At 45.0% G+C, this 124,812-nt stretch overlaps 3 protein-coding genes across 3 annotated transcripts; 1 reads left to right on the top strand and 2 right to left on the bottom strand.

Annotated features, from left to right (window-relative positions):
- Nucleotides 1-11,485: 11,485 nt before the first annotated feature.
- TMEM80 (transmembrane protein 80) lies at nt 11,486-25,817 on the bottom strand. The gene is made up of 5 exons (XM_073347139.2): nt 24,738-25,817; nt 17,511-17,527; nt 15,434-15,527; nt 15,229-15,321; nt 11,486-12,921 (listed from the first exon to the last, which is right to left on the bottom strand). Exons 1-5 carry the CDS (start codon nt 24,754-24,756, stop codon nt 12,716-12,718), a joined length of 429 nt encoding a protein of 142 aa, XP_073203240.1. The 5' UTR covers nt 24,757-25,817; the 3' UTR covers nt 11,486-12,715.
- On the top strand, nt 24,797-68,714 carry DEAF1 (DEAF1 transcription factor). The gene is given in 16 exon segments (XM_073347137.2): nt 24,797-25,827; nt 28,373-28,470; nt 28,897-29,026; nt 31,077-31,223; nt 32,669-32,808; nt 33,590-33,655; nt 34,369-34,495; nt 36,573-36,701; nt 40,328-40,456; nt 52,487-52,737; nt 57,017-57,092; nt 57,095-57,124; nt 62,910-62,932; nt 62,934-62,975; nt 64,627-64,716; nt 67,988-68,714. Coding segments are annotated over 16 exon segments (1,851 nt in total). The 5' UTR covers nt 24,797-25,559; the 3' UTR covers nt 68,093-68,714.
- A 10,543-nt stretch (nt 68,715-79,257) lies between these two features.
- Nucleotides 79,258-111,352, bottom strand: DRD4 (dopamine receptor D4). Its single transcript, XM_073350613.1, has 4 exons — nt 110,598-111,352; nt 86,831-86,943; nt 83,692-84,239; nt 79,258-79,589 (listed from the first exon to the last, which is right to left on the bottom strand). Exons 1-4 carry the CDS (start codon nt 110,907-110,909, stop codon nt 79,387-79,389), a joined length of 1,176 nt encoding a protein of 391 aa, XP_073206714.1. The 5' UTR covers nt 110,910-111,352; the 3' UTR covers nt 79,258-79,386.
- Between the last annotated feature and the right edge of the window lie 13,460 nt (nt 111,353-124,812).

Below are 124,812 nucleotides of genomic sequence, written 5' to 3'. Positions count from 1 at the left end.
GGTAATTAAGGGCCTCCCTGTCTTGGCATCTTCAATGTGGAAATTCACCGTGAGGCAGAGGATGTGGACAAATAGCCTCTGTCTTGGGCAAATGCACACAGGGCCCGATGCGAAGCCTACTGAAGTCATGGGGTAGATATGAAGTGCAGGGGAGGAATTCTCGGTGTTACGCTAGTTTTGTGCATTGAAATCAATGGATTTACACGGGCGGCTTGGGCTCCCAGTCGCTGTGCCAGCTTCCCGGCTGGGGTAGAGACCCATACAAGATGAACAAGCACTAATAATAGCCCCTCTTCCTGAGCATAGGGGAGCCAGCAGGGGCCTGATCCCAGTCCTGGCACACCTCTCTCAAACCACCTAGAGGCACATTCTGCTCTCACTTTGCATTTGCTCTGGCATAACTAACTTCAGCGGAGTTACTGCAGATTTACACCTGTGTAAATGAGAGTGGGATCGGGCCCCCATTGAGTTCAGTGGGAATTCTGGGTGAACAAAGAATGCCAGATCAAGCCAGGAGAGAGTTTTCGGAGGCATGCAATACCCTCAACTCCTATTCTGTGGACACAGAGGATCCACCATGGCTGTTGAAGGGCTGATGGCACCAAGCAGAGCACTTGAGAAGACCAGTTTAGTAACTGTTCTGCTTATAGGTGACTATTTTCAGGGTTCATTAAATCTCTGGTTGGAAGAAAGGGAAATGAAACACTTGGCTGGACACATGAGGGAGGTTTTTTTTTAAGTGTTTACTGGGCAAGATTTTGAGCGCGTCAGGGTATATATTACTGCACCATTGGGAAGTTTGTGTATTCTCATGCTTTGGAAGTGGCACCTCCTCAGGCTCTCATCCTGGAAACTCTTCCACACGTCCTAATCTTTAGGCCTGGTTTACATCTAAAACTTAGGTCAAACTATCTACATCTCTCTGGAGTGTGAAAATTTTTTCACACCCCTGAGCAACACAGTTAAGTTGACCTAAGCCCCCATATAGACACCGCTAGGCTGACTGAACAATTCATCTGTTGACCTAGCTACCACCTCTTGAGGGGTAGATTTACGACAGCAACAGAAAACACCCCTTCTGTTGCTGTAGCAAGTACGTACATACAGGGCTACAGCAGCACAGCTTGTAGACATGGCTTGAGTCCCATGAGAAGTCCCATTGATTTAAATATAGTTAGAGCTTAAATAGCCGACTTTACAAAGGATGGGACATATTCCTGTCTCCATCTGTCTGGTGGGGAGAGAGTAGTTGTCAAAGGTTATATAATGAGTCAGTAGCAGAGGTGGGACTAGAACCCAGGTCTCCATACTGCAGGTAGAACTTTTCTTATGTTCCGGGAGAGGGACTCCTTTGGAAACCAAAAAGTCCCTTCAAATTTTCCAATGTTCCTCCTCTTCTTCAAAGGCCAGGGGAGACCCTTAAACAATGGTACAAGACACTCCCTTCCCATCATGGGCAGACAAAGCTTACCGTGAAACTGTGCGTCTGTTACTGGGCTATTCTGATGTATCTTTTGGCAAAATAGGAAGAGAGGACGTGTGAATTGTGCTTTGGGGTCCTCGGAGAGAAGATGCCAACCCTGCATGCTGAGCTCTTTTTGGAAAATCTGGGCACTTATTTTGGTGTCTGAATGGGAACTGAACTCTTTGGGAAATCTGGCCCAAACCAGTTGGAGAACACTTCAATCTCTTTGGTCACTCGATTACAGACCTAAAAGTGGCAATTCTTCAACAAAAAAAACTTCAAAAACAGACTCCAACAAGAGACTGCTGAATTGGAATTAATTTGCAAACTGCATACAATTAACTTAGGCTTGAATAGAGACAGGGAGTGGATGGGTCATTACACAGAGTAAAACTATCTCCGCGTGTTTATTCCACCCCCCACCATTCTTCAGACGTTCTTGTCAACTGCTGGAAATGGCCAACCTTGATTATCACTACAAAAGGTCCCCCCCCCGGCCCCCCTCTCCCGCTCTCCTGCTGGTAATATCTCACCTTAAGTGATCACTCTCCTTACAGTGCGTATGGTAACACCCATTGTTTCATGTTCTCTATGTATATAAACCTCCCCACTGTATTTTCCACTGAATGCATCCGATGAAGTGAGCTGTAGCTCACGAAAGCTTATGCTCAAATAAATTTTAGTCTCTAAGGTGCCCCAAGTACTCCTTTTCTTTTTATGTGTAAACGATGATTACTTTAAAAGAAGTGTCTCTGTGCCTTTTCTACCAAGTCTTTCATTTCAGCTATGCAATAACACACTATTTTAAGATTGTGCCTCCAGCTGAAGGGTTGGTCAGTTCATACTGGCGTCTTACCCAAACCATGTATAATGAGGGCCAAGTGTTGACACAAATTCCATGATACCACACACCTTTCTTGCAGTCAGGAAATAGATGAGCAAAGGATTTGTGCCAATTCACAAGTCTGGTAGTAACAGCCTTATCTCCTGGGGTCCAATCTTGTCTCACAGTATTTTCCTGCCCTGCATGTTACGGGAGGGGACTTGATTTTCGGCTTTCTACCTTGCATATGCGTAGTACTACCTGAAGAGGAAACGCCCCTGCTGAGTTCTCACCAGTGGAATGTTTCAGGAGGCTGGACTGATAGACATCTATTTTACTGAGTGACAGTTTTCATTTTAGAAGCCCAGCTTTAGCAGAAGAATATCCTCTTTCACCACCAATACAAATAGTGATACATACCTCGTGTATGTATATAAGACACAAATGATTCCTTTATTTTCCTACAAAATGCTTCATAAACCCTGTATGTATTACAACACCATTAAAATGAAGCCACCCCTAGGGTCGAGGGCAAGAGGCAGATAATAACCACCAAATATAACAGGGAGGAGAAGGCTTAGCCAGCTCACTGGAAAGCTCCTCTACTCTTTTATGAAAAGCATGTTGGGATCTTTAATCTCGCCTAGAAAGCGAATAGGACCTCCTGGTTTACATAAAAGAATAAATGGACACAAATCAGACGTCAAGAATTATAACATTCAAAAACCAGTTGGAGAACACTTCAATCTCTTTGGTCACTCGATTACAGACTTAAAAAGTTGCAATTCTTCAACAACAAAAACTTCAAAAACAGACTCCAACGAGAGACTGCTGAATTGGAATTGATTTGCAAACTGGATACAATTAACTTAGGCTTGAATAGAGACTGGGAATGGATGGGTCATTACACAAAGTAAAACTATTTCCCCATGTTTATTCCCCCCCTCCACCCCCCACTGTTCCTCAGACATTCTTGTCAACTGCTGGAAATGGCCCATCTTGATTATCCCTGCAAAAGGTTCCCCTCTCTCCTGCTGGTAATATCTCACCTTAAGTGATCACTCTCTTGTTACAGTGTGTATGGTAACACCCATTGTTTCATGTTCTCTATGTATATAAATCTCCCCACTGTGTTTTCCACTGAATGCATCCGGTGAAGTGAGCTGTAGCTCATGAAAGCTTATGCTCAAATAAATTTGTTAGTCTCTAAGGTGCCACAAGTCCTCCTTTTCTTTTTCCAAATACAGACTAACACGGCTGCTACTCTGAAATCTGGTTTAAGATTTCACACACAAGGTCCTTTCTCAGTATCCTGTATTATGTACCTTTGACGTACTTCAGAGTGATTAATGGCTGAGTTGACCTTCCCAGGATGCACACCTGTAGTTTCAGGGATTCTAGGGACAACACATCTTAAGTTTAACGCACTAAAATATCCCATTCTGGCTGCCTATGCTACACATAAATTATGGAGATAGCCACATGGTCCATTGTGAAATGCTATATCCTATGGCTGTGGTTCTCAGCCAGGGGTCTGGGGCCCCCATGAGGGCTGTGAGCAGGTTTCAGGGGGTCCGCCAAACAGGGCTGGCATTAGACTTGCTGGGGTCCAGGGCAGAAACCTGAAGCCCCACCTTATGGGGCTGAAGCCTGGGGCCCCAAGCCTTGCCACCCCGGGGCTGAAGCTGAAGCCTGAGCAACTTAGCTTCATGGGGCCACCTGTGGCATGGGGCTCCAGGCAGATGTCCCACTTGCTACCCCCTAACACTGGGCCTGGCTTTTATATGAAGAAAAACAGCTGCTGTGGCACAAGTGGGTCGTGGAGTTTTTATAGCATGTTGGGGGGACCTCAGAAAAAGTTTGGGAACCCCTGTCCTATGGGAAAAGGTACACGGCTTTAGGCTATCAGTATAGACTCCTGAGAGTGCTACTGCCCTGGTAAGTAATGAGTGGTTAGCCTCAAGGAAAAGGAAAGGGATAGAAAACTGGAAGGGCAGGGAGCGACTTAGAGGATTAGGAAGTAGTCTAAGGGCCTGATCTAACCTCAGTTGAAGTCAGTGGGAATCTTTCCACAATTTCAGTGGGCTTTGGATCTAATGCCAGAGCTGGAAATAGTCAGCACGCTGTGTATCAGCAAAGTCAAGACTGTGGCCGCTTTGACTGCCCACTCAATGGTATAAACCAGAAAATGATCACTAAGCATGGAGGAGAGTTTGGGGCTGGAGGGGTAGGCAGTTCACGCCTGCATGAAATGAAATGAGCTCCTGTTAAGCATGAAGGGGGAAGAGGGTAATGTGAACCCGTATCAGATAATTGTATAGAAAAGGTAGAGAGGGCGAATTGCAGTGGCCATTCTCTTATTACAAGGGGACATTCAATTAAACGAAAGGCACCAAATTTAAACTGAATAAAAGAGAGGCTTTTCCATACAATCAACAGTTAACTTGTGGAACTGACTGCCACAAACCATTGAGGCCAAGTTCTTGGTGAGACTCAAAAAGGGATTAAAGACTTATAGGGCTAACCAGAACATCCAGAGTTAGAATAGTAAATATTTAAAAAACAAACAAGAGTTTGGGCAGGGATAGAAATTCTCCTGCTTTATGGCAGAAGCCATCCTTGAACTATTAGAGCTTAGGAGGGAACAGTCCCACTTGGGGCAGGTTATCCCATAACTCCTGAGTGCAGGGTTTCCTGCACCTTCCTCTGAAGTAACTGGTGCTGTCTACTGTCAAAGCATGTCTGCACTGGAAAGTAAAGGTGTGTTTGTAGTGTAGGTAGGCCTACCCATGCTGGCTTTAATCTAGCAAGCTTGGCTACTTGATGGCAGCATGGGTTTTAGCATAGGCTAGCAACCAGGCCCTGGCAGGCTTCTTAGGTTGCTAGCCCATGCTGTAGCCCGAGCTGCTGCATTTTCGCTACTATTGTTACCCCTGCTAGCTAGTTTAACAGGGTTTTGGACTAGATTGGCCCTGGTCTGATCTGATATGGCAATTCCTATGTTCCTACAAATAAAGTTTACTAAATTCCCACAGGCAGATTAAACACACACACACATTCTCCCTAAACACAAATCTTGCTTTGTTGTGGATAAAGCAGCTGATGAGTTCTTGAGGAATGCGGAGCTTTGTTTGTATTTCAGTTTTCAGTTTTGTTATTGCTTGCAAATGAAGGCAGCCCATGAAACAATAAGGCCCGAAATATCTCTCCAAAATATCTCTCAGTGCTAAACCCCTGGAGGCTAACTTGCTTCTAGGTATTGGTTGTTTCATGCTGGCAGCAAACACCCCAAGATGGCTCGACAACAAAGGCCTTTTCCCTGCAGCATAAACAACACCCAACACTCGATCTAAGCGTTTTAAAATACGCATTCCTCTTCCTTTTTAGAGGCAGTTTTCACCACACTTGCTCAGCCTGTTTCAGAAGGGCTGGCCCTTATAATTATACACGCCAGCAGGCTTGTACATTTGCAAATATTATCAGTGGCTTGATTATGCCATGCCCAGGCTCCAAACAGTGAGGCCAGATCTCAAAGGGTGTTACTGCTTAGAAAGATGTTCTGAGGTGAGGGGCCTGATCCTCAATAGTCATTTAGATGAATGCAAAGAGGGTATAAAATGCCAGCATGTCAGAATGGTAGCGTTTTACACCCAGTTTGTATTGGTGTAAATGAGACAGTGCAAGGGCAGTGGAGAATCAAGGCCTAGGAGTATGTAGGAAGGCATAGACTACAGTGGCCTACACTGTAGGATACAGTCTTCTTCCTTAAGCTGATTTCCTTGATGAGGCGGAATCATGGCATGAGACAGGCTGCCTGAATCAGGAAAGGAGTTTAACTACCACTGTGGACTGCTTTGTTGCAAAATAGCAAAGTAACTGGGAACGTCCTGACTCTTCAAGGGCTAAACAGAAGCAGAGCCATATCTATGAGTGCTACAGTGACACAGCTGCGGTGCTGTAGTCATGCCACTGTAGCTCCCGTAATGTAGACGCTTCCTATGCTGAAAGATGGTGGTTCTCCATCACTGTAGGACAGTAATCTACCTCCCTGAATGGCTGTAATTAGGTTGGCAGATGAATTCTCCCTTTGACCTACCCACGTCTACACAGGGGGTTAGCTTGGCTTAGCTACAGCACTCAGGGATTTTTCACACCCAAGAACTATAGCTATGTCGACCTAACTTTTAAATGTAGACCAGTCCTGTTACTGGGTTTTCTGCAACCAAAGTAAAGGTATAAAGCAAAGCTCATGAGCCCAGTCCAGAGAAGAGATCTAAAGTATAGCTCCCTGCAGCCAGGGGCCAGAGAATCAGAGACACCCATCTGCGTTCTCCTGGTTCTCCACTCATCTCTAGCCTTCTCTTTAGAGTTCATTCCTCCCTAATTCTCAGTCAGACTCTGGTCTCAACTCCTTACAGCATGTCCACCATGTATTGTGCTAGAGGGGGTGTGATCCAAGGACTCATTGCCATCTGGCAGAGGGCACAGGAATACAAAGGGGCACAGGGATCCCATGGGTTCATCAAAAGGGGCCATGTAAGGTCTCTACTGAAAGCTTGTGTTACACCAGTCATCATAATCATTGCACAGAAAATATGTGAGGAGCTAAATGGGTATATACAAAAATTAAGTTCTCTAGGTCTGTAGTTAAAAGCAGGTTACTCAAATGTAGATTGTCTTGAGACAAACTTCTCTCAGCAGGGCATGGGAGACACTTATCTCCATGATGGACCACTGTGAATTGTATATCATACAGTAGGAGTCTATTAGCATACTAAAAATGCTAATGAAGAGCTGGTGGAGACTTCAGAAGGAAATTAAACAGGAAGAGGTAAACGGCAGGTGAAAAGACCCTAGTTTAAGGTGAACATCAAAGGTCTGTTCTGGTATATTTGGCAGTGCAGAGAGACACCCTGGCATCCTTCAGCTAGGAAGTAACCTGACAGTGGGTTTGCTTTATGAAAAAGAGATCTCAGCTAGGCTTGGCTGAAAACACTGGGAAGAAGTTTGGGAGAAGGAATCTGCTTCAGACAGGTTAGCTTGGTTAGGTTTAGTCTCTAGAATGAGTGGTATGATTTTGTTTTATATGTAACCATTTGTTCCCATCTCTCACTTCGTTTTTTATTTGAATCTCTATTCTTTCTTAAACAAACTTCCTTTTGTTTTATAATTGAACTTGAGTGCTGTGCATAGTGGTATAAGGTAAAGTGGTGAACTGTGGTATGCTGTTCCTTTGGGAACAGAGGATGTGGGATTTCTGAGGGTATACCGTGATCAGGGGCTGGAGACCACACGGACACTTTGAAGGGACCTGGGGCTGAAGTGCATCTCTTGTCAACCTCCAAAGTGAAGACAGGGTTGTGTAGCCCAAGGGAGAGTGCCTGACTGGCTGACAGGCTGGTTGTGGAAGGGAGCTAACACCCATCTAGCACAGGTCAGACTCCATCATGCTGAAGGCAGGTGGTAACAAGGTGACTCTCAGCCCTGGGTATCCTGAGAAGCGCCACTGGGGGGTATAAAATGAATTCCCTCAGCTGGAGCAGCCCAGCTACCCTGTAAATCCCTGCACGCAGGGAAGGCAACTGTTCTTCCTCTAGGTGGAGAGGGCCAATCGCCTCCCTGCCAACATCTGAATGGGGTTTATATAACCTTTGGATCTTTTCCTCCTTTCCTTAACACTGCCCTTGGTCATTGCTGCATCCTCCTCCTTTCTGGCACTGAAACATCAGAGAGAAATCAGCTAACAGATGACCTCAAGAGACTAACAGCTCTGACTAATGCCAGGCACAGTGCAGGTACAGAGTAAGCTTTCCCACCCAGCTCTGCTCGTGCACCTACTATATAACCTACGCCAGTCAGTTCCTAGACTTCTCCTGAGCAGACAGTGCCAATTGTATGGTGATTTTGTGACATGAAGAGAGATCCACTAGGGATTAGGGGCCTGATCCAAAGCCCCTTGGTGCCAATGGGAAGACTCCCATTGACTTCTAGGGGGCTTTGGATTAGGTCCTATTTTGAAACCACCAGCCGCATTTGAAATATTGACCTAAACAAGAAGATGTGAACTTTGAACTCCAACACTGAACGCTAGTGAATTAAACCATTGTCTCCCCCAGTCCCTAAGATCAGTCCCTTTTAAAGGTGCCTTGCAAAGGGGAAAACAGTTGGGCTTGCACACTCCTTTCTACCAAATAGAAACCTTTTTTAAAAAACCCTTTCAGCTCCATAAAGAATATGAAAATAGCACAAGTGTCATTTCATCCTTTACAGGGCACCTTTAAATCAGCAGAAATAAAGTCAAATATAGGAACCCTGCCAGCCTTTTTCCTATATTTTTCTCCACTGACTCAGAGAAAGGACTTGCAGAGCCTGAGACCTTGTCTGTCAGTATTATTTTTAACTGCAAATAAGAGATATTAATCAAAACTTGGCTCCATCTAGTGAAAGACAGTATTGACTTGTCCACCACCGTTTCTGTTTAACAGGATATTCCTGTTTTGCTGTTGCTGGGATACTAGAGGAAATCCAAAATATTCTCTCACAATATAACTGTACTTCATGCTGTACAGCAGGTACAATATACCAAATAAAGTTAACAAATTTCTGTCCCAAAGAGTTTAGTCTATGGCCCTGATCCTGAAAGAAGCTCCACACACAGGCAGTGATCTGCTTGGACAGAGCTCGTTGCAGGATTGAGTTTAACTATAGGAACGGGCAGAGTAGCAATGGCAAACAGAGAGATGAGTGTGAGCATTATGGCTTGCTGGCTTCATGGAACCCATGAATTTTCTGAAGTGTGAGAGGGAGAGTGCTTGGCACATGCTAACCAGGAGATTGTTCAAAGCATAGGGGTGGCATACAAGAGGGCATAAAAGCATAACTACTTAACATTCCATGGATGGTATAAATCCGCTAGTTCAGTGGTTCTCAAAGCCGGTCCGCCGCTTGTTCAGGGAAAGCCCCTGGCGGGCCGGACTGGTTTGTTTACCTGCAGTGTCCACAGGTTTGGCCGATCGCGGTTCCCAGTGGCCGCGGTTCGCCACTCCAGGCCAATGGGGGCTGTGGGAAGGGCGGCCAGCATGTCCCTTGGCCTGCACCGCTTCCAGAAACCCTGGTAATTTCACGTCCCCTGGTACCAAAACTTTGCCCTGCCCATATGCAATTGAGGAGAAGCCTGGCTCTCAGCACTCCAGCACTTCTGTTTAAACATGCTCAAGCAATAACACACAATTTATGGAGAGAATGTCCCCCCCCTTGCTCTAGGCATCCACGATTTTCTCATCCACAAATGAGTGAATGAGATCAGGTAAAAGATGAGCTGTGATGACTGCCTAATCACGAACATGGGCAGTGGATTGAGGCTGCACTAGCAAGACAGCAGAAAAGAGGCTGTCGGACTTTTAACTCTGTGGTCACTAGCCTCCCACTTCTACAATCTCATTTCTTCTCTCTCCACCTACTGCCAATATAATCAGTAAGATCAGCCTCTGACCCAGAGAGTTGGGTGTGTCAAGCTAATATTATTAATAGAGCAGTAGGGCTCAGATTCTTCTCTGGAACATTAGACCCTGCTCTGATTATTTGATGCTGCTTGGGAGTTTAGGGCTTACCTACAAGGATAGTCACACTGGCTTAACTAACGGTGTGAATTTAAATCAGTTTAAACTCCCATGTAGTTACTTATTTTGATTTAAGAATGGCTTCAATTCGCCTTAAGTACATTAGGAACAAGTTGAAGCTAAGCCAAAAATATACCCACTCTAACCAAAATATGAGTATCGACAAGGGGATTGCTCCAGTTTAACTTCACCCGTGTGAGGGCAGGTCAACAAGGCCTTAGATGACTTCTTGGGTTATTAGTTTTCTTAAGTGTTACACTAGTTTCTTTCAGAGAGAATTTCAAAATGACTGACAGTCTGTACAGAGAATAATGCATACAGGTGACAATGTATCACAGAACATTGTGCTCCAGATGTAGACCCCATCTACCTCTATGGTGAAAAAGGTTGCAAAGAGCATGGAACACCAGGAGACATTGGATGGGTACTTTATCTGCACCAGAGCGCACATGACTTCAGGCATTAATTGTGGGACTCAAGACAACACTTGGAAATAAGAGAAAAAGTGTATTTAAATTATTAATGAAGTTAGACATTTGTTACCTCTAGCTGGACTAGTCTAATGTGCTCTATTTACAGCTACCCTTTCAGATCACCAGCGCCATGTAAAAGAGGGACGCGAATATAGGAACTCAGAGTTAACTATAAGGTGTGCTATCCCTGTCTGCTCTAATATAGACAATCAAGTAACTGTGGTTTTGTTTACATCGTTTTTCCTTTGGATTCTGTTAAGGGCCCCTGCATTTCTACCTTTGACTGAGATGGGTATAACTAAATACCAGGAAATGAACTTTCATTTATTTGCACACATACAATAAATCAAGGTATAAATATGCATGGTATGCTTTCGTGATATGCTTTCATCATGCATAGGGTGAGTGAAGCAGTGTTATATGTTTTGAATTTTGCTTTATTAACAGAAAATGTATGTCAGGGCAGATTCCATTATGCCAGGCAAATTTAGAAGAACAAAAGGACTGCCATTTGACTTATGCAGATTAAGCATGAAAGCATTCAGTCACTCATTTTATCTGCTGCCTCTTAGGACGCACTTCCATAATTCTCGCATTGACTTTGGGGTGAAATTCTGACCCTACTGAAATCAATGGGAAATTTTGCCATTGGCTTTAACAGGGCCAGGATTTCATCCCCAGGAGATCTGCCTGCAGAAATGCCGATTTTGACGTTAGTTACACTGTAGGTATAATGTGGCTCTGAAGCAGATGTTAACTAGCTCATGGACAATTTCCCTAATTTAAGATTGATCCTTTGGTGGCACAGTGCTGCCACATGGGCTTTTACATCACTGCCCCCCTGCTGCCATCAGAGCAGGGAAAAGGGTGTGTGGCTGAGCCACTACCAGGCAACACCAGTCCCTGGCTGCATTTTCAGCCCCCTGAAGTCATTGCAGCCTGGTGTAAATTAAAGCAGACCTCAGGATAAACTGGCCTGCACACAGAAGCAGCAAAATCAAAGGAGTTCTTTCCACACACTCTGCCTAACCGCCCCAACTTGTGCTCTGTGCGCTTAGCCATACCCCAGAATCTGGTCCAAAATATTTTGCACTTGCAAACAGAATTAGGGTGTAATGAATTCTTTATTTTTTTTTAAAATGATACAAAAATAAAACATATGAATATGAAGACTATAATTATGTACAAAAAAACCCAATGATTACACTGTTACAAAAACCCATGGTCATCTGCAAATCTTAGCTTGCATTTAGTCAAACAGATTTTAAAATAGTGATTTAACAGAACAGGAAAGGAAAGTTATAAAAATAGGTATATCATGTAGAGACTATAAAAACCTTACACAACATTAAAGCTGATCTTTCAAAAGGAAAAATCAAGGCCTAATTCTTATTTATAAAAAGGCCATTCTACACTGCTCAGGTAGTACAAAGGGGATGTAACATTCATGCCCATTTTAAAGCCCCATCTTTTACATTGCAAAGCAGAGATGTGGCCTCAGTGGAAATGAGGAGTGGTCGGACCTGTAGTTCCCACAACAGCTATAACTCAGCTCCCTTTTGCATAGAGGAGACCTGATTCGGCTCTCTCACACACTGGTATCAACCAGAGTAACTCCACTGAAGTCAGTGGAGTTACGAAGGTGTAAAAGGCACAAGTGAGATCAGAATAAGGACAACAGGACAAAATTCTGCCCTCACTACCCTGTTATCTTGGTAGTGCAGAACTGAGCCCACAGTATTTTCTTTTAATGTAGATAGGGTCTGGTTGACCTTTGCATTACTCCAGTTTTATGCCAGTGTGATTTCATTAAAATCAATGGTATTGTACCAACATACAACTAGAGTAACATCTTGGTTTATATTTGTTCTGATTTGGATACAAATATCTGATGCAGAATTTTGATTAAATACACATGTACCTCTTTAGGCACAGCAGGTCAGCACATGGACCTAATGCAGGAATACACTTGAATATGTGTGTAACTTTGAGCCCAGAAGCACTCCCATTGACTGCAGTGGAATTACTCAGACTTAAAGCGGAGCATGTACTTAAGTGTTTTCCTGAAGCAGGGACATTGCCACTAAATGAACTACTTAGTCAAACTACTTATTGGAACAGAACTACTGTACAGGATATTCTACCTGGTTATTCATGGGGGTCTGTGCAGGAATAGGGCTATATTAAACCTTGTAATATAAGGATGAGGTTCCCCTCAGTATTTTACACTGGAGAAAGTGAAACCAAATACCTTTACTGTTTAAAGATGCATGTTGTCCCTTTACTGAAGAAATGTTGGAAGCAGATGTACCTTACAACTTTGAGCAGCAGAGATTTAGCTGACAAATGCAGCAATGGCTATGATCTGTAGTAGTCCCTCAAGCCCGTATGTAAAAAGAAGAATAGCATTAATAATGACATCTGCTTTCAGCACGTAAGTCTCCCACAGCAGGAAGTAGACAGACAACATTATGCTGCCAACAGTAATCATTAGACTGATGCCTAGTGGAATCTCTTCTTCTGTCAGGTTACCCTTTGTACCTTGAGGAAACAAAAGGGTTACATGAATCTTTGACTGTTTAAAGGGACAATGTCTTGGGCCCCAACTCAGGAGAGCAGCCCTGATCAGTAAGGGCACTTAAACACATGCTTAACTGTAAGTACATGCTTAAGACTCTTTGAAGTCTATAGGACTTAGGTACATGCTTAAAGTCAAGCACATGCTTAAGTGCTTTCCTGAATCAAGGCCCCTGTCTGTAAGTTTAAGAACAAATCCCAAGACAGATAAGCACAGTCATTTCAACACTGACCAGGATGGTAGTTTGGATAAAAGACAATCTACTGGTACTCTAAGACTTGGTCTACACTATAGACTTCTATCAGTATAACTACATTGCTGAGGGGTGTGGAAAATCCATGCAGCACATGTGCACAAGCCCTAAGCACAACTCCTACATTATTTTCCCCAGATTAATAGATTTTAAAGTTAGATGTGATCATTACGATCATCTAGTCTGGCTTGTTGCTTGAAAGGCCATCAAATTTCACATAATTCCTGCACTGAGCCTGACAACTTGTTGACTAGAACAGAGGTTCTCAAACTGTGGTCCGCAGCCACGAGCTCCTTTCAGGTGGTCCGCGGATAGTTCCCTCTAAGATGCGTGTTTGGGCGGCTGCACATGAGAGAATGAAGGGCCACCCACTGTGTGGCTCCACTAATTAGGTGCCTGGACCCTGGAGAAGACGCACGTGTAAGGTGAGGTGGAGGCCTTGGGGTGAATAGAGAGTAGGTGGGAGAGGGCAGTGGGGTGAGAAGAGGGGGTGGGGGGAATTTGGGACGTGCAGGACTGCGGTGGCCAGAGAAAGAGGCAACTTTCCCCAGCTCCAAGGCTGCGGCTGCTGGGGAGTGATGGCCCTCCTTCCCAGCCTCAGCCATGTGGCTGCTATGGTGGAGGAGAGACACCCCCCCTTCCCAGCCCCAGCTTGGGAGCTGCTGCGGCAGGGGAGAGAGGGCCCATCCATCGCATTAGAAAGGTAAGACTACTGATATTAAAATATGAGTTGTGTGCTTTTATTTGTAGAACAAAAAAGTGTATTATTATTAAGTTTTTTTTATAGAGAGAGCTTTTATGCAAAGCGCTTTACAATAGTTAGCTAACGGTACAAACAACACTTGGAAAGATCATTAAGTGGTCCGTCAAGACCCTCAGCAATTTTCAAGTGGTCCGCGAAAAAAAAAGTTTGAGAACCACTGGACTAGATTATATCTTTTATAAAGAGATCCAAATATAATTTTAATATTTCAAGTAATGGAAAATCTACCACATCTCTTGTCATCTGTTCTAATTGTTAAGTGTCTTCGTTAAAATTTTGTACCTTATGTCCAAGCCAGTTTTAGGGTCAATAGTTTTGTGATTCATTTTTTAATTGCCTCAGACTTGGAACTTATTTTTCAATTTATAAAATGTTTTCATCAAACAGGCTCTGAGCACATATGCAGAGAATTTACTTTTAGACACATTTTAACTATAAACTGAAGACAATAGGCTAAATTCATCCCTGATGTAACCTAGCTGAATTCAGCAGAAGCCCATGGTGTATGCTGGTATAAATGTCTCAAGAACGCCTGGCATATAAAAAAATTAATCCCTACCCCCAACAAACAAACAAACCCCTTCTGACTGACTCAGTAATGCCTATGGTGGGAGTTGGAACCGAGGCTTATATGGCCCGTTATGCCACTCTAGCCCATTAACTCAATGCAAAGGGGCCAGAGTCAAAGTGAGCATCCCTCCTGCCCCATACCCTGCCCTCCAAGTGTAGTGCTGGAAGAAATGAGGGCTGCAAGAAGGAGGGGTGTGGAACAATTGTGGCAGCTCAGGTTGCTCAAGGAAGTCTTCTGTACTGGGTAATCCCCGGGGGCTATTTCCAGCCACTTGACCACTTTTATGCTGCTGGAGCAGTGTAAATGAGCCCTTCAGGAGAATCAGGGCCTCTGTGTTTTGAGCTTTATTCTCTCCCACAACATACATACTTATAAATAGCACAGCAATACTCCAGTGTTACATTTCCAGCAGTTCTTGTTATCTGTGAATCTGTCCCTTTTTAGTGGTACTTAAAAATTATATTTAACCAATATATAACTACAATCATTTGCCCTTCTGGCAATACAGATCAATCAATCAATTAATGTTCAGCAACATACATGTTTAACAGTCTGTAAAATAATTAGTTACGCTGCTAAATCAGCAAGTTTTGACATCCACATTCATAACATGATTAATGTGTAAAGACTATGAGGCAAACATTCCATCTTAAAGTGCACAATGATATTTAAGATCAACATACCCAAGTATAATCGGATTGCTTCTAGAGTGGCCATAATGAACAGCAGTGCAAGATCAAGACCCAAGTAATTATCTGGATAACTGAAAACTTGACCTGTTGAATAACAAAGCATAAACAAACCAAAACCATTAAGTACATCAAGTCATCACAATATAACACGCACACTTCTGAGTTTTGTGTTTAGAATATGTATAAAGTAACTGACTTTTATAGATAATCATTAGAAGAGTTGCCAAGAAATAAAAGATGTAATAAAATCCATTTAAATAGAACAGTATCTGTAAAGGAACAGATGACAGCTGACAAATGTTATTAAGGATCTGTAACAGTAATGCAGTCAAGATCTATTTTATAAATTATCAGTTACAGCATATTAACCTCAAAATGTTACTATCCCTTATTTTCCATAGCAATCTATGCATGTACAGGTTTATATTGGCACTTAAGATACCAAGGTGATTGATATCTTGGAAATACCTAAAATCAAATTTTAAGATTCCAAATACTATGAATGTAGGACAATAGCTTTTTGGTTTCTTGTCAGTTTTAATACTTAGTTGTTAACAGGGCCCTCATTAGCATAGTATCTGAGCACCTCACAATCTTTACGGTATTATCCTCACAACACTCCGGCGAACCCTATTATTCCTAATTTTACAGCTGAGGAACTGATGCACTAGGCAAATAGTGAGTTGCACAAGGTTGCGCAGGAAGTTTGTGGTAGAGCAGGATCTTGAATCCAGGTCTCTTAAGTCCTTGGCTAATGCCCTAACTTCTGGATCAGCCTTTCTCACCAAATTTCCAGTTAGATCAATATTATAAGAGTGTGTATGTTGGGGAAAGAGTCTTCTAGCCAGCAGCCATTTATTTAATTTGTATTTCCTTGGTAGTCTGTTTCATTTGTTTATTATGCATTGTTTAAAGGGGGGGAACCACAGGAGCCAATGTGATACACATTTCAAATGCTGACAGCGCCTTCAGTAAAATATAGGAGCCAAAATCATGGAGCTGCACCCATTTCAACCAAGAGAGAATTTGGCATGGATTTCTAGTGACCATTTCGTTCTACTGTCACCCAGGTTTAAGATGATATTAAGTTTACATACGGAATATTTTAGTGTTAGTGCCCACCCAGTTTGGATGAGAATACCTGCAAGTCATGGGACTAGTCCAGTTCCCAAGCATGTTAATTTTAATAAGGCAGAACTTGGTTTTCCTGTTTCTCTGGTTGAAGGAAGGTGGAGCAAAAATGCTGGAGAAATTCCAGTAGCAGAAGTCTTTGAAGAATAAGGTGTCTGTCTCTTTTCTTAGGAGGTTATCACTGGGGGCGGGGAGAGGAGGAAGGGAGGGCGGAGCACCAGGAAAGAGAGACAAAGAGTGTGCTACAATGCTCTTTTGGCACCCCTTGTCAGCTATGGAATGTCAAGTCTCAGGGGTGTGTGCTGCATGGATTTCATGTGGCTCAGTCTACAATTTTTTAGATTGTTAGTACAGACCAACCAGTCACTCCTTCCTTCTCCTCTAATCTCCCTCATATACCTCGAAAGACCATGGATCTATGGTGACTGTTTTTTGTTTCAATTCTCTTTCAATTACTCATCTACACATCACTGACTTAGGATATGTCTTCATTCAGGTGAACAGCCCCTAGCTTAACCTACCCAGGATGTGAGCAGCCACATTGCAAAACCATACCTGAGTTACAGGGTCCACGCTGATTCATGTTTTGCTAGGACTTCTAGGGGCATATCCCATGGTTCTTAGCATTGCTGTAAGCTGACCCACTCTATGATTCTTTCCCAGTGAACTGTAGGAGAATGTGTCTGTGCTTTTCAACACATGGGGGAGAGGGAATTTTGGGAAAGCATCGAAGGAGTTGGACTATTGGCATTTGACTGGTTTAGCCTGCGCTCTGATTGCAAAGTGGGTGGGTTACCAGTACGAGTGAAAGCAGAACTTGACTGTCAACCTATAGCACCAGACCAGCCAGCTAGCCCAGGCTGAAAGCATAAGTATTTTCATGCAAGAGGGCTTCATGTGTGTATGGGTGCTGGGATAGCAGCAATACCCAAGTAGGAGCCTGGGATAACTCTGCTGTGAAGACATACCTTTAGAAGCTATCACCTACCAATAGTAGCTCAAACGGATGGTGTTGATGGTTGATGCCACACAAAAAAGGATACCAGCGAAAACTATGCTAATATAAACATTGTGCAAACTTATTAGACACTGATCTTGCAGGTCATCCCGAAGTGCAAGGGATGGGATGTCCAAAAGGATACAACTGATGAAGTTCTTCCTGCCATCGGAGGGAAAAATAAGGAATAATTAGGAGAAAATCAGCCTACATTTTCGTTACCAACAATGTTGCAAAATGCACATATGACTGAAATTTTTCCACATCAGCTACTTCAAATTTAGAAAATAACTTGTTTTAGGATCCATTAACCCTAAAGTCATTCTGTGAAAACTTCATGGAGAGAACACACCTTCTCTGGTGTGTACATCTCTTTGAAAACTCTTTGAAGCACTATATAGATACTAAATATTATTGTGTATCCGTACCTTCAGAGCACTCATTATGAATCACCTGATGACATTTCCCTGTTTCTGAACTGTACAAGAACCAGAGAAGCATACAGGGGAATCAGAATATGTCATTTGTTGTTAAATTACAACCAAAGGTTGATTAAGTCAAAACCATGGCCCCAGCCACCACAATGTTGCCCCTTTCCCCATCTCAAATGACACTTCCTTCTAACCATGCTCCCCTTACAACCAATCATTGAAAGTCCAGATAAATCCTTAACACACTGCAATTAAAAAAAAAGAAATGTATGAGCCAAGCAATAATTTTTCTGGAAGTGTCTAATCTAACTTCCCTGTAAAACACAAATTTAAGTTTTCTTGAAGTGTGGCAGTATTGACCTAATGAAAGCTCACCTGGCCATTGTTATCCCTTTTAGCACTCCATAGGTACATACAGAATTGAGAATTTCTTATATTAGCCCTATTTTTCAGAAGGCAAAACTAAGGCACTTTGTGATTAAGGCACTCATCCTGCAAAGATTTATGCCTCTGCTGCTTAATTTTACACATTGACTACTTACAACATGTAAAGTTAAGCTGATGTGGAAGTCTTTGCAGGATTGGGGCCTAAGGACTGGGCTACATGCAAATTTTGTATTGATATAACTATGTCAGTTAAGGGTGTGATTTTTTACCAAAATAGTTATACCAGAATAACCTCTAGTGTGGATAGCTTACTCCCTTTCCCAACAGGAAAAAGGGCTTGTCTACACTTGAAACTTGTTTCATTTTAAGGTAGAGTGTTAATTTAAAGTGCAATAACTCCATGTGTGGATACCCTTATTGTGGAATAGCGATAGCTCTTATTCTGGAATTCCATCTGAAAACAAGCCTAAGATACACCGTATGACACATGATCAGAAAGGGTTAAGCAGCTTGCAGGATAATTGACCCACATTCAACCGTTAGGGACATATTGGTAGATAATGTTTGTGTTTTTGTGTGTTTACATATATATTGTTAGAGGTTAACAATGTAATCGAGCAGTCCCTGTCTATGCTGTATTCTGTTAATTCTTTAATTCAGATATCAAAAGGAAATATCATTTAAATGAACTGTAAATATAGTGATATCACTGTATTATTATTCATCTCTCTTTGAAATGTACAGCAAATTACCTGTGAATGGTGGAAAACAGGCAATTGTCTTATGTTAATCCATGTAGCTAATTACCAGTGATGCTTAGGAAACAGGTCTACTTCAAAGTCTCCATGATTACCTATTGTTCCCCTAAGTCCTCCGAGCAGTCAAAAGAAGGCCTGGTACTATATAAAAATGTCTTGGTTCCTGATCCTTTTTATCTCAGATCTGCTTGATGCTTCATGCAGGAAAAGCTTAAGTCCTAAGACTGAGATCTCCAGAGTCCCATCTGAATCACCCTGAATGTGGACATAGAACTATAGCTTTGGACTAATTCTGAAAAATTACAACTACAAAAGCTCACCATCTCTACTAGGAATCTGATCTCAGAATTGTACTCATGTCTGTATGTATATTGATCTTTTAACCAATAGTCTCTGTCTTTTCTTTTTTAATACATTTTAGTTTAGTTAATACAAATTGGCTGTAAGCATGTATTTGGGTAAGATATGAAATATTCATTAACCTGGGAGATAATGTGTCCGATCCTTTGGGATTGGTAGAACTTTTTTATATGATGAATAAACTTTTCAGTAATCCTCATCATATTTGACTTGGGTGTCTGGGTGGAGGCCTAAGGCTGGGTTACTTTAAGGAAACTGTGTTGTTGGCTTCTGAGTAACCAGTAAAGTATTATAGAAGCGGTTTTGTGCTGGCTTGGTAAATCTAAGTATTGGAATACTCAGTAGCTTTGGGGATTGTTTGCCCCATTTTTTGCAGTTCACCCCAATTGAGTAACCTCAGTGTGGCTCCCCTGGGACTCTGGTCACACATCTGTATAACTGACTCCATGTTACAGGGGTTGTACCACTTTAATTATACTGGGCTAGATAAAGCAGTACAATTTTTGTGTATAGACAAGCCTTTAGGGAATTGCCCAAAGATCACACAGTGAGTCAGTGAAAGAGCTGGATTTAGAACCCAGAGCCCTGATTCTCAGTTCCCTGCTCTAACCACAAAACCGTATGCCATTGTCATTAGCCCACAAGTAGGCATTAACCATATTCCTACATTTGTACCAAGGACAAATTATATAATATCTAATAACCCTACTTAGCATCTATAGAATCTCAGTACATTTCACCAACATTAATTGCTTATGCCTCACAACACACATTTGTGAGATAGGTATTGTAATTATATAGTAATTAGTAATCTAGTAATAACATATCCACTCAATTATGAGAGTTGAAATCTAATTTTCAATTATTCTAAATTAGTTTAGACTGCCAAGTGCAAGATCACTTTGCTTTCAACGGCCTATAACAATGCTTGAATATGGGCCAACTCTATCTTTGGTGTAACTCCAGTGAAGACAATGGGTTTATACCAGGGATGAATCTGGTGCACTAATTCCAATTTTCAAGAAAGGATACAAACATGGTGCAAATCTTACATTCATATATGGGAGTGGGCTCTTAGGAGCATGGTTATCTATCTGCCATATTGTCCTGAGGGCCTTTTTGCACGTACATATGCTTGAACTGCATGTGCGTCTTAAGAAAACAGTTTTGAAATTTGTGCTTTTAGTGCTGGATCGTGCAGATACTCCATGAGCAGAATCCCACTGACTTTACTGGGAGTTTGATACACTGAACAAATGCAGAACCAGGTCCATAAAGTCTGTTCCAAACAAGTGAGTTTTTTAAATGTAGCCCCTGCCAAATTTTCTTAAAGAACACTGTGCGTGTGCATATTTGAAGGCAGAATTTGGCCCGTTTTCTATAAATCTGTTTCAGGATTCAGCATTTCTGATGCCAAAAATGTGTTACAGATGGTGCAGGTAGCAATCCCTATAACTAGGTTTGCCCAATGCTTCCCATTATAAGATCCTGTTTTCACTTACTTATATCTTTGCCCAACTTAAACCATTCAGGTTGAAATTTTCCATGCCAGGCATCTACCTCAAACTGATTTTTTTTTTTTTGAAACTTTCAGCTAAAATGGTTCAGTCATTTTGGAGAATGAGAGCATGGAAAATTTCATGTTGCCCATGTTAATGAACGAGTTGTAAGATTATTATCATATTTTAAGAAGCTTTCACAACTCCTTGCTTTGGATTGGAACTGGACATTTGACCGGGGGTCACCTGCTGTCTGGAATGTGCCTTTTGTTGTTGCTGTGAAAAACACCCAAGTAGGACCAAGTTATGAGTCACTGAAAAATCTCAGTTCACACATAGTCAGCTGATGTTGGCTACTAAATTATCCACAGATTTTGTTTGTATTGCACATGCTCCAGCCCATGGCAGCTCCTATGTATGATTGGACTGCACTTGCGCCATCCCCACAGAATGACTGAGCACACTCTGGGAAGCTGTGCCACTACCATAAGAAAAAATAGTATGTGATCATGTAATTAAATACTGTATCATAATGCATATGCACAAGGGAGCTGAATTAAGGTTGCACGACCATCCTTAAATCTGGCATTTCCCAACTTCTGAGTGCTTGACTTTGCAATCTTATTAAAAGAACATTGTTAGGCTTTTTTAATGAAGTATTTATAACAGTGAGAGAATAGCCGGATCTTAGCACACAATGGTAAAAATGCCTGAGCCCTTTCTACTAGCAGCTTAGCACTCATCCAGCTGCACCGTTGTTAGCAGCTGCTAAAATACAGATCCTACTTTGCTAGTATAGAAGTACACCATGAGAAGAGGAGCCAGGAGTCCTGGGTTCTATTTCTAGCTAACTTATCAACTTGTTATGTGACTTTGGACAAGCCACTTACTGTCTCTGGGTCAAATTCTGCTCTCAGTTACATCAGTCTAAATCGAGGGAAACTCTACTTATTTCATAAGAGTCCTTCTGGATTTAAACTGATACACAGCAATATCTGGTCCTTTGTACTTGTTTCCACATTTACCTATGTCACAAAGGTATTTAGAGGTTTCATTCATTAGTGTTTGTCAAGTGCTTTGAAATACTCAGCAGGAAGGTGCTAAAATAAGTATAAAATATTGTTATTAATAATAAAATGAAGGTTGCCCCACTCAGCAAAGGTCAGTTGGGAGGCTGGGTGTTACTGTTTACATTTCTTTTATTCATATTAAATTAAAATAATGAAAAACAACATAATACTGATTAACTCACTCTAAAAGTAGCCAGGAATGCTGTAATAAGTCAAGGAGAGTTTTGCCAAATACAAAATGTATGGCAGGGGACAAAATTTTACTGACCAATAGTTAATAATGCATTCATCACAGCTAGTTCACTGGTGCAGCATTTCTCTCCCTTGCTTTACCTCAATTTATAAGAGTATCCCACATGGAGAACAAATTAAACAGAATATCCATGCTGTGTTATGCATGTTGCCAGAAGAACTCATACAAAGAAAGCATGACAAGTTAGTCAGGATACGAACAATTCAGTTATGCTTAGTGGGGCAGATTCCTCACTAGAGCAGCAGCTGAGCCTCCCAAGCACATCCCCAGGCTGAATTCAGCGATACCGTTAGTAAAGCTGATTGGGAATTTTTCAACTAAATTTTTTACTGGAAAATGCTGATTACTAAAAACAGAAACTGTCTGTGGGAAAATGGTTGGGTTTGATTAACTTCTTGACTCCAAAAAATGTTGAAAAAAATCCAAATTGCCTAAACAAATCATTTTTGAAACAAAAAATCCTGTTTTCTGGTTCTAAATGACTTTTTAAGTTAGAAAAGCAAAAAAGTAAAAATGGTCAAAATCAAAATGTTTTGATTGACCTGAACTGAAATGGGGGGAGGGGAATAGTATGGTTCATGACAATTTTCAAGATGTTGGTCCAATTTTGGGTGAGAACATTTTTCAGTGTCTCAAAAAATTTCCTGGTACAAGAAAACTATTTCCTGCCCAGCTGTGGTTGTTAGCAAGAGGCAAGGCCCTCTGTGTGCAAGTGGTGAAGGGATGTAGCTTGCACAGATTTGAACAGGTCAGAGGGGGGAACACCAGGCAGTCCCTACCCTGAGGTGGGAGCTCTGCACACAGCTGAAAGGCAGACATTGGAAGCGCTCGTGCCCTCCAGTCACTCCACACATGTAGCTCTAGGGAGCAGCATGAGTCGGGGGAGGCAAAGCCAACTATCCCCCTTCGCTGAGGATTGGGATGCAGCAGTGCAGAGCATGGAGCCTCTGGCTCCAGTCTAGCTGAGTTCAGCAAGTAAAAGTTGGAAGCAGGCAGGCAAGGGGCACAACAAAAGTTCCCTGGCTTGGGGAAGGGAGTCCACACCACTCCAGGTCTCTCCTGGAGAAAGGGAAAGAGGTCCTGGTTTCTCAGGCGGGGGGGAAAGAGGTCAGGGCAATGTGAAGGAGGGGAACCCCATACACACATGAGCCCCTCCTGGGCCCCCCTCAAGAAAATTCTGGTTGTACCCTTGCAGCCATCTGGTGCTTGCTCACAACAGGGGTGTGCACTGGGGACAGGTGAGAATGAACCAGGGTAACCCCTGTCCCTCCATCTCTTCCAGACACTAGCTAACCCCTGCCTCTTCCAGATACTCACCACCCACTGTCTGTCCCCTTAGACACACACCACCTCTCTCCATAGGTGGCAAGTTACATGGGCCCGTGGTGCCCATGCTCCACCAATATGTAGGAACGTGGGCCTGGCTCCACCAATGTTTGGGCTTACAACGCTTTGGGGGGGCCCATGCTTCAGGGGCATGTGGGGTCCAGCGTGGGCTACGGGGTTCGTGGGGGGGCCTGGTGCTGGCAGCAGTGAGTGACCTGGCCCCAGCCTGCCCCCACTCCACCCCTTCCCCCAAACCCCATCTCTTTCCGGCTTCCGCCCTCTCCCCCAAGCGATGGCAGGAGCTGGTGGAGCAGAGCTGGGGCTGGGTTGTTTGCTGCTGCCTTTACCAGGCCCCCCACTAACACCCCAGGCCGCCCTGGACCCCACGTCCCCCTGAAGTGTGGGGCCCCCCAAAGCACAGGGCCTGGGGCGGCTGCCCCAGTCCATCCTACAGATGGGACAGCTCTTCCTGGACCCCATATCCCACCAAACCAGGGGGCCCCCCAAAGTGCAGGGCCCAGGGCGGTTGCCACAGTCTGTCCTATGGACGGGATGGCTCTGCTTGGACCCGTTCTGGGCAGCACCAAAACTTATACAAACCTGCCGTCCCTGCCTCTCTCCTTAGTCCCCTGAGCTCCCTAGAAACCCACCTCCCCCTAGACATACAACAGCCCTCTCCTTCCTGCCCGGCATCCTTCGCCCAGACACCCAGCTCCCTGAACCCCCTAGACACTGATCCCGCAGGCACCCTTCGCCTCGGAGTCCCCTCGCCCAGCGCCCATCGGCTCCCCTCAGGCACTGATCGCCCCGGAGCCGCCCCCTTTCCCGATGGCGGGCCGTAGGCAAGGCTTGCTCCGAGGCGAAGCGCAGAAGAGAGCGAGAGGCGGCCCTGGCGCCGGCGAGGCTGTTCCGTGAGCGTGGGAGCGAGCTGGGCGAGGGGGGGGGGCAGGCCTCCCTCAGGCTGTCCCGCCCCAAAGGGAGGTCGCAGTGCCCTGCATCGCGCCCGCCCGCCCAGCTCGACCCCGGGGCTAACTCCGGAATCGCTTCACATTCCCTTCGCGTCTGAACGCTCGCCGCGGCACTAACGCCGGGTTTCTCGCGGCGACTTAACCAGGGCCGTGCAGTAACCATGGCAACGCGGCAACAGAGAGACGGGGCCCATCATCCCGGCAGGGGCAACCCCCCGCACCCCGTCTGGCTGGGAACCGTCACCCGGCCCCGCTCTGAGCCCACCCCCTGCCCCATCGGCCGCGGAGCTCGCGGTAACGATGGCAACGCGTCCGCTCACCTCTCCTAACAGCAGCCATGTCCGCCTCCCCCTTCGCCACCCCTCAGTCCTCCAGCATCCCGTCACCCCGTGCGCCGCTCAGGCTTCGGGCGCCTTCGGCCATCGCCGCTTATTCCGGCGTGCGGTGAGGGCGGAGAGGAGCCCGCCCCTTCCCCTTCAGCCCCGCCGCCTTCGGGCCGCCTCGGAGCCCTTCGGCGCGCTCGGCCGGGTTCGTTCTGCTTCGGGCTGACTCGGGCGCCGGCCGTTCGGCTCCCCGGCCCGCCCGGCCGTTCGGGTGAGATCGGAGGGGGCTGGGCTGGGCTCGGCTCCTCGCTGCCATGGGGACGAGCTGGGAGGACTCGGGCGGGCTCGACTCTCATCGGCCCTAGTCCCCGATCGCCTCGGGCAGGTTCGGGTCCCTCCCCCCCGCCCGCCTGGGCTGGCTCTTCGGGCGACGTTCCGGGGAGCCTGGCGAGGACTCGGAGGGGTTCGGCTCCCCGGATCGGTCCGCATTCGGGTCACGCGGGAGGGGCAAGGGGATTCAGTCGAGCTCGGATCCTCGACTAATTCGCCTGGAGCGGCACTCGGGCGAGCTCGGAGGGACTCGGGGCTATTCGGGCAGGCTCGGAGCCGACTCGGGACAGTTCGGCGACTCGCTTTCGGCAGCGCTCGGCTACTTTCGGAGGGACTCGGGATCGCTCGGGGAAACTCGGAGCATTCTAGGGTAGCGCCGCGCCCCGCCCGGGGAATCGGGCTCGTGTGAGATCGGAGAGGGCTCGAGCCCGCTCGGGCCGCGCTCGGCTCCTCTCGGCCCCCGGCTACCGCCGCCTCGGGCGGGCTCGGATGGAGGACTCGGACTCGGCGGCGAAGCAGCTAGGCTTGGCCGAGGCGGCGGCGGTGGCTGCGGCGGCGGTGGCCGCAGCAGTGGCCGCGGAAGGATCCGAGCACCAGCGGGCGGAGGCGGCGGGCTTGGAGGCGGAGCCCGAGGAGGAGGAGGAGGCAGCCGCGCAGGTGACGGCGGTGACCGTGATGGCGGCGGATGCCGAACACATCGCGATGGGAGCCGAGTCCCTGCCGAGCGCGGACGATGCCGCCGCCGCCGCCTTCGCAGGTCAGAGCGCGGCGCATGCGCGCAGCGCGCGTGCCGCCCGGCCACGCGCTGCCGCCGGTACCGCCCCGCGCGCGCCGGGCCGGCCTTTCTAACGGGCGAATGCGCGCGGGAGAGCCGAGCCCCGGGGTCCGCGTTGGGCCCCCGGCGAGAGCGCTCAGCGAGAGCCGAGCGGAGATGGGGCGCTGCTCGAGGTCGGCAGCCCTGCACCCGCGTCCCCGGGCCAGCTCCCGGCAGGTCCCAGCGCTGGGGCCTGGGTTCCTCCGCAGAGAGCGAGCTCGGGGCGAACACGGCTCCGCCCGAGGGAAGGGGCCGCCTCGGTTCAGCTGCGCTGCTGGGTTTGGCTTGCTGCTGTCCGCCGCTCTCTCCCGTCCCGCGTGTCCCAGGGTGCGCGGTGCCCGTGCGGTCAGCCCCCCCCCCGTGCCTCTCGTCAGTGCCGCAAGTCCTGGGCTCGCCGCCCCCAGCTGAGATACACGGTTATCTTGGTGTTACAGCTGGGGAGGCAGAGCGGCGAAGTCACTTATCCCAGGCCACACAGCCAAGACCTAGTAAATTCAGAACTAGAAGTAAATAGTGTCTGACTCTTCCGCCCTTTTGCTAAGGTTGCCAGGTTTGGTTGGGTTAATACTTGGAGGTTTCATCACATGACACAGACTCCAGGGTAATCCTGGAGAATTGGCAACCGTACGTTTTGCCCACACTGCCTGTCTTCACAAAACACTGAGGAGTCTAGTGGCACCTTAAAAACTAACGGATTTATTTGGGCATAAGCTTTTGTGGGTAAAAAACCACTATTTCAGATGCGACGGCAACGTACTGCCTTCACAAGTATACCGTACGCTGTTTCCCCCCTTGAGCAAGAGGCTTCTTTCTGCACATCAGATCTTGACTTTGACCTTTTGCTCACGGTGTGTGCAGAGATCTCTCATGGGGAGTTTTGTCTCCCCCCAGATAAATGCAGAATATTGGAGACAAGATCTGTCATGCAGCCAGGAGCAGAGACTTCAGCCCATAATCAAAATTGAATTCTGTCAAGTCTAATTTTCTTTAATAATTTCAATGGTTAATATCAATGTTTTATTTTTTATTTTTATCTATTCAAATTTTCATAGTTGTGGGAAATTAAGGGAGGGATCAGACAGTAACTGTTTAATGACAATAGACATTGAGATTCAAAAAGTAAAGCTTTACAACTATTAACACAAAAATTGTGAACATCACATGTCAAACTGTACAAAGTAAATATAATTAAACTGTAATAAGTTGTCAAACAGCATATTTCTTACTTTGCCTATTTGTAAATTACAGTTGTTAGAATGAAAATATTTTTATCAGTTTGTGTGTGAAAAATAAAATCTGTGTTTACCGATAAAAATCGAATACATCCAAGGTTACCCATAACTAGCTGTCCATCTTGTTGCACGTCTGTCTAGGTGGGTTTTTTTCATGCCTTTCCATTCCCAGAACACAGAAATCCTTTTTTTTGTGTGTATACCATAAAATATGGCAGCAGGATTCAACCTAAGTATTCTGTATGTGCTCTGAACAGCTGTTACTTTACAAATTTTGTATGTAGTATAGTTGTAGCAATGTTGGTCCCAGGATATTAGAGAGACAGGACCTGAAGAAGAGCTCTGTGTGGCTTGAAAGCTTGTCTTTCTCACCGACAGAAGTTGGTCCAATAAAAGACATTACCTCACCCACCTTATGTCTCTACTTTACAAGTGTGTCAGACTCAGAGAACTTGTAGGATCTTAATTTGTGAAGCCCCACGTATTTGGCATACAACACCCATCTTGGATTCCCTTAGTTACAGGAGGGAACCCTTATGCCTACTCAAGAAGCTGAGTTTCATATACCTTGTAATTTATGCATAAACAGAAGTTGATATAAACCATGAGCGTCTATTGGCTTATACCAAATTTTCTTTAAAAGCAAATTTTTATAGATAGCAGCAGGAGAGAGACAATCTGGCAAACTTTCCATAACTAAATATGCTGTCAAACTTTATGCAAAATATAATTTTAAAAATTGGATACATTATAGCTGGTGTGCTAGCTGGCTCTGTCATGATATTATTGAAGTGGTAACAATTAATATATAGACAGAGGCAGGCAGCAATTCTGAGGTTTTCTCTTCCTTTTATCTTTAGGATTGTAAGTCAATCCCCTTTTACAGTTCTCATGCACACTGAAGCAGCTTCATTTTTCCTCCTAGTTAATCATATGCTGTTAAATACTGTCTCAGCCTCAAGAGCATTCAAATGATTAAGCCCAAGCCAGTTTTGACGATAGATAGCAATAATCAGAATGACATTTATTTCTAGTATAGATTCTTTGAAAAGATTTCCAGAGGTAACACCAGAAGTGAAGTTGGGAACGTCCTCTGTGGATGATCTTATTCTCAAGGGGGTGGGAGGACCTGGAAAAAAAAATTGGAAATAATATAGGGAAAAAAGGAATACAGTTGTATTTTTCCCCCCTTTTAGCTTTAATGAGGTTCTGTGGATACAGCAGTATATTAAGTTCACTTCTGTTTTATGTTGTAGAAGTGACAACAGTAACAGTAGCCAATGTGGGTGCCTCTGCAGACAATGTCTTTACCACATCTGTGGCAAATGCTGCATCTATATCTGGACATGTGCTGGTAAGTTAAGGGTTTTTTTATTTTATTTTTTTTCCTTTAGAATGTTGTGGGCCCTATGTTGATAATCTCAGGATATGTAATATCTGCGGATGCGTACAACTCTGATGTTTAGTCTGTGTTAAGATCAAAGGAGGATTCTTCATTTCAACATGCAGGAATTTAGCAACATAACCAGCAATAAAGTTAAGAGTTACACAGCTAGCTCACTCTGAATATGTCCCCCCATGTAGCGCTGGTGACCTGAAGCACGTGGCCTTTGATTCACTGTTCTGAGGCCAGAATTTGGTTGACTTGAAAGCACGCACACACATCTAGCTACTCCCATACAGTTTAGAGTTGTAGGGGGTCCAGAGATAAGAATCTGAGAGGCATAAAAATAACCAAGGTTTTAATTATATTAATTAAAACTCTTTATTTCTTTTGTAGTCTGGCAGAACAGCCCTTCAAATTGGGGACAGCTTGAATACAGAAAAAGCCACTCTGATAGTGGTTCACACAGATGGCAGCATTGTAGAAACCACAGGGCTAAAGGGGCCCTCTGCACCTCTCACACCAGGTATAACACAATCCTGCTCTGTTTTCTAAACGTCACTCAGCTGGGCTAGCCCTATATCTCCTATTCCTATATTTGGAACTAGAAACTGTCATGTGTAATTCTTTGAAATCATGTTATAAGCATTGACTGTCACCTCTTGAAATTCTGTTGGTAGATCCAAGAGCAAAGTATTTCTTGGGAGTAGAGGAAGACTATTTTCTCCCCATTTTTTCTATAAGAAATCTATTTCTTTCGCGCAATCCTTGAGTTTGCTTTCACAAGCACACTCAGGAAAATCTTGCCTTTTTTCTTTATTATTCTCATGTTCACTTGTCTCTGCATTCCACCCAGGAAGATGAATTTTTATTGTAACTATTGATATTGGAAAAGGATGGCAACATTGATAAGTTCCGTCTCCTAGTTCTGGACTCATTTATATTTTAAACTTTGCAAATGGTCATGATTCTACCAAGACCTTTTGTTGACATTTGAATGTCAAGATAACACCGTTTCTTTGTTTCTAAAGATTATTTCTTAATTCAGGTGTGTGCACTGGCAGCTGCATTGCAGTCTCCTTTCTGTGCACAAGGTGGCGCAAAAGCTCTTTAACATTGAAAGTCACATTTGCTAGAAACAAGATATGGAAAATACCTAATACATCCATCCTCCCATAGCCATTGCAGTTTTAAATGACTCAAGTAAGAACAGTCATACTGGATCAGACCAATGGTCCATCTAGCCCATTATCCTGTCTTCCAACAGTGGCCAATGCCAGGTGTTTCAGAGGGAATGGAACAGAACAGGTAATCATCAAGTGATCCATCCGCTGTTGCCCATTCCCAGCTTCTGGCAAACAGAGGCTAGGGACTCCATCCCTGCCCATCCTGGCTAATAGCCGTTGATGGACCTATTCTCCATGAACTTATCTAGTTCTTCTTTGAACCCTGTTACTGTCTTGGCCTTCACAACATCCTCTGGAAAGGAATTCCTCAGGTTGACTGTGTGTTGTATGAAGTAATGGGAGTTTCATCATTTTCCCAGGAGACTATTTCACTGTCCATTTGAACTCACGATTAAGATACATTTCCTAATGCACACATACAAAATGGGAAATGATTGCCTAGGGAATAGTACTGGTGAAAGGGATCTGGGGGTCACAGTGGATCACAAGCTAAATATGAGTCAACAGTATAACGCTGTTCAAAAACAGCAAACGTCATTCTAGGATGTATCAGCAGGAGTGTCGTAAGCAAGACACATGAAGAAATTCTTCCACTCTACTCTGTGCTGATTAGGCCTCAGCTGGAGTATTGTGTCCAGTTCTGGGTGCCACATTTCAGAAAGGAACAAACTGGAGAAAGTCCAGAGGAGAGCAACAAAATAATTAAAGGTCTAGAAAACATGAGGGAAGATTGAAAACTGTTATGTCCCTCATTGGTCTTCTTTTCCAGATTAAACAAACCCAATTTTTTCAAACACATAAAAGGTTGTTACAAGGAGGAGGGAGAAAAATTGTTCTCCTTAACCTCTGAAGAAGAAGAACAAGAAGCAATGGGCTTAAATTGCAGCAAGGGAAGTTTAAGTTGGACATTAGGAAAAACTTTCTAGCTGTCAGGGTACTTAAGCACTGGAACAAATTGCCTAGGGAGGTTGTGGAATCTCCGGCATAGAAGGTTTTTAAAGAACAGATTAGACAAACACCTGCCAGGAATGGTTTAGTTATTAAGTAGTCCTGTCTTGAGTGCAGGAGACTGGACTAGATAACCTGGTGAGGGTCCTTCCAGTGCTACACTTCTGTGATTCTACGATTTTGTCTCCTTTATTTTCTTTGATAACATTATACCTAACCAGGGCTCCTAGAAGCACTCTAAATAATCTCATTGGTCTGAAAGATGCTGTTAACAGACTCTAAATTAAATTATATGTCATTTAGTATGTTTCTCTGCTCATTATGGACCGTCAGAGCTGTCTGAGTTAATTGCATTACAGTCTGGATATGACAGATATTAAAAATCCAAAGCTATGTTTGTGGGCATTTAGTATGTTTCGTCTTTCTTTTCTTAATCCAAAGGTTCTCAGTCTCCTCCCACTCCTTTAACACCTGGTCAAGAAAAAAATGGCACGAAGTATAACTGGGACCCATCAGTGTATGACAGCGAACTCCCTGTGCGATGCCGGAATATCAGCGGAATCCTGTATAAAAACAGGCTTGGTTCAGGTAAAAAGGCCCTTCCTGCCTTCCACAAGAGAGGGATGGTGACTCATGTATCTTTGTTCTGTGCTTGTTTTAATTGTGCTGCTCTTAAAAACCGGTTATGAAGGGAAGGGAGAATTTCCAAGCCAGTCTTCTCCTTTTGGATATTGCTCTCCTTGAGTGCTTTGGCCTCTTGCTACCCCACTCTGTTCCTTTGAAGAGTAGGAAGCCTGACTCCCACCCGGATTCTTTGGTTGTGTCAGAAGCTCTCCTATTCTTTGTTGCGTCTGCTGAATCTTGCCACAGCCACAAGCAGCACAGAGGCACTGGAGCTATCTGCCTGCAGATTCAGGCATCCATGATTGCCCTTTTGTTCACATATGGAAGCTTTTCTTCACAACCATAAAGGCTAGAAACTTAAAAATAAAAGTAAAGGAGAGCATTACTTCTGGAGAAGTCGATGCCATTTGCCTGGGAAAGCTTTGTACGTACTGCAGACATATAATTTAATTTAGATTCCTCCAGCACGGATCTAGGTGCTAATGAGACTAGGATGTGGAGCAGTCTAAGCCAGGAGTCTCAAACACACGGCCTGTGGGGTTATTTTCTGTGGCCTTCCAGCTCCCCACGGCACCCCCGGCCCCCAGCATTTACCTAGAGCGGCTCTGGCCCGGCACGCACCAGGGGCAGGGCAGGCTCCCTGCCTGCCCACCCTGCCGCCACGCCGCTCCAGGAAGCGGCCGGGACCTGGGGGAGGTGGGGCACAGGAGTCTGTGTGTTGCCCTGGCTGCGCCTCCACGTACCTCCCCCAAAGCTCCCATTGACTGCGGTTCCCTGTTCCTGGCCAATGGGAGCTTCGGGGGAGGTACCTGGAGGAGCGGCCAGGGCAACACACAGACCCCTGTGCCCCCACCTCCCACAGGTTCCGGCCGCTTCCCGGAGCGGCATGGGGGCAGGGCGGGCAGGCAGGGAGCCTGCCCTGCCCCCGGTGCGTGTCGGGCCAGACCCGCCCCCCTGAACGCCTCTTGCAGCCGAACCCCCTGCCCTGAGGCCCCTCCTGCACCCCACACCCCTCCTGCAACCCCTGGGGGCAGGGAGGGGGCGGAGTTGGAGTGGGGATTTCAGGGAAGGGGTTGGAATGGGGGCAGGGAAGCGTGGGGAGGAGGGGCAGTGGTGCGGCCCTCGGGCCAATGTACTCGTACTCATGTGGCCCTCGTAGTCATTTGAGTTTGAGACCCCTGGTCTAAGTATACACAAATGAACAGGAGGTGGTAAGCACTGGTTAATACAGCCAAGGTCTTAAATGAGTACAATTATTCTAATAGGGTGGGAATTACTAGACTAGTGTGCCAGATATTTGCATGCTATGGATTAATTGCTTCATCACCTGATGGTTTCAGTGCTTACATCTTCAGAAAAGTGAAAAAGTTATTCTTAGCCACTAGATGCCTTCTCTTGCCTTGTTTTAGGAGGCCGGGGCCGATGTATTAAGCAAGGGGAGAACTGGTACAGCCCCACTGAATTTGAAGCCATGGCAGGAAGAGCCAGTAGCAAAGATTGGAAAAGAAGCATCCGCTATGCTGGGAGGCCACTGCAGTGCCTTATTCATGTAAGATCAAGCGTGTGCTTATCTCTGCTCCGGGGGAAGGGAGGGCAGTGTCTGACTCTCCAACGTCCTGGCCAAATGCTTGTGTTCTGTCAGAGGGATGAGGGGGAGAGAGAACACACTGACCTAGTCACAGGAGTATTAAAGAGAAATCATTGTTACAACAGGGCACTTCATTAACAGTGATTTGGTTTTGCTGAGAACCAAGGGGTAGAACCTTGGCCAGGTTCCCAAGTTAAGTCAGTCCAAATGTTTGTTAAGCGCAAAAAGGGTTATAGCTTTATTCCAGTTAGAAGCTAACATGGGATAAGTTCCAGCACTGAACTCCATGTGGCAGAAATGGGGAACTGATAGCCTTAAAGGCTCCCCACCTGCATTACATACTTCTAATTCTATAATCGAACCTCTTTTACTGTTGTTTGGCTGGGAACAAGTGGTTCCCTTGCTCCTTATTAGGTTACTCCAGATATTTTACATCCCATAGTGTTAGAAGGGAGGCCCATTCTTTATGGGGCATTACTATTAAACAGACAATTGGGCAGAGATCCTTTATACTATTCTACTCACATTCACCTGCCCTTTGTCTTTGCTTTTGGAGTTCTTCCCTTGGTATATTCCCCACCATTCCCTTTGTTTCTGAAGAGTTGTCCTTTTTACTGCTACCCAGGGTCTTCAGGGAGTGGACAGATTCTCAGGAGAGGCCTGAATCATTTGCTAGAGTATGTTCATGCTTTGGGTGGTTTGTGACTCTTTTAATGCTGTCCTGGTAACTTCCCAATTTCAGGATGGGATTTTAAATCCTCATGCTGCCTCATGCACTTGTGCTGCCTGCTGTGATGACATGACCTTGGTGAGTTGCAAGTTTACAGCCACTAATTTGAAAACTTTCAGTGTTGGCTTTATGGTCTAATGATAATCAGTTAGGCTGTCACATGGCCATCAGAGTTTGTCATGAGCAACCTGAGACAGGAAGGGGTTGGGAGTGTTGTGGATGCAGTGTGCTTTGTTCATGACTAGAGTAAGGAAAGGGGTAATGAACTCCCTCTGTTTGATGTTCAGAGCTGCTCCTTAGATAATGATGGTAAGATGCCAAGTCTGGTCCCTTTTAGCTGGAGCAGACGTTTTGTGTGAGTGAGTAACATAATGGGGGTAGGAAGGTAGAGATTTTGTTGGTTTGGGGATATGCTCTTTGCTGAGACTGGTGATACCTTAGCCTTCAATTTTGACCGTCTTTAGTGCTGACCATGGAGTGACACCACCAGCTGTACTGAAAGGGTTGAGATCAGTAATACCTTAAATATTGTGCATCTTAACTGTTCTCTTTGGCCTGGAGAGAAGAAGCAAATATCTCTGCTGTAGTCTTAATTGGCATTTTGACAAAATGCAGCAGCAGGAGAACCCAATGGTTTGTTCGCTCTGTCTTCCTCAGGAAGAGCTGCTACATATAAAAGAGTATGCTCCCAGCTGTGTCTGAAGAATTAGAGCAAACATGATCAAGCTGAAAAAGGACAAAAAGTCTTAATAAGAAAGCTCATAATAATTGCTCATTTCTCTTTCTCTCAGAGTGGCCCAGTACGATTGTTTGTCCCTTATAAAAGGCGAAAAAAAGAAAACGAATTGCCTACAACGCCAGTGAAAAAGGATTCTCCCAAAAACATCACCCTGCTTCCTGCTACAGCTGCTACCACTTGTAAGTTCCCTTCTGGAATAAACCTGCCGGCTCTTTATTAGAGGAGCATTGTCATGATAGATCATATTTTGTCTTTTTTGCTTGATTTCCATATTAATTACATCCTAGAGAATCCAAACGGAAAGGCTTTAATAAATTTGATTGTTAGTTTAGCTTTGGTATGTCCTTTTGATTAAACAGTGAAACTAGACGGGTCTGACTAGTCCGTTTCGTTTGTTAGTTCTCGTGCATGAGCACAGTGTTGCAATAGTTGAGTTGTAAACTCAGTAGAAAAATGTTCAGCTCTGTTTCTAGGAAAATATTTTTTTAAGAATCTTGAAAACCTTTTGTTTGCTAAAACGTGGGTTGTATTTTTTTTCTTGCTGCTCAGGAAACCTAGATTTCCATCCCCATCCCTTGTCTTTTGGTCCAGTGGGCCATCAAAAGCTTTGGAGCCCTGGCCTTGTTCCGTAGAGGTTTAGAGGTAGATTTTTCCAGAACTAGGTGCCTAACACCTGTTGGTTTGACTTTCACTTTCTGAGAGCAGGCAGGTTCTGTATATTCAGCCTCACGCTGTTTCTTGAGACATACTAAAAGAATCTAAGCTGCTGGAATGGTCTCTGATTTGGAAGTTTTTAGTGAGAGCTGCTGTATGGGCTATCTTCACCTTCAAACAGGTTTCTCAGAATATATTAAGCTTAACTCCTATCTAGATACCATGTAATATTTCTGTATTTTGTTTCTCACTGTTTTTGATTACCAAGATACTTGTGTGAAAACAAAGGTTCACTTTTATAAACAGTCTGCTTCCATTTCCTGTTACCTTCAATGATGTCATAGTTCAGTGTATGCGACTTTCCAGTCTCTTCCTGGTAGTGAAGTCTCAGGATTTGGATTGCAACTATACTGAATGAATTGGGCAGGAAGGGAAATACCTGTATTGCCTGAAGGAAAATTTTTGTTAGCCAAGAAAAATATTTAACTGTCAACAATACTGAGAAAGAAAATGTAGAAAATAGAAGTATATGGCAATTAAGTCAAAGTTTGTTTGAATTGTAAAGTAGTTCGATTTTAAGGGAAGAGGTCCAGAATTTGGGTCGACTCGGTCTCTTGCAGAATCCTGCAGACTTCAGTCTCATGATCAAAGCCTTGTGCTCAGGGGGTTCCAAAATTGGTTTTTGTTGATCAGTTTTGTTTTAAAAACACAACTGAACACAGGTTCTCTGGCTCTCTAACATGCTCAAATCAGCTTCTGAAATAAAGATGAACCTATTTGACTGTTGCTAGGAGCAGCCACCATCTTGTAACAGGTCCTTGCAAGAATGAGTATCTGCAGCCATTTCTCAAGCTTGGTATTTGTGTTTTTTGTGAAAAGATCTATCTGAACATATAATAGGCGCAGGAGTGAGCCCAAGATGGCAGGTGTGATTCCTTTCCTTGGGCTTGATTAGGGGAGTTAAAAAATATAGGGTTGTTTTAAGATCTTTCTAAATACCCTAGTCCACTGTCTTTAGAATTTTGGTATGGAAGGATTTTGTGGCTTTAGCGTTGCACATTATTCATTGTCTCAGAGTGGTGTGGGTCACCTTTTAAGGGAAATAAGGTGGTAATAGTCCAAAGAACCAAACCATAGTGGAAGTATATTGAGGTGACTCTAGTTTCTCAGACCAGTAATAGCTGCTCTCACTAAAGTTTCCATGAATTAGAAATCTGCCTTGTTGGATTTCCTAGCCCTGTTGCTTTATTTTCCGTTGGCTACTGTGTTGTGGCATCACTTGTGTAGTGATTTGAAATTGTTGTAATGCAATAGGAATAAAACTGTGCAGGACTGATCTGGGTCCCACGCTTCAGAGACTAAAATGAGCCATAACTCTGGGAAGCTGATGTGTGCACAATGAATTCAGAAGCCAAAATGAGATTTTTGTTTCCATTTACCATTCTGTGCGATGGAGGTGTTATCCAAATATTGATAACACAGGTCAATTACTGATCTGTGAATTCTGTGACTTAGGATGATTCAGAACAGGGAGATCAACAGCTAAACAACCAAGGCTTCAGAGTTGAGCACTAATTATGAAAGTGCTTCTGCTATTTCCAGTCACCGTGACTCCGTCAGGACAGATCACTACTTCTGGTGCTCTGACCTTCGACCGTGCATCAACCGTGGAGGCCACAGCTATCATCTCAGAAAGTCCATCCCAGGGTGATGTATTCACTGGAGCCACTGGTAAGTCCTCAAAACACACATGCAGTTTGCAGTGGTGACGTGTGTGGGGTTCTGAACTCCCATTGCCATTGAAAGCAGCTGTGAGACTTTTCTTCAAGGGTTTAACCAAAGGGTGTAGATTATTTATTCTCTTTTCCTCAAAATGACACCATCACTTTGAAATCTTGTCAATTTCATAAAATGAGTTAAAAATACTTTGTTACTGCACCTGCCACTGCGTCCTCCTTGGTAATTTTTGTGTTTTTTTACAAACCCATCTTCCACTTTTGTTTTCCTCTTCCCCTTTTACTCTGAAAAAACAACCCCCCAAAAGGGAAAACTGTCTGTGCAATGAAACTGACTGGATGAAAAATGCTGTCAAATCTCCAAAGTAAACTGAAAAAATAGAAATATTTTCCTTCTACTCTTTCAATAATAATTTAAGTATTACTTCCGCACAGTGGAAGGCAAAACAGTGTAATGAATTAATAGCTCGTCTGGCAATTCAAATAGTTCTGACAGAAGGAACAAATACCAATGTCAAAAACATACCCAACAATAGCATAGTGTCTCTTGCTTTAGAGTTTGGATTAAATAAAGTCCAAGTTATGTGAATCCTGTAATTTTTTTTAAAGTCTTCTTTCTATGTGTTTTTTTGTAAAACCTAAGGGGTTTTTCACCTTCTTCTGCAGCATGGGGTATGGGTCACTTGCAGTATTATCTGGGTATATCTCACTTAATCCTTTCCCTGCAGTTGTACCAGTGCCCAAGGCCCCTGCAACTTGATCCCTCCTATACTCTGCCTGTGTCACATAATAGTCTAGTATCCTGTAATAGTTTTAATCTCATTTCAGTTGTTGGATTTAGTATGCGGGTGCTGCACGGTGTAGGTGGCCAGTGATATACTTGTCAGGCTAGATGATTTGGTGGTCCATTCTGGTTTTACACTCTGTGCCTCTAACCCAGTGGCTCTCAACCTTTCCAAATTACTGTACCCGTCAGGAGTCTGATTTGTCTTGCATACCCTCAAGTTTCACCTCACTTTAAAACTTCTTGCTTACAAAATCAGAGAAAAATACAAGTGTGTCAGCACACTATTACTGAAAAACTGCTGACTCTCTCATTTTACCATAGAATTCTAAAATAAATCAATTGGAATATAAATATTGTACTTACATTTCAGTGTATAGCATGTAGAGTCATTGTATGAAATTTTAGTTTGTACTGACTTCGCTAGTGCTTTTTCTGTAGCCTGTTGTAAAACTAGGCAAATATCTAGATGAGTTGTTGCACCCCCTGGAAGACCTCTGTGTACTTCAAGAGGTACATGTACCGCTGGTTGAGAACCACTTCTCTAATCTATGCGCACTACCAGCCTGCATATTACATACAAAAGGAATACAGTCTGAAGGCAAGTTCCGTGGAACTAAAGTTTTATTTTTATTAACCTTGCAATGTGCAGAATAGTTGCACTGAAATGTAGTTACCATACTATGGGCAAAACTTCTGAAGGGGCCTCAACCCGCACTCTAAATATCTCCTGAAGTCTTGTGGTCCACTTTTTGTGCAGACATTTTTGCATGGCCGTGTTTTGGTGGGTGCAAAACTGGTATGGGACGTTTTCTTTAAGATATAGTGGTATGGTGATAGAACATAGTGTGATAATGTTTGAGGGGCAGTGTGGTATGGTGGAGAGGGCACTGGAATGGGACGCACAAGACCTGTGTCTCTCCTGCTGGCCTGCTGTGTGACCTTGGGCAAGTCATTTCACCGCCGTGTGCCTCAGTTTCCCCATCTGTAAAATGGGGATATTGATATTAACCACCTTATGTAGAGTGCTGTATGCTCTAATGATGACAAAAGTGCTATATGAGAGCCTGTAAGTGTATTATTTAAAGCATATTGAAAATGAAAAATGTGGCTGCAGTATGAGTTATTTATTCATAAGTGATTATTAGGTACTAGACTTGAGTTATGTACAGTGCAGTTTACAACAGTTCTTTTCATATAACAGCCTTCATATGAAGCCTCACCAAATATTTTTTCCAGGGAGAGGTAGGCTAATGAACTGTAATGCAGTGCAGTGGCTTTCAGATAGTTGGAGAGGAAACACTGTGCACAGAGGGAGGAGAACATAAGATAATGCAATCTGCGAGGTGGGATGTGAGTTTTGGGCTTTATTAACTTTCTCTCCTATAGTTTAATACAGGCTTTTGCCTTCTATGCAACATTGAGGTGCACAACAGGGAAAGAGAAGGGAACGAGGAGAATAGGGTATTCCGAATCACTCTAGTACAGTGGTTCTCAGCCCACGGGCCACTTGCGGCCCAGTCAGCACACAGCTGCGGCCCATGTGACATCCTCACGGTCATATGGGTAGTATATATTTTGTTTGGATGCGGTCCACATATGCAGCTCTCTCGGTCTTATGCGTCCCACAGTGGTAAATAGGTTGAGAACCACTGCTCTAGTATAATGCAGACCAATTTAAGGTGTGGTGTGAGAGATTTCAGAACATTGCCGTTCAGCTCCATGCTCGCTTACCAGTAGTTATTTAAGGTATAGTGTCTCGAACACAGAACGGGCAGCCAGGAGACCTGGGTTCTAGTGTCAGCCCTGCTTTAGAATTACTGTGTGACCTTGGACAACTGTGCCATCTTTGAGAATCATAAAACCTTTGTCAAGCATTTTGGAATCTTTGGATGATCTTGACAATATAGAAGTAAGTTTGGAGGGGAGGGGTGATAGTCTTTGTAGAAACCTTAAAAAGTGAAAGAGGAGACTCACATGGAGTAACAGTGGATGGACTGCCTGTCTGGCAGCAGTGTCAAATCACCGTAGGCAGCGAGTTATATGGGCCCGTGGTGCCCGTGCTCCACCAATATTCAGGAACGGCGGCACAATGAATTCAGAATGTTTGGGTTTAAACTTTCAGAGCCACCCTGTCCATAGGACAGACTGGGGCAACTGCCCTGGGCCCCATGCTTCAGGGGGACACGGGGTCCAGGGTGGCCTGGGGAACTTGCAGGGGGCCTAGCACTGGCAGCATCAAGCGACCTAGCCGCCCTGCTCCGCTCCACCTTGCCTCTTCCCACTCTTGCTCTGCCCTGCCCCGCCCAGCCCCCATTCCACCCCTTCCCCCAAGTCCCCGTCCTGCCCCCACTCCACCCCTGCTCCACCCTGCCTCTTCCCGCACCTGCTCTGCCCCCTCCCTGCCCCCATTCCACCCTTTTCCCCAAACCTTCACCCAGTCTCTTTCTGGCTTCCGCCCTCTCCCCTAAGCGATGCTGGGAACTGGCGGGGCGGGATGCTCACTGCTGCCGGTGCCAGGCCCCCTGCTAACCCCCCAGGCTGCCCTGGACGCCGCGTCCCCCCAAAGCGCGGGGCCTCACAAAGCGCAGGGCTCAGGGTGGTTGCCCTGGTCTGTCCTATGGACAGGATGGCTCTGCTTGGACCCGTTCTGGGCACCACCAAAAATTATACAAACCTGGCACCCATGCAAATCACACCACTGTTTCCAGAAGCATTCATAATGCTTATAGTTACCACAGATTTTGGAAACTCATGTCAATCTGAATACAAAAAATGTCAAAGCAATGTATAACAAGTGCTTTATGGGCTTATAATACTGTTCCTTCTTCCAATAGTACAAGATACTACTGTCCAGCAACCTTGCCGTGTCAGTCATCCAGAACCTCACTATCCAAGTTATCAGGACAATTGTCAGATTTCACCTTTTCCAGAAGCTGCACTGCCAACTTCCCATCCCAAAATAGGTAAGTTTTGTCTCTCTAAAATAATGGTTCCCAAACTGGGGTTTGTGAAATGTTACAGGGGGTTCTTGGGGGAAAAAAATCCCTAATGGAGGACAGTGCTGTCCCTAGGGACCCCGGGCAGCACGGGGCCAGCGGCATGGAGCTACTGGATTTCCAAGAGTTAAGCAGATCAAAGCAAGCATATCTATCACAGTGAGGAGATTTAAACTTCAAAACTCCTTATAAGAAATGGAAAGGGAGGTGGATATTTTTTGCTCTTTTTAAAATTAAATAGGTAGCTAGTATTGTTTTTCAAATTATTATGAAGAACTTGTTATAACGTGGGTTGTTTGCCTAGACTGCTCAAGACCTGAATGCTTGTCTAGGAGGAGCTCTTTGAGTTGGCTTCTTAAATACCTTCATGCTGTTTCACATCTGATATTCCTTGATGAAACATAGGAGCCTTGTCTTATAACAGGCTTATTCAAAGTGATACAAGCTACAAAAGTGAGAACTTGGAAGAGTGTTGCTGTTTTCATAATGTAATAAAAATATTGTAATGATAAATAATAATGAATAGTGTGTAATAAGCCTTCCATAAAAACAAATTTTATATTTCCAAGATCACTGCGTTTATAATTTATACTCAGGTAAAGGAGAAAATCCCTGGAAATATTCATTTTTAGGAGGGGGTTTGTGAGACTTGACACTTCAGTGAAAGGGGTTCACAGGTTGTTAAAGTATGGGAACCACTGCTCTAAAATAAACCACAGTTTGCAGTACCTGGGTTTACCCCATAACCTCAACTTCTTCCTTAGCTAATGATTGTACAAAGAAGTAAATTTACTCCTGTGTTCCTTAGCTGGACTGATGTTAAGAATGGGAGAGGGCAGAAATCTGTTCTTTGTAGAGGGTTTTCCACTTCTGTCTTGAAACCTTAAGAACCTTTTTTTTTTTGGTTTGTATCACACAGGGTTACATTAAAATCCCACTTCCTAAATCTGATAGAGGTTTCCTTTAGCAGCTTTTCACAGAACTGTGTTTCAGTGTTGTCAGCCAGGAGCTTTGGCTGATTTTGACTAATAAAGTCCTGTATTTGAGGTACCCTTTCCCCCTCTCCAAATACAAGTTCACATGCAGCTGACTCTAAAATTCCCATTCCTTTCTGTGGATCAGCAGGTTTTCGGTCACCTTCCCGGGAGGCTTTTCTTTTTTCCCCCAGGTATAATCTTATGATTCCATGACTCCAAAATCAGTTCTCCATCTCTTGAGACTATGAGATGTATCATCCCAGAATGATATTTGTGGTTTAGCAAGTTTCACAGCAGATCAGGGATCTGTTCAGCTGAGGACAAAGCTGCAGAAGGCAAATCATGTTACATTGAGAAGATGAGAATAAAGGTGCTAGATGAAAATCAGGCATTTAGTGACTTAAAGTTCAGGATAAAGTGGTTTGCTTTTGTGTTGTCTATTTTGCTGTATATATTTTTTTTTTCTGTAGGATTAATACAGTCATCTCAGAAAGTTTACACATCTCCAGAAATCTTTCTGATAACTGCATTAGTCTGGCCAAAGTTGTGTGTACATACATGGTTTGGAAAGGGATGTAGCCTTTGTTGGTATCTTACTGTGTATTGTGGGAGTTTTGGAGAGAACTAGTGGAGTTCTGCAGCAAATGCTACAAAGCTCCTTCCACATGACAACTGCGTTGTGTTATATTGTCTCCACGAGCAGAGTTCAAAAATAGTTTTGTAAAAGCTTATTGTGCAGCTCTCTTTTAAACTGTGCTAGTTTCCTTAACTGGTCTTGAAAGTTGTTGTGTGGACAGAATGTTAGAATTAAACTTTAAAAAGAGAGCACAGTAGATTTTTCCCTCAAAAAAAGCACACACCTAAACTTGAGTGTTGCAGGCAAAACAGGTGCATGCCCCTGCTCTGCTTCTTCTGAAAATCTAACCTTTAATGTAAGAAACAGACAACATGGGGGAGGTAATATCTTTTATTGGACCAACTTCTATTGGTGAGAGAGAGAAGCTTTCGAGCTTACGTAGATACTAAAGAAAAGCTCTGTGTAAACTCTAAAACTTGTACCACACTCACCTTGTCTCTCTAATATCCTGGTACTGACAGGGCTATAACAATATTGTGCACTTTAATGTCCTCTTTCTTGAAAGAGGCACCCCAAAAAATTCTACATAACTGATAAATAGGTGTTTTTAGAAGTGATCGATTGGGACACTGCTTTCAATTCCATTGACGTTCACTGGACTGGGATTGCTTTCCACTGGGAGAAAGGAAAATAACAGTATTATTGCTTAAGAATAGGCCTTGTCCCTCCTAAATGTAGAGTAGTTCATGCTTATTGCTCAGTGAAACTGTGGTGTGCCTTATGACTTCTAAGAAGAAAAACACTGGCCCAGATCATTCCCTCTGCATTGAGTATGACCCCTTTTAGGATCCCCTCCCAGCTCCCTGTAATTGTGGGAGTCATGCTGCTAGGGTTTCCTTTAGCTGCAGTGGTCACACCGAAAAGTTCATATAGACTTGGGGATGTATTATTTTCACTTGATCTCTCCAAGTCTGGATAGTGGACAAAGTACATCTGCTGTCCCCTCCCATTCCTCAGGTCAGCTTGTCTCCGTCCCCTTTCCCAGTATCAATCACAGAATGCACAGTGAGGCCTTTGCAGGCCTTTGGAGAGGTAGCAGGCCTTTGGAAGGAGAGTGGTGCTTGTCTGAAGGATTCCTTTTAAAAGAATGGGGAATTTCTCCTTGTTTGCCTCACAAGCTATCTTCTACACCAAAACAACAGTTGTAAAACAGGGATTTGATTCAGTAAAACTTGACACATAGTCAACCTGTCAAGAAAACCTCAACCTGTCAACAGCAAACTGGGAGTTACACAGGTTGATAACTGAGATGCACTTAGTGCCTTTTAACCAGTCCCTCAGGAATGGCAACTGACAGGTTTTGTGATATATCTGAAAACTGGGGAAGGTGTTTACCGGATTTGAAAAGGGGACAAGCTATTTCCAAAACATTGCCACTATGCAGATTGGGAGCTGCATGCGTTTTCTAGGCATAAAGTCTAAATACTTGGCTGATAACCTTTTATTTTCCCAAAATGTGTGTTCTCTAGTGCACTCAGTGCAATATAATGCATAGGTGCTAGAGTCCTTCCATACAGCACTAATGACCTGATGCCAGCATAGCAATGATTTTTTTAGTGGATGTAGGATAAGATCTGAATATGACTGACTTGTGCCCTTTATATATTTGTTTTCTGAAGTCAATGTGATAATAGTATTCTGAACAGAGAAAAGATTTACTTTCTACTAATTAGTTCAAAAAATTAGCACAAATCTTATGAACTGCAATGTTTTGTCTTACCAGTTCCAATAATCAGTACAGAAGAGTTCTGGTAAAGTAGATAACCAAAGTATGGATTCTTGTGCTATCTATCAAGAAACATGACAAGTTTTTGTTCAAACAGAATTATACTGTATAAGCAAAATAACTTTCCATCCGTACTGTTTAAAAGTATCAGTCTGAAAGAATGGGAAAAAATTTTGTGATCTAAACATATCCCTCCTTCACAATGTTTGTCTCTTGAATTCCTGTTCTTGTTGCCGGGGCAGATCTTGGTTTGAAAATAATTGAATATGTAGATCCTGATTGTATTGACAAGTAAGGTGGCATCTTACAGATGCTGTGTCCTACACATCAGTGGAAGATTTTCTTAATATATTAATTTTGTGTGGCTTATCATTGGTAGGTTGTTTTGTTTTTTTTTTGAAAAGCTGTGTACATGGTGCGATTTCAAGAAAGAGCTTAGTCACTAAATGTTGGCAAAATGCTTTATGTTCATAGAGCTTGCCCCATTGAAATTAAGGGGAGATGTGCTGCTGTTATTTATATGTATTGCAGTAGCACCTAGAGGCCCCAGCTGACACCAGGCTTCAATGGGAGCGGGAGCAGGCCCATAGGGTTCCATAGAGCTATTCTGCATAAGAATTGGTAAGGAGTACAGTGATCACTGGAATGCAAATTTCCTTTGGCATAAGTGGTTCATATCTTTCACTATTTCAGCCCAAAGGTGAATTTAAATTTATTGTTTAAAAGTCTGACCTGTCTCGAACTTCAGCCATTTTTCCTGTGACTGGGAAACCTGTAATAGCACTTTGCACTTTTCTGTTGTGCCTTTCCTCTGATTATCTTAAAGCATTTTACAAATAAATAACCCTTACAATACCTATGTGCTGAGAAAGTGTTATCATTCTGTAGATGTGGAAAACTGGTTAAATGACTTGTCCAGTCACATGACAAATTAGTGGCAGAACCCAGAATGCCTGACTCCCACAACTATGCCCATCCTCCTCCTCCTAACTAGTCTATAGCCTATGGTAGGCTTGGGAGGGTGCAATTTAAAACCAAAGTTAATAAGCAATTGAAAAATCACATCCAAGCATGCTCAGTGGGGTCTGAACACTTTTTATATAATTATTTGATGCAAACTTAATGTTGTATTAATGTAACTTTTACATTCAGCTATAGAATGGTCTCTAACACTGATCTCTTCCACTTAATCTTTCATGTCACTTGTAACAATTACTAGGGAATAGACATTCCAGACAGAAGTGTTGGGTTGTTCTAAGTTCATGGTGTCCCTTTAAAACAGTGGTCCTCAAATTGTGGGATGTGCCCCCCCTCGGGGCCATGGAGAAACATTCGGGGGGCACAGCGGGGCCTGGGCCAGCCCCCACGGGGGACAGGGAGGGAGTGCCACCAACCCTACTCTGCCCCTGGCCTTGGCTGCAGCTCTGGCCTCCACCACAGCCTGACCGCAGCTTTGACCCCAGCCTCGGCCCCTGTCCAAGTCTCTGTTCCTGGCCCCAGCTCTGGCCCCCTTACCCACGTCAGTGACCAGTCCTCACCACCCCCCTGGCAGTCGTGGAGTGCAGACAGGAGTAAGGGGGAGCATTACCCTGAAAAGTTCGGGGGCCACTGCTTTTAAAATGAAGCTGGACAGCAAGCATACAGTAGGCAAGTACTCTGCTCGGGCTGGTTGTTGGATTAGATGACCTAATGGGCCTTTCGCTTCTCTAATTTCTGATTCTATGAAGCCATTCAGGATGGAGCCAAATGGATGTTTATTCATGTGGCAGCTAATGAAATGCGGAGGTTATTAACACTCGGGAGCTGAAGGTGAACAGTTTTTAAGCCCTTTTATTAATTCTCTTATGTTCCAAGAAATGGATATGTAAATACAGAAATGAGCCGGGCAGCTTGTAAACCAGAAGGAAAAATTAATTTCCTCTTCCCTTTTTAACCCTCATCAGGCCTTTCTATTTTTTAGTGCTTTTATCAGATAAACTGAAGTCCACATTACAAAGCAAAGATTTGATAACATAATTACCAGGCCACTCATATTCTTCAGTATTTGCTTTCTGTTTTGACAGAGTTGGGTTTTGGCACAGTGTGGTGGCACAGATATTTCAGGACAGGAAGCACATCTGCAAAGCCTGTATTCACTTGTTTTGGAGTTGTGGCCTGTAATACAAGATGTTACAATAACAATATTTTTAAAGCGAAGCTAGGCCTCTGCTGATCAGTTTGTAGGCATGTGAGAATTTTTGTGAACTGCGAAATTATTCAGTTAGTTGGCTACCTTGTGTGCTTTGGGATAACTTTTAAATATATCTTTCCAGACAGATTTTGATTCTCTTTAATCCCGAAGTAGCATATGACATTTTATAGCTACACTTCGCACTACTGGGTAGAGCAATGCGATAAATTTCTGCTCGGTCAAAAATAAATTTAAATCTTTGCTTCTCTTTCAGGGCGTGAGTCTATTGCTTAAATATTGGTCTTTTCATAAAGGAAGTGAATGAAGTTTGGTAAATGCCAGTCAATGTTTACGAGTCGTATGCTAACACTGAGAGAGCACAAATATTTCCTATTAGATAGTGTTATCAAATGTCAAACTGTAGTCCTTATTGTGTAGAAAATCCAACATTGGAAGAAGTTGTTGGCAAACAATCTCTTATGAAAGAGGGCAGGTCTCCTTAATGTCTCTAAATACAAGTGGTACTGTGATTATAGTGTGCAAACATCTGTTTTAATTTAGTGTCTTAATAAGGGTTTTCAGGGAAAAATGTCAGTCATCTGCTTCATGTTCCTGCACTTGCAGTGCTACCTGTCAGTAAAGGTCACCTGTCCAACCTACCGTATCATACAGTTGGCTACTTCTGGTTTTCAGGAAGTACTAACCTCATCTAAATTCATGACAAGATTTGTCTTTCTCTTATCGTTGGTATATCGAGTGATAAATTATGACCTGAAAATTGCTAACATGTTATTACACTTATTTCAGTCCCTGACTTACTGAATATTCAATATTTGATGCAGTGAAATCACTTTTCTTGACAAGAACTTCACTAAGCTGAGGTTCACTACAATCAAAACTGCATTGCATACATTGCTGCAGTGTATTGAAGCAATTGAGGACTTTCAGTTTACTTCAGTACAGCCCCAGTTCAGGAAAGCACATAAACCCATCCCTATTCAGGACAGCACTTAAGCTTGTGCTTACTTTGAAGTATGTACTTAGGCATAAGCCTGTGCGTAAAATGAACAGGAATGATTTCCTGAATTGGGACCTATAAATGGTGTTTCATTGTATTTGAGTTTTTGATAGCTAGAGTTCCACTGTGCTAAGTTCTGTTTCCCCAGTCTGAAGCAAAAGAGGACAAAGATGGTTTTCTCTGGCTTTGCTTTCACCACTGCTGAGGAGATCACAGCCTCCTTTGGGAAATTAGTCTGACAACCTGAAGAGGGCTGTTAGTATCTAATGGCAATATCCATATGATTCCAGATACCTACGCTGAGTTTTTCAAAGTCCGGTTCCCATTAAAGTTATAGGATAGATCCTTTAGATGCTTTGAAGATTTCAGTCCTGGTGTGTTGCTTTATTTTCAAGAACCTCCCCTGTAGTAAACTTCCTATCATAACTCTAGAGCCGGTAGCTGCCATTTTAGTGAAAACAATATTTTGTACCCTGCAGCAGCATTTACTCTGTCAAACACCTTCTTCAGAGCTGAGCTATCATTCACAGTGCTGCTGCACTAGATGAAGACTTAGCCTGAAGTTGTTACTGAAAGCACTGTTACATTCAGGTGTATTCATCATGCAGGAGACAGAGGAGGATCTGCCTATGCCAAATAGAGAGACAAACTTGGTAGGAAGAGAAATTTTATTCTGACCCTTCTCAAAGGCTATCATCAGGCAGTGGTGAGAATTGAAAACTTCATTATTATATCCTTAACACCATTATTTCCAGCTGTGTTGGACATTGCTCTGCGACCAATGGTATTTGTAGATATGCTTCTGTCACTAGTGTATAAATGTGCCATTGTGTGTTTTTTAACAATGATAGTATTTATCAGGACTGTCAAGCGATTACAAAAAATAATCGTGATTAATCACACTGTTAAACAATAGAATACCAATTGAAATTCATTAAATATTTGTGGATGTTTTCTACCTTGTCAAATATATTGATTTCAATTACGACACAGAATACAAAGTGTACAGTGCTCACTTTATATTTATTTTTTATTACAAATATTTGCACTGTAATAAAATAAAAGAAATAGTATTTTTCACCTAATACAAATACTGTAGTGCAATCTCTTTATCATGAAAGTTGAACTTACAAATGTAGAATTATATAAAAAAAAAAAGGCATTCAAAAATAAAACAATGTAAAATTTTAGAGCCTGCAAGTCCACTCAGTCCTACTTCAGCCAATCGCTCAGACAAACAAGATTGGTTACAATTTGCAGGAGATAATGCTGCCCGCTTCTTGTTCACAACGTCACCAGACTCTGAGAACAGGTGTTCACATGGCACTGTTGTAGCCAGTGCCGCAAGATATTTACGTGCCAGATGTCCCTTTATGCTTCAGTCACCATTCCAGAGGACATGCGTCCATGCTGATGACGGGTTCTGCTCGATAAGGGTCCAAAGCATAGTGGACTGAAGCATGTTCATTTTCATCATCTGAGTCAGATGCCACCAGCAGAAGGTTGATTTTCTTTTTTGGTGGTTCGGGTTCTGTAGTTTCCGTATCTGAGTGTTGCTCTTTTAAATCTTCTGAAAGCATGCGCCACACCTCGTCCCTCTCAGATTTTGAAAGGCACAATCTTAAATCTTGGATTGAGTGCTGTAGCTATTTTTAGAAATCTCACATTGGTACCTTCTGTGCATTTTTATCAAATATGCTGTGAAAGTGTTCTTAAAACGAACATGTGCTGGGTCATCATCCAAGACTGCTATGACATGTAATATATGGCAGAATGCAGGTAAAACAAAACAGGAGACATACAATTCTTCCCAAGGAGTTCAGTCACAAATGTAATTAACACTTTTTTTTTTTTAATAATGTGTGTCGTTGGGGGGAGGGATAGCTCAGTGGTTTGAGCATTGGCCTGCTAAACCCAGGGTTGTGAGTTCAGTCCTTGAGGGGGCCATTTAGGGATCTGGGGCAAAAATTGGGGATTGGTCCTGCTTTAAACAGGAGGTTGGACTAGATTGACCTCCTGAGGTCCCTTCCAACCCTGCTATTCTACAATCAGCATGGAAGCATGTCCTCTGGACTCGTGGCCGAAGCATAAAGGTGCATACGAATGTTTGGCATCTCTGGCACATCAATACCTTGCAACGCCAGTTACAAAAGTGCCCTGCAATGCCTGTTTTCACTTTCAGGTGACACTGTAAACAAGAAGTGGGCAGCATTATCTCCTGCAAATTATAACCAAACTTGTTTGTCTGAGCAATTGGCTGAAGTAGGATTGAGTGGACTTTGTTTTATTTTTGAATGCAGTTATTTTTTTGTACATAATTCTACATTTGTAAGTTCAACTTTCATGATAAAGAGATTGCACTACAGTACTTGTATTAGGTTAATTGAAAAATACTATTTTTTGTTTTTTACAGTGCAAATATTTGTAATAAAAATAAATATAAAGTGAGCACTGTACACTTTGTATTCTGTGTTGTAATTGAAATCAATATAATTGAAAATGTAGAAAACATCCAAAAATATTTAATAAATTTCAATTGGTATTCTATTATTTAACAGTGCGATTAATCACAATTAATTTTTTGAGTTAATCACATGAGTTAACTGCAATTAATTGACAGCCCTAGTATTAACATTTGCTTTTTGTGCCTAGTATACTCATAGGTGTCTGCTTTGGCAATGGCAAGCTATGCTGGGGATTACTAGCCTGCTAAAGCTGAAGGCTCTGCTTGTTTGTTTTTGTTCTGTGAATCCTTTCACCATGGGTTGTTTCATCTTAATAGCCAAACATAACAGCAAGAGACTTGGTGAATATATTGACAGGGAAAAATTATTGAAATAAAGTACCAGATTGTGTTGCCACGCTTTCATAGCTAACAGATCTGATTGAGGAAGGCCATTTTTTGGTGGATTTTTAGATACTCATTCTAAAATGATTACAAGGAGGGTTCCTCAAATTGAGTAAGATTTCACTGGGAGCTGAATGTGTTGAAGAACACAATTTGTGAAACTGTGCAATATAACAAAGGGGGCACTTAATCGATCCCTTCTAGGCCAGTTAGCGGCTCCAGCAAGGTTCCCCGGTGAAAGTAACTTCACCAGCACAGTGCATTCAGGGGTGTATCCAGTTGAAGAGGAAGCCAGAAATCTGTGACAGTGCTGAAAGATACTGGATCTAAAGAGATGCGAATGAGAGGTTCCTGAGTGCAGTCAGCCACAGATGCTGTGGATTGCAAGGTATCTTATGTCATTGAATGGTTCATTCCAAGCTAACTTCAGTGAACCAGTGGAATAATGTTTTTTTTAACATTTAATGTAAACTTATTTCAATACTGGATGCCCCCCCTCCACAGCCTGGTTAATAGCAGGAGTGACTGTTTTCCTTGTAAATCCGGGATTAATTCAGTTTTCATTTTATCACTGCAGTTCATTTGGCCATTTTTAACACTCCAAGATACTCTTCCTGTGACTAACACAATAGAAATACATATATGGATAGCTAATATATTTTGAAAGTTGGTGGGATTTTGTTAAATTCCTTCGTACACCTTTTTAGCAATATGGTAAATATGAAAAATTCATGGCTGGGAGCAAAGAGAAGTGATATTTTGTTCTTTCTAATGCACCGTTGCTGTAGCAAGTGTGTCTGACTTAGCCATAATTAGACTCCCAGAGAGATTTAGAATATAAATTTTGGGACGGTGCAGTTATAGTCTGTTAAATGTTCATCGTTCTGTATTAATCTCATATTTTGCTAAACATTCCATGCTACAGTGAATGCTAGTGCAGCCAGCCTCCCACATGTTACATGAGTCAGTTTGACATCGTGAACGCTTGCAAAAACAAAGTGTAAGAATTTGTGGTCCCTGCTTTGCTTTGTGTTAGTTCAGATGACAGTGAGTGAAGAAGGAACATGTAGCAGTGGGGAATTGCCTGACTACCTGAACTTAGTTTCCAGATGTTCTTACATTTAGGGCTATTTTTAAAAGGTGTAGAAGTGGGGGTGTGTGTGTGTAAATGTTTTTAATGGGAGAAGGGATTTGCTGCACTCCTCTGCAACACAGTCAGCCTTAACTGTCTCCTAACTAATTGCTTCATGTGAGAATATGGCAAATAAGGATAGTCCTGGCTGTTGCATTTGCTCCTGCTTATTCATGGCTCTGTGACCTGTGATTGTACTTCTCAGGTCACAGCCCCATCTGCTTATAACAAATAAAGCTATTACCTACAATTCGGGCCTGCCCGTCCTTCCAGTTATCCAGTGCTGATAAGAATATGAGGATAATAATTTATCTGTGTTCTCCGGAGCTAGAAGTACTCTTGCTGTGGTCCTGTTCCTGCTACGCTGGCTCACCGGGCTGACTCCACCTGTGAATCTAAGAACAAGAGTGTATGCAATGTGAACAGATACACTTTATCCTACTCATTTTATGAAGGGTATAGTTACAGACTAGCATTCTCAATTCTCTGAAATTCGTCACCTACTTCCATTTTAGGCAATTAGGTAAGAGGCCTGATTTTCAGAGGCGCTGAATACTGCTCCTTAACTGAGCATCTCTGAAAATCAGACCTTCCTTAGGTACTTAAATATGGAAGTAGATTAACTTTTAGCATGCTCCAATTTCGAATATTTTGGCTACAGTACAAGCCTGCCCATCTCATTGCACCTTTATCCTCCTCCATAAGGTTTCTAGAAGAATTGCAACACTTTCCAAGAATGGGAATTTCATCCCTCAAAGAGCTTTTCAGTATATTCAGGGTCCTGTAGGATTTTGTGGCCTGGGATTTTTCTCAGAATTATGCTGCAGAGTTATATTCTGGAATTTAAGCTATCATTTAAAACAACAACAAAACCAAAAATGTATCTAGCCCTCATGGTTGTGAAGCAATCCTCTTAAATGTGAATCAGGTGTAAATGAATGCAGTTTGTTGTCTTGAGTTTGCAGACAGCCTGAAACAATAGCTCTGAGCGTGAACTGCCTCCACCACACACCTTCATCTTAATATGTAGCTAGCTGTGAAACTCAAAGTTGACAAATGTCCACCTTAACTATTTTGTTGCTGATCATTGTAGCAGAAACAGCCAATTACTGTGCTGCTCCTAGGGCCCCAATCTTTTTTCCATGCCTACCTAGGTTCCAAAAAGCTCAGCTGTCAAGTTGACTGCGTTAGGTTTCACTAGAGTTGCACTGTAGCTAATTCCCTCCCTAATAAGTCATAGGTTTTACAGACCCCTCTGTCACCGTGAGTTAAGTTTTTCAAGGGCATATGTTCCTCAGTCCTCAAGTTTGAAAGTTCCACACGGGATCACTCCACACACCTCTGTCACTAATCTGTTGAGTGGCTTGATCATATTTGTTTAACTGGGTTTTGGTTAGATTGAACTTCTAGCTGAGATATGAAAAGAAGCATCTTGTGGAGTTGAATCACTTCAATCCTGTGTGCTTTGTTTTGTTTTCTTAATATTCAGTGTTGACGTCTCTTCCTGCCCTGGCTGTGCCACCCACTACCCCCACCAAAGCCATATCCCCCTCAGTGGTGAATGGACTAGAGATGACAGAGCAACGGAGCTGGCTGTACTTGGAGGAGATGGTCAACTCCTTACTGAACACAGCCCAGCAACTGAAGACCCTGATTGAACAGGCTAAACAGGCCAGCTCCTCCTTCCGGGAGGCTGCTGTTACTCAAGCAAAAATCCAAGCCGACGTGGAGAGGAAAGAGGTAACAATGCTGGAAGAGATGACATTGCTCGAGTCTGTATTATCTTTGTTTCCGACTACTAAGTGAGCAAAGTGCTACCTTACTCGGCTTCCCCTGTGGTTGGAATGAAAGATTGACTAATGAGGATAGTCTCAGAAACCTCGAGTCCTATTCATCACCCCTGCAGGATCCTCATAACTTCTGTTGAAGTCACTCAGTTACTCATGTCTTGTGTTGGGGGAAGAGGGCACTCTGGGATTCTAAGAAGCTGAGGGTGCTACGGAAATAGATTAAATTCTTGCTTCAGTGGTCACAAATTCTGAGCCCTGGCATCGAGGATCAGTTGGTGTCTGGGAAGGGGATGCTGATTTCATGCAAGACCTATATACCACACAACTAAGAAATGGCAAAAGCTCCAACTGCTTAACTAGACAGTTACTCTGCTTTCTTTATGGCAAACTAGCAAACATTTAAAAGATGTTACTCAAGCTGCTGACTTCCTGCTAGAGGAGCAAGGGATGGGGCAGTGGCATGTTACTGAGCAAAGTGTGTTTTGTTTTTGTTTTTTGGGGGAGGAGGGGAGTTTACATTGGGCAAAATGTTTATTCAGCAAATTGTTGTCTTATTTACTGCTGAATAACAAAGTGTAGCTAGCATCTATTGCCATGGATACGAACTTCTGATACTGTCAGAGCCATTGCTGACTCCAGCTCTGTGGGTCTCCTAGATAAGGGTATAGAGAGAATCCATGAAAGACTGTATCTGGCAGGACTTGGATGCTAGAGCTGAGAGCTAGCAGGACAGTCTGAGCAGGATTTTAGTTACTTTAACAAAACTGACTTTTGTTTGTACTGAGAAACAGATTCTTTCTTGATTAACACACACACGGAGGGAGAGGGGGTTAAGTCTCCATTACATTCCAACTGGTGTAGTCTTTTACACCTGTTCACAGTGGGTGCAAATGCTATTTTCTGATTTAGCACCCAAGTTATATAGGTGTAAGGACTACACAGGATATGAGGCATTGGAGAATCCGACCCACAGGTCTTTGAGGAGATATTTGCAGGCACAGATGTTTTTATTGTTTTATAATTTGTTGTCTGTTTGTTTGTTTTTCCCCCTCTCCAGTTTATGCCCTGTCTTTCCTCAGGGCTCCCAGATGAAGAAGGCTGGTTGGGGCTCTCATTAGAAGGCCATTGATGCTACGCACACTTTATATGAAGGCATCTATGATGGCAATACAGACTGCTACCCTCCCACCAGGGCTGCGTTTACTCACTTCACTATGCTGCTCCTATTCTCTGCTGGCACAGGAAGTGAGGGATCAAATCCAGCTGTTGCACAGCAGTTCAGAGCGCTAATTTACAAGGGCAACTGCTGTGAGCCTGTGAGAGAGAGTGACTTTTTGTCAGTAACATACACCCCCAGCTGTACCATCTCTGCCTCTTACATTCTTATTTTGTAATATGTTGCTGATACTCGTGCTGCTGAGTGGCACTGTATTCTTTTGAGAAATTGTGTAGGTGATGTGGTCATTTATAATGACCCTTAATAACAATTGTAAAACTCTTACTTTTGTGGCTGCACAGATCCCTTTACCCAACCAGAAAAAATACTAATTTTCTTTTGGTTCTGCAAAACTTATCCAACCAATAATAATTGGAATCGGTGCTTCCAGGTTTGTCTAAATTAACTTTTTCAGCAAATGCCTTCTGGAAAAAATCAGAGACAAGCTGAGGGAGGTAGTATCTTTTACTGGATCAACTTCTGTTAGTGAAATAGACAAGCTTTTGAGCTTACACAGAGCTCTTCTTCAGGTCTTTGGAAGGCACTCAGAGTGTCGTGGCTAAGTACAATGTGGAACGGATTGTTAAGTATAAGGAGTTAATGCATGTTGCAAGAAATCATTCAAGGTGAAGTGTGCGGTTAAAACCTCTGCAGTCATAGGAGAAAGGAGGGTTACTGGGTTCTGGATTGTTGTAATGAACCATAAATCCAGTATCTTTATTGAGTCCATGATTTTTAGTGTCTAATGGAACCAACTGCAATAATACCTGGAAAAAATGAAAACCCTGCTAAAAAGTATAATAAAAGTATGTGGTGTTATTGGTAAATATATTTAAGCAAAACAAATCTGGATTATTTTTCATGTAGCTATTTCTTGATTTATATTTACTCTAGGGAATTTCACTGTAGGGAAGAGCTCAGGGTGCATGGGCAGGGATCATAACATTGGCATTTATTTTAATTCTCAAACAGTTGGCTTTCCACTTTTAATTATGTTGGTCAAACACTGTCTGGATCTGACAATGTTGAAAGCCAGTTGTCTTAGTCTGTAACACAAGAACCTTTTGTAGCTGAAGTAAACTTTCTGATACTTAAGATGAGCATGGGGTGGGGATCTTGCTGAGACTGCTCCATCACAAGTAACTGCTACTCTAATTGAGTTTTCAAATCTCCACAGTTCAGTGTTGGACAGGAACCTTGTTTTGTAAATATCTACTTTACTTTTTGCATGAACCAGCTAAATGTAAAGAGAATCCATTCTGTAGCAGTACCTGGAATGAACAGAGCAAATGTGCATTTTCTATGTTCAGAGAATCCCCACTGGTTAATGTAGAGTTGTAGACAAATCAGGAGGGGCTTTCATCAGTTTTCATTAACAGAAATGCTGAATGTAGTAGCTATCTTACCTCTGTTCAGGATCACCACCAGTTTTGTGCAATCGCTTTGCAATGCTACGTTTTAAGTATTTTGAAATGAAAGATCTTTTCATTAGATAAGAAATGCAGAGCAAGCCCAAATAAGGGATTAAACCAGAACAGAGCTATGGAGTCAGATCTTCCTGGAATGTGAATTTAACACACATCAGGATTAAAGAAAAAAATCTGTTAGATTGGAAATCAGCCGGCTTCCACTAATGGGTTGTTCAGTAACAAGCTTTGTTGCTACAGCTGTTAATACAAGCTTCGCTCTTTGCACATCTGCAGAATTGTTGCTCAGTTCAGCGACATGACTCTTATCTTGGCATTTGACACCTTATATGTAATGCTTAGCTTAGTTGAAGTGTACATTCACTGGCAGGAGAAGGCGGCAAACTGGAAAGTTTGCCCATGTATTACCTTTGATTTAGTCTTTTTGGATAGTGAGAAATAATGAAGCTGTGTTGATATCACTATTAAAGACTGGCTAATCCTTAAATATTGCAAATGAACCATGCAATTTCCAAATGACAGCAATTTAATTGGTGTTGCTGAAGTGAATCAAGCTGTGCCATGTACAGTAAAGTGGTATTTGCTTTTCTTGTGTTGAGATCTGTAGAATTCATAACCATGTGAAAGACAGACTTCCACTTCCAGTTATTGTGGACTGAAAGAGAGATTTGTGCTGGGGCTAGGTCTTCATTTGTTACTTGACCATTGATCTGAAAAAACATTTGCAGTCAAATTATTGACATAGACCTTCCTTCTGATATTCTGTACTAATGTTACTGTCTGATGATGTTTCATTTGAGTCACTGGAATGTTTTTTTTTTTAAATCTTTTTTTAAGGGGTGGAGGTTGCAGAGAGAGAATTTTTGGGAAAGGGGACTTGCTAAATGTAGCAAATAAAAATATATTCAGCGTTGTGTCATATAAATTGATGAAAACCAGCAAAACAGGCTTTAGGCTGCGGTTCGTTCCTTAAAGTCATCTGTTGTGTCTGAGTTGGGCAGGAGTGTTAGATCACTGGGTATACTTAGGAACCTGTGGCAATCGCTAGACACTAGATAGTTCAAGTGAGTGTGTGGGTTTAAGGCTGGACTGTTTAAGGCTGGCTTCTTTCTTTTAGAAAGAAAATTCATCCAGATACAGTAACGGAATATATATGAAGACAACAAATGTTCACATTTTTAAAAGGAATATTCGAAAATCCATTCCTCTATCACGTATCTCCCAAATCCTGTGTTCAGATGTTTATTTGCCTCTGACCAATGATAGCATCACAGATCTCATGCTCATAGCCGGAAAATGCTCCAGTTTAGATGTTTGTGAAGCCCTCAGCTGTTACAATGGAAATGTATCAGAGTAGCAGCTGTGTTAGTCTGTATTCGCAAAAAGAAAAGGAGTACTTGTGGCACCTTAGAGACTAACAAATTTATTAGTGCCACAAGTACTCCTTTTCTTAATGGAAATGTAGGATCACAAACTCCAAACTTGTAAGTTGAACATCTCAAATATTTTCTTTCAAGATATAATTGTAATTTTTAAGTCTACGTATATATTCAGGGACTAATTTTGACTGTCCTTTTTTTTTTTAGTTGATAGAAATTGGCTTAAGGAGCATGGTTTGGTGGGTAAAGTACAGGACTGGGAGTCTATTCCAGGTTCTATTTCCGCTCTGCCACAAATTTCTTATGTGACCTTGGGTAAGTCACTTAATGGCTCTGTGCCTCAGTTTCCTCATCAATAAAATAACAATAGTATTTACCTCACAGAGGCTTGGTGAAGTCTTAACAAGTGTTAGAAAAGTTTTGAGAGAGCCCTGGATGGAAGGCATTATTGAGGTACAAAGTATTAATCCAGGCCATTCCCAGTCATTTTGAATCACACCCCACCTTAGCACTTCTTTTTTTCTTTTTTTAACTTGAAGCATCCACCCTTTACAATAGCAAGAAGAATACTGCCACCTCCTGTTGCTAATGTGTTTGTTCTGAGCATACTGGTCAGATTACTGCTTCATCAAAATGCATGTCAAATGGTACTATAAAAACACCCCTTACCATTTAAAATGGAGTGATGCTGCAACTCCGTACACCAGATCATAACTCCACTCACTCAGATTTGGCTCAGCCGTTCCTCCGTCATGCCAGCAAGGAAAGCTCTCTGCCATCCCATGCCTCCTAGCTCTGGGTGGGGTGTCCTGGACTCCCCCTAGTTGCATCCCTGCTGAGTTCAGGTTCTCAAAAGTGGGGGGGTAATGGCTGTTTAGCCCCTTTATTTCTGGCACCCATGTCTGTGCCCCCTAGAAAGTCTGACACCACCCTCCCCCGGTTGAGAATCTATGTATTAATCAGACACGTTTTTTAAATTATCCTCATAGCAGTTTTTTAAAGCTGAAAAATAAGATTCCACCATTTACTGTAGCAACCCCCTTGGCGCAGTTACTGTTACAGTAGAACTGTCTCAGTTTGCACACCAGAGTGTCTCATGCAGGTAGTACTGCCTCAGTGCTACAAATGGTTAGGATGCGTTGTCAGTCCATTAGAACCATTACAAATTCGCTGTAATTTGGTGTTACTGGTCCAGAGCATTGATACACATATGCAGTGTTGATCATGTCTGAGTTTCAAAGTTTAAATAACTCCAGCATTTTAAAACTATAATGAAATCAGTGTTAAAAGCTACTTTTTATTATGCATCACCCCAAAGGTTTTCTGAACTGAGACCACTTCTACTATCTCTCTGCAATCAGAGACTTCCTAGAACTAGTCCCAGATATGAGACACTGACATCTGTTGAAATACTTTGGACCTCAGTGCCCATAAGACACACCCAGTATATGTGAACATTTGGTGTGCATGCAGCTGATACTTTAGTTCTGTGTATGGCTATATGTTTTCACATGGAAACGCCAGACATCATTTGCATACGGTCAGCTTATTGTGAGTGACAGACAGACATCTGTGTTTTGGCTAAAAGTGATCTCACACATTAAAGAAAATCCTTTTTATCACACGTTAAAGAAAATCCTTTTTTTATCAACTATTGGTATTTCATGTGTTTGTATAAAAATGAAGGTCTCAGTATTTGTGTGTTAAACAATAAAATATTTATTGGTGTCCAGGAAGTATGATTTGATATTTCATATTTTGATATTCCTGTTTTCTAATCAAGTAAAATTCTCAGCCACCCTTATTGAAAGACCCTTAAAAGACTACATTTGATTGGTCACTGAATTCTGGTTTCACCGTGTCTTTTTGTTTAAAAAGAGTGGGATGATGGTGGGGGATACTCTGCATTTAAAGGTTGAGGATGCTCAGCATTTCATAGGAGGTGCTTAGAATGTTTCAGGATAAGCCCAAAAGGAATGGATGAAAGGCACAACTTTACATAAAGCCCGAAATGCCTGCAAAATCTAACATTTTTAGTGTTTGTTAAGCTGCCATTTAGTTCGAGCAGGTTTTAGAGAAAATGTAAACCCACCAAAAATCCGTTCCCATATTCTGTGCAAAATGAATACTGTTTAAGCCATTAAAAAAGCCCAAGACCCTAAGCCAAAGATATGAATATAAAATATCATTCCTCTGTGAATTAATGTAGAAAAACAATAGAAAAAGTCCCATCCCTTCAATGTAACACTGCTAGAGGGGATGCAACTTTTAAGGACCAGGCTAAAGATTAGATCATTTAACAGCTGGATTGTCTGAATTCTTTTCCCAGAAAGATTGAAACAGATCAGGGCAGGAGGCATGAAATTAAATGAAAAAGAGTCCGGCATTTAAGGAATCTAGGTGTACACAAAAAGTAGTTAGTATATGGATTATGCTACATAGGACAGCAATAGGCACAGTTCAGATCAGTGGTTCTCCAAATTTTTCTGGAGACCATATTATAAGAGAGAGATTCTCTTGATTCAGTTCCACACTCAGTTTCCCTCTGCTTGGGTCTCAAGTGACTCAGTTTCTGCAGACTGCTGATGGTCTGTGGCCCGTAATTGGAGGACTCCTGGTTCAAATAAATTAAGTGGAGGTGAAAATATCTTCATCTGCGTATTCCAGGAAGGAGTGGGGCCTAGAATGGGTACCTGATAGCTGTGCTTCCTGGTGGCTATCCTATATCTCTTCACTGAAAATTAGGTAGGGGAAAAGTCCTCCGCTATGGAGCTCACAGCCTGTGGCAGCCCCCTAGAGCTAGAATTCATTGGCTATCAGCATGGTGCATCTGTTTGTGTGACTGTGTAGACCACTGCTGAGGGGTTTGTTGTGGCTGGTTTGGACTGCGCTCGTGTGTGCATGTGTTGGAGGGGAATATTTAACATGCTGCACTTAATCTAAAAAAAAATATGCTGGAATTGTAAAAGGTTCAGAAAAGGGAAACAAAATGATTAGGATTATGGAACGGATGCCATATGAAGAGAGATGAATAAGACTTGGACTTTTCAGCTTGGAAAAGAGATGACTGAAGGGTAATATGATAGAGGTCTATAAAATCATGACTGGTGTGGAGAAAGTAAATAAGGAAGTGTAGTGTTATTTATTCCTTCTCATAACACAAGAACAAGGGGTCACCAAATGAAATTAATAGGCAGCAGGTTCAGAACAAACGAAAGGAAGTATTTCTTCACACAACACACAGTCAACCTGTGGAACTGCTTGCCAGAGGATGTTGTGAAGGCCAAGGCTATAACAAGGTTCAAAAAGGAACTTGATACGTTCATGGAGGGTAGTCCATCAATGGCTATTGGCCAGGATGGGCAGGGATGGTGTCCCTAGTCTCTGTTTGCCAGAAGCTGGGAATGAGTGACAGGGGATGGATCACTTGATGATTACCTACTCTGTTCATTCCCTGTGAAAACACTGGCCACTGTCGGAAGACAGGATACTGGGCTAGATGGACCTTTGATCTGACCCAGTATGGCCACTCTTATGTTCTTAATTGCTGTCATACAGACCAGAGCATTGAGTGCAAAAAAAAAAAAATTATAGAAGCAGTGTGGCATTTTCCCACACTTCACGTTAGCTAATTGGTATTATAGGTAGTTTGCCTTCCACTTGATACTACAAGGCCTGTTTTCACCTTCCTGGAAGAACATGCATTTTCTTTCCAGCATGACTCTTTGCCTCTCTTGCGCAAATAAATATCTGGCAAGGTGGCAAAAGAGCAAACACTAGCTAGAATGTGGAGGTCAGACCCAGATTCTCAGCTGGTGTAAATTGTCAGTTCCAGTCTGTCTCAAGACTTGAGGTCACCTTTGCCCAGGAAACGTCATTCTGATTAAAACTGACTCCAAAGTAGAAACACAATCTCTAAGTAGTGATTATTGTTGCTGTTCCACTGAGGTTGCCTTTAGCTTGGACAGAATTTTGGCATCAAATTCTAGGCAGAAAATTGTACTTACTAAATTCTGCTGCAAGTATGACTCTGTTCACTTGTGTCTAAGCAGGACTAGAAGTATTAAAGATTCTGTGCATGGTACTTTGCATGCTACATAGATTGAGTCTCTTCATTTAATAAAACCAGAGCTAAACCAAGCCTCTTGCTATAAGGGGTGAGATATTTCCGTCTATTATTCTCCAACTCCCAAGAGTTTCTTAATTTGATCCCATGTCATGGTAACTTAAGGATTTCTAAGGTTGTGGTTTCACAGGAACGTAAATGCCTTGATGCCAGGTCATAAAGATGATCTGAAATTAAGCCCTTAATCTGTTTCAGTGTTGGGGACCTATTCTCAGGTAAACCTACTTTTCTTTATGGTGGTATATCAGGGTTTTTTTTTTAAACTTCCCCTGAGGTTTAACTCTGGGTCAGCACTGAATCTAATCTGGTTTCACTCCTTCCTTATGTGGGCCCACAGGGGGTTGTGGGGAGAAGAGAACATCTGTTGTACTCAGAAACTGACTGGGGGGGAAAAAAACTGAAAGTCCTCTGAGACACACCCAATGCGAACTGCTTTGGGACCGGTTACTTATGCCAGCAAATACGAGACAGCAGAGCAGATGGCTGTACCGCTGCATCTCAGAGAAACCAAGTTACAAACCTGGTCTGATATTTAAAAAAAAATCCAGCTTTGCCAGTCTGTCCTTGCCAAATGTGTCTACTCGGTTAGTGTGAAGATTATAGTAAATCCATAGGGTTTTGCATGCATGTTCTTTGACTTGACTAGATTGGCATTTAGTTCTACTAGGGTAGCTGGACTGCAGTGGAGCCTTTACCTCCACTTTTGTTTTTGTATTTTGGGGGACAGGATTGCACAGCCCAGTGTCGTTTCTAAAAGGTTTGAGACATTTATTTTGTCTGGTTTTTTTCCCCCTGTTCTCGTTTATGGGCTATTCCATTCCTCCAGAGTCTATCTGGTCTCCCTGGGTACGTCTACACTGCGATAAAAATCCTGTGACACAGCCTCAGCTGGCCCGGGTCTGTTGACTCAGGTTTGTGGGGCTCAGCTGTGGGCTAAAAATTGCAGTATATACATTCAGGCTGGAGCCCAGTCTCTGAGACCCTCCCCCTGCATGGGGTCAGAGCCCAGGCTCCCGCACGAGGCCAAATGTGTACACTGCAGCCCCAGCTCTGAGACTCAGTGCTGCAGTTTTCTATTGTAGTGTAGATGTGGATTTTTAGTGGTCTGAGGCAAATTTACTCAAGCGAAATTTGACTCAAGCTAGTGATCATGAAATGCCTTTAGCCGTATACCATTGTTACCTGCACTGCTTCTTCTGGTAAGTGTCATCTCATGCAAGACTCAGCCCTGGTCTACACTTACAATTTAGATTGATCTAGCTACATGTGTATAGGAGTGTTCACACCCCTGAGTGCTGTAGTTAAGCCAACCTAACCTTCAGTGTAGACATGGCTAGGTTGACAGAAGAAATCTTTCATCAACCTAGCTACCGCCGCTCGGGGAGGTCAGGTTTCAGAGTGGTAGCCGTGTTAGTCTGTATCAGCAAAAAGAACGAGGAGTACTTGTGGCACCTTAGTTAGTCTCTAAGGTGCCACAAGTACTGCTCATTTTTTTTCTGGGGAGGTCAGTTATCTAAATCAATGGAAAAACCCCTTCCATCAGTGTGGGAAGCATCTACACGATGTTGTGCACCCCTAGTGTAGACATGCCCTCAGACAGCCAGTTTAACGGATGAGCTCCTGTTTGGGTGGAGTGGAGAAGTGGGATTGCTTTAACACTGTGGTTACATGACAGTTACGTGAGCAATTAACCGGGATGTCTGATCAAAGCAAAACGTCTTCATGCAGGCTCTTTTGCTTACCTCGAGTGGACCCCACAGTGTCACTTTCTTTTAAGGAATGGTAATGGCTCATTCAGATGCCCCCAATCCAGTAGTGCAAAAGAATGAGCTCAAGTAATGGTATCTTTATTATTTATATTACCACCACGCCGAGGCACACTAATCATTTGATATAAACAGCTCCCTGTGCTGCCACACCTTACAATCATGATACATTTACCAAGTAATGGTTCCAATGTCTCTTTCATTGCAGCAATATCAAAACCAGTTATTTCAACAAACTGAAGATGTCGATGGTAAAACAGAAATTATCATCAAGGTAAGAACAAGACTGCTGTTGCAGCCTTTAAATCCCAGCTGTAAATGTCACATGCTTTAAGAGTGTTCTTTAGCAAAGACTGACTTTGCTGAGGATCAGTGGGGATGAGTTCACATGAGGTGTGGGAGCTTTAACTCTCTCCCTGGCTTTTATGCATTTATGTCTGAACGTTAGCACTATCTGAATATAGTTTTATTGAACTGGCTTTATTTCTAGGTATGCAGATAAGATGCAAACAGACAGTGTGAATGAGCTGAGTGTTAATAGGGGTCTGGATGTTAAATCAGTTGTGCCTGAAAGAGAGAAGCAGCAGCTAAACTAAATATGGCTTGTGTTAATGTTGCCGCAGTGTGACAATATATTCACAGCCAAGAACTACTTCCTGTGATGGCATTACACCATTTCTCCGACTTGCTAATGACACATCAGTAATTTGATGAGTTGGAAACTGAATGAGCTGTAAAAAAAATGTACCCTGACTGCCCGGGTTAAGTGATCCTCCCACTTAAATATACAGCTCTTTTCATTTTTAATTGAAGTTTTATTGAGATAGGGATAAAGCAATGGACATCAAAATATTTATGAAGCTAGGTGTTGCAGTTACAGAATCCATTCATCCTTTCTGTATGAAGAGAGATGGTGCAGTTACCCCCAGGTTCTGGGTCTGTGCTTCTAAAATAGCCTTTTTTCCTTCTGTCTCTCTTCCCTGTTAGGAAATTGCTGTTTCGATCATATTAGCAATCATGTTCTTTTCAATTAGTAAAGCCAGGAAAGCAGAAATTCAGTCCTCATTTTGTCTTCATGTGCCTAGATGTTGCTTCACATAATGTTCCATGTATGTAGGATCCCCCCCTCCCCTTGTGAAAATCAGAGAAAATTCAATGTGGTGTGTGAGCCAGCTATTTGAACTTCCATGCACACCTTTCTATCACAGTCAGGGCCAGTAATAAACTGGTGTAAAGGAGCTAAGCACACTGGTAAAATAAAAGTTTTTGTTATGTATCTGTAATGAAAATTGGGGAGCCCAGCTGGGGGTTAGAGTATATCTGTCTGTGACGGTTCCACTAGAGCGATGCATACTTAACACTTACCTGCAGCTAATTTTAGATGAAGTTCCCTTTTCCAAGCCTGTTTGAGTACCTGGTCCATTCTTGTTAAACCCTGAGTTTATCTGAAGGAGGCTGAAGGGTTAAACTTCTGCCTGGAGAGATATGTAAAGAGCTTGTTGGTGGATTCTGAAAGGAATCCTCTGTAATGAAGAGTTGTATATACCTCCATTGGCTGACAGCGTGTTCAGATACATCAGGTCAGCTTAAGTAAAACACTGTGGGAGGAGCCTCTGTGTGATATATTGCAAGGTTTCCCCAATGTCCCAGGGTCTGATTCATAGCTTTGGGTCGCTGTTTGCTCTTCAGAGAGGCAGACGGATGGAGTACTGGGAAATCGCTATGCTGGTTCAAAATTGTTTTGCTTTCTGAAGGGACTTAAGCTAAGATGGAAGGGAGAGTGGATTTCCAAAACTGTTCCCTGAGCCATTATGCTGCTTTTTCCTTTGCACTGCTATGAGCTTCAGCCTTCAAACTACTGTTTGAGTTGAAAGCATCTAGCTTTTTGTCATCCCTGACCCGGCCACTTTGTCCTTTTTTTGCAGCAGTCCTGTGTAAACTGTGGTCGGGAGGCAATGAATGAGTGCACCGGATGCCATAAAGTCAATTACTGCTCAACTTTCTGCCAGCGGAAGGTAATGGATTCTTTATAAGTCACAGATACCACTGTCTAAAGGCAATCAGCATAGCTGGCGAAACAGGTTCAAGCATGTACTGAATACCCCCAAATAAGCAGGGTAAAGAGGACTGGCCAGCATATTAGTATATGTGAGCTTATCTTCTAATGCGAGTCTACAGGTTGCAGACCTGACAGATCATGGCTGCTGTTCACACTGTAATCTCAGCAGGCACTCAGCATTACACCCATGACTGAGAACATACAGGCTGCCTGTAAGAGCATGGTCATTCTTGTTCTTGGGGAGTTTTTCCCGCATTTTTTAGGTTATTCGTGTTTTTTCTGTTTACCATCCCCAGGGTCTGTCACCTCTTGTAAGTTTGTCAATCATATTTTTTTAAAAGGCAAATATACAACTGGGACGTATGTGTCCCTATAGCCAGCCTGCCTGCATGTTCCAGTGCTGAGCTGTGGTGGTTGTGACGTCACCAGCAGAGAGCATGCTGGGGCAGTATACCAAACAGACCCTGCCAATCAGAGAGAAGCCACAGTAGAGGTGAGGAAAATGAGACCATTTTCAGTGAAGTTCTTCTGTTTATGTGCATCATTTATCTGTATCGCAGAAACTAAAACTTCCTTTAAAAAGAGATTAAGGGTAGTTAAGTGTGACATCTCTCATCATGCAATCCCTAAAAAAACAAGGAAATAAGTTAACTGTCCCCTAATGCTCACACGACACATTTCCACTGACTCTGACAGACTCTGCATTGTCATTAGGAGTCTCCTTCAAGTGCCAACTGATAAAGGAAACACACCCACACAACACGTTAATCTCCCTCATGGTGTAACACACAACCTTCATTGTAACCTCATGCATGCCCCATGTATACACTGCACACTTAACCTGTGCCTGCGTGTCAATTACATGTTCATTGATGTTGCTACCACCCCTCTGTTTGTAATATTTGGAGAGGGTTTTCTAAGATTGGCAACTCAGCTGTTCAAGGTGAACTCCCAAGGTAAAATAAAAATCCAGGTCAGGCCTGAAACAGGTCCTGACCCCCTCACCAAGTGAATTGTCAGGCACATGAGGCTGTGACGGCTTGCATTTTTCTAATTAAATAAACCTTTTGTTTATTTTTATCCCAAACAGGTCTCTGTTGTGCAAACTGTGGGGAGTGTGTCCCACAATGACCTGCTAAAGGGGTCAGGTTTCACTCCGCCAGGGGTGATGAACCGAAGGGGAGAAGTCTGAGTGTCTGGGAGTTAACAACATAGGGTAGATGGATTTGGGGAGATTCTGGATCAGAAGGGCTGCAAGGCATAGCTAGGCTGGGGGAAGCCAGGATCAGACCTGTATGCTTATAGGCTGGCTGCTGGTGTCAGGGCTCTGACTCATAACAGCATCACACTGAGGCACTCAGGGTGACAGGGCAGGTGGTGATAGAACCCCTCACTGGCCTGAGTGATCCCCAAAATGTCCCAGAGGCACAGAAATAAGATTTAATGTGTACCCTGCCCTGGCTCTTCCTGCTTTAACAACTTGCCAGAATACATTGGTCTGTGGTGTTACTGATACCATAGGTAGCATGAGATCTCTGCCATTGGTGATAATACAAATTAATGGATTGTGGCATGGTTTAAGCAAACCAAGAAATAACTCAGGGTTTCCCAGGAGGGAAAAACAAATATGGAAAGGTGTGGTGGTATTGTATGACTTTTAAACCAACCTGGGATAATTTAAGCACTATACCCAGGTGTACAGACACTCTTTTCTTAACCTGTGTATTATACAATTTTAACATTAGCTTTAATAACATTTTTAAATCTTCTGTGCTGTGTGTTCCTCACATCTTGTTTACTGGCACATTTTGGACCTGTTCTTGCCAGAACTTAAAGGTGAACCAAAAATTTAGTTTAGCCAGTTATGTTCTTGGAGCATGTCCTAATTCAGTCCGGTTGGTTGAAGCCAAATGCAGTGAGAACAAACAATTTTTTAAATACTAAACAAATTAATGCTCTTCTTGTATCCTGTTTGCCTGGTTTTGACTTGAATAGTAATTACTGCTGTATTTCCCACTTAGAATGCAATTGTCAAAATAGTCAAAAAATGAATGAATGTTTGCTGCAATATCCTCCTAAAACCTACAAGTCATTTTCTTGAGAGTCTCAGGGCAGCAGTCCCATCAGATTACCTCAATGTAACATACACAACATAACGCAAGCTGTTCACTGTAAAATACTGAACAGTCACGATTTCACTTTCTTACTAGACAATGCAGGTGCCTTCTCCAAACGAACAAAACACCTCGCCCGCTGCTGATGCTGAAAAAATACAGTACAGTAGTTTAATCCAGCTATTTGTAGCTGCAACCCCAAACTCTGTCTTCTCTTGCTGGTATATATTAGACAAGTTCATTTATGATCTGCCTCCTTCCCTTCCTGGTCTGTGATCCCATCACATCTCATGAGCTAAGCAGGGTTGGATTTGATTAATATTTGAATAGGAAACCAGCAGATAAGAGAGGATATTACCAGAGAGGGATATTGGTCAAGGCCAACTGTCCCCTGTTCATAGTGAAACAGTGCCCCAGCACAATGAGAGAAGTGAGCTGTGTTGTTTTTCAGATGAGGGTTACAACCAAGGTCCTCCTCATTTTGTGATAATTAAAACTCCTGCTGTGTTTTTCACAATGGTGGGGTAGCTGACTTGTGTCCTGACTAAATTCCAATTGGGAGAATTGACCTTCTGCCTATTTAAATTCCCTTTGTGATTTCAGTAGGATATTTTATTCCTTATGTCCTCTCCTAAATTGGTATTGTTTTCTGTGCACTGTTAAGCAGTGGCTGAATTTCAGCCCAGTGTCAGGGGAAGCAGTTCCTTAATACGGTTTATAAAGCCTGATAAATATTTACAGATTCTTTGAGGAAACAGACATTCTATAAAAATAAGTTCTCAAGTCCATATCTGGTGCTACTGCTGTTCGCTTTCACGAGATCATACAGGGTACATCTACATAGCAGAAAAGACCAGCAGTGGGGAATCTCGGAGCCCACGTCAGCTGACTTACGCTTGCGTAGCAGAGCTAAACAGAGTAATGTAGAGGCTCTGGCTGGAGCCCAGGCTCTGGCTGGAGCCCAGGCTCTGAAGCCCAAGTTAGTTGATCTGGGCTCTGAGAGTAACTGCCACAGGTTTGATTTTTTTTTTTTTTTTTTTTTTGCTCTTTAGATATACCTACAGTCTCCTGCCGCTGTCTCTTTTCACATTCTCTCTGCGTGCTCCTTTGCAGGATTGGAAGGATCACCAGCACATGTGCGGTCAGTCAGCCACAGTCACAGTGCAAGCGGATGAGGTGCACGTCACAGACAGTGTCATGGAGAAAGTCTCTGTCTGAAAAATCTACTTCTGAGGTCCCAGAAAAGAACAAGGGAAGGTGCTTGGCTGGATCAGCAAGCTGGATGGGAGCTCGTATTGCTGGATGTCTGGAAACTGAACTCTTCTCTTCAGGGAGCTCGTCTTATGAAGATGCTTGAGCACTGTGACATCATTTGCATTTTGGAGGTCTACACAGAATCTTAGCAAAGGAGACACTAAAGATATGTGATCTGGGAAAAATAACTAGACTTGCTGATCAGGAGGCCATCCTCACTTGAAGGAATTTTGGACTGTGAAGTTAAGCTTGCAAGACTTTGAAACCCCTCCGTTGCAGATTACAATGTTAGAGCCATCTCTCTTGAGGGCCATCTACAGTGGTTGGAGTGAAAGTTAAGATGTGCCAGTGTTCCATTCCACCCCATGCTACCCTACCTCTCATTTGAAAAAACAAATCTTCCTTCATTTGTTTAATTTAATTGTCTTTAAAAACGTACATCATAAACTATATTCTGTCACTAGAAGTCCTTTTTCTGATTCATTTTTTCTTCCAGGGCAAAGTTTTACATATTGGAAATTCTGCATGTGTATATAAACAGAAGATGTCATGTTGTTAAACAAAATACAGTGAAATCATGAAAGCACATATCTGTAACATTCCTTTTACACCAAGTGTGTTTGCCAGAGCACTGTTAAACAGACAGCGTGGACATATTTTGCTCAGCACAGTAAGGTGAAGTTTCATGACGCTGGTGTTTCTCAGCTGCCTTTTTGTGGCAGTCGTCTTGCCAAAATTGGATCTACCTGAGCCAAAGTAAGAGTATAAAATGGTTTCTTTCCTGGCATTAGTGTACTGACATCGGGACTTCACTGCAGCGATTAAAACAAAATGCTGAACCATTAAGTAAGTCTCTACAAAAATGGCTAATTCAATTAAATCCCTTTTAGTGACTTAGACTAGCCAGGCTAAGTGTCCCAGACTCCTGTGTAAGAGTACAGTAACTCCTCACTTAACGTCATCCCGGTTAACGTTTTTCGTTGTTATGTTGTTGATCAGTTAGGAAACATGCTCATTTAAAGTTGCGCAATGCTCCCTTATAACATTGTTTGGCAGCCACCTGCTTTGTCCACTGCTGGCAGGCAGAGCAGCCCGTTGCAGCTAGTGGTGGGGACTTGGAACCAGGGTGGGCCGGCAGCCCCCCTATCAGCTCCCCGCTCCCGTAAGTTCCCTGTGCGGCAGCCACCCAGCAGGCCATCAATTGCCTGCAGTTCAGCTGTCCCTCCCCGCACTGCCATGTGCTGCTCCTGCCTTCTGCCTTGGAGCTGCTTGCTGTGCGGGGGGGAGAAGAAGGGGGCTAATGTCAGGGTGTCCCCCTCCCCCCTGCTCCTACCCCTGCTTACCCCATCACCATAGAGCGGGGGGGACATGACAGGGCTCAGGACGGAGGGAGCTTGCTGGCAGCAGCTGCTGTCTCAACATGCTGATCTACTTAAAAAGGCAATGTACTTAGAGTGGAGCAGCTTACTTAAAGGGGCAATGCACATCTCTCTCTCTCTCTCTCTGTCAGCCATGCTGTCTCCCCTCCCTCCATGTGGGCTGCCTTGTAGAGTGTGGGGCTACATTTACAACAATGTTTTAATCCTTGAGGGCTCAGGGGAGTGCTAGATCATCATCTAGCAGTAAGATATTCCCTGGGAAATACCCTCTTCCACCCTCTGACTCCACCACCTCAACCAAGCTTCACAATCATCATTGCTGTATACAGTATTAAATTGTTTGTTTAAAACTTATACTGTGTGTGTATATATATATTTGTCTTTTGTCTGGTGAAAAAAGTTTCCCTAGAACCTAACCACCTCTATTTACATTAATTCTTATGGGGAAATTGGATTCGCTTAATATCGTTTCGCGTAAAGTTGCATTTTTCAGGAGCATAACTACAATGTTAAGCGAGGAGTTACTGTAATACACTGACCTGAGGCTTGCCATCAACCTGTGAAAAATTCTTCCTCAGTGCTTTTTTTGATACAGGCCTGGAACCTTCTACTGATGTGCCTTAGCCATTGTTTCTGTTCATTGAACATGAACTAGTGTCACTCATCATAGAGCTGATGTCCTGGCTTAAAATTTAAGCACAGTCCCAGTCAGTAGACTGATACATGGGCAGAAGTGAGGGGACTGATGCAAGAACTGTTTGGTGAAACTCCATGACCTGTTATGTAGGAGGTCAGATGAGATGATCATAATGGTCCTTTCTGGCTTTATAATCTAGGGACCCTAAAGTTATTGTAATAGTAAACCAGTATTTATTTTAACAAGGTGGAAACTGGTTTGTAATCTCTCATGTTGGGCTCCTGTACTGCTGGTATCACATATGGTCTCTCTTGAGTAAGATTGCTTCTACCAATAACAGTCTCTTGTCTGGAGCTCCAGCTGCTACCAAGAAGAACTGGATGGTTTGGAAGATAGTTGTGATGGAACATGAAGCCCTTTTCCATAGGAGGATGATTGAAATCCAACACAGGTTGGTGGTAATGATTATCAGTCGCTATCTGATGGCTGTCTGGCAGTCTGTGTGAAGAGTTATTGATCTCAATCCAGACCATATTGGGGAAAAGGAAATATTCTGTGACTTCTCATAGGTAATTGGAGCATATTCAGGGTGGCTTGGCTTGTTCCTTTTCATGACCTAAACTATGCTTGGTTCCCATTCTTGGGTTGGTCCCCCATCTGCTTAATAAATGCTAGAAAGCAAAACTTTCTTGAGATACTTCTGAGTTCATCAGAAGCAAAGTTGTGGCTTCAAGTTAGTGTAAAGCTCTTGACAAAGACATTATCTTATTTTGGCAGAATAAACAAAGTGCAACTGTGCCTTGCCACAGCATCTCACACCAGAACACAGAAGAGAGGCCTTAGGTAACAGGAAGATTAGTTTGAAAATAGCACCTTTGAGTGTTAATATTGCAGACTTTACAGGCTCTTCACTTTTAGACTTGAAATAACTATTTTCATGGCTTTTTTTTTTTTCTCCCCCCGGCCAACCCCCCCTTCCCCTCGTTTTTACCCCTGTCAGGTTCATTATATTGTAAGGGACTTTATGCGCCACCAGAGAGAGAGAGAGAGAGAAATAGTTTCATACTGCTACTGTTGGAGGGCGAACCATTTCCCACAGCAAGCCTCTGAGTACGACCCCGCTAATAAATTAAAAACACTTTAATCTATTTATAAATGCTGGAGGCAAGCAGGGGTTGGGGTGGAGGTTGACAGCTCATGACCCCCCCCTCCATGTAATAACCTTGTGACCTCCTGAGGGGGGGGGAAACCGAGGCACAGAATGAGAGACTTGCCCAAGCTAACGTGTATTAGTGGTGAAGCCATAAATAGAATCCAGTGGTGAAATGGAGGCCCTGCTGCAGTCAATGACAAAACTCCCATTGACTTCAATGGGGCCAGGATTTCACCCTTGCTGTTTTCACTCACCCCCATTCCCCTGCTCTAACCTCTTGACTCCACTGTCTCCGCTCTCTTTTTATTATTAAAATATTTTCATATCTCCTGATTCCGACCCCAGTTTCCTGTTTTCCCCTGCCAGACTTCCCACAGCCCTGAGTTTCTTATTTGCAAAATCATTTGAATCAAAAGGCCGGAAACCCCAGTCAAACATCTCCTCTAAACTCAGTGGGAAATAACGCACGGGAGCTGCGAAGCATTTTCTGGAACACTTGTGTCACGGCATGAAGTCCCTCCTGCTGGGATGTTGTGGGGCTGCACACGGATTATGTCAACTGCTGGAATTAGCTGTATATAAAGGCACCTGCCATGTTGGGGGAAACTGACAGGCCCACAATTGTATCGCTCAAATTGCAGAAGGAAAATCTTACTGCCCGGCTTCAGGAGGCGAGGGAATTAATTCTGAGGCCAGTATCGGTGTGCCGGTGCACGGCAAAGTGGGCCCAACTCACCCCTGGGAGAAGTTAATAGAGTCAGAGAATAGCAGGGTTGGAAGGGACCTCAGGAGGTCATCTCCTCCAACCTCCTGCTCAAAGCAGGACCAATCCCCAATTTTTGCCCCAGATCCCTAAAGGATTGAATTCACAACCCTGGGTTTAGCAGGCCAGTGCTCAAACCACTGAGCTATCCCTCCCCCCCAGGGATGGATTTGGCCCACTGTGGCTCAGGAAGCAAGTGTTCTTGTGGTACAGTGAAAGTCTGCAGCCAAAGAGCTGACATGGCCCTTCAGGCCACAGTCAAAGGACTTTGGGGCCCTGCCTGGGGAGCCCTGTGTTGGGAATGTGGATCCATCTTCCTGTTCCCAGCACGAGGGCTAAGACGGGGAGCAGGGGGGAAGAATGTCCTGGGATTCTGTCAGCAGTGATGGGCTTGGGGGACAAGGGAGGGAGTCTGGACAGACTCTGGGACACAGTGGGGAAGGTAGCAGAAAAACATGTCACAGCCCACTCAGAATGCTAGAGCTGGCTCTGCTCAGTGAAGCATTCAGCTCTCCCAGTGCTGCTACAAAGGCCTCCAGCTGCTCAATGTGCATTCGGGGGTGCACCATGCTCTCCCCCTCTGTTGGCCATGCTGGCTGCTTCAGCTGTGTGACAGGAGAAGGAGAAATGAGGCCAAGCTGGTACAGGGAGAGGGCCTGGAGCTCTCTTCCCCCCACCCAACGGCCAAAGGAGAGCTGCTTCCCTCTCCCAAGAGCTAGGTGAGAGCACCTCCGTTCCTTGTTCACTTTCCAGATCTGCCCCACAGGGGACCCGCTCACAGGACAACCACCTGCCAGTGCTATGGTGAGGAAGAGGAGCTGTCTCAGGGAGGGACAGGGACAGGGGAAGCACTGTTGTCAAGGGAGGGGATGGAAGAGTTGCTGGGTATGGGGAGGGAGGGAGGATTTGATGGATAGGGATGGATTTTTGGGGTGGAGCAGATCTTACCCAGGGAAGATCATGTGTATCCCTGGCTGAGGGGGCAAATTGTTAGTGTCTAGCCATAACCTCACTATGATGGCGGTAGTATCTTCAAACCCAGCAAAGACAAAATCCCCATTCCCAGAGCTATTTTTCCATTAGCACCAGCCAGGGAAGCACAGGCCATGGGAGGGACAGGAAGGAGCTGATTTCCAGCTCTCTCTTTACATTGCAAATTTGATGTTTTTCAGTCTGCCTCTCTGGATTGTTCACAGCTTGCGTCATTTTTAAGCACTGTTCTGCTCACTTTTAAAAGTGAGTTGCAAAAATAAGTAAACGGGGCCTTGTGCCCCTTTCCTGTGTGCTGCTTTTGGAGGGCTAAGCAAGCCTGAAAGAGTTCAATGAGGAAAAAGAAAAGTGCTTGCTTTGCACAGTCGAAAACGATTCCCCCATGGCCGAGGGGACGTCTCCAACTTTCCCACTAATGGGAATTTCATGCTACCGCTGCATCAGCTGAACCAGTGCTAGCATTGGTGAAAGTGCGAGACCAGACAAGGCTTTCTGCCTAGTGAATTGCACTTGGGGCGCTCATGAATTCATAGCAGCTTGACGGGGTAGCCTTTGAAAGGGGCTGCTGCTTTTAGTGAGACTTCAAACTTTAATGTCCATTTAACTCCAATGCCTAATTAACACTAGTCTGCATTAAGTGTTCAGTGCTCCTAGCCCCTTCCCTTAGGGTGTGAATGTTCCCAAAGACACTCCAGCAAAGGCAGAGGATACCAGATGTGACAGTCCTGATATGTATATGGCGTAAAAACAAACTTTCCAGGGACTGACCATGTTGGGAGTAAGCCTAGGGTAATCTGTTATAAAAATGAGAGCATTGGTTTATTGCTGAGCCTGGCTCTCCTTGCAAAGCTGCCAGCTAATTAGAAAGGAGCTTCAACTAGCCTGCAAATTGGCTTTCTTCCACTACTTACCACCCCTATGTGTTTGTCAGGAAGCAGCAGGGTCCCTCTCATCAGAGTTTGCTTAGTATTTCAAAAAGAAAAGGAGGACTTGTGGCACCTTAGAGACTAACCAATTTATTAGAGCATAAGCTTTCGTGAGCTACAGCTCACTTCCTCAGATGCATATCGTGGAAACTGCAGCAGGCTTTATATATACACAGAGAATATGAAACAATACCTATTCCCACCCCACTGTCCTGCTGGTAATAGCTTATCTAAAGTGATTTCCAGCACAAATCCAGGTTTTCTCACCCTCCACCCCCCCACACAAATTCACTCTCCTGCTGGTGATAGCCCATCCAAAGTGACAACTCTTTACACAATGTGCATGACAATCAAGCTGGGCTATTTCCTGCATAAATCCAGGTTCTCACATCCCCCCCACCCCCATACACACACAAACTCACTCTCCTGCTGGTAATAGCTCATCCAAACTGACCACTCTTCAAGTTAAAATCCAAGTTAAACCAGAACATCTGGGGGGGGGGGGGTAGGAAAAAACAAGAGGAAACAGGCTACCTTGCATAATGACTTAGCCACTCCAAGTCTCTATTTAAGCCTAAATTAATAGTATCCAACCTGGATTTATGCAGGAAATAGCCCAGCTTGATTGTCATGCACATTGTGTAAAGAGTTGTCACTTTGGATGGGCTATCACCAGCAGGAGAGTGAATTTGTGTGGGGGGGTGGAGGGTGAGAAAACCTGGATTTGTGCTGGAAATCACTTTAGATAAGCTATTACCAGCAGGACAGTGGGGTGGGAATAGGTATTGTTTCATATTCTCTGTGTATATATAAAGCCTGCTGCAGTTTCCACGATATGCATCTGAGGAAGTGAGCTGTAGCTCACGAAAGCTTATGCTCTAATAAATTGGTTAGTCTCTAAGGTGCCACAAGTCCTCCTTTTCTTTTTGCGAATACAGACTAACACGGCTGTTACTCTGAAACTTAGTATTTCAGGAGATCATTAGAAAGAATGGAACAGTTGAAACTCCAGCTGTGAGAGTTCAGGGGGAAATGAACATCTGGATTCTAATGAAAGTCAAAGCATTTAACAGCTTCATATGCAACAGTCTGATGGCTGTGGTACTGTCGGAATGAAATCCTCTCTCTGTGGCAGGGCAATTCCCCTGTCTCACAGAAGCAGAGCACAAACCTGGATTTGTGCTGGAAATGGCCCACCTGATGATCACTTTAGATAAGCTATTACCAGCAGGACAGTGGGGTGGGAGGAGGTATTGTTTCATATTCTCTGTGTATATATAAAGTCTGCTGCAGTTTCCACGATATGCATCTGAGGAAGTGAGCTGTAGCTCACGAAAGCTTATGCTCAAATAAATTGGTTAGTCTCTAAGGTGCCACAAGTACTCCTTTCCACTTGTATTTTGTTTGTTTGCCCTTTTATGTCATTTTCAGTGCCCAGATCCTAACACTCAGCATTTATAATCTTCACACACACACACTCTCTCCTCTCCCCCCGCCTCCAGTGAGGTAATAAGGATTCTCCCCCTTTCACAGCTAGGGAAGTCAAGGTATAGAGAGGTATCTGTGGTCCAATTTTCAGTGGTGTTGAACACCTGAAGCTCCCATCGAGTTCAAAGGAGAACTTGGGCTGCTTGACACCTCTGACAAATCAGACCACCATAAGGGGTGTGTCAGTGTAAATCAGTGACAGAGCTGGGATGAGAATTGACCTGTTCCTGGCTCCTAACCTTGAGCTCTGTTCGCTAGGTCACAGCTCCCTGCACTAAGTGGGCTGTGTTGAATCTGACCTTGCTCTTTTTCATATGTTTTAAATACATCCTTATCTCCTGTCAGAAACCTTGAGTGATGCTGGAAGACCAGGTGCCAGCTTTTGCCCAGGCTTTAGGCCTCAGCTGAGCATTGATGAATGCATTGCTGGAAACTTGTCTGTTTCACCTCTGTGTTGTATGGTTAAGATGGGGTTTGGATTTGTGACAGTGGGTTTAGACTTTGATATTCTTGTAAATTGCTGCATACATTAATCTCACTCTTTATCACATGCTATAACGTAATATTTAAGTTTTTGCTTTGTAACCATGAACCCAGTCAGGCACAATCGTCTCCTGCCCATCAAAACTAAATGGGCCATTTTGGGACATCACACTCATGAAGAGCGAGGTGCAAAAGGGCTCATCCCATCAGCTTGAATTCTGGAAGAAGGCAATACAAATAACTGACCAGAAAAATTTTCCTCTTTTTTTTTGCTGTTTGGACCCTCACAGAGCTGGAGCTACAAAAGAGAAGCAGGTTTCAGAGTAACAGCCGTGTTAGTCTGTATTCGCAAAAAGAAAAGGAGGACTTGTGGCACCTTAGAGACTAGAGATCCCCACAGTCAACCTGGGTTAGCCCTAAAAGACATGCAAGGCTGACAGATTACTACAACTCTGTCACCTTTTGGAACCATAGACTAACTCATTTGTGTATATATTAGGGTTGTCGATTAATCAGTTTTAATTGCACTGTTAAACAATAGAATACCAATTGAAATTTATTAAATATTTTATGTATTTCTATATTTTCAAATATTGATTTCAATTACAGCACAATACAAAGTGTACAGTGCTCACTTAATATAATTTTTATTACAAATATTTGAACTGTAAAAATAACAAAAGAAATAGTATTTTTCAATTCACTTCATACAAGTACTGTAGTGAAATCTCTTTATCATGAAAGTGCAACTTACAAATGTAGATTTTGTTGTTGTTGTTACGTAAGTGCATTCAAAAATAAAATATAAAACTTTAGAGCCTACAAATCCACTCAGTCCTTTTCAGACAATCGATAAGAGAAACAAGTTTGTTTACATTTACAGGAGATAACGCTGCCTGCATCTTATTTACAATGTCACCTGAAAGTGAGAACAGGCATTCGCATGGCACTTTTGTAGCCGGCTTTACAAGGAAGGTATTTATGTGCCAGATACGCTAAACATTCATATGCCCCTTCATGCTTCGGCCACCATTCCAGAGGACATATCCATGCTGATGATGCTTGTTAAAAAAAAAAATGCATTCATTAATTTTGTGACTGAACTCCTTGGAGGAGAATTGTATGTCTCTTGCTCCATGGTTTTACCCGCTTTCTACCATATATTTTGTGTTACGGAAGTCTCGGATGATCATCCAATATATGTTGTTTAAAAACACTTCCACTACAGATTTGACAACACAAAGATGGTTCCGGTAGCAGATTGCTAAAAATAGCTACAGCACTCTACCCAAGGTTTAAAAATCTGAAGGGGACAAGGTGTGGAGCATGCTTTCAAAGAGCAACACTCTGATGCAGAAATTACAGAACCTGAACCACCAAAAATAAAAAAAATCAACCTTCTGTTGGTGGCATCTGACTCAAATATTGAAAATGAACATGCATCGGTCCACACTGCTTTGGATCGTTATGGAGCAGAATCCGTCATCAGTATAGACACATGTCCGCTAGACTGGTGGTTGAAGCGACATATGAATCTTTAGCGTATCTGGCACATAAATAGCTTGCGATGCCGGCTACAACAGTGCCATGCAAATGCTTGTTCTCACTTTCAGGTGACATTGTAAACAAGAAGCAGGCAGTATTACCTCCAGCAAATGTAAAAATAACTTGTTTGGGCAATTGGCTGAATAAGAGGTAGGACTGAGTGGACTTGTAGGCAGTAAAGTTTTACACTGTTTTATTTTTGAATGCAGTTATTTTTTGTACATAATTCTACATTTGTAAGTTCAACTTTCATGATAAAGAAATTGCACTACTGTACTTGTATGAGGTGAATTGAAAAATACTATTGCTTTTGTTTTTTACAGTGCAAATATTTGTAATCAAAAATAAATGTGAGCACTGTACACTTGTATGTGTTGTAATTGAAATCAAAATACTTGAAAATGTATAAAACATCCAAAAATAGTTAAATAAATGGTCTATTATTTAATCATGATTAATTTTTGTAATTGCTTGACAGCCCTAGTATACATGTTTGCCTGCTTTAACCTTGTAATAACTATTATTTATTTTGTTTACAGGACTGGCTATAGGCATTGTCTTGGGTTGGAGTACAATTGAGCTGGGGTTCAGTGATTGGGACTGGGAGTAACCTGACTATTTTGGGGTCTAGCAACCATCTATTACTAAGGCCAGCTCGCCTGGGTAGCAAAATAGACTGGAAAGCACAAGGGGACTGTCTGTGATGCCATAGTAGGACTGCTAAAGTGCTTTAGGAGTTCACACTTGTATCAGGGTTGGTGAAATGTAATTCTAGAACATACAACTAGTTTGGGGTCTTTGCCCTGCTTCTTGGCAGTCTGCCCTGAAATAGGCATGAGACTCTGTGATTGCATGGATAGATGCTGGCTGCAACAAAGCAGATAATGTGGCTAAGAATCTGCCTTGGAGGCCTGTCACAGTGGGGCTGGAGGGCCCCAATGTAGCAGCGAGCCAGAGGGGCCAGGATTTCTCCAGTGGAGCAGTAACTCCCTCTTGAGGGGGGGGTAGCATGTGCCCTGCTCTGCACTTGGCCATCTTCATGCCTGGCACAGCAGGGGCAATAACTACACTCCCCAGGGAAAGCCTCGACTAGCCCAGGCCAGGGGAGCAAGGACTGCTCAGCCAGAATGGGTCCATCATCAGGGTTTAAAATATTTTCTCCTGTGTTCTTCACTTAACACATGAACCTGCGCTTTCAAATATTCTCCACTATTTCCCTGATCAGTACATATTAATCCCCACTGAGTCACACTGCAGCAGTGCCAATAGGGGGGCACCTAGCTGTTAGTAGTTAAACTCACACCTCCTTCCCTGTACAGTAGGTCACCTGGTCAGTTTACAGTGAGCGCCATGGGACCAGTGCCCTTTAACATCTATCCAACAGGATGCTGGGGTAGCCCTCAAAGTAAAGGGGGAGTAAGACTAAATTAGACTCCTCTCAATTGTCTTTCCACAAGGGTATGGAGAGGCACCATGTGACAGTCTCACACCTTCCTCTGAAGTATCGGGCATTGGCTAATGGAAGAACCAGAACAACAGACCATAGGTCACTTTGGCTGTTACAGTCTCTCTCTTTTGGCACCTTCCAGATCTTAACACTGCAAACTGATCAGAGGTCCAATTTTTATTCCTGCATATTAAGAAGTGCATCAGGCCATGGGTACTATACTCCATGGACAATTCCTCCCAGGATTGGGGCAGGCTGTTGTGCTTTCAACATGAGAACCTTTCCCCATGCATGGAAAAAGTGTAAAACACAGGAATGTAGCAAGAAATCAAACTTTAATGAGCTATACAAAAAAACAAACAAACAAAAAAACCTAACACAGTGTCATCTTTACTGCTTGCTGTGCCTTGTGCTTTAGTTCCTCCCTGACTCCAGCAGGCACCAACCTTAGCAGAAGACATGCAAAGCTTTGCGGAAGAATTTCCTGAACTCTGTGTTGAAGATGGTGTAGATGATGGGGTTAAGGGCACTGTTGATGTAGCCCAGCCACGTGACAATGCTAATGACCTGACTGGGGATCGTGCAGGATTTGCACAGGGCTCTTGTTATGTGTACTACAAAGAAGGGTGTCCAGCAGAAGAGGAAAGCGCCTGTGAAAGAGAACAGACAGCAAAGTCAAACACTGCACACGAGTACCATGGGGGGGGAGGGGGGAAGAGGAGAAATGCTACAGGTAGATTGTGGGTTGACAGGTGAGGCTGTGTAACCCAGTGGGGCAAGTCACTTCCTTTCTCTGTGAAATACCCTCCTGCTATTTGTGTCTTGAGAGGAACTGTCTTTTACAACATGTCTGTACAATGTGGTCTAGGCATTACTGTCCAATACATATTACAGACTGTGCCCTCTAGGCTAGGTATAGTATCAATACAGACAACACAGCAGGTGAGCCAACAGCCAAAGAGCCTGAGACTGTATTGTGATATCAGAGAATTGCCATGCAACTGTCTGGCTTAGTGGGCTAAAGAAGGGGTTACAGCGATGGACAGAGATATATACACAGAGACACAAATGGAGGAAGTGGGAACCAGGACAGGCATTAAGCAACCTCTCTAGCCGTCTCTTCCTGCATCATTACAGACACAGATCAAGTGTGGTGCCAGCATCAAACTGCACATCAAGAGGAGGGGATACCAATCAATCACCTAGAACAGGGGCTCTCAATCTTTTCCATTGCAGGATTGTCAAGACCCACTGACCTTTTCATGACCCCAAATTGAGAACCCATAGCCTAGAGAAAAACAAGTATCAGGATATTAGGTTAAACCTTGTTGATACAGGGTGGGTATAACTGTTGCCTTTCATTCAGGATGTACGTGATTGAAATACTCTCCAACCCCAAACCACAGGCAGATGCACCAGAGCAGAAGCCCCTTCTCCAGACACACACACCCTGCTTGTCCCATCTGTTCTCAGTCACTCTAGGCTCTCTGTGCTACCATCCATTGGAGGTAGGGTAGTTTAAATTCATAACCGTGTGGCAGATGCTCAGATCCTACAGAGGCCACAAAAGCACTTAGGTCGGTTTCCCCTAGCAAAGGTCACGTGAAGTGCCAGCTTCCAAGTTTCCTACACTAAAAATCCTCATCTGACCTGCTGACCCACTGGCTTGGTTTGGATTGCAGCCATCCATGCTCTACCCTTTCCTCAAGTTGTAGATTCAGACCCATTAGCCCATCCAGCTGGCCCTCCTTCAGCTCAGGTTTTGCATAGTTGAGAAACAAAAAACTACCCTGAGTCATGCTTTGCTAATCAAAGAGCCTGTAATGTCAGGTTTGTTACAGTTAACTGGAGTCTTAAGCTGGTTTCCTTATCACTGTAAAACATTTCAGGATCCGAGACACACAATCTGGCTCGGCTTGGGGCTCTGGCAGTTCTCAGGGGCCTGGCTTTGCTGCTTGGAAGGCCTAAAAAGTCAACATTCTCTCCTAGTGCTCTTGAATCAGTGAGAGATTAACAACAGTGACTTCCTGAGCATGCAGAACAGAAGGGGGGTGGGGGAACCCCACGGCCTTTGCGGCCCTTTGACACACCCATAATGAGGGTCTCAGTGCTGTTGTACATGGATCAATTATAAGAACAGCTGGCCTTCCTGGAAAACCACTTCAAGAACAAACTGACCCCCCACCCTCTAGACCAGGGGTGAGCAAACTGTGGGCCACATCCGGCCCATCAGCCCATTTAATCTGGCCCTCAGGTCCAGCCGGGGAGCAGGGTCAGAAGCTTGTCCCACTTTGTGCAGGTCCCAGGAAGCAGCCAGCATGACCCCCGTAGTACGTGGAGGTGTGGCCAGGTGGCTCTGTGCGCTGTCCCATCCACAGGCACCGCCCCCGCAGCTCCCTTTGGCCATGGTTCCTGGCCAATGGCAGCTGCAGAGGTGGAACCTGCAGACGGGGCAGTGCGCAGAGCCGCCTGGCCTCGCCTTGGAGCTGGACGGGGGACATCCTTCCAGGAGCTGCTTGCGGTAAGCGCCGCCCGAAGCCTGCACCCTGAGCCCCACCCCTTGCACTCCAATCCCCTGCCACAGCCCTGATCCTCCCTCCGGCCCTCCAAACCCCTTGATCCCAGCCCAGAGTCCCCTCTTGTACCCCAAGCCCCTCATCCCCAGCCCCCCCAAAAAAACGCACCCCCAGCCAGAGCCCTCATCCCTCAGAGCCCCAGCAACCTGCCCCATCCCTGATCTCCCTCCCACCCTCTGAACCCACTGGTCCCAGCCTGGAGCCCCCTCATCCCCAGCCCCACCCCACATTCCTGCAGCGGATTTCACAACTATGGAGGTCAATCAGAGCGCAGTAATGGATGGACTGAACAGAGACACTGATTTATGGCTTATTACAACAATCTGTAACCCATTAACCCCCTCTTTTTGTCCTCTGACTGCAAAGGTGTTAATGGGCCACTCTACCCTGAATGGGCCCTTACAATATGTGCCAACTACTTATGCTAAACAATTTGTCCCACTTGTGTTTTGCTGTGATGCTGGGAATTCCCCTTTCTCAGACCTGAAGAAGAGCTCTGGGTAAGCTCAAAAACTTGTCTTTCTCACCAACAGAAGCTGGTCCAATAAAATATAGTGTTTCTCTATGCCTTCAGCTATCAGATTAAAGAGCTGTAAAGGTTTTAGGATAAGCATTATCATTAGCCATAAGAGAGGACAGCATGGATTGCCATATGGGAGTATGAGTATTTTCAGACAGGGGAGATGAGATAAGATTACCCCTGGTCAGAGCAGCTTTGCTTCCCTCACTTAGTGCATTGCAGGTCACAGCAGATGAGCCAGGATGGCCAGAGAATCATTTCTAGTTCTAGGTGCTCAATTAGTCATGATGATCCATCAAACCTGTGAAACTGCAGGGCTAAATCATAGCTCTTCCCTGCATCCCACACAGGGGGCAGCACAAGAAGCTGACTTGGCCTCTTTCACCCTCACTTTGGTGGGGGTGGGGGGAGGAGGAGTGCCCTGCACCTGGCAAAGCATACCTTCCCCTGGCATGTGCATGGGGGCAGGAGGGTGGTAATGGAGCCCTTGGCTCCACCTATTCCTCACCCAGCCCTGCCCACTCCCCCCACCCCCACCTGCACAGGAGAGGATGTAGCAGCTCCATAGAGACTACCTCTGTCCTGCAGTGCAAGTAGCTGCGGTGGGAAAGCACGTCACCTTACACCCCTGGACCATCTGCCCACGCCACGCTAGGACCTGGTCCTCAGTTGCACTTAGAAGTGCAGCTACTTAGCAAAACTAAATTATCCAAACCTCTAGGCCTTTTCCTGAGGCTTTCAGTACTGCTCACTTCCAGACAGGCTAGAAATACCTCACAGACAGTCCATCCTACCAAGGCCAACGAGTCATCATGCATTAGAGACTAAACCTCACCAGTTGCTTCTGCCCATTGAAGCCTGCGTGCTTATTTAAATGCAAGCTCACTTTCTGGAGCACAGTGCTGCAGCCAGGCTTGGGAATCGCAGGGACCCTGTCCTATCCGTAGCCAGCTGCCTGGGATGGACAATCACCTACCATGTGCTGATGATCATGGGATCCTTGCATTAAACAAAAGGATTCAAATACTCCCATCTTTGCTGCTTAGGGAAGCATTTCTGTCCATCACCCGTGAGCAAACAGATCTCACCCTAGCCCTTTGGGCATGAGATCAGAGAACTGGTGACATGTTTCTTCCTCCCAGTACAGCATCCAGTATTCTCACCATGCTGGGAGTGCTGCATTAAGGGTATATGGGGACCATTCTTCCTTGCCAGTCTTGCACCCAAGGAGAACACTGCAGAGCTGGAAGGGAAGAGTCTGGAGGTATCCCCACTGGTATGAATCACGCTGAAGTATTAAGCATGACGGCAAGACTGAAACACCAGGCAAGATCTTAGTCCAGGGGTTCCTGAGGCAGTCAAATGCTAATCCTGGCTAGGGGGTGGGTGGGAAGAAGGCTAGCGGTGCCCTGTTATAACAGAAGAGCCCACCTGGGGCCAGATTTTCGACTGCACTCAGGACCAGATTTACAGGGGCTTAAAAAAGCCCACAACGGGGGGCAGATTTTCAAGACAGCACCTGAATTAGAGGCCAATTTTTAAACACAGACAGTTCCCAATGGACCAAGCCTTTCTGAAAATCCCAGCCCCAGTGTCACCCCCCCACCCCCGCACTCCACTGCTCTAGCATCCACGTAATGAGGACCATCCACTCACCGACCACAACCGGCAGCACCTTCATAGCCTTCCTCTCCCGGCCATTGATCTTGGCCTGTTTGTGTCCCGGGTGGGAGTACTTGAGGTGAGGGTAGGAGACAGTCTGGATGCCACTGTTCATCATGTACCCCCTGGGGAAAGAGCACTCAGAGCGGTCACACAGACTGCGCTCCTGCAGCTTGATCTCAGCCTGCTTCCTCTCCATGACGGGAGGTGGGCAGCACAGCTTCCTGCCGCCCACATACATGCTACTCTTCAGCTTGGCCTTCCTGGCCTCCTCCCAGCGCTTGAGTCCCTGGAACATGGCACAGTAGAGGACCAGCATGACCGGACAGGGGATGAAGAAGGAGCAGATGGAGGAGTAGACAATGTAGTTGTTGTCCTCCAGCTGACACAAGGTGGGGTCCCTGTCTGGGACGTCGTTGAGGCCGAAGATGACCGGGGATGCCACGGCGAAAGCAAAGATCCAAGTGGTGGAGATGAGGATCAGCTGCCGCAGGTCTATCTGCTGCCGGCTGTAGTTCAGCGGGATGGAAACGGCGATGAACCTGTGACACAGAGAAAACAGGGTCAAGGCTGGTAGCATGGAGCTGCCCTGATCTGGGAGCGTGGTGCCAGCAGAGTGTGTCCTCTTCTCTCACCGATCACTGGGTGAGTTACCTGGGCAATGACTCTGACAGTAAATGGAGCCGTCAGTGCTCTCTCACACCTAACCCTGGATCAGGCTGAGATCCTGCTGCTGGCTGGGACCCTTTCTTCCCCTGCAGAGCGCCATCGGACCATTAGGCCACATCTGCCATAAGGCCATTCCCAGCAGTATCGCTACATTGATGTACCCAAATCCTCACCACCCACACGGCACCGGCACAAAGTGGAACAGCAGCTCAGAGCCAGCTGCACCAGCGTTAGCCCCCCATGGCACCTGTATTGTGTGGCACAATAGGGGTTTGTGCCGCTGTCTCTACATCCATGGTGTAACACTGGTGTGAATTCCCTTAACATAAGCAGAACTTTAGCTTCTCTTCAGGACAGGACAAATCTCATCTCATCCCTGGGTGAGATTCTATGACTTGTGCCATGCAGGAGCTCAGGCTGATTGGTCACCCAATGGTCCCTTCTGGCCTTAACATCTATTACTCCTGCCATGTTTGGGGGCCATGTTTGGTGGCCAAAGGATGGGAGGGAGGGCGAAGTCCAGCCATTTGTTTGCGTGACATCCACTGCTTTGTTCTAGGGAAGCTGCTCCCTTGGTTCTTCTCTGACCCCGCTTCGACACCCGTCTCCTTCACCACCCCCATTCTCCATCTAGGGATGCTCAGTTCCTTCCCAGGCTGTCGCTCCCTCTAGCAGACTGGCCGCTGAAGCCCTGTGTGGTGGCACGGCCTCTCCCCTCATCATTCCCAAGAATATGGTGCATCATACCCACAAGTGCCACTCAGTGCATGAGCTCCTGATCTCACTGCCACCTCCCAACCCCCACCTGGTATTTATTTGCCACCCAGCATGGCAGAAGGAAGAGAACAGCACGGTTCCCTGACAACAGGAAAGAGGCACTTTCTCAGCTACCTTCCCCTCACCCTAATCATTACTAACAGTTCCCACACATTGCCACTTACTCCCCTAGAGAGAGGGTGGCCATATCATTCCCAGGTTGGGTCTCCAGTGTAATACACGCCCACCCACACCATCGGCTTTCTACAGAACGTCTTGCCTGTGTGCCCCACCACCACCTGGGATTTTGGCATTCACCTCACCAAGACTCACCTCCCTCAATATAAAGCCTCTGCAGCAGGGAGGGGATAGTGCATTTTACCGTAGGTCACCGAGCATGTGCCAGATGGCAGCGGCCGGGTTATTAATGTGGATCAGTCAGTTCTGAGCTAGCAAAGCTTCTCCTTTCCTCACCTCGGGTTCCAGACAGCTGCTGTCACTTGATTTCAGGAGGCAGATGATGTATGTGCAATAACCCATGGTGTTTAAGACACTGACCATGGATTAATAGTCACAGCTTGCAATGGTGATGTAGCGAATGTACCCTCTGACAGAGTTATTAATCCTCCGTTAATAGGTTCTCAACTCTTATTTTGCTGACATGCCATAGCCGGCCTATTGAAATGTAAATGAAATGAGCGCCTGGGGCTGTAATTAAATCTTTTAGGGAGCTATTCTTGTTACAGGCGCACTCCCAGGAGGAGGTCAGGCTGGTGTTTGGCGCACTGGGACCACAGAGAAAAGAGGGAGCTGAGCTCTGCAAAGGGCGCCCTATGACCAAGTGATCACTTCCCAGCTGTTTCTTACTCATCCCTTCACTGGCCCAGCTAACGTATTTCTGTTCAGGAATCCACCACCACCTCCGAATCCCCGGGAAGAAGAGCCTCCCTGAACAATAAACAGCCTTTTGTGATGCCGCTGCCACCCAAATCATCCCGACCTGCTATGCTGGGTTCTGCTCTGCTTATTTCAAAGTGATAGGAAGACCACCACCACGGAGGCTTGCCACCAAGGAACAGGTGACCTCTGCACGTGGTGTGGGGCATAGCAGCTCTCCCAGCCTCAGAAACAAAGAAGGCATTCAACAGCTGTGTGAAGCGTGTTTGGTCTGAATCCAGCTTCTGATTGGACTGGGGTCTACACCACACCCACTGGCCATCCAAGCAGAGAGGCCAGGACTGAATGGGCCCTGAGACTTAACGCTCCGCTTGCCTCAGCTTGGTCCTCTGTGCTGGGAATTAGGGCAGAACTCTGGAATCCAAGGGGCCGAAGGCTTATTCTAGACATAATTCACTCTCTCAAGTCAAACCCAACAAGGGACAGCTCTCAGCAGCCCAGTTTCTGCCTTTGGCATCACTATTAACTGCTCCCAGGCTGCTTGGAAAGATGAGGGAGCAAATCTCCACCAAAACTGGGGCTGGAGATGGAGGAAATCGATTCAGTCCAAGAGGGATTTCCCTAGGGGGAACAGGGCTAGGGATTCCCTGCATGGGAATGAGGAAAGCCCCAGCCCATCTGACCTCAGCACCACTTCAATGCAGAAGGCAGGTGGGGAAACATCCCTTCAATGATTTCCCAGGGGAAGGGCTGTAAAGCCCAGACAACAGACAAGCTCGGATGGGCTAAGTAGCCGAGGGGGGGTGCTTACCGATCCACGCTGATAGCACAGAGGTTGAAGATAGAGGCGGTGCACAGCATCACATCCATGGTCATCAGTGCATCACACAGACCTGTGCTCAAGGCCCACACTCCTCCCTGGAACTGAAGGCAAAGAGAGAGGGGGAGTCAGTGCATGTCAGACCCTGACGCTGCACAGGGCTTTGCAGGTCATTACGGGTACACAGACTTGCACTCCTCACTAAAAACAGCTGTGCAGATATTGCAACGCGGGCAGCAGCGTGAGCTGGCCACCCCAGCTCAGATTCAGGGGGCCGGATTGGCTCAGGCTTATGTGATTAGTAGGGAATCTGTGCACCCTGGAACTGTAAGGATCACTTCAACGTGTTTTAATAGGGGATCCTAGACACATTCACAAGGTCTGGCATTGTCCTAGGGGGAAAGAAAACAAAAAAGGCTTAAAATCAGGTAATCCCTGCTCCGGCCTAGCTATAATCCCCCACTGAGATGAAGTCCATGCAGGTGTCTTATTCACACGTTGTCGATCACAGCTTTGTTATCCCTTAATTTTTAGCCTGGCTGGAGGTTCAGGCTCGGGTAAGGTTAATCATAGAATCATAGAATATCAGAGTTGGAAGGGACCTCAGGAGGTCATCTAGTCCAACCCCCTGCTCAAAGCAGGACCAATCCCCAACTAAATCATCCCAGCCAGGGCTTTGTCAAGCCTGACCTTAAAAACTTCTAAGGAAGAAGATTCTACCACCTCCCTAGGTAACGCATTCCAGTGTTTCACCACCCTCCTAGTGAAGAAGTTTTTCCTAATATCCAACCTAAACCTCCCCCACTGCAACTTGAGACCATTACTCCTTGTCCTGTCCTCTTCTACCACTGAGAATAGTCTAGAACCATCCTCTCTGGAACCACCTCTCAGGTAGTTGAAAGCAGCTATCAAATCCCCCCTCATTCTTCTCTTCTGCAGACTAAACAATCCCAGTTCCCTCAGCCTCTCCTCATAAGTCATGTGTTCCAGACCCCTAATCATTTTTGTTGCTCTTCGCTGGACTCTCTCCAATTTATCCACATCCTTCTTGTAGTGTGGGGCCCAAAACTGGACACAGTACTCCAGATGAGGCCTCACCAATGTCGAATAGAGGGGAACGATCACATCCCTCGATCTGCTCGCTATGCCCCTACTTATACATCCCAAAATGCCATTGGCCTTCTTGGCAACAAGGGCACTCTGCTGACTCATATCCAGCTTCTCATCCACTGTCACCCCTAGGTCCTTTTCTGCAGAACTGCTGCCGAGCCATTCGGTCCCTAGTCTGTAGCGGTGCATTGGGTTCTTCCATCCTAAGTGCAGGACCCTGCACTTATCCTTATTGAACCTCATCAGATTTCTTTTGGCCCAATTCTCCAATTTGTCTAGGTCCCTCTGTATCCTATCCCTGCCCTCCAGCGTATCAACCACTCCTCCCAGTTTAGTATCATCCGCAAATCTGCTGAGAGTGCAATCCACACCATCCTCCAGATCATTTATGAAGATATTGAACAAAACCGGCCCCAGGACCAACCCCTGGGGCACTCCACTTGACACCGGCTGCCAACTAGACATGGAGCCATTGATCACTACCCGTTGAGCCCGACAACCTAGCAAACTTTCTACCCACCTTATAGTGCATTCATCCAGCCCGTACTTCTTTAACTTGCTGCCAAGAATACTGTGGGAGACCGTGTCAAAAGCTTTGCTAAAGTCAAGAAACGATACATCCACTGCTTTCCCTTCATCCACAGAACCAGTAATCTCATAGAAAGTGATTAGATTAGTCAGGCATGACCTTCCCTTGGTGAATCCATGCTGACTGTTCCTGATCACTTTCCTCTCATGTAAGTGCTTCAGGATTGATTCCTTTAGGACCTGCTCCATGATTTTTCCGGGGACTGAGGTGAGGCTGACTGGCCTGTAGTTCCCAGGATCCTCCTCCTTCCCTTTTTTAAAGATTGGCACTACATTAGCCTTTTTCCAGTCATCTGGGACTTCCCCCGTTTGCCATGAGTTTTCAAAGATAATGGCCAATGGCTCTGCAATCACAGCCGCCAATTCCTTTAGCACTCTCGGATGCAACTCGTCCGGCCCCATGGATTTGTGCACGTCCAGCTTTTCTAAATAGTCCCTAACCACCTCTTTCTCCACAGAGGGCTGGCCATCTACTCCCCATGTTGTGATGTTGTAATGTTTCCACCCAAAGCACCACCCAGCAGAACTGGGATACAATAGAACCACTGCTGACTGGAGTGGGGGGAAACCCACCCGAAAGTCATTTTTCCATCAGGGTCCATAACCACCACCCCTGAGCCCTCGGAACAAACAGGTAACTGATTAATCCGAGATGGGTTCCCTAGTTAATTCACAGATCCTGAACCCCCAAAAGTGATTCCTCTTTCACTTGGTCTAAGTATGAATGCCCCATTTGCAAATAATTATGCAGATAATTTACTGCTCGTTACTACACAATTATTTTACCCTGCCACACTAGGTAACAAGCAAACCCTCTGGGAGTATGCTAAAACGGCTCCAGTTTTACAGGATATCTCTTGGTGTGATCACAGCCACCAGGCCTAGAGCAGGGCAGGGGAAAAGTGCCAGCAGCAATTTTCGTTCCAGAACTTCACCACATTTGTTTAGCACAGATTGCTGGAGTATAAACTTTGCAGACTATATACCCCACAATGGACCTTCCCCAGTGGTTGAATTGATCAGGTTGTGGAAAGCATTTATGGAAAATGAGTCCATTCTGAACCCTGCAGAAAGGGGAAAAAAACATTTTGAATTTCTTTATGAAATAATTTTCCTGGTTTTCAACCAGCTTTAGGGAGCCAGCTGACAATCAGCTACATGGATGGGTGGGCTTGATAGAAAGGAGACATTCAAGGAACTTCGGCCCAGCCTTGAGCTAATAAAAATGCTTGCATGGACATGAGCAGTGCAGAAGGGACTTGGCTCTGTAATGGACTGATGAAGGTGGAGTTTCAGGGTTACAATGGATAACACATTACTAGGAATAATACCCTTCCTTTGCAATGCAAATTCTCTAGTCTCAGAGTTGGTTTACGCTAGCAACTTACAAGGGTATAACTATTTCATATCCATAACTATGTTATACCAACCTAACTCCCCACGTAGACAGCGCTATGGCAATGGGAGGGCTTCTCCCATAACATAGCTACCGCCTCTCGGAGGGGGGGGGGTGGAGTACCTGCACGGATGGGAGCCCCACCGGTGTAGGCAGCATCTTCACTGAAGTGCTGCGCAGCTGTTTTAAGTGTAGACAAGCCCTCAGCTTTTGGTAAAGTTAACAGTTAGCTAACAGAAGCAATGTCCCATAACATACAAAATACTAAGAAGGTTAGCAAACAACATTTGTGATGTCAAATAGTATGGATCATAATATGGTTTTAAATTGAGAGGTTCTGTCATTTATGAGGCTCTTTTGACCTTTCTGCAATAAAAGTATTGGGTGAGTTCTCTTTCTGTTTAAACAATAGCTTTAAATCTAATCTCAGCATCAGGGTCACTTGGCAATTCAGTCTTGTATTTCTTATCTTATCACAGACTGTATGTTTTGTGGGGGGCGGAGGGGGAGTGGTTAAATCTTCTGAAGCCGTATAAAACAGATGGCATTTTGGATGGATTTGGAAACCCCCCCACAAAGGTGACATGGCATGCTAGCATCGCGCCCTAGAATAAACCAGATGTTTGAGGCATACACACATCTTCACATTGCATCTGCTCCTCTCTCTCAGGGGGCCAGGTTATTTTGACCAGTGATCCCTCACTTAGTTTTGCCTGGAGATATGGGGCCTGATTCTGATCTCACTGACCAGTATAAGGGTCTGATCCAATGCCACTGAAATATATCGAAAAGACTCCCATTGTTTTCAAGGGGTTTTGGATGAAGCCCTAAATCAGGAGTAACTCCACTAAGGTTGACAGCATTACACCCATCTGAGACCAGAATCAGGACTGCAATCTCCAGAAGTTTCCTGCTCTCCATGATTGTTATTTGCTTCCAGTAGTGCACCCATGTGTGCTAGGTGCTGTACAAACCTAAAGCAAAGCACAGTCCCTGCTCAATTTTCATCCTCACCTGGGGACATTTATGCTTTCAGATGCAGTCAAAAATCTGCAAGCTAGTCCCCACAGGCCCTGAGCCTGAGTGCCGACTGAAGTCTGGAAGTCCATATTGACTGCATGGCTAACATCAGTACAGAGGCTGAATATTTGGTCCCCAATTATCTCCCCATACAACACCTAATTACCCACTCAGTAACCTTTGAGTGTCCTAGTTGCACTTCCCATTGCAGGTGAGCCAATAGCATTCTGAGACCCAAGTGCAGCTGAAGAAGTGGAGGATGTGAGCTGAAAACAGCACAGAGCTACACAGATCTCACAGAGCGCTGTTAATTATGACATTTGCTAGGGCACTATTGCTCGTCCGCTTATTGTACTGCGGAAACATCCCATCGCCGAGCTGAAGAGTCACAGTCACTCTCTTACACAGCCCTGGTGCAGTGGCTGCCCGAATATCTCATTCAGTTACTGCATTAGCAGGAAGATATTGATGGAACTAGAGGGAGTTGAGAAAATAGCAACAAAAATGATCGTGGGCGCTGAAGAGATAGAGATAGTGATAGTGTCTGGGGGAAGATAAAGACAGCTAAATATTTTTAAGGAAAGAGCTAAACATTTAGAGTCTGGCTAAGAGGCAACACCGTTGAGACATGCTAAGAATCTGTATGTGCCTGGGAGATGAAGAGGAGTTCTTTAGCAGGATACACGAGGGTAGAACTAGGGGCAATGTAATGATGCTCAGAAAGGAAGTAATTTAAACTGAATATCAGGAACAGCTTCTGGGCACTGAGATATTTTAGCCTGCGGAACGGTTTCCCAAGGCAAGTGGCAGAGACTCCACTGCTTGGGATAGGTGAACAAAGTATGCAGCATCGGGAACTACGGCATAGCACCATCCTGGGGACAGTGCAGGTATCTCAAGGGAGGGAGGCTAGAGAGTGACTTGCATCAGGTTAGGCCGGGGTGGGCAAAGTACGGCCCATGGGCTGGATCTGGCCCATCGGGCCTTTGGATCTGGCCTGCGGAATTGCCACTCCCGCACTGCCCCAGGCCCTGTGCCGCTCCCAGAAGCGGCCAGCACCACATCCCTGTGGCCCCTGGGGGAGGGGGAGCAGAGGGCCCCGCACGCTGCCCTTGCCTGCAGGCACTGCCCCCCGCAGCTCCCATTGGCCGGGAACGGCGAACTGCGGCCAATGGGAGCTTCGGGGGAGGTATCCACAGGCCGCAGGGATGTGGTGCTGGCCGCTTCCGGGAGCAGCGTAGGGTCAGGGCAGGCAGGGAGCCTGCCTAAGGTCCACTGCACACTGCTGCCACCCTGGAGCCGCTCCAGCTAAGCAGCGCCAGGCCGGAGCCCGCACCCCAAACCCCTCCTGCATCCCAACCCCCTGCTCTGAGCCCCCTGCTGCACCTCTCACCTCTCCTGCACCCCAACCCCCTGCCGCACCCCTCCTGCACCCCAACCCCCTTCCCTGAGCCCCCTCCCACACTCCTCCCTGCACCCCTGCCCTGAGCCCGCTCCTGCACTCCGTACCCCCTCTTGCACCCCAACCCCGTTCCCTGAGCCCCCTCGTATACCTCGCACCGCTCCTCTGCCCCAACCCCTTGCCCTGAGCCCCTTCCTGCACACCATACCCCCTCCCATGCCCCAGCCCTACATGCAATTTCTCCATCCAGATGTGGCCCTCAGGCCAAAAAGTTTGCCCACCCCTGGGTTAGATGCTCTCTCAGTAAGACCAGGCCTCATCCCTTATGTCGTTGGGGGGGTTGTTAAAGAAAACCATTTCACTGAAACCTGAGGCTCCCAGGTTCCTCGGGAATATCACAGGAACAATCTGGCAGAGAGACAGGCTGGGTGAGCCAATAGGCCTCTTTCAGCTCTAGCTTCAATTATTGTGACTGAGCCCTGCACAGCTGTGCAAGGAAGTAAGGGGGCATAAGGTTCCTCCTGCTGTGTGATTGTGCAGGGCTTCCCCAGATCAGGGGCCCTGGGGCAGGCAGGCAGAGCAGCTGCTTCATGTCCGACACACCTTTCAGGTGAGGATGTGGGGAGCGCTGAAGGTGGAGAAGACTGGATACAAAGTGGCAAGCAGGCTGCGGCTGGGTTGGGCCAATGCACAAGCTGGAAGGTCAAAGGGAACTGAGCCTTGGAATCGCTTTGGCTTTCTGGGGTGGCAGAACTTCATGCCTTCCCTTGCTCAGGGCTGAAAGTACACTCTGAGGGTATGTCTACACAACCCGCCAGATCAGTGGCCAGCAAACGATCCAGCAAGGATCGATTTATCGTATCTAGTCTAGACATGATAAATGGACCCCCGAGCGCTCTCCTGTCGACTCCTATACTCCACTGGGGCGAGGGGCGCAGGCGGAGTCGATGGGGGAGCGGCAGCCGTCGACTCACCACAGTGAAGACACCATGGTAAGTTGATCTAAGTATGTCGACTTCAGCTACGTTATTCACGTAGTTGAAGTTGCATAACTTAGATCGATCCACCCCCCACCATCCCCGTGTAGACCAGGGTTCAGTCTTGCCCGTTGTTTGCTATAGAGGGGGACTTTCGCACCAGGGAATCCTTCCCAGCACAGTAATAGGGGGCTGTCTTGGAGCCAGACTGACACATATGCCAACTGCTGTACATACTCTGTATATCTGAACAACACTCTGCTCCTTCCCAACCCCTCTTCCCCTCTCTGTGTCCATCCTTCAGTGAAATCTCAAGGTTGATTCTGCAACATTTCAGGTCATTTACAAGATGTGTGTCCCAGACCATGGACAGGGGCTAGAAGGAGATGTTTTTTTGGTAAAGCACAAACATCTTCAGTCATACAGGGGGCAGGCAAAGGGCCATCCAAGTAAATACTTTTTGTAAAAATGTCCTTTAAAAATATATATATATATATAAAATATAAATATAGATAAAATACATACACTAGTCTCTAATGAACCAATGCACATTGCACACTGGCCTCCACTGCACAGGACAGAAGCTTGAGGGGAATTACAATTATATAATGAAAATCCTGCTCCAGAGTGAGCATCTCCCCCCTCCCCCCGCGAGTCAGATTTTGCCACTTTTACTGATGCTTAGAAGTCCCTGTCTCTGGGCTCGAAGTGTGGTTTAACCACAAGCCCTTTATAACTGGCAGCACAACCAGGAGCAAACCAGAAACCAAATTATGATTTGAGACAGTAATGCTCTGGTTCCCCCATTCTCCAGACAGATGCCCCTGATCTTGGTGAGGGCTTCAGTGCCATTATAAATACACACAATAATGGGAACTAAACTTTGAATCCCTTCATCTCTGAGTGAGTAGAGCTTTGATATGTGAAAGTCTAAACCCTATGCTCATGCACCATCCTTTTCAACAGAAGCAACGACATTAATACCATATCCCTTTGAGTCCCCAGAATAGGAAGGGACGAAGTTTAAAAGAGAGGCAGGGAAATCCCCAGTTGGAAGCTGCTCACTGTCATTGGACAAGTCTCATTCAGGCAACCCAGTAAGTCTCAGACCAATTAAATACGATATTGTCATTTCTCAGGTCTTCCTGCAAAGTTAAAGAGATGCTGATGCCCCATGGAAACCATCAACAAAGACCTGCTGTAGAATTTCTATTTTATTAACTCAGTTTAAGGAATTGTTTAATCCAAAATGCCTCCATCCCAAGTTCTGACAACTTTCCTTCCCTTGCTCCAGTTAGAAGGATGGTCTATGAAGTTAGGTCTAAGATTTTGCACACGTAAGAACTCTGCTCTCTTTAGAAGTGATAGGTTTCAAAATCTAGTTCCCATCAGAGCTTTGATTTTATTAACATTGTAGGTGTCCACTGAGTTCTTTGCGAACTCAAGATTCTACTGTATTCAGAATCCTTCCCAAACACATACTTTACAAGGGAAGGGAGCTGCATGAGGACTAATAGCACCCAGTTGTGATGTCAGAACAGGGTTGTGATTTCTCCTGAGGAGTAGGACCAGATGGACTCCAGGGTAATGGTTATTTTTGGGCAAACACCCTGACCAGAACCTTGGAGCCAGATCAAGGTTCAGATCAGATTTAACGTTCTGAACCTCTCTCTAGAATTGGCCAAATACAAACACCTTGAGCTTTGGGAAGGCGTTTTGATTAAGTTCTCAACATCAAACCCTCAAGTCTTGCCACATTCAGATCCTGGGGGTGGGTCTGACTATTAGAAAGATAGTAAGTTTAGATCTGAGGGCCAAAATTTTCAAAAGTCCCTGTGAGTTTTGGGCACCACATTTTTGGGATGCCCAGCTTTAAAGGGACCTGATTCTCAAAAGGCAGGTGCTCAGCACTTTCTGAAAATCAAAGTGTCTCAAGTTGGGGACCCAAAATCGATAGTCACTTCTGAAACGTCTCAGCCTGGGGTTTTAGTTCCTCTCTAGTCTCCAACAGAGAAGGAGAGAGAAAATATAAAGGAGAATCACTTCTAAATAGAAAAAGTCTGTTTTCCATGTGGTATTAGCAGCATTTAACAATGACTTTTTGCCATGCAGCATGACCCTCTGGCTGCATTAGCTAAGGCACCTAACTCTCTTTGATACTTGACTGACTTGGAATTAAGAGACAGAACTGGCTTCACTAGGTCATGTAATGAATTGCTACCTAATTACAGTAGGTTGCAGGAGATTAGCCTGTCAAGGTACACAGTGTGAAGCTTTAAAGATTTTATATGGCTTAGGCTTCCTTAAATAGTGCTCAAAGGCAACTTAGTTTCCACCCACTTGTATTTTCTGCTTTTTAGGGGGGAAAAGTGCTCTGTTTTTTCCCATGGGAAAGAAACATCGGCAGCATTTCTGCCAAATGTATCTGTCTAGTGAACATTCTCTTCACACAGAGCAGATAACGGAACTCAATGTTGAAGTGGGTTCCCCCAGCTGCCACCCCTCCCACCCCCCCAAAAAATCCCATATACTAGGTCTTACAAAATTCTCTAGGTGTGGTTTGCACAGCTCTTGCAAGAGTTGCATCAATAACCAGCCTGCTGAAGGCTCATGCGAGGCCAGGCTAATTAACTAGTCTATTAAACTAGTCCCTATTCAAAGAGCTTTAGTTGTCTTAACATCACTTCTTAGAAGATGGACAGCCATAGGTCTGTGTTTGGCAGAGGTGACGCACACTGCCTTTAGCAGGATTCACTTTGACAGACAGTCTGATGTATTGGAAGGCACACAAAGCTAGATGCTTCAGGGCATAAGTCAATCTCTAGTTGACTTGGGTTAGGAAGAAGCTTTCTTTATGGGCAGGGTCTTCCATAATTATCCAGTATGGGGTTTCTTGCCCCTTTTTTTCAGAGTGGTTTTGAGGCCTGTGCTATAAAGGAGATCAGACTAGATGACCACAGTGGTCCCTTCTGGCCTTAGCTCATGGGGAGGGTTCATGGCTGTGAATCCAACGTGGAGGGATATGATCCCCTTCAGCCTGGACTTAGGCACCTAACTCCCTTGGCGAGGAGGGGCATGGGCCACACGCCTCTCCATGGCATTTCCTCCTAGCTAGCTTTGGTGGCTCCCCGCTCAGTATGCGAGTTTTTGTGACTCCCATTCTTAGGCGCGTAACACGTAGGCAGCCTGGGTGCTTAGTTCAGGGCTATGGATTTGCCATGTGGCAGGGCACCGAAATGTCAGGCATAGCAATGCTGAGTCTAAGTCCCCTTCGTGGAGCTAACCCAAGATGTCCTGCACCACGTAAGAATGGCCCCTCTGGAGGAATAAGGAGCAGCACTGATGGATTCTGAAAGGAGCTGCCTCTAGTCCTCTTTGACTAGCACTATGGTGACTTCAGGAAGTGGTGCTGAGAGAGAGAGAGAGAGAGACTGACATTCTCACAGACTAAAGGACCATTGCTAAAGTTACACCAGTAAAACGATTTTTACACGATCCTTGTGAAGGTGTAATTTACAGGATTTGAGATTCTAAGAATTTCCGGTTTACATGCCAGATGCACTAGGAGCAGCCACTGCTGGAGGTCTCTCGTTGACTAACCCAAACAAACTGTTCACTCTAGAAGACAGATATTTTGCACTGCACATCAGAAAACATCCTCTTTCCTCAGGAAAGTGTCAACCAGAACCAGCCTCTTACAGGACTGAAGGAAGAGCAAATTGGCTGGAAGAAACAAGGACCACCAGCAATTTGCCCAAGGTCCTTTCTCATGTCTAATCTTTGCAGCCAAGGTTTTTTTTGTGGGTTTTTTTTTTTAAGTGACTAGTAATTTTTGGCTGTCCAGCTTGAGACACCTTGAAGGGGTTTGACTTTCAGAAGGTCAGTGCTCAGCACTTTCTGAATAATCAGGCCCCTTTAAGTTGTCTCAGGTTAGGGACTCAAACTGAGGCACCCAAATATAGTCACTTTTCAAAATCTAGGCTTTGGACTGTAATCACAAGTCTTCACCACCACCTCAAAACCATTCTGGCACCAGATTATAAATATCCTTATAATTCTAGGGATGAATGAATTTGTGTGCCCTATTAAGACTGCATTATTCCAATAGAATCTTTAAGTGTTATCAGCGAAAGAAGACAGGTCTCCAAAAAGCCATGGGAAATACTGGAGGGAAGTGTTCTCATTCTTCATCTAGGACTTCAGTAGAAAAGTTCTCTAAATAGGTGAACAAACTCACATGACACACATACCAAGCAAGATGCTCTTTTATACTATACAGAAACCCAGAGTATCTAACCCCAGTCTAAAGGAATAGGTAATAAATGGTTGAGAAGTACTTTGTCCCAAGTATCTGTTTGGGGCAAATAACCAGCCCAGAGACCCAGAAATGCCTTGGCTCCAACACTGATGACCTGTAATCGGAGCATGTTAAGTTTAGCAGATGCACTGAAAATCTTCTCCTTTCCTCCTTAATCAATTATAAAGAGCTAAGAGACAAAGTAGTTTACGTAACCAAGCCACACAAATCTGCTTGCCGGTAGAACTTCCTGGTTCAGTTCTGTCTCAAAGTGTGATCGCTCAGCGTGGATTAAGAAAAACGCTCACAGAGTGCACGATACTTTACACTGGTACAGCATGCATCCAGTCCTGCTCCTGCCCTAGGCGCTGGGTAAAACTCCCATTCCTTTCAGCGGAAGCATGGGCAGGCCCGAGATGTCGCATCCCCCTTTCCCTCAGAGGAAATGCAGAAGCTCCTCCACTTGCACTTTGGGGAGTCAGGTTTTTAAGAGCTCAAAGCTGGGCAGGGTGCAGATGGAGCAGGGATACAAGAGATTCTTTGCGGCCTCAACCAGACTTTATTGGGTAAGGCACTCTGAGCCTAACAATAGTATGGGGAGCACCTCATCCTTCCCCCAAAGCTTTGCAGGTCTGGGCTCTTAACTGATACTCTGCCTCCAGAGGAAAAGTGTCCCACACTGACTGAAGTGCACTGACACCTACGCCTTGCCCCCACCACCATCACCGATGGGCAGCGTGGCTCCATCTGAAGTATCTTTGGGATCCCTGGGGACACTCCACACTCTCCCCATGGCCTTTCTTCCAGTCAGCTGCTTGGAGGTTGTCACACCAGCAAGACAAGGACACTGTGTGGTTCCTTCCCCAGGATCTCACCCCCAGCCTTTACTGAGGTGCAGCTCCTGGTGAAGCCATGGGAAATGGATCTGGGTGGGGACGGCAGGTTTTGGGCCCTAGGCACACTTGCAAGGAAAGTCATTTGAAAGGCAAAGCAACCCCTTCCATGTATAAAACGGTCCCTCATAGGTTGACCATGACCGGCTAACTTGCTTTTAAATCTCTCTTCCTTTGCCTACACCAGGAGCTAAGTGGGGTTTAAAAATGTGTTCACTGAAGCGTGTTCAAGACCATATTTTGCCACAAACCCCCCAGAGCAGGTAAGTCCCGGGGGTGTGTACACATGTGCAAGATGTATGCATGTACAGTACACATGTGTAACATACAGTTTCCATGTATTAGATAGTGATATACATATGATCAACTACATTTGTCCTGCACACCTCTGACAGTTCTCCAGCACTCTGCCCGCTAATCCACCTCTGCCTGACAGAATTAACCTGACATAGAAATGAGCCCCTTCCACCCCTAAGTTTACTGGTCTGAGGTGTCAGACGGACAGGCAGTAATCTAAGATCTGCTATCTCATGAGCCACTATGGTGAGAAATGGATGCTTTGTCCCACTGGGGAGCTGGCATTTCCCGCTCCTGTCCATCAAGATAAGGCTTCTAGCCCTGGTCAGTTGCAGGATATCAAACCTTATGTCACAACATTAGGATTTATAGAAAACTTACTCTAGAAGCTTCTCCACTCAGTTAGTTACAGAGTGTTGTTCTCTCTTGTAAAGCTCTCAAGAGTTGACTCATACTGCAAAGGCAGGTAAATCCAACAGGAAAAGTAGAGTATGTGGGGTGGGGATTGAAATAGCTTAAAAACAACCCTCCTCTCCCCCTCTCCAATGTTTAAACTAATTCTTTTCTGAAACAACGTGAGACAGATACAAGTGGTGCAATGACGGTTTTATTGGCAGAGCTTTACAACAACCTGCAGAACTCTTACAAGGAGGACGATGGTTGTGTGGTTAAGGGACTGTACTGAGCCTATGGGATCTCGGTCCAATTGGCCCCTCTGCCAATGGGAGCTGCGGGGGCCAGTGCCTGCAGGCGAAGGCAGTGCGCGGAGACCTTCCCCTCCCAGGAGCCGCTGCTGGACATGCCAGCCACTTCCGGGACTGGCGCAGGGCCAGGGCTTGCCTTAGTCCTGATGCATCACTGGACTGTTAGTGGCCGATCTCCCAGTTTGGCTGCAGGAGGGTTGGCAACCCTATGATCGACTGGTCGATGGTGGAGCCTCTGACAGTGGATCTTAGTCTCAGTGATCTACCGGTTGGTGACCACTGCCTTACATGCTATGCTACTGTGGCTCACAGCCCTGACACCAACAGCCAGCTTTACAAGCATGCAGGTCACACCCTGGCTTCCACTGCCCAGTTACTTTTTACAGGGTGACCCCAATACCCTCCCAGTTCTCAGCCTCCCTCAAATCATCTGCCCTCTAGTGTGCAGCCCTCTCCTGGAACACTCACAGAAAGAACCTTCTTCATTGCTCCTTTAAAGAGATAATCCACTGCAGCTCATTACTTTAACTGGAGTTGGACCAAACACAACACTATATTGTTTTATAATAGAAGGAAAATAAGTTTATTAAACAAAAAGCCATAGGCTTAAGTGATACCAAGTATAAGACAGAACTACTCAAGATAGTTAAGTCCAAAGCAGACTGCAAAGAGCTACAAAGGGATCTCACAAAACTGGCTGACTAGGCAACAAAATGGCAGATGAAATTCAATGTTGATAAATGCAAAGTAATGCACATTGGAAAACATAATCCCAACCACACACATAAAATGATGGGGTCTAAATTAGCTGTTATCACTCAAGAAAGAGATCTTGGAGTCATTGTGGATAGTTCTCTGAAAACATCCCCTTAATGTGCAGCGGCAGTCAAAAAAGCTAACAGAATGTTGGGAACCATTAAGAAAGGGATAGATAATAAGACAGAAAAAATCATATTGCCTCTATATAAATCCATGGTACGCCTGCATCTTGAATACTGCACATTTGGTTGCCACATCTCAAAAAAGATGTATTGGAAAAGATTCAGAAAAGAACAACAAAAATTATTAGGGGTATGGAACAGCTTCCGTGATGAGGAGAGATTAATAAGAATGGGACTTTTCAGCTTGGAAAAGAGATGACTAAGGGGGGAATAGGACAGCAGTCTAAAAAATCATGACTGGTGTGGAGAAAGTAAATAAGGAAGTGTTATTACTCCCTTTCATAACACAAGAACTAGGGGGTCACACCAAATGAAATTAATAGGCAGAACGTTTAAAAACAAACTAAAGGAAGTATTTCTTCACACAACACACAGTCAACCTGTGGAACTCCTTGCCAGAGGATGTTGAGAAGGCCAAGTCTATAATACGGTTCAAAAAAGAACTAGATAAATTTGTGGAGGATAGGTCCATCAATGGCTATTAGCCAGGATGGCAGGGATGGTGTCCCTAGCCTCTCTTTGCCAGAAGCTGGGAATGGGCTACAGGGAATGGATCACTTGATGATTACCTGTTCTGTTCGTTACCTCTGGAGCACCTGGCATTGGCCACTGTTGGAAGACAGGACACTGGGCTAGATGGACCTTTGGTCTGACCCAGTATGGCTGTTCTTATGTTCTTAAGGAATAAAGATAGAAAGGGTTACAAGAAAACAAAAGTAAAAATATACTTCTAAGACTAAAACTTAATTTCAGCAAGTTAAAATCTTTGCCTAAGCTGGTTTCTCACGTAAACTCAGTTCTTAGAGACATCAACCTCCTTGGTTGAAGGACACAACATTCTGTGATTTCAAGAGCTCTGGCCATTTGAGTCCCCCAAGTGATGGACAGCTATGGAGTTCTCATCCCTACCCCTTTTTTTAATAGTTCGGTAAATCTTTGAAATCATGTATCTTTTGTCTGGAGAAACCTATTTATCAACTCCCCCGATGTGCACGGTTTTAAAGTCATGTATTTCCAGCATATATCTATAAAGTCCTTTATGGGTTTACCATACATACATCATGCAAGAATATTAATAATCAGTGAGTTTGTAGTTTTCCAACGATATATTACATGCCACTTTTTGGGTAAATATCATGACAACATTGTGTTAGGTGTAGTGAGTATGTCAGGCCTCACAAGAGTTACTGACACAGAATAGTGAACCACCAATGGGCCTCTGTGTCACACGGCCTCTCAGCATTACTCAAAAAACAATACATTTCGCCAACCATGAATAATACAGTCATCCCAAACTCCTGGCCATAAAACCTTTACAGCTCACCACCGTTACATCAATCTTTTCTTTTCTCAGTTATTATAAACAGCACAGGTATGAAAGCTAGACACTCTTAACATTATAAGACCCCATTTTTCAGTGTTTCTAATTCTGCTAGACAAAACTATTTGAGCTGATTTTATATTATATATATATTATAGTTTCTGTTAAAATGGTTAAGCTATTTCTCAGAACAAGGTTATTTTCCCTAAACTTGTTCTGAGAAACAGCTTAACTGTAACTGTAGACCTAGGTATTGTTAATTTTTTTTTTTTTAAATTCAGCCTAAGGCAGAAGGCTGCACACTTCATTGCTTCTGTAGCCTGAGCTCTATGGGTTAGCCAACTTTAGGTGCAAATGGCTTTTCAGGTTTTCTGAAAAACCAAAACAGTCTATGCATAGAATCTATGTATAACCTCTAGCAATTTTAAAGAATGCTCAACTAAACCTCAATTTGATTGTGAAGTTGTCTAAGATAATCCTTTATTTTATTTTAGCATGATGCTTTTGGTCACCTCGCAGACTCCGAGTTCCAATATCGTGTAGTTTCCATAGCATGGGCAATTGCACGGCACTCATTGGTAGCTCACTAAGGAGGAGTTTCACATCAATGGCATTTGGATTGTCACTTAGTCTTAAAAGATATCAATTTTGTTTGTGGTATGATATAGATAGCAAAGTGTAAAATTCAAGTAATGATGAAATACACCTATGAAGGGACTTACTTTAAACTCACAATTTAAAAGTAGTATTTTCCATTCTTTTTACACACACACACACCCACCCACCCACCCCGGGGTCATGGATCAGCATTCCCATCAGTACTCCGCCTGTGCCAAGGAAGCTAATGATCCAATCAGCAGATCAAACACAGTGATGAACCCTGGTCACATGCCACCTGAGGCACGTTGCGCATACGCTAAGTAGTATACACACCCTGCCTTATGTCAGGGGCTCCATATGTCATCCCCCCCATTTTCTGCTCCTCCCATTAGGGTTCCCCATTCAACACCTACCCAATGCCAGATATGTCTCTCTCCTTTTTCTCCCCCTTCCAAAGTACCCTTCTACCCACCCCCAGATTAAAAGGGAAGGACGGACAGCTGGTGCCCTCTCTCTTCCTGAGTTCGCTCAGTCACATAGCTGCAACTGGCCCAGCCACTCCCACAATCCCCTGGGCAGGCTCTTACCCATGGAATGGTCTCCCCAAGCTGCACACACTGACGCTGCTCCCTCTGGAGCAGCTGGGTCTCAACAAATCCAAAAGCCAGCTGCATCCTCCACCTCACCAAGCCAACAGGCTAAGATTTGGGGATGCCCTGCCTTGTTTCTCCTGGGACTCTGCCCAAGGCCACACCCACATGACCTCATCCCTGTGATTTCTACTAGAAATGTTTCATGATATGGTTCCCATGGCAATGGCCGGTGGGGTCTGTGACGCAGTATGGAGAGGGGCGAATTGTCCGGGGAATGTCGTCTAGTTTTACTGGGACTGTCTGCATTGGGGATGGGATAGTAGGGGATGAGCCTGTAACCTGAGCCAGGAAAGGGGTGGGGCCAGGTGACACCTTTGCACGGGAAACTGGACAAAGGCTGGAGGAGAGAGCCTGCTGGACGGGCTTTTGGTTTCAGTTTTGTGCTGGGTGGTGGAATGTAGGGAACCCCAAGGCTGGGGTCTAAGATCCCTGCCCCCCAGAAGGACTTGACTGAGGGGTCCTGGTTGTACCTACAAGCTTTCTGTTTTAGACTGTGTTCCTATTGTCCAATAAACCTTCCATTTTACTGCCTGGCTGAGAGTCACGGTGAATCCCAGGAAGAGGGGTGCAGGGCACTGACTCCCACACACTCCGTGACAGGGTCATCAAAACAACTGGTGCAATTATGCTGCCAAGCCTGGCCATACCCCAGTGCAGTCCTGCTAAAAAATAAGTGAAAATGGCTTTTCCAGTTCTCATCAAAATCAACAGGATTCTGCGCAGGAATGCCTAGAGCATTCCCTGAAATTTTGGAATTGATCAGGTGTGGTTTTCCAAAGTTATTGTGTTAAAGACAAACAGAGAAAGGCCATCATGTTGAGTATAGGGCCTAACTTTGCTCAGTCAAAAAAGTGCAACATCCTTAATCCTCTCTTGAGGACTAGAGTTTTAGCAGTAATAAAGAAAGTTGTGTTTGAGATACAGAAACACAGCCCACGTCAACAACCTCAACTAGCTCTTTTGATTTATTATTATTGTTGTTGTTGTAGTAACAGCCAGACGCCTCAGCTGAGTTCAGGGCTTCATTGTGCTAGGCACTAAACAGGCACATCTCATGACAACGCCTGCTTTGAATATATCACTGACAAAAAGGTGGGAGAAAGCAAGCATTACAGGAGTCACAGGTGAAACCCACTGAAGACAATGGCAAAACTCCCACTGACTTAGTGGAACCATGATTTCACCCCCAATTGTGTCTAAATCTTTTAGTCAGCTCTGTAAACCTCAATCACATTATCCATAGAACCACTAATGCCTCTAAAAATCTGTAATAAGAGATTCCTGCATTTCAACAAGAAATCGCAAGCTGCTCAGGCCTGTCCTGTTGAGGGGGGAATCCGCACTCACCTCTCTGACCTGCAGCAGTGTCTGCTCACCTTTCCTTCCCTAAGTGACATGTGAGACAAAGAAAGACCATGAGGGAATTAGTTTCTATGGCAAGTGATGTATCTGAGCTGAAAGATTCAGATCCAATTTTTGATCTCCACACCAAAGTTTGGGATTCTTAGATCCAATGTTCTCCTCACTACACAAAACCTACTCAGCCCAAACTTGAACTGTTACACTGGTGTAAATCCAGGAGTAACACCATTGATTTCAATGGGTTACTGCCATGATTTACTCCAGCATATAACTAAGCATAACTTGGCCCACTTTAGTGGGGCAGTTTGAATTGACCTGGACTGAAACAGAGAAAAAAAAAAAAATCAAGCACTGAAAATGAAGCACCCCATATTCATTCTCACACTCTCCCCCATGTAGACTGTATCCCAGCAAGATATAATCAGAAACAAACCTCTAGATGCACTGATGTCTGGCTGTGATAATATAATATAGACTAGCCCTATTAAATTGACCCAGCTTAATGAAAGTTGTCTTTTTAAACTGGTGCAAACTTGCATGTAGACAAGGTCATATTCTGAATGAGAGACAGCATGATCACTAATTTAGAGCAGGGGACTGGGAGGCAGAAGACTTGGGGTCAACTCTTGAACAAGTAGTAGTGGGGACTTTTCAAAAGCCCCTTTTGAGCACTCAGACAACAAATGGGTTTCAGAGTAACAGCCGTGTTAGTCTGTATTCGCAAAAAGAAAAGGAGTACTTGTGGCACCTTAGAGACTAACCAATTTATTTGAGCATGAGCTTTCGTGAGCTACAGCTCACTTCATCGGATGCATACCGTGGAAACTGCAGCAGACATTATATACACACAGAGATCATGAAACAATACCTCCTCCCACCCCACTGTCCTGCTGGTAATAGCTTATCTAAAGTGTGGTTTTTGGAGGGGGGTGAGAGAACCTGGATTTGTGCAGGAAATGGCCCACCTTGATTATCATGCACATTGTGAAGAGAGTTGTCACTTTGGATGGGCTATTACCAGCAGGAGAGTGAGTTTGTGTGTGGGGGGGTGGAGGGTGAGAAAACCTGGATTTGTGCTGGAAATGGCACAACTTGATGATCACTTTAGATAAGCTATTACCAGCAGGACAGTGGGGTGGGAGGAGGTATTGTTTCATGATCTCTGTGTGTATATAATGTCTGCCGCAGTTTCCATGGTATGCATCCAATGAAGTGAGCTGTAGCTCACGAAAGCTCATGCTCAAATAAATTGGTTAGTCTCTAAGGTGCCACAAGTACTCCTTTTCTTTTTTCAGACAACAAAGTAAACTTTCAAAACAGAATGTGGGTGAAGTTTTTCTTGGAAAACCTGCTCCCACTACTGTGTGCCCCAGCTGTCCAAGTACTTCCATCCCAGCCAAAGGGATTTTAAAAACCTTGCTGTTCTACGATGCTATGCTCTTTCAGTATTGCTGCTGTTCTCCCTATATCTAGATGTTAAGTGACTTTTTGGGATGAGTGTGTAACATACTTCAGCAATGAGACACCTGTAGCAGGCTGGAACAGTCTGGTGTTTGCCCCAGCACCTGAATTGCTAGAAAAGCCTCTGAAATTAGACTGGATGTGTGGGATAGGAAAAGGGTGGTTACTGATTTTTAAAAGTAATATGAAAACGAACAGTTTTCCCATGCTGCTTTCAAATGCTGTAGGAATGCAGCACGAGGCATTAAGGGACACTTCTGACAAACTCCAGCCTGATTTTCAATGGTGATACTGATTTGTGGATTTCAGCACCTCTGAAGCATCAACGTTTTCAAAAGCTTATGGAAACAGAAATAGTTACTGGGATCCCCATCAAGGGGCTAACATGGGAGTTGGGCAGCTTGGGGATTTTCAAAACTGGTATTTGGCTGCACCCAGGTTGTCTGAGTATCCAGCACTTATGGGATTTTCAAGTGCATCCAACTCAAGGAAATTCCCCAGGTACTCAGGACTGAATGGAAATGCCTTCTAGATACACAGACATATGTACACTAGCACATTGTACATGCTAATGAGGCCTAGATCTACAGTGTAAGAGCCAAGCTATTTTCAGACAACATTGGTGGGGGCTCAGTGCACAGCATTTGGAGCTGGCCAGGTGATCGGGAAGATGGCAGGGAGGATGAGGGAACAAGAGAAATCCCAGCTTCAGAAATTGAGACCATGATTACAGAAGTGACACGCATGCCCCCTGAAAATGAACTGGTAGGTGCTCACAGACCCTCTTCACCAACATGAAGCTCGGGGTTCAGGCTGTAAATCGAGTGAACAGAGGAGGCAATGGCAGAACATACAAGTAAAGGCATGATCCTGGGTATTCAACCATCCAAGCTGTCAACACCTGGTTGGCATCACATACAGCCATGCTATTCAAGGAATAGGTGTATTTCCCAGAGGCTGCATTGTGTCAGTTGTCCTTCTGCGCCCACCCTCCCACCCCAAACGCACATATTGCACTTCATTGTGCCATCTACAATGCCCAGTACAGAGGGGAAGCTCTCTACGGCATACAATTCTTGCTGTATTTGGTGCTGGGCACTGCCAGTCCACAGAGGAACTTGTGCTCATGCAACCCTGTGGGTTATAGTCATTAGGAAGTCATCTATGCACTTGCACACATGTAAGCAGAGTCAGGATGGGCTCCACCCTGACATCTGGTGGTGAGGTGTGGCAAGTTGTGGAAAAGAACTTCAGGGGCTGATCTCATTTGCATAGGCACACCCACCCCACCTAGAATGAGGCCATAACTGCCCAAATGGTCACTTTGGCTGTTGTGGGATCCCCAGTGTCTCTGTTATTGGGGCGGGAAGAATAAATTGTTATTACCCTGATTATGGGAACTGTGCTTGGAACTGTACTTGGCCTTTTGTTATGATGGAGGGACTCACCATCAACTGAGTAGCACTCGCTAGGCAAAGGACATGGGTTCCAAAACTCTGTGAATTGAGAGAGACTTGAGACAGGTATTGGTGGTGTGGGCCCCTTTGTGAGGGCCTGAAGCACCAATTGCACCTCTGTCTCTCTCCACCGTGGAATGTCAGAGCTAATTTTGGGTCTATTAACAGTCTTGCTACAGGTACTGTGCTGCATTCACTTTGGCCTTATAGTGCATCAGCACTAAGGCTCCCACTACTATAAGCTGAAATCACTGAGCACTGTGTCAAGTAGTGGGGTGCCGGAAGATCTAGAGTGCAGCGGTGCTGTTTGTGGATAGGCTGGCGGAGTGTTCGTGAGACAGCGAGGTGAGCTGTGCAGAGCGGAGCCGTTCGTGAGACGGCGAGCTGTGCAGAGCAGAGCCGGTCATGGTAGAGTGGAGCCGTTCGTGAGACAGCGGTGTGTTCATGAGACGGCGAGCTGTGCAGAGCGGAGCCGGTCGTGGTGGAGCAGAGCCGTTCGTGAAACAGCGTAGCAGAGCAGAGCCCTGTGGGGCAGTCAGCTTCAGGACACGTAAGGTGCCCCTTACCTCTTTCTCCCACACACAGGCACATTTTAGCCAGACTGGGGAGTAACACTATGCAGATGAACTTTTGAACTCTGGGGCTGGACTTTTTGGACTTTGGGTGATTTGTGGATTGCTGGACTCAAGAGACGTTTGGGTTCTGGGACTCTGGGGTGGGTCTTTGCTCATGGTTTGGTTAATGAACGCTAGTTGTGGTGTTTCCCCAATTTAATGCTGATGTCGTTTACCTCATGTTACTAAAGATTCTCTACTACACCGAGACTCTGTGCTTGCGAGAGGGGAAGTATTGCCTCTTTGAGGCGCCTAGGGGGTGTGTAAGATTTTCCCAGGTCACTGGGTGGGGGCTCAAGCCACTTTTGCATTTGCTTTGATGAGAGGGAACCCCTGTGTACTGAACCCGACCCTTGCTGCTATCAACTTGGCCTGGCAGAAGGGTTACACACACAAGTGACAAACGTAGGTGCAAGCAGTATCTCTAATGGTCCTTTGCAAAGACCCTGAGACGAGATGGTGGAGTGCTACACGCCCAAATTTTCAGATGTATTTAGGAGTTGCTCCAATCAGCATTGCAAGATCTAACCTAGACAACAAAGTCCCATTTTCAAAAGTGATTTAAGCACTTAGGAACCTAAATCTCATTGAAAGTCAATGGAACTTAAGCACCTAAATCAGTTTTGAAATGGTACTTAAAAGGCTAAGTCACTTAGACACAGATTTTTAAAGGTATTTAGTCATTGCTGTACTCAGCATTACAACACATAGGATTTAGACTCCTAAATCAGTTATCAGCTGTCATCAGAATTTAGGCTCCTAAGTGCCTAAATTCCTTTTGAAGATTAGATGTAGGCTCCTAAATCAGTTAGGCATTGCAACAATGAGTGCAGCAATGCCTAGATACCTAGATAACAATCTGGCCTGTAGTGAGACTGACTGGGAAGCAGAGCATGGGGCTCTTCTAGGCGAGTGTCACGAGGGCTCACAGGTGCTGGATGGCTTTACAGCTGAGCTTACGCTTCTGTACGACCCTTGCCTCAGGAAGATCACGGAAAGTGCTCAGCAGTCCATGGACGCTGCAAGGAAGGTAAGGGCACCCCAAACCTTGCCCTCCCTAGCCTGCTGCCTCCTTTCCCTGATTTTCCTGATGATATACAACAGACCCAATATGGTCAGGTGCTGGATGGCAGTCTCTCCTCAGAGCTGATCTCCTTGCCTACAACCTCCAGTTTCCCCAACACCCTCAATGTCTGCCCCAACCCTGTCCAGCTCTCTTAACCTGCACTTTAACCCTTCTCCTCCAGCCCCATGCTAATCCTATAATCCCTCAGTAAAGCCTCTGTGTCTCTCACTCATGTCTGTGTGTGCATGCGTGAGCACAAAAGTGTTCTCACTCCGTGTGCTGTGTCCTCAGGGATTTCAGACAATTAGGGGGAGGACACTGCTGCTTGATCACTTTAACCTGGCCTTCCTGGCTTTACTAATGTCTCCAAGCCCTGCTGGGCCTTACAATCATAGAATATCAGGATTGGAAGGGACCTCAGGAGGTCATCTAGTCCAACCCCCTGCTCAGGACCAATCCCCAACTAAATTCCAGGAATTCTCTCTGGTCTGCCCTCCTCCCCCCCACAACGTGCACCTTTGGAGTAAAAAACTGCTGCCTCTCAAACGATTTGGGCACATCCAAACACTAGCTTGAGTGCCCAAGCATTGTCTTTTATGGGCCGTGGGAGTCTTTCCATTGACTTTGATGAGCTTTACTGCAGGATAACTATTTCTATTCACACCTGCAAGGCAAAAGCATCCCAGCTCTATAGCTTCTCCCTCTTGCATACGCTACAACTAAGCTTCGGAAAATAAGTGCTCTTTTTGATCATAACAGTTCTGCTGAGATAACGTAATAGGATCAGGCATATGCTGTATCAGAGTTTCTAATTAACACAGGCCTGACATTCAATCTGTTCCACATTTGCTACCTCTCGCTCCCCAGCCCCACGCAGAGCAGAAAAGTTACTCTCACAAAGTATTTTTGGCTGGGTTACCACTAGGAGATTTCTCCTACAGACCCGGATGGCAGATGTTCCACAAAACTGGCCACCACTCGTGCCACCAGCATAATAACCGTCCATCCAAATATCTAGAGCCGGATCCTCACTCCAATTGCTGAGATGTTTCGCATCCATGGGCCTGACCTTGCATTTCAGCTGGGCAGAGTGGACATATCTTGAAAGAAGCTTAGGAAACTGCCTTTTACTTTTGATTTGGAACCCGTTTGACAGGCCCCTAAAGAAACAAACACAACCCTAGGGGTAAAACAATCCCTCGCCCCAGCCTGGGGGAACTAGCCCCAGAGGCTACGTCTACACTGCACACCAGGCCTGGGTTCGGACTCAGGTTTGAGACCAAACCCCTCCGTCCGTCCCCCCCCACAAATCAATCTGACAGGGGGCAGCAAGCACTCAGGCCCCAGCTTCTGGGGGGCTCAGAGCCGCATTCCCACCGTGACTGGGGTCCAAGCCCTGTCCTTTGGCCGCGTGGCTGCGGCTCAAGCCGCAGAGCTGAGTCAGAAGAGCTGCCAGGCGCCCTCTGGCAGAGGGGGACGCAGCAGTGACAACCCCAGGTACCCAGCGGGGCTCAAGGCGGCTGGGAAGCACCCAGGGGGCAGCCGCCGGGGTGCCCGGGGCTCCGGGCCGCCTGCTGGAGGAGGCAGGGTCCGACTCACCTCGGAGTAGACGTAGAGGGGCAGGACGAGCAGGGCCAGCAGCAGGTCGGCCACGGCCAGGCTGACGATGAAGTAGTTGGTGGCGGTCTGGAGGGCGCGCTCGGAGCAGACGCTCAGGCAGACCAGCAGGTTCCCGCCCACGACGCAGACGATGAGCGAGACGCCGAAGACCAAGGCGGCGAAGTTGTAGCCGGGCGCCGCTCCCCGGGGCGCGGTGGCGTTGCCCAGCTCCCCGCTGCCCGGCATGACGGCCCGCCCGTCCCGGGGCACCCCGCCGGGGCCGAGGGGCAGCTCCGGCCGGGGGCGGCTCATGGGCTTCCCCCCCCCAACCCCGCGGTGCTGCGTGCGGGGCTCACGGCGCCCGGCTGCTGGCTGGGCGGGGCTCCGCGCCGGGGCTGCCCCCCCGGCCCATCCCGCTGGCGGTGGGAGCGAGCCGGCAAATGAGCCCGGCTCCTTCCGCCGACCCTCGGGCTAAGGAGGCGGCGGCAGCCCGGCGGCACGGCCCAGCTTCCCCGCGCCCGGAGAAGTCCCTGCCCCGCGGACGCAACTTTTCCCGCCTGCTCGCTGGCTGCAGGCAGCGGCCCCGGCTGCACCGGAGTGAGCCGCGAAGGCGGGTCCCGCCCCGGCCGCTGATCCCGGGGGTGGGGCGCGGCCGCCGGCTCCCAGCCGGGTAGGGCTGGGCCCGCCCCTGGCGCCCGTCCTCGCTTGGGCGCGGCACCCCGCGACCCCAGCCAGCGCCCCCCGGGAGCCGCGGAGGGACCCGCTCCGGGAGCCGCGGAGCGCTGCTGGCTTATGGAAAGGGCTGGGGCGGCAGCTCCGGCGGGAGCAGCGGGGGGTGGCCCCCAGCCACGTGGGCGGATGGGCGGACGAGCCCTCGGGAGGAGAGGGGGCGTTGTACAGCCTCATCCCACAGTACATCCCGCTTCTCCTGCAGCCAACTCGCGGCGACCTCCCCGGTGTCAGTGCCAGGAGCCCCCCCCCCGCCCTGTGCCACGACCCGGGACTCGTCCCTTTCCCCATGGGGGAGCCAGAGGTGCCTCGGGGGGCAGCAGCTCCGCGGCGAGGGAGTCTCCCCCTCCCGACAAGTGTCCCCAACGGTGCCTGTAACAAAGCTCCGGCTCTTTCCGAGATCATAATCCCTGCTCTACGGCATCCTATCCCGACATCTCCTTAGGCAGTAACGGGGTTAGTGCGAGGAGACTTGGGGCCGGGGTTACCCACCACATTCACACACACAACGAAACGCTGGTCACTCATTCGATTTAGTGAAAATCCATTTATATTGTCTCAATCCTACTCCGGGGCAACGCTCCTCCTGCAGCCAAAGGGAGCTGTATGTAGAAAAGTGGCCTGAGAATTAACCTACTGCTAATTTCTACCTAAATTGCCTTTTTTCCTAGCCTTCCATCTGTCCTAAAAAAACAACAAGGAGTCCGGTGGCACCTTGAAGACTAACATTTATTTAGGCATACGCTTTGGTGGGTAAAAAACTCCTTGTTGTTTTTGTGGATACAGACTAACATGCCCACCCCCTGATACTTGACATCTATCCTAAGGTATTTATATAGCTCCAGTTCCCATAAAATCAGGACTCATTACACTTTTTAACCACGCAGACAAAATATCATGCCAGCGTTTTACTTCGACACTGCTGTTATTTTTTATTGTTATTATGTTGTTACTTGGATTAGCTGTACTTTTCTGTGTATTGCTGGGGACTTGGGGTTTAGCACCATTGAAATGAAGGGAGCTGAACCTATTTACATCAGCTGAGGATCAGGCCCTTTATAATCAGGGAATTCTCTACACTGTGGCGTGGTCTACAGGTTCTCTTGGCAGGAGTCTGAAAGAACCGCATTATGCAGGAGTGGCTAAACCTCAAGAGAAGCCACCCTGAACAAGACAACCTCAGCCTCCCACTGTGCCATCATGCGTATTGCATATGCAGGTGGCCCTAGATGCTCCATGACATGAGGAACCCCCTGGCTCCATCCCTGTGTGTGCCCCGGCCCTTTGCAGTGGTGGGAGGGGGCTCTCCCCTCCCAGAGAGGCAGGGGCAATGGAATGGGGCCTGGTTTCCCCTCAGCAGCAGTAGGGATCTCCTTTCTCTTAGAAAGTGGCACTGATGGTCAAAGAGGCTCTCCAGAACTCACCCCACCAGTTCTGCTTTAGTGAGTGGGCTAGGCCTGCTGCTCTCTCCTCCAGCATCCTCCTCTGTGAGAATGGTGTTTGCTAGGGCCCCAGATGCGCCACTGAGATGCATGGGACAGTTTGCGCTTTTCAGAGCTATTGGTTTGGGCTGTCAGCAGACTCAGGCAGATGTCACTGCACCAGTTACACGTGAATCACTTTTCAAGCTTTTCTTCACAGTCATGTCATAAATATAAAGGGAAGGGTAACCACCTTTCTGTATACAGTGCTATAAAATCCCTCCTGGTCAGAGGCAAAACCCTTTCACCTGTAAAGGGTTAAGAAGCTAAGGTATCCTCACTGGTACCTGACCCAAAATGACCAATGAGGGGACAAGATACTTTCAAATCTGGAGGGGAGGGGGGACAAATGGTTCTGTCTGTCTGTGTGATACTTTTGCCGGGAACAGATCAGAAATGCAAGCCTTCCAACTCCTCTTAAGTTAGTAAGTAATCTAGCTAGAAAATGCATTAGATTTTCTTTTGTTTAATGGCTGGTAAAATAAGCTGTGCTGGAGGGAGGGAATGTATATTCCTGTTTTTGTGTCTTTTTGTAACTTAAGGTTTTGCCTAGAGGGACAATCTGATTACCCTGTAAGGTATTGACTATCCTGATTTTACAGAGGTGATTCTTTTACCTTTTCTTTAATTAAAATTCTTCTTTTAAGAACCTGATTGATTTTTCATTGTTCTTAAGATCCAAGGGTTTGGGTCTGTGTTCACCTCTACCAATTGGTGAGGATTATTATCAAGCCTTCCCCAGGAAAGGGGGTGTAAGGGCTTGGGGGGATATTTTGGGGGAAGACATCTCCAAGTGGTCTCTTTCCCTGTTCTTTGTTTAAAATGCTTGGTGGTGGCAGCATACTGTTCAAGGACAAGGCAAAGTTTGTACCTTGAGGAAGTTTTTCACCTAAGCTGGTAAGAATAAGCTTAGGGGGTCTTTCAGGCAGGTCCCCACATCTGTACCCTAGAGTTCAGAGTGGGGAAGGAACCTTGACAGTCATGTTTAAAAAAAAAAAAAAAAGCAAGCTGAGATTCTGACATAATCCCATGACTCTGGGAGCCTAGAGGGCCATAGTGCCTCTGGCTGGCTGGCTGGCTGGCTGTATGTCCCTCAGATTTTACCAAAAAAAATCTGACACCTCCTGTGGAATGCAGCATTTTCAACTGGTTCAAGTTTTTCATATTTTTCTGCTTCTGCAGCCAGGCAACATAGGACCATGAGGCCAACTAGGCAGGCGTTGGAGGGAGAGAGCAATGATCACCAAAAATATGGTTCGAGCTTGATAGAGATTCTCTGTAAATCCGGATTTTAAAGCCTGGTATCTCACAGCTGCTATTTCTAGCCATGATGGTTCAGGAGATATTGGACTTGAAGGGCTCAATCCACAGTCCTTTGAAATCAGTGGGAGCCTTTTCCATTGAGGTCCACTTCCATGGACCTTGGCTCAGAACCTGAATCTGTCACTGGTCCAGGTCTGAATGATGGCCATCCCATAGTTCAGACTAGTGACATCTAGGGGAATGATGGCATGTGAGAATTCTACATGAGAGGGAGAGGAAAAACACATTAGTGGCAGTTTTTTGAGGCAGCGGTGGGATGTATGTATGTTAAATAATGGCTGCTTAATGCTGCTCACAGATTCTATATTAAATATTTATGTTGCTGGATGTGAGACTGGTGGAACAGAAATTCTTGTTAAAAGAAACACTGCAAAGTGTGTAGCATGAAAAAGCGAAATTATGCAGTTATCCTCCACATTAAATCCATCAACAGTCAGTGTTTTAAGGTGAGAGATTCTGAAATTCTCTTTCATCAAGTTGTCCAGGCCTTGACACTTTCTGATCACGGGGGGTTTCAAAGATGGGGTTATTTCTGTTGAATGCTGGGCTACTGGCTGCTCAGATGTTCCAGTAATGAAACTTGACTTGTTTCGTAACCTTTCCGGCCAGAAGGGACTGTTAGATCTACTCTGACCTCTGGTCTGCCGTAAGCTATTACTGTACCTTTAACCCACTACCCCTATTGTGAGCCCAATGACTTTAATTAGATTAAAGCATTTCAATCCTGAGGAGACTAAATGTATCATTTTTAAATCTTGTCTGAAGGTATCTTTGATGATGATGATGATGATGATTGTTACTGTGTATTTAGGAGCTGCTGAATGAAAATCCACACCAAAGTTCTGTCATAATCTTGGTTGGTATTTACTCTTTTTGAGTATAGGATGGATGGGGAAGCTATGTGAGTGTTCTTCATCCACCCATCCATCCTATTCTTTACCTACCCTTAGAAAGTGCTTCAATCTCCGTGGATGAAAGACACTGTGTAAATGCAAAGTAATTACCCTACTGCACTGGGTACACACTTCTTCCATCAACTGACTTTGAATAAGAACAGTCCTGTCTTCCCTAACGTTTGAGCTGCACATGGCTAATGTAAGCCTTAAAATTTACCTCTTTTGTGATGTCTACAAAGCCATTTACAATGAATAGGTAGCTGATGTGCTCTGACCAGTTTATTACATTGATCAGTCAACACCTTGTTAATGTGTCCTCCCCCTTCCCTCCTGTCTGTTTGCTTTATGCACCTGTTGTCTCTTGACAAACACTTAGGGCTTGCTTGTGCTTCCCATTGGCCAGACGTTACATAAGTAGTTCCATTGACTTTAATGGGACTGTTGTGTGAGTGACTGCTCACCAAGATGACTAATGGGTTCATAAGCTGGCCCTTCAACTGTAGGTACTGTGGGGCAGGAACCAGCTGTTCATTCTGTGTGCATACAGCACCTAGCCCCATGGGGCCTCTAGGCACTTCTACAATACAAGGACATAATAGCAACAACAGTGAAATGCATAACCTTGTCATGCTTCTGTGAGTTATATATAAAAAGATGACAACCATCTGACCCTCTTCAATATCTGGTGCTCAACATGCGTTAAGAGGCTCTCCAGAGGAAGAAGCATTTGTCTTCTTGTCTTAAAATATGAAAGAACTTTCTTCCGCTCAGTAACAGGCTGAATTCCTTTGACATTTACAGTGGCTGCCCTAAAATAATGACAAGCTATTAGTATTCCAATGTCCAAACTACTAGATGCTGACCTTTGTCCTAAGGACTGTCCCCCACAGGGACTCAGAATGGTCCCTATTTGAATGATGGAATCTGGGGCCCTGTCATCTGTTGTGTTTTTTTCTTCAAGGAAGCCGAGGAATGTTCTGTACTGGGACAGTTTGAGGGGATCAGGAAGTTTAAGTGATGATATTGCATGTTTACAAGCTCACAGGGGAAGTGTCCTGAAGTGGGCAGAGGTTTTGAACACACCTTTCTGCTTTGATACACCTCTTGCAAAAGGATTTAAGTTTCCATTAGGCTGTGACCTGGCAGGATGGCTCAGGGCTGGTGAGGGCACATGTCGCTGTTTCTCTTAACAGGAGCAATGTTCATACCTGATCTGCTACTGTTGATGGCGACATGTACTGTACAGCAGAGTCTCCCCAAGCCTGGAATCAGACCGTACCGCTACCTCAGTTTCCCCATTCTTGTGTGAGGCAGCAGGCCAACTCCCCAGCCAGCTGTATCAATGAAGCTTCCACCAGTAACAATATTTCCTCCCCATTTACCAGGGATATGTGTGTGGTTCAAAAAACAGACACATCATTATCAGCCAAAACAGGGAAACCAGGCCTGGTCTCTCCTAAGGTCTCTGGCGCTCCCTACACAGCAGATATCCTGAGCCAGGCCTTTCCTTTAACACGCATGGCAAGGCCCTTTCCCCAATCCAGGGTCTCCTGCAGGCTATTCCCTGCAACTCTCCTTTCACCTGAGCTGCTGCTTGGCCATTTTTCTCACCCACAGGAGGCTGGCTAGTCAAGGCCATGCCCTACTATCTTAAAGGGATTACCCCCCTTCCCCCCCAATGATAGGCTCGTTCGGGGCCTATCTATACTCCCCTTTTCTCCATTATCACATTTCAGGAGGTCAGAGTGTGTCCTAGGGACACAGAGGCCAGGATGTCTGTGTGTGTGCCAGGGCAGGTCTCCCCTCGTTGAAACCATCCATTTTTCTTCCTTGTTCACGTGGCTGAGGTTAGAACTTCAAGCCAGTGGAAATCAGCACAGTTCTACTGAACGCAATAGAACTTTATTGAGTTCCACCAGCTGAGGATTTGACCCCAAGCCCATACAGACAGACTCAAACCCACCCAGAAAATCAATTTACCACGTAATGAAACCCTGAAGGCCCAAAAGACACAGGCGTCTTCCTGAGTAAGGAGAAGACTAGTTTAGGTTCAAGTGGGGAAGGAGACTAAAGATCCACAATGTATATGATTGTGATTAGTGTGATGTGGATGTCTGTCCACAAGAGCAGGATTGAAATTATCACAATTCATTCCCCTTAGGCCACCAAACAGCCAACGGATAACTTTCAGTCTCTTCCCACCTGTGCTCAATTCGAATCAGTAACCTCATTGTGAGAAGGCTCTATACGCCCATCAATATCACGTCCTATCTTTGACATCATTAATGATTAGAGCAGGAGCACAGAGACCTTACCTGGTAGATTCATCATTACAGACTCCTAAGGGCTAGGGTAGTCAATAGGCAGACTGTGGGCCAAATCCAGACAAACAGACACTTTTGAACAGCCCTTGAAATCTTTTTATTGAATTATTATTATTGTTATTTTATTTTTATTATTTTCTCTGGAGTCTGGTCTTGACTATATCTTGACCAAGAAATTTGGACCTTGACAAAAAGTAATTGACTACCCCTGCCTAAGGGAAACAGCTGGGAGTGCAAAAAGTGTAACAGACTCTTAAATGTCAACATTGTCAAATAGGATGAAATTTACTTCTGTGCACTGGGCCAGCACAAGACCTGTGCCTTCAACATAAATCTTAAGAAGGGCATAAGTGGTGCATATGTCTTCTGCTAGCCTCTGCACAGGGATGAATTTCAGCTAAGGCACTAGGGGACAAAAAATAAAGGGAGGTGGGTTCCAGGATGGATACATTTAAATCAAAGTGATTTAAATCACTGATTTTAATCAGCTTCAGTGTAGACACTACCTGCACCAATGAGAGAGGTTCTCTTGAGCTGTCAGTGCTGGGCGGGGGAGGGTGTGTGCAGGCTGTGAGCCCCATGTGGGGCTGAGGCTGTCCGTGCTCCAAAATGCCCCGCTTCAGTCGGTGGAAGTGCTCCTGGTGAGGACATGCACTACTGACAGAAGGAGCAAGTGTAGACGTGAACCACCACTTTCGTTACTGCGGTGGCTATTCATTGACTTAAATCGACAACTTTTTAGTGTAGACAATCCCTCAGGTGCAAACCCTCACTTGGAGTTAGGGACCTACACTGTTTTAGCAGGAAGCTCAGGGTGGGGAAACCTCCGTCATAATGCCCAGTGGTTAGGGTACTCATCTGGGATGTGGGAGACTGCTGGTTCAAGACCCCGCTCCAGCTGAGGGGGAGGGAGGATTTGAACAGGGGATCTCTCCCAGCTCTCAGGTAAGTGCTTTAACCACTGGGCTCTTTGGGATATTCTGACATGGAGCACCCTCAGTCTCTCCTGTTGAAGCTGTTTCACTGTGAATAAATAATGAAAGAATCATTTGGGGGGGAGGGGGAGCGAGAGAGGGAGAGAGAGAGCAATGCATGTATGAGAACAACTTTGTAGCCAGGTGGGTAGAGCACTTACTTTGGAGGTGGATGGAACCAGGATCCAGTCCCCCTGCTCCAATGACTTTAAAATTATTTGTCCACAAAAGTGGCAGTTAGGCCCCTAAATCCCTTTGTGACTCTATCCCATATGCTAGTTTTTAATCATAGACTGGAAGAGGAAAACATGTTTTCCTACTTTTTCAACTCCCAATTGAGTTCTTACTTTGAGTGAATGAGTCATTGTACTGAACTGTCAAATAAACTGAAATGAAGAAAATATTCTCTCTGTACCTACAGAAGGGGTTCCTGCTGTCAAAAGCTGGTTTAGCACTTCAACAATCGCTGGCTCCAGGTGCTTAGCCAGTGACTTCCACCAGTTCAGTGGGGTGACTTTCTTTAAAACTTGGCAGCAAATATGTACTGCTTAATATTATTTTTTCTTTAAATGATTTTAATAGATTGTTATCAATGTAGGCCTTAACGTAGGTTGTCAATTTCAAATTTAATTTTAAATAGGGTTTTCTAAAAAATCAACCTGTATATAATTTAAATAAAAAATCAGCTTTTTTTAAAAAAAAAACAACACCAACTTTTATCCCCCCCAATGGTTCCAGATTCTCTAATTTCAGATTCTCTAAATTAGACAATGTGGAAGTAGAGTATGTTGAGAGAGTGTAGATATATAGAGGTCTAGCCTGCTACGTTTATAACCAGCAATGCAGGGTTCCATGATGTTGTGGCATGATTATTAATTATTAATTATTATTATTAAATATTTGTATTGGATGAATGGATTCTCATGTTGCTTCGACAAATGAATGTTCAACTAGTATTGGCTTGAGTTTTGGGTTTATTTATTTTTATGGCTTCACACATGAGATACGAATCCAATCCTTGATTTGCAAGTGCGGTTGCATGTCTTGTAAGTGTAGTTGCTGTTGGCAGGAGGGTTTGAATTATTGACCTTACAATGTGCTCTATTCTCTTGCTGAGACCTCACATGCCACTCCTCGAAAGTGGACATGGCCTCATGGCACCGACCTCTCCATCTGAGTCTATGCAGTGCAACAAATTCCCTGGTTTTAATACCTATCTTGCATGCACTGAGGTTGGCCTTTAAGGTGTCTTTTTATATCTGAGGATGGGTCGACCCTTAGAGCGGGTTCCCATGCTCAGCTGGCTGCAGCGCAGTGCTTTCAGTATGCGGGACACCTCCATGTGGACCGCATGTCTCCCAGTAAAGTTGAGCCTGATGAGCATGCTCTCTATGCTAGGGATTTGGCACCTCTCCAGGACTTCAGTGTTGGGGATCCTGTCCTGCCACTTGATGTTGCAGATGGACCTTAGGCAGAGAAGGTGGAAGCTCTCCAGCTGTTTGATGTGGCATCGGTAGAGCGTCCATGTCCATGTAGAGGAGTGAGGTGAGCACAACAGGTAGATATGTATCTTGGTTCTGAGGCAGACTCCATGCTCCCTCCAGAGCTGCTGTGGGTGAGGATGGCCTTTGCCAGGCACTGAATGATCTCATCCTCCAACATGGCGGCGCTGGAAAGTAGGCTACGCAGGTAGCAGAATTTCCTGATGGTGTTGAGGGGTGTGTTGCCGGCTGTGATGATGGGATCATGGTGCTCATGATTCTGGTGGCTTGGTGTTGGCTGGTACACGACCTCTGTCTTTTTTAGGCTGATTGTGAAACCAAAGCATTTTGATCCCATAGGCAAAGCGGTCCAGGATAAGCCGAACTGTATGACAGTAACACATAAAGGCTTCAAGCGAGGATTGGGGCCCCCATTATGCTAGACACTGTATAAACACAGAAGAGAAGACTGGTCTTGCTCCAAAGAGTTTACAAGACAGAGAAATAACTATATACAATGAGCTATTGCTTTACTAGGCACATCCCATCATAAGGGGAGGACTGAGCTAACCCGCACTGCATTAGCACCTCACATCAGTGGATCTCAAAGCTGGTCAGTTACCAGTGTCTGTTCTGCTAAGCTTCACAACACTCCTGTGAGGGACAAATTATTTCCTCTGTTTTACAGATGGACACACTGAGGCACAATACAGTTAAAATGGATTGCTCAACCTCACACAGCAAGTCAGGACTGGATCCCACATCTCCTTACAGTAAGCATTGTGCTGTGACCACCATCTGATGCTTCCTCTCATGGACCCATGCGCTGGAGATTATGCAAACCCCTTCTCTCCCAGGGGGAGCATGTGCTTGGATGGATATGGCACTGCTCCCATTAGGGGCTCTCTCCATTTCTATGGTGAAGATAAATAGGAAAGAATTAGGGCTAAAGATTCACAAACCCACATGGGAGCACTGAACTGGGAAGGGGCATTGGCTAAATCAAGTCAGTGGAGGAGCCGGGACTCAGAGGCCCATCAAATGCATGGAGAAGCCATTGATAATGTGCTCTCCACTCCCCACTATAGAGAAGCATTATGCAGGTGGTCTGGGGTAGAGAAGGGGGCTGGTGCTTGCAGGGTGTGGATTCCCTGCCCGGCCCTCAGCTATCAGCATTGCAAATAGAGCTGGTCCAATTTTTTTCCCTCATTGAAATTTTCAATGAAAAAAAAAATTTTCATCAACATTCTCCCTGGGAAAATTTGAGTTTTCAGCAAAAACTCGAAACTAAAAGATTTTGGCAAAAAACAAAGTTTTCCATTGGAAATGGGAGTTATAGTTTGCTCCTTATGTCCCCATTCTCCTCTATGGGCTAGGGCCCCCAGCTAGACTATATCTCATATAATGCACTCCAGTCTCCCCTTTCAGTGAGGGAAGCTGCGAGTCATGGAATCCCTGGGCATGGCTCATAGCAGGAGACATAGCCCAGCTGTGGATCCCATCTATATAAGAGAATGGGTCGCGCAAACTACAACTCCAATGAGGCATTACAACTACCATTTTTGGCCAAAATGTTTCAGATTTTGGCCGAAAACCTTCAGGTTTTGGCAGAAAATTTTTTATGAGAAAAACAAAAAGTTTTTCATGGAAAGAGATACTTTATGAACAATTTCAGCTTATCATGAACCAAATATTTCCTTGATAAAGTTTTGATGGAAAATTTTCAACCAGCCCCAGTTGCATGGTTGCTTCTTCTGCCCTGGCAAGTCTAGGCAGAAGAACTGTTTTGTGATTGGGCAGGGCAACTTCAGCAGCAGAAGAGCCAGCTGATTCTTCTTCACCCACTAGGCTTCTGCTGGGTCCTAATGACAACCGGGCTTGGTAGTTCTCGACTGGTGGTGTGACATTGGTGGAGAAATGGCGCTGACATTTAACTTGACCACTGAAACAGATAGTCCTTTTCCAGTGTGGGTGGGTTGTTTTTTTAGCACCATTATGTCTTTGCATGCCTGAATGGTTTTCCTAACTAAAGGTTCAGTCGTGCTCATCAATATCATTCCCAGGCAAAACTCCAGGTTGCCTCGAGTACACTAGGAAAGGGGAAAGCCTAGTTTCTAGGAGAGATAGAAAGCAGAATCCTTACAATTAGCAATATGGGCATAAAACTCTTATGTGAGGCCAAAGGAGGTGTCAAGAACAGCAGGGCCAGTCAGCAAACATCCATCGCAAGCAGATGGCATCCCAGGGACGGGGATCACAATGGAGATTGATGTCCCTGTGCTACCACAATAACGTGGGGAAGCTGCTGGAGAACAGGCAGCATGGAGAAGATGCTCATAAATCATGGGCACCTGGAGGAGTACGTTTGACTGGTTGACTCTGCCCCAACAAAGCCGTGGGTGATGTACTTTCTGACAGAAGCAGCTCAGGATCAAAGCATGGGGTTGGGAAGGGAGGGGTGGTCTCAGGAACACAGCTTCTGCTGGCACCAAAGCTTTTCAAAGACAATGATGCCAACAGAGCAGCAGTGGCAGACAGCATATTGAAAAGCAGGCTCCCTGGGGCAGGAATGAAGGAGGAGGAAGTTAAACAGGGCTGTTGCCAGCCAAGTCCCCTCCTAATGGAAGAGTTCTCCTCGGAAAAGCTGCATTTTAAATGAACTCCCCATCTGCGGTGTGTTTTTAAATAGAACACGGCTGGGGGCCTCAGAGGCAGCCGCGGAGTGTGAAGCCAGCAATGCCGAAGGATGGGAGATGACTGATTGTGGGTTGAAAAATGAGCAGTGTGCATGGTTGTAATTTTCAGTAAATTGCAGGAATCAGACACCTGCTAAATGCTACACCCGCCCAGGTTCTTTAACGATGGGGGCTTGTTTTACTCATTCCACATTCAGGCTGGCGTCCTGGAAAAACTCCATTCACTTCCTTCCGTTTCTGTGTGTGTCCAAAATCTTTATTTTTTAAAATGGCTGGTGAAGGATGCCAGGCTATCTGACCTCAGCTGAAGATGTCAAGGCACTTGACAGAAATCCTCTCCCTCTATCCTCCCCCAAAAAGACACCAATTGCCTATTCGTCAGTCAGCTTGGAGAAGCCAAAAAAAGAAACCAAGGTTAACTGAGGGAGCATGCCCAGAGAAAATGGAACGGACAATGCAGGGTGTGAGGGGAACTGGCTTGACAGCCCTGAAGACTGAGTCTTCTACCACAACTCACTCCAGGTGTGTCCTGAGAACACAGATGTATATGCAGCTCTGCAGCTCCAACACACCCTGAGAGACCTCTCCTGTCCTGCCTGAGAAATTAGATCTGCTGTTGGCTGCTCAGAGGAAGTCTGGTGTCATGACACCAGAATGGCCAAGTCGCTGCCAAGAAGTTGGCATCTGACAACATGCCAAAGTGCTGAAAGAAGGCGTGTGCAGGGTAGTTGTAGCCCTGTCGTTCCCAGACCTGAAGAAGGGCTCTGTGTAAGCCTGACAGCTTGTCTCTTTCACCAACAGAAGTTGGTCCAATAAAAGAAAGTAGGCCTGGCAGGCTCACTTGAGACAAGTAATGGAGGATTTGATCACGAGCCAGTTTGAAGGAGCAGCAAGAATGCAAAGAGAGAGGTCTGTCAGAGTTTACAGGAAAACAGAGAACTCCTTATTTATCTCGTTATTTATTCATTGCATTTAAGGTATTGAATGTTGGGAGACAGCGAGAAGAAAGAAAAAAAGGGAGACCCTCCTTCCCCCTCCCAATTTTCAATAAAACTGTGCAGATGCCTTAAGTGGGATGGTGAATGGTATTCTTACATCTGGGCAAAAGGATTGTGTTAGCTTAATCATATAGAACAATGAAAAGAGGATGGAGCGCTCTTAAGGTCAAGCCTATGTCTTCTATCTGATACATTTAGCTAGAGAAATCCAACATCATCTCTTTGGGAAAATATCATCCGTAAAATTGCTTCCGTTTTGCAATCTGCCTACAGTTCCTTTCCATGCAAATCTACAATAAGCAGGACAGTGCATTTCAGGCTAGTCTTTGTTAGGGTTGCCAGCTCCTTGCTACCTCTTTGAAAATAAAATGCATGGACTCTTTGCTGTTTCAAGAACATCTGACTCATCCCGCAATGGAACTGCAGGGTTTTCAATGTACTCTGAACAGGTCTTTCAACTTTTACAACCCTGCTAAATCATGACAAATTTAAATTAGACAGAAGGCACAAAATTAACAGTGAGAGTGATTCACCACTGGAACAAACTACCCAAAGAAGTGGTGCATTCTCCATCTCTTGATTCCTTCAGACAAAGACCAGATGCCTTTCTGCAACATCTGCCTTAGTCAAACAGAAGTAACTTGGCTCTGTACAGGAGTAACTGCATGACATTCTATGGCATGTGCAATACAGGAGGTCAGACAAGATCTACTTGTTCCATCTGACATTAAATCTTCAAAAGCTATGACTGTCCTGGGTTCACCCACTTACAAAATCTCCTGTGGCGAGAAGGAGCCAATCAAAATTTGTCAAATTTCAGGGAACATTTTTGAACTTAGATTAAAAATAATGGGGAATGACTTTTGATGAAATGTTCATAATTCCCCCTCCCCTCCCCCCTTGTTTTGTTGACATCTGTTAAGCTTGTCAAAATTTTCTGAGTTTTGAAATTTAGGCAAAACTTTGAATTTGAACATAAAAATGGGACAAGATTTTTGAAAAAAATGTTGATGTTTCATTCCTTGTTTTTTGACCAGCCTTATGCACCAGAGATCCTAATGTCTTACCAACAGTCTTCAATCCAGTATGCAGGACCCACTGACTATATGCAATACACTGGCTTAGGAAGTGAGACTGTCTCCCTCTAGAGGCTGGTGTCAGTCACTACACAGTCTACTACTATCTCACAGCCAGAGGAGCTCTCCTTTAGCTGGTTTTTTTAATGCCAAACGCTTGCCCTCTGAAAATCAGGCCCCTTTATGGTGTCACAAGTTAGGAAGCCAAAATCACTAGTCACTTAGGTAAATCCTGGC

Source organism: Lepidochelys kempii, chromosome 6 (genome assembly GCF_965140285.1).
Source record: "Lepidochelys kempii isolate rLepKem1 chromosome 6, rLepKem1.hap1, whole genome shotgun sequence".
Lineage (NCBI taxonomy): Eukaryota > Metazoa > Chordata > Testudines > Cheloniidae > Lepidochelys > Lepidochelys kempii.
This window is presented reverse-complemented; position numbering and strand designations above follow the sequence as displayed.

Coding starts and splice junctions, on each gene's coding strand:
- DRD4 (XM_073350613.1), bottom strand. CDS start 110,909: ATGAGCCGCCCCCGGCCGGAGCTGCCCCTCGGCCCCGGCGGGGTGCCC. Junction 84,240..86,830: donor TGTGCTATCAGCGTGGATCG/GTAAGCACCCCC, acceptor TCTGTGTCACAG/GTTCATCGCCGTTTCCATCC. Junction 79,590..83,691: donor GGTGCTGCCGGTTGTGGTCG/GTGAGTGGATGG, acceptor TCTCTTTCACAG/GCGCTTTCCTCTTCTGCTGG.
- TMEM80 (XM_073347139.2), bottom strand. Junction 15,322..15,433: donor TCTAATGATTATCTATAAAA/GTCAGTTACTTT, acceptor GTTATTCAACAG/GTCAAGTTTTCAGTTATCCA. Junction 12,922..15,228: donor AGCAATCCGATTATACTTGG/GTATGTTGATCT, acceptor TGTTTCCTCAAG/GTACAAAGGGTAACCTGACA.